Source organism: Schistocerca cancellata, chromosome 4, assembly GCF_023864275.1.
Source record: "Schistocerca cancellata isolate TAMUIC-IGC-003103 chromosome 4, iqSchCanc2.1, whole genome shotgun sequence".
In the NCBI taxonomy this organism is placed as follows: domain Eukaryota; kingdom Metazoa; phylum Arthropoda; class Insecta; order Orthoptera; family Acrididae; genus Schistocerca; species Schistocerca cancellata.
In genome coordinates, this window is record NC_064629.1 from 639,593,415 (window position 1) to 639,737,593 (window position 144,179).

The following is a 144,179-nucleotide window of genomic DNA, read 5'->3' on the forward strand; positions in this document are numbered from 1 at the left end:
GTACTTTAGTGCAATAAATTTCATTGCAACTGCAGGTAAATAAGTTTGGGTAAAACTTCTTGCAGGTAAGACTGGCGCACTGAACTGCTGCAGAAACAAAGCGATGTATAGATGTCAGATGATAATCTTGTGTTTGTTCCTTCATACCATTTCATCATCAAAATGAAAGTCGTAACACACTCAGGAAATGAGCACAGGAGAGCAGATGTAGGAATCAAGTGTCACTGCACTCGGTGAGGTTGTAATGGAGTTGGTTTGCAGTAGGATGAAACCCAGTGCTGGTCCATGGGCCTACTGTTCTCAAAAAGTACGTTGCGGCTGCTGAGCTTAACTCTCAATCTGAAGAACAGAAAGTGTCACATGCCTTCACATCATGAGACAGTGTGAGAAGGTACAAATGTAACCCAGGACATTAGTGCAAAATGTGATCACGAACTTTACGCCATCACCTCTCATCCCTTTGTCACCCAAATACTGGCATTGAAAATTTTCCACCACCAGGATGACTTGCATCCAAGTTGAGAGCCACCACACAGAACTTTGTTAGCAACCTTGGTTATGGAGATGGGGCCATCTCACCACAATCGTAGAAATTTCAAAGCAATAGGCCTACTGCTGTGTTAACATTGCCAAGTTCTGTAAACATTCTCCTGTTTGTTTTTACCCCAAATGTCATATAAGAGCGGGATCCAACACACTCTCTACATCATTTGTCCACTAAATTCAAATGGTCGGTGGAGGAAAGATGTTTGTTTATGTTCATCCATAAATAAACATTTATTTGCACTCAATGTCATCAAGATTAAAGCTGATAACTGAAGATCTAGCTGAAGCCTCTTCAGGCTTCTTATACTTAAATGCCAATACATATATTCCCTAACGGTATTTGTGGATAACGGAAACTTTAGGATGAACTCGGCAATTCACAACCACAGTACTACAGGTAGAAATAATTTACTTCTCCTGGTTTAAAAGGGAGTTTTATATTCTGGTGCAAAAGATTGTAACAGGTGGACTGTAGAAAAGAAACTAAACATTCCCACCCATCCATATAAACGGCAAGTTGACATATCCTGAGCATGTGAATTTGTTGAAAACAAGTGACCAGTCAGTGTGTAAAAAAAGAGTCGAGCTAAGACACTAAAAGTAAGTTGTCAGTCAGTGTGTGAAAATAATCAAGCTGTATACGGAAAAAAAAGAGGAAGTATCCAGTCTATGTGTGAAAGCAAACAAGCTACTGCATGTTTGTTTTGCTTCAAAATTGCTAAATATGTATGGGAATTGGACATACATCCTAATCTCCTTCTCCCCTATGTCTCTGTTTCCTCCTGTCCCTCTGACGCCTACCATCTCCTTCCCCCTCTCTCTGTCCATCTCCTCCTCTGCCCTCTCTATATCCATTTCCTCCCTCCCTGCCAATGGCCATCTCTTCTCTCCCCCTTCTCTCTCTGAGCTTGAGCCTTGCTTGTTATTACAATTTTAGTTTCCATAGTAGTATTCTAATCATAAACCATAAATACAATGTTCCTGTTTCCTGTGAAAACAGACTGCAAGGAATAAAACAAAACAGTATAGTTTTGTGTTTACAGTTTGCATTTAAAATATATATAATGAGGTAGAACATATATGGAAGAAATAATTTGTCTAGCAGTTTTAGTGCCCAGCTATCATAATTGAAACTGATTGTGAGAAAGAAAACAAAACTATACATTTTCACAGCAGAGCATGGCAAACATTTTCTTTGGCACAGTCAGTTTTAACAGAAAATTGGTAGTTGGTCTTTAAAAGAATATATGGCCTGTGTCTCTCTGAATGTTTATTAGGGTATCGTGTAAAAATTTGAAATAAATTGGTCAAGACCTTTTTGAGATTTCTGCTAACAGTGTTTCCCATTACCACATACAATTAAAAAAATGTAGCCTATATCCATCTAAGCATTTATTAGGGTATTGTGCAAACATTTCAAGTAAATCAGTCAAGTACATTTCCAGATTTGTCTTTTTACAGTAATACAGATTAATGAACACTGGGCAAGCGAATATCAATTGCAGTTATAATTATGTACAACCAGTGTTTGACTTAATAATAGTTTACTGTAGATGAATACAAAACTGTGAAAGAGGGGGGGGGGTGCTCAATGTATGTTAGTAGTGACATAGACTTGCATTGCAGTGCCCTTGCTGTGAATGATTACTGTACAGAAAATTTACTGGAAACAGTGGTGTTGTTCTGTCACTGTAAAATCTTACAATTGTACGTGTATAACTGCACAACAGATAGTGATATTGGTATATCTGTGCAGGTTTTACAGAAACTAATTGTACACTTTGAGAAATGGCCTAAACATACGATTTTAATTTTTGGTGGCTTGAGTACTGATACAAGACTAAGGACACATACAAATTAACCTACTCAGTATGCTATGATCACATGACCTGTTCTGTATTAACGATCACTTAACAAGACAAACTGCTTGCCTTGACAATGTAATTACTAATGTTGATACAAATCAGTTATCAACTAGGGTTGTTCAATACACATTATATCAGTGCATAAAGGTGTTCAGTTAAATTAAATACTAAAAAGTCTATATCTAATTCCAGTGAAATTAAGTCCAGAACCTGGCTAAAGACAACAAACTGGAATGGCATTCTGCTTGAAAGCAGGCCTACTCACATTGAAAATGCATTTACATTAACTGTCAGTGCACTGTCAGATACATTTAAAACTAATTGCCCTAAAGTAGTGAGAAAAAATAAGGGAACTGACAGGATATATGGTCTCACATCTGTGCATTACTGGTTCACACACTATCTACAAAAGCTATTAACTCTGTTAATAATTTCCTATGACAAATCAAGGGATAGTGGAGCAGAAAGAGCAAGCCACATATAGTTAAAGTATGAATAACACTGCTGCAGCTGAACACAATCGTAAATATGACAACATCCATGACTCAAAACATGAAAACTCTTTTCCTACAAAATATTGAAGATTTAGTTCCTGGCACTAAAAGATAAGAGGTAAAAGTAACCAATAATAAAAGTGCAATAGCAAAACTAAGTTACTCAAAATCAGAAGACATTTATGGATTCTATTTTCGAGAGAAAAAATCTGAGGATGTAATAGCACATCCATTAAATTCTCTTATAAACTGGATGTTTGTTAGTGGTTGTTTCCCTATATCTTTAAAAATAACAGTCATTATTTATCTGCTAAAAAATTTATCGTGTTTTGTTCTAATACTTACTGCCCAACCTGTGTTGCACCCATCCTTTTTTCCTTACTGCATGACTGTGTGTAAGCGTACTAATTACCAGATTTGCAGAAAACTATGACTTTTTAACCTTGTGTGTGTGAAACGTAGTAATAAGGTGAAATTTGATGTCAAGTTATGTTTGTGGTCCCAAAAATGGATCTATTGCAAATGTTTAAATACCTTAGAAGAGAGAAACATAATCCGTGACTGTGGAAATGTGCACTGCAATTTTCATGATATTCTATGTTTGCAACAGGAATACCGAGAGGAAAGTGTGACTGCCTTATTAAAATATGGTATATCAGTTAAGCTGTATATAGAGAAGTCTGATAAAGTAACAGAAGACTATTCAAAGTGTCGTGAAATTGTCATAACCAAACAAAATGATAACTTCATTAGGCCCAAAAAGTTCCATCGTGCTAATCGTAATGATAACAACACTAGTCTGCCAATAGCAAATAATTTTGCACATTTAACGTGTTATGAATCAAAATATGTGAAAATAGCCATATCTACTAAGTACTCTCGCCATACTTGCACTGTACATGCTTGAGCTCTGTCCTGCAAAATGATGGTCAGGTCCTGCAGAAAGTGTCATTACTTCTGTCTGTAAGCTGGTCAAAGGTTGTGTTCCGAAAACGAACAGCACAGAGACAGAAGTGATGACACTTTATGCAGGACCTGACCATCATTTTGCAGGACAATGCTCAAGCACGTACAGTGCAAGCTGTTACTGATTTCTTTGACTGATGGGGCTGCTAAGTGCTATACCACCTACTGCACTCCCCTGAGTTAAGCCCTCATAAGTTCAACTCAATTTCTAAACTGAAAACACTTCACAGCATTTGCTGCAGAACTGCTGCAAATTCGTTGGGCAATAGACCGTGCCGCTCGAATGGTCAACACAACTGGCACTGCTAAGAGTATCCTACAACTTCCACATCATTGGCAATTGGTTATGCACAATGCGGGTGACGACTTTGAAGGTCAGTAAAACTTTGAGACACGTATCTATTTTGTACGAGCTGTAAATAAATAGTAGCCAGCATTAAAGTTCCAACCCTTGTATGTAGTTCTATAATGGAAAACGTTATAAGCCCATTCAACAATCTCTGGTGGCTTCTGATGTTTACCTGCTTAAGAGCTCTCGAAATTCCTAAATATATTTAAAACAGTTACTGTACAGGACAAGATACCGAGCAAAAAGCTGGGCAGTTCTAGGTGAGCTGGTGCATTACCAAACTCTTCCCTCTTGGGACTGAACTGTATCTCCCTGTTGACATTGCTGGACAGAGATCGTAATGTAGACACAATTGCCACATATGAAGACACATACTGGATGTGGTCACAGGAAACACAAGAGAAAAGCTGGAGGCAAAAACAACAAATGTTGTTTTGCTGATTAATGCAGATTCTTAGGTATTCTTGTGGATAATGAACTGAAATGGAAAAAACATATTAATAATGTTTGTAAGAAACTGAGCTCTGTCATATTCTTAATGATGCAGCTATCACAGTATTCAGACAAGAACCTTCTGTGTACAGTGTATCATGGACTTTTCGAACCATATTTACAGTATGGAGTGACTGTGGGGGGAAACTCAAACAAACAAGAGACAAAACGAGTGTTCACATTACAAAAAAAAAAAAAGCAATTAGGACCATTTTAAGAAGAAAGACCTCTGAAACGTGCAGAAACGCTAGTGTACACACCCACAATACAAGAAGGAAGAATGAAGTACGGAACATTCCCCCCCGACTGGCAATGCTAGAAAAAGTACCCCAGTACTCTGGTATCAGACTACTAAGAAGTCTGCCCAAAAACCTGCAAGATAGTGTACTTCATAAAGACTTTCTAAAGAAACTTAAAGACTATCTCATTGAAAAAGAGTTTTACAGTGTTGCAGAATACTTATGCCATTAAATTTGTATATATTGTTACTCATTATCAGTGATGTAAAAATGTAAGCTAAAGGTGTAGAAAAATAAGTGATAAAGAATGTTAATACTTTGACATGTCCTATATTACACGTACATTTACTGTACACAATTTAATCTTACAAGATCAAATAAAATTCAATTCAATTCAATTCAACAGAAGCTGTGCACAATATAACCTACTTACTACTGCTGGAAAGCTAGTCCCAAACAATAAATCCTACCACTAAAGTAGGAGGAATTTCAATTTGCTGGTGCCATGTGTGTTAATATTTTGGTCTATACTTAAACAAGAAAATTATTTTTATTATTCAAGTAAAGTAACTAAGAAAGCTCGCAAAACTGTGTATGAGGTAGCTCAGACTGAAATTGACATGAACTATCAATTCCAGTGAAAAGATTATATAGTAGCGCCATTGCTGTATTTGCAGCAAACATGCGGGCCAAACAGTTGCACAGTGATCATGCAAAAGGACACCTTGGACATATGCAGTGAGATGTGCTTCTAAAACTAACTGTAGCATTGGAACTACATCAGCAAATGCATTATTAGTAACTTATTGTTGTTTTCTTTATATGATAACTTTAGACAACAGAAATATACTACATTACTGGAACATCAAATATGCGGAAATTGAAGAGGTGGCATTTCACATGGGCATCGTACTTTAATTCTATCAAATTCCACAAAAATAATGCATCATACAGATGATAAAACAAAAAAGAAAAGCAAGTTATGAACCACAAAGTATGTGCCAAGACTGTAGTTTTTCTGAGGCCATCGTAAAACCAGAGGATATGTGACATAATCTGTTCAAGTTCATAGATGATGAAAGCTTGTACAAGGTGATTAGAAACAGTCTGAAAAGCTTGTAATGGTGTTTTAGTGCAGGTTGTGCTGAGCAATGATTGTTAAGAAAAAAATTCAATATGTTGTGCCACTTCAAAGTTAAATAGCACTGAGGTTAGCCAATCAAGGCATCATGCGTGAAAATTCAAGCAGTCCACCAGTTACAATTAGTGTCAGTTGTTCCCAGAGTGCAGCTGATAGCGAATGTGACTGCTCAGCCTTTGGTTTGAGTTCAATCCTTACTACCATCCCATTTCCAATTTTTGTAAAGCTCTCTAGTTTGGTTTGGGGAAACCAAATGAAGAACATATTTTGTGACACCATTTCTGGTGGGCCACTTGAATTTGCACATGCAACAGCCTGATTGGCTAACTTCAATACTAATTAACTCGGAAACAGTGCAACACACTGAATTTTTTCCTTAATAATTATTTCTCAGCACAACCTATCCTGGGACACCCTGCAAGCTTTTCAGACTGTTTCTGACCATCCTCTGTATATTATATTTGAACATGTTTTTGTATTTTTAGAAATGTATTTACATTTTTATACTTTTATATTATGCTGAAAAAATTAGAAAATTTGTCAATGTAATATGGCAACTGTTATACAGAGTGATTATAATTAAAGTTCCAAGTACAAAAAGTTGTAAAAAAAATGGACCAGTGCTTGGAAAGACGTCAAATTTGAACGGAATATTATTAAAGAAAGATGAAATGTTATGGAAAAAAAAAATCTGAACGAAAATTTTACCACTATGTGTCACAGTAAGCAGCAGAATATGCAAAATAAAAGATGGGAGGTATACAGCTGTTCCCCAGTTCGTATCTGAGATGCTCTGCATGACTCTCAATGCAGGATCGTTTGCTGCTGGTAAAGCTCTTTTGTGACTGACCATACACCAGTAGTTGTGCAGAAACTTCAGGCACTCAAGGGTATGAAAAAAAGGTGCAGGTCCAATGTCTGCCAAGGGTGTGGAGAATATGATTGCCAAATTCATAAAGATAGGGCCGCTTGAACTGCAGTTTGCAACAGGGAGGAAAACAATTGATCCAACATCAGTAGAAGGTGTGGCCACAACATTGCAGGAGGGGTCGAGCAGTGGTGTGAAAATATGCAGTGCACAGGAAATTGCCCAAACTCTGGACATGCCTTTGAGCATGGTGCATGAAATTCTTCGATACTTACTGCATTGCTATACAAAATTACTCATGTTCAGGAGTTGCTTCATACTGACCTGGCAGTAAGACAAATGTTTGTTCTAGAATTTCTTACTTGCATGGAAGTGGACAATGAATGACTATGGAACATTCTGTGGACAGATGAAGCCCATTTCCGCTTCTAAGGACGTGTCAGTACACAGAACTGCAGAATATGGTCAGTGGAAAATCTGCTCCCACATCAGCTGGCATCTCTTTATTCTGCAAAGTGAACAGTATGGCGCAGGTTGACAGCATTGTTTACATAGGACTGTATTTTTCTGAGGAGATGGGTTGTGGAGGTCCTGTTACCTGTACCATCACTGGCAAATTTCATTATGTCTCTATGTTTGTCATCAAATATGTGAAGTCCAGGATTCCTACTCAGTTCACTAGAAAAACAATTCAAACAAATCATATTAATGAGTTTTATTACAAAAAATTAAAAGACAATACTTAAATCTGACAATTACACAGATGTGTCACAAGCAAAGAGTGACATACAAAATAAGCAATTTCTTCAGTATAACAGTTCCCATGTCTGTGTTACATAGAGTGTACAGGCAAGGTAATGAGCACTGACGCTTCTATCCAGCTGCTGGTCACGAAGTGGCTATTCAACTGGAGCATCACCAGTCAGTCACGGCACTTATGTCCTCTCCACATAGGGGCTGCTGTTGTCGTGTAGTCATCCTGGAGAGGGGTCAGTCAGCGTGCGACTGGCTGACGTCTTCTCACAGCCACCTCTTTTCTATCATTCCCAACTAGCATGCTGGTGCTTGACTTTATGCCGTTACATTGCTCCCCGCCAAGGTGATGGACTATCATTGTATATGGAGCACGAAAACAGTGGGGGAGGCAGCAGGGTGGACACACTAATGGACTGGAAGCTGTGGCTGCAGGGGACGTGATACTTCCAGTCATACCCCACTATCTGGCCTGTGCACTGGTGGAAATGTCCCTCGGAAGACATCCAGAAGGGTACGTGTCCACCTCCTGAGGCCCATACCACAATGTAGAAGGCATTTGTGGGTCCAGCTCCATTGGTAGGACGAGATCAGGCAGAGGAGGCAAAGGCTCCATCTGGATGGGGTTGTCCTGTGGTGTTGTGATGACACCCTCTGGCAGCTGCTGTGGCCACACTGTCCTCGGGATCTGTGAATCTGGGGGAAGAGATACAGAAGGATAACCATGCACATGGCAGTGGTGAATTTTATTGTGATGTCAGCGCTGCAATCCGTCTGGGCCTGAAATGAGATACATGCATAGGCCAATTTGACAAAGGATCTCGCCTTGCACCCACCATCTGCTGCCGCTAAAAACCCCGTAAAACACAAAATCATGCAGTTCAAAGCGATACTTCCAGCCTTCTTTTGATTCTGATAAAATGTTCCGCTTCACAGTTCGACTGTGGATGGAACGGTGCACTAGTTAGGTGCTGTATGCCATTGTGTTCACAGAATGATTCAAATTCATTTGATGTGAACTGAGAACCATTGTCCAACACTATGAGTTTAGGCACATCTTCAAAGGAAATAATTGAGGACAACACCTGATAAGTGCTATGTGACGTTGTTGAGTTCACTAGCACAGCAAAAGGAAACTTGCTATAAAAGTCTACCACAATCAACCAACGAGTGTTCCAAAAAGATCCCGCAAAGTCTATGTGCACACATTGCCATCATGATTGTGACTTAGGCCAAGCAGAAAACATTTGTGGCTGAGCAAACTGATTTTCCACACATGCATGGCTCTGTGACATAATCTGTTCTATTTGGGTGTCCATACCCAGCCAAGTGCAGTGTCGACATGCTAACTGTTTCATACAAACAATCCCCCAGTGTCCTTGGTGAAGTAACTGCAATACTTCTTTTTGCAAAGCTTTGGGGATCAGCACATGTGACTGTCCACTGTCATTTTGAACAAGAATCACTCCTTTCTGTATAGCGAGGCTATGCTGACATGCAAAGTATCAGCGCGCTACTGCAATGAGTGGGGCCAAGATGTGCGAATATATTTTAGCAAAATGTTCAAATCTGAATGAGCTTCCATGGCCTGAGGAATTTTCCTATCATTCAGAGGAAAGGACTGAAGCAATTCAGAATTGTGAGCATTGATGTGACAACAAGATGCAGCAGAAGCATCAAAGTCTGTATCAGGGTCAATCGTAAGACGTGAAAGTGCATTTGCATTACCATGTCGAGCTGTTGGACGATACACTCTCTCATATTGTTATTGAGACAACAACAAAGGCCATCTTTACAATTTTTGGACAGTTTGTACAGGAACCAGCTTCATCGGATAAAACAAGGACTGCAGTGGCTTGTGATCCATTTACTAAGTAGAATTTTCTGCCATACAAATAGTGGTGGAATTTGGTGACACCATACACAATAGCCAATCTTTCTCTATTTGTGAATAGTTACACTGAGATCTGGACAGCACTTTTGATGCAAAAGCAATAGGCCTGTCTTTATCACCAAATCTGTGCAAAAGCACTGCACCATTTCCATAAGAGGAAGCGTCAACTTGCAACACAACTGGTAGGTCAAGATAAAAGTGTACCAAGCAGTGATCACTGAGAAATACATATTTATATTTTTTAAAAGTTTCTTGGCGCTCATCTATCCAAACAAAGGGGATGTTCTTGCGATGAAATTGATGCAATGGAGCTGTGATTTGTGTAGCATTTGATATGAACTGAACATAATAGTTCATTTTCCCTAAGACTGACTGCAATTCTGTGACATTGTGAGGAACTGGCAGGTCCTGTATGGCTAACAAATGTGACTAAAGAGGATGTACACCTTGACTGTTTATGACATGACCAAGATACTGCAACTCAGATTTAAAACTGTCACACTTGTCCAGTGTACACTCTAGTCCTGCATCAGATAACACACGAAACAAACTACACAAATTTTCAGTGTGTTCTTCAGGTGTATGACCTGCTACAACAGTATCATCCAAATAGTTTGAACAGATTGATACTTGAGCAGTCAGCTGTTCGAAATACTGTTGGAAAATGGTGGGTGCAGAAGCACTGCCAAAAGGCAAATGCAAATATTTAAACAAGCCCACATGAATGTTCACGACACACGTTTTGAGATGCTTCGTCTAGTAGTATTTGAAGATAGGCATCGCGCAAATCCATTTTTGAAAAGTAATGACCAGTGCCTAATCCATTCATGAGATCCTCTGGGGTGGCAATGGATAATCATCAATCACAGTTTGTAGGATTACTGTAGACTTAAAGTCAACACAGAGGCGAATGCGAGCTGAAGGTTTGGGGAGCAAAACCAGTGGACTTGCCCATTGACTAGCTTGTATGGGCGTAATAGCTCCACTATCTTGCAATTCTTTAAGTTCAGTGGACACTTTGTCCCATAATGCAATGGGAACAGTTCTGCCCAGCAAAATTTTGGCTGAGCATTGTCTTTCATAGTAATATGTGCAATAAAATAACAAAATTGTTAGCCTTGAATAAAGCTTCAGAAAAAGTTCAGGGAATTTTTTCAGCAAGCTACCTACACTGTCTTTGGCACTGAATGCAGTCATTGACAACAGTGTTTCCTGAATGTTAACACCAAAAAAAATAAAATAAATCAAGGCCAAATATGTTCTCACAATCGCATGATTGTAGCACATGAAAGTCATAGTTCGTGTACACAAGTGATACATGGCAGGCAAAGTACATTTTCTGAGAACAGGGATGTCTTGTCTATTATAAGCTGTGAGTGTGTGCTACTTCTAGAAAGGTGAGGGGAGCCTAACAGTTCATATGTGTCACGATTCAGCAATGTAACAGAGGCACTCATGTCCAACTGAAATTTCACATGCTTCCCACTTATATGCAATTGAACAAAAGGTTTGTTGGACTGGCATAGCACTGAAGAAAGTGTTTGCTTGCTAGTTTTGCTAATGACTGCAGCAGGCTTTGAATACACTGCATTGATTACGTGAGTGGGCAGAATTCTTTTGTTTGTTCCGTTGCAAACATACGGATTGCACGTGACCTTTCTCGCTCCAAGTGCAACACTATGCTTGTCTGGTGGGCAGTCTTGGCATTTGTGCCACGAATAGCACCGAAGGTATGACTTAATTCTATTTGCCAGGTTGGTTGGTTAGTTTAAAAGAGAGGGGAAGGACGAAACTGCTAGGTCATTGATCCCTTGTTCCAAATAAAACAATGCCACAAGAATGAGAATAAAACAAGTGAGACTGACAACACAAAACGGAGAGAAAGGAAAAACCACAAGGATGAACAAAGGGCGACAAACACTTAAATGGACAAAAGGGGACAAGAAAACCACAGAAACACAATAAATAGGTAGAAGATACTAAAACGACAAAGCAGATTACGAGATGCCAGCCACTCTGCAGCACATTAAAACCTCCACCCTAAGAGCACTAGGGTGGAGGACACAGAGGGACAAAGGACATGCGCTAAAACTTAGATCAAATGATAAAACCCACCCTCAGATATAAAACATATAATTAAATCACCCGATAAGGCGTTGTCAGATACAATAAGTGGCAACAAGTCCAGTAACCGAAGATTTCGTCACAGGGCAGTCAAAGTGGAACAGTGCACCAGAATATGGGCCACTGTCAACCGGGTGCCACACTGACACTGAGGCAGGTCTTCACAGTGCAGGAGGTAGTTGTGCCCAAGCATGGCCCATGTGGAGCCAGCATAGAACCACACAGTCCCTGTGAGAGGCCCGCATGGAGGACTGCCACACATTCGTAGTCTCCTTAATGACACACAGTTTGATGTGGTTACTAAGACTATGCCATTCCGTCTCCCAAAGCCGGAAAACCTGGTGGCACAAAAACAAACGCAGGTCAGTAATTGGAATGCTAATCTCCATAAGTGGTTTCCGTGTAGCCTGTTTGGCCAGCCTGTCAGCAAGTTCATTGCCTGCGTTTCCGACATGTCCTGGGGTCCACACAAACACCACTGAATGACCGGACTGTTCCAGGGCATAGATGGACTCCTGCATGGTTGCTGCCAAAAGATGATGAGGTTAGCACTGGTCGATAGCTTGTAGGCTGCTCAAGGGGTCAGTACACAGAAGAAATGACTCCCCAGGGCCTGAACAGATGTGCTCAGGAGCACGAGATATAGCCATTAGCTCTGTAGTGAAAACACTGCAGCCATTGGGCAAGGAATGCTGTTGAATATATCCTCCATCAACATATGCAAAGCCGACGTGACCATCAGCCATCAAGCCATCGGTGTAAACCCCTTCGTGGCCTCGGTACATGTCAAGAATCGAGAGGAAGTGACAGCGGAGATCTGCGGGGTGAACTGAGTCCTATGGGCCATGCGAAAGGTCCAGGCAAAGCTGCGGCCTGGGTGTAAACCGTGGAGATGTATGTGAATGGACCTTGGGTATAGGTGGTAAAGGCAAGGACTCCAGTTCAGACAGAAGGGATTGGACGCGAACTGCAATTGTAAGCCCTGACCTGGGCTGCCGATGCGGGAGATGAACCGCCATTTGTGGGAAAAGGAGATGGTAATTTGGTTGAGCAGGAGAACTACAAACATGTGCAACGTAACTGGCGAGCAGTTGCGCATGCCTGACCTGCAATAGAGGGACACCAGCCTCTGCCAGGACACTGGTCACCAGACTCGTCCTAAAAGCTCCCACCACTAGTCGAACCCCACAGTGGTGCACTGGCTCGAGTATACGCAATGCTGAGGGCGCCGCCAAACCATAAACCAGACTCCCATAGTCAAGGCAGAATTGAACAAGGGCTCTCAGAGCTGCAGCAGCATACAGTGATCTGCACCCCAGTTGGTGTTCCTCAGGCAGCGGAGGTGCTGCCAGCACTTCCGCTTAAGCTGGCGAAGGAGAGGAATCCAAGTTAATTAGGCGTTGAAAACCAGTCCTAAAAATTGATATGTCTCCACTACAGTGAGGGAATCATCAGTAAGGTAGAGCTCTGGTTCCGGATGAAAGGTACAACGCCGACAGAAGTGCATAAAACATGACTTTGTGGCTGAAAACTGGAAGCCATGGGCTAGAGTCCATGACTGTGCCTTGTAGATGTGTCCCTGTAGGCGCCTCTCAGCAACACCAGTACCGGATGGAGCAGTACGAAATGCAGAAGTCCTCTGCATACAGAGATGGTGAGCCGGACGGCGCTACAGATGCTGCTAGACTGTTAATGGCCACTAAAAATAGAGATATACTCAATACAGAGACCTGCAGGACCCCATTCTCCAGGATATGGGGGGAACTATGGGAGGCGCCAACTTGGACATGGAAAGTACGAAGTGACAGGAAATTCTGGATAAAAAATGGAAGCGGGCACCGGAGACACCACTCGCATAATGTGGCAAGGATATGATGTCGCCAGGTGGTGTCATACGCTTTTCATACATCAAAAAAGACGGTAACAAGGTACTGGCGTCTGGGGAAGGCTGTTCAGATGGCAAACTCGAGGGACACAAGATTATCAGTGGTAGAGCGACCCAGGCGGAAACAGCCCTGGCACGAAGCCAGTAGGCCACGTGACTCCAGGACCCAAACCAACCATCGACACACCATACATTCCAACAGCTTACAAAGAACATTCGTGAGGCTGATGAGCTGATATCAGTCCAAATCAAGCAGGTTTTGGCCAGGTTTGGGGACTGGTATGATGGTGCTCTCCCGTCAGTGCAATGGAAAGATGCCATCGCACCAGATCCAGTTGAAGATCACAAGATGTCGCTTGTAGTCAGATGAGAGATGTTTAATCATCTGACTGTGGATCTGATCTGCCCCAGGAACTGCGTCGGGGGAATGTGCAAGGGCACTGAGGAGCTCCTACTCTGTAAATGGGGCGTTATTGGGTTCACTGTGGCGTGTAGTGAACAAGAGAACATTCCCTTCCATCCGTAATTTGAGAGTGCAAAAGGCTGGGGAGGGGGGAGGGGGAGGGTGTAATTCTCCAACGCAGAGGCACGAGCACAGCGCTCAGCAAAGTGCTCAGCAATCGCGTTTGTGTTGGTAGATAACACACCATTTATGTTGACACCGGGAACACCTGTTTGGGTCTGGTACCCAAAAACTCGTTTGATCTTTTCCCAGACTTGGGAAGGTGACACTCTTGTCTCCGTCTTTTGATAAGCTGGCAAATGTGGGAACGAAGCCGTTTAAAGTCTATGATGTGCTCCAGGGAATGGTGTCGCTTATGCCTCTGTAGAGCTCGCTGACGCTCTTTAATTGCCTCAGCGACTTCCGGTGACCACCAATGGACTGTCTTTCGCCGGGGGCACCCTGAAGAATGAGGGATCACGTTTTCCGCCGCAGAAATGATCATTGTAGTTACCTGCTCAACCACCGCATTGATGTTACCATGTGGGGGAGATTCAGCGGTGACAGCACAGGTGAAAGCATCCCAGTCTGCCTTGTTTAAAGGCCATCTGTGCAGGCATCTGTGGGCCTGACGCTGGAGCAGTGACAGGAAGATGGGGAAGTGGTCACTACAACACAGCTCGTCATGTGCTCTCCAGTGGGTAGATGGGAGAAGGCCAGGACTGCAAACCAAGAGATCAATGGCCGAATATGTGCCATGTGCCACACTGAAATGTGTGGGGGCACCTGTATTTAAAAGGCAGAGGTCGAGTTGTGACAGTAAATTTTCGACATCTCTGCCTCGACCAGCAAGCACGGTGCCACCCCACAAGGGGTTATGAGTGTTAAAATCCCCCAAAAGTAGGAAAGGCTTAGGGACTTGATGAATCAGTGCAGCCAATGCATTCAGAGGTACTGCACCATGTGGAGGAAGATATACGTCTCAGACAGTCGTTTCCTGCGTCATCCTTATCCTGACAGCCACAGCTTCAGGAGGGATTTGAAGTGGCACAGGTTCACTGCATACTGAGTTCAGGACATAGACACAAACTCCACCTGACACTCTGTTATAGTCGCTATGGCTCTTGTAATGCTGGGGACCAGATTTCCTGGGGGGCATTGCAGAAAGCAGATGTAAAGCTTAAGAGTTGCTGTAGCTCAGCCAGGTGGTGGAAGAAACCGCCGCAATTCCAATGAAAGATGATGTTATAGTGAGGCTGAGAAGGCATGGAGAGCGCAAGGAGGCAGGTTATGTCTCAGGGTCACCTACTGCCACCAATTGTGTATTTGTAGCCATTGCGATGGTGGATGAGGCGTCATTGAGATCCAGGTCCACAGGGGATGCCAAGATCTCCACTGCATCCTCAGATGCAGAATTGGTAGGGAGTGGTGGTGCTGGGGCCACCAGAGAGTCCTGTTTCTTAGCAAACTTCTTCTTAGTTTGCTTGCTGTCTCGCTTCCCTTTAGGAGTTTGCTGGAAAGCTGTCCCCAAAGCAGCTTCAGGCACGGAGGAAGACCATGAAGCTCTTCATTCAGCAGCTTTTGGCTCCTTGAGCCACTGGCGAGTGTCCGTCGTGGCATTATTGGAGACCTTGGGAGAGAGGGCCCCAAGGGACCCCTTCTGCACAACACAAGAGGAGCCGAAGGAGGCTGTCGCTTCTCTGGCAGGGGGGAGGAGACCGATGTCCCCTTCATTCAGGGGGGCCTTGATCCCGAAGTAGGTGCTTTGGGAGCAATGGAGGAATATTTGCCTCCTACCACAAAGGGGGCAGATGTATTCTGGTGGCTTAGAGGGCCCACTGTTCGTGGCACAGAGTGAGGAACCACTGGCACTTGGGATAGCAATGGTGATGTAGCTGCAGCATATGTTGACATCAGCTGAATGGGGTGTAATCTTTCAAATTTACGTTTAGCCTCCGTGTAAGTCAACCGGTCCAGGGTCTTGTACTCCATAATTTTCCAGACCTTTTGGAGTACTGGTCAGTCTGGCGAGCAGGGAGAGTGGTGCTCTCCACAGTTGATGAAAGTGGGAGGAGGCGCACATGGAGTACGTGGGTGCAGTGGACATCCGCAGTCTCGACATGTGGCACTGGAAGTGCAGCGGGAAGACATGTGCCTGAACGTCCAGCACTTAAAGCACTGCACAGGGGGAGGGGCGTATGGCTTAACATCACAGCAGTAAACCATCAACTTGACCTTTTCAGGCAATGAATCACCTTCAAAGGCCAAGATGAAGGCACCGGTAGCAACCCTGTTGTCTTTGGGTCCCCTGTAAATGTGCCAGGTGAAATGAACACCCCACCACTCTAAATTGACGTGGACTCATCGTCAGACTGCAAGAAGAGATCGCAATGGAAAATGATCCCGTGGACCATGTTGAGGCTTTTATGGGAAGTGACGGAAACAGGAATATCACCCAGCATGTCACAGGCGAGTAATACTCAGGATTGGGGTGGGGATGCTGTCTGAATCACAACTGCACTGTTTTGAACCTTGGACAGTGCTATCACTTCTCAAAACTTATCCTCAAGGTGTTCAATAAAAAATTGAGGCTTCATAGGTAGAAAGGAGCCCCCACCAGTTCTGCTCCAGACTAAAAACCGAGGCGAATGTGGCTCTGTCCGTTCTGTAGCCCTACGTTCTTCCCATGATATAGTGAGGGAGGGAAACAGTTTAGGGTCATACCTGTTGGCATTGTATTCGATCCTGCCCTTCTCAGAGACTGCTGGCACCATACTGTCACCAGCAAGAAATGACTTAGTCCACTTCACTGGGGGTCATCCACCCTGATGCCACCCACTCCGATCAGGGGTTCTCCCCACAGGCACCACCCAGTCACAGCAAAGGCTAACTGGCATGATGGCCATTGCCGGAAGTCCTGATGCCCCAGGAAGGCAGGCATCTACTCCTCAGCATACATAGGGAGTTTACAGCTCAGGCATCAGCAGTGTGATCCCTCTGTTGTCAGAAGGCTACCACCAAATGGGTAAATGACAGCCCCACCACAATGGACTGGCTACCATGCTGGATATTGGGTGCAGAGAAATCCAATATTGTTACAGGGTGAAAGAGGACAGGAGACAATGGAAGAAGATGACATACTCCGGAATGTGTCCTCACCCAAATAGTTGAATCGCTGGTGGAGATGCAAAGCCATGACAAGAGATTCAGGAGATCGAATCTAAGGGCACTATGGATAACTCATGCACCACGTAAGGCATCATTCCCCATATGGCCTGCACTTCTGTAGAATTTTGAAAGTGGCAGGTCAAACTATAGAAAGGGACCTCAACTCATAGGGCCGAAAAGTGAGAGACTCCTTTTAGTCACTTCTTACGACAGGCAGGAATACCTCGGGCCTATTCTAACCCCCAGACCCACAGGGGATCTATTGGCCCGTTTAGAGAGCTGTTCACATGGCATGGTGCACATGAACTGTTTCTGCCTAAAGAGCCAGTCACGAGCAAGGGACGACTCAACCTGGCTGCTCAAATTTATCGGCGAACATGGTACCTGAATCATACTCATTTTGTATTTGCATGTGTTGAAATGATGGATATGACTGTTTCAAAATCTGTTCTCTAAGTCTGACATCAGTTACATTGTACACGATCGCATCCAATAACATAACATCAGAATATAAAGCACCACAAGCACATTTGAATTTGCATTTCTTCGTCATACCCATCAAATCTGTTACACACTGACGATAAGTTTTTTCTGACCTTTTCTTGCAATGAAAGAATGGTACCTAGCAGCCACTACATTCACTTGTTGGTCATAATAGTTAGAGAATCTACAACTTGATCATAGGAAAGTTTACTCAGAGTGACATTAGGGAACATTTTCTGAATGAGGCAAAAAACTGCGCTTCCTACTGTTGGTAAAAAGTAATGTAGTTTCACAGTAACTGGTACTTTCGTCTCTGTGGCAATTTCAAAGCCACTGTAAATGCTCAATGCCTTATTGACACTTACCCTATGCCTCGCCCTTAAGTATTGTTCACTAAACTTGCTGGAGGCCAGTATTTTTCTAAACTTGACCTGTCAGAAGCTTGTAATCAATTTCCTCTCGACGCTGCTTCCCGGCTGTTTCTGGTCCTTAACACGCCTTTCGGCCTCTATCAATACCAACAATTGCCATTCGGGGTTGCCAGCGCCCCTGCTTTCTTTCAGTGATTCTTGGAACAATTATTGCTCACTGTCCCTGGGTGTATAAATTACCTGGACGACATTGTTGTCACTGGCTCCACCACTGACGAACATCTTCAAAATCTCCGCACACTTTTTCATGTCTTACAGACAGCCAGTCTTAAGTGTAATCTTCAGAAATCAAAATTTTTTCAGGCATCTATCTCGTACTTGGGGTTTCAACTCTCTCGGGATGGTATTCGTCCGCTTCAGCAAACTGTCGCTGCGATCAATGCCCTTCCTCGCCCTACATCTGTTAAGGAACTGCAGACCTTCTTGGGGAAAATAGCATACTATCACAGGTTTTTACCGTCTGCTGCTTCGGTGGCTCAGCCGTTGCATTGCCCGTTGCATAAAAACGTGCCTTTTCACTGGTCCTCGTCATGCGATGCGGCTTTCCAGAAACTGAAGACTATGCTGAAACAGGCCTCGTGCCTGGCTACTTATCGACCTGGCCAACATCTTGTTCTTGCCACGGACGCCTCTCAATACGGGGTTGGTGCAGTCCCTGCGCACTGTTTTTCTGACGGTTCTGAACAACCCATTGCTTATGCCTCCGAAATGCTCACGGATGCCCAACAAAAGTATTCTCAAATTGAAAAAGAAGCTTTGGCCATTATTTATGCTCTTCATAAGTTTGGTGTTTTTCTCTATGGATCCAAATTTCATCTTGTTACGGATCACAAACCACTTGTTTCCTTGTTTCATCCATCAACGTCACTTCCCGACAAGGCTGCACACCGCCTCCAGCGTTAGGCTCTTTACTTGTCTCGTTTTAATTATGAGATTCATTTCCGGTCGACGGCTCAACATGCGAATGCTGATGCACTGTCTCGCCTTCCCATGGGTCCTGATCTGGCATTCGATAGGGACGAACTTTTGTGTTTCCACCTGGATGTTGCCAAGCAGCGGGTTGTAGACGGATTCCCCATCACTGGGGACCGGCTGGCGGCTGCTACGGGTTCTGACCTTACCCTCTCCCAGTTTTTACGCTGCATTCAGAAGGGTTGGCCAGATCGTCCATCCACTAAGACTTCTAATCTTGCGGAACTACTACACTTTGCTTTACCGCCTCACGGCTAGGGATGGTGTTATCCTCCTTTCCACCAAAAATGCTTCTCCGTGTGTTGTGGTACCTGCATCTTTGTGTGCTTCGGACTTGCGCCTCCTTAACAAAGGGCACTGGGGTGTTTCCAGAATGAGATTTTCACTCTGCAGTGGAGTGTGCGCTGATATGAAACTTCCTGGCAGATTAAAACTGTGTGCCCGACCGAGACTCGAACTCGGGACCTTTGCCTTTCGCGGGCAAGTGCTCTACCATCTGAGCTACCGAAGCACAACTCACGTACTGGCAGAAGTAAAGCTGTGAGTACCGGACGTGAGTCGTGCTTCGGTAGCTCAGATGGTAGAGCACTTGCCCGCGAAAGGCAAAGGTCCCGAGTTCGAGTCTCGGTCGGGCACACAGTTTTAATCTGCCAGGAAGTTTCATATCAGTGCACACTCCGCTGCAGAGTGTAAATCTCATTCTGGAAACATCCCCCAGGCTGCGGCTAAGCCATGTCTCCGCAATATCCTTTCTTTCAGGAGTGCTAGTTCTGCAAGGTTCGCAGGAGAGCTTCTGTAAAGTTTGGAAGGTAGGAGACGAGGTACTGGCAGAAGTAAAGCTGTGAGTACCGGACGTGAGTCATGCTTCGGTAGCTCAGATGGTAGAGCACTTGCCCGCGAAAGGCAAAGGTCCCGAGTTCGAGTCTCGGTCGGGCACACAGTTTTAATCTGCCAGGAAGTTTCACTGGAGTGTCTCTTGTACAAAATTTCTGGCACACCGTCATGTGTACTGGCCCAGCATCGACTCTGCAATTGGACACATGGTCGCTGCCTGCAGCCCTTGTGCATCACAGGCCGCCACCCCAAAGTCATCTTTGTCACCGTGGCCTTCGCCTGAGAAGCCCTGGAAGGGTATTCATGCTGACTTCGCGGGACCTTTTTTTTTAGGTACGCCTACTCTTAACTTTCCTTTCATTGTCCGTTGCACGTCGCCTACCACCGCAGCAACCACCAATGCCCTAGCTCGCATTTTCTCTTTGGAAAGCAATTTGCCTCTTCCGATTTTTCAGATTGTTGAGCCCGTCATGGCGTCATGCATGTCACGGCCCCTCCATTCCATCCACAGTCAAACAGTGAGGCTGAACGACTGTTCGCACATTTAAGACTCAGATGAGGAAACTCCTGACTTCTTCTGCTGCTGATGATGCCCTTCTCCAATTTCTGGCTTCTTACCGTTTCACCCCCATGGGCGACCACAGCCCGACAGCCCTGCACGCTACATCCTCTGCGGCCTTCCACCTCACGTCCGCGGGTGCCTTTGCTTGACCGGTTCACCGCCGGCTACCTTGTATGGGTACGGGGATATGGCAAATGGCCGCATCTTACGACACCATGGCAGACGCCTGTATGAAATCCAGACGGACACGGGTGTTGCAGTGCATCATTCGGACCAGCTTCAGCCTCGTGTGCCGACAACGCCTGTTCCTGAAGCCACTACACCACCTTTGGCTCTACCTGAAACTCGGGATCCTGGAATCTCTCATTGCTCACAACGCAGTCCTCTCACCATCATATCGGTGCCAGCACATCTGTCGGAGCAACGCTACTCGCCTCCTTCTTCTACAGACGCGGACACATCACCCATGTCTCCTGTTATAACAACCGGACTTGCCGCAATTGGCAGATTGGTGCACGGGGCCCCAGCAGATTCGACCCCCACGTCTCCTGTCATCTCGACCCGTTATCATCGGGGACACTTCCGTCCATACGGGAAGCCTCCTCCTCAAGAATTTACGGCCGGTCAAACAACACCTATGTACGTTAGCAATCTACAGGCCACCTCCATCAAGACCTGTGCAAAAACTTCAAAGGGGGGAAAAGTGTTGTGACTCGCCGATCTTTCAAAGTGCCACCGCACAGTTACGCGCGTCCTCTACACACGGTGCTGTCTGCTAGCCATGCAGCAGCAGCGTCACCTAAGCGTCCAGCCAGCCAGCGGCCGCTAGACTCGGACTCAGTTTATGATTTGACTGTTAAAGTGACACACGTCTTACTCTGTTTACTTGATCTGTGACTTTCATGTATTGCATCGTCCTTGAAATATATTTGTTCAACTTGAAGTTATAACACGACCCCTCACATGGTTCCATTGCTAGCAGTTATCTTTGCAGACATGTACAGCTGTGCCTGTTGTATTGAAAGAAGTGATTATTGACATAGATCAGCATATGAATCCTCTTCTGCTAATCACTCCTTATTCACAGTGTCTTCATCTAAACTTGTGTCATGTACATAATCATCATCTTCGTCAGTGAAGTCAATTTCCAATTCAACTTCATAATATTCTTTGTTTTCCACTTACTGTGTCTAATGTTTGCTGTAATCTGTCATTCTAACCACATATGTGTAATGCAAACATGGAATATTTCTTTAGTATGATTGACTGCTTTAATACTACCTATGTATATATTGTTTACTGACACACTCTATACCCTCATGAGTTTGTCACAGTTGGATCAATGAAGTAAGTAAGAAATAAATAAATAAGAGATGTAACACTTTTTCATCAGAAAGTCTACGCTGATGACACATGTTCGAAAATGTGCTTTGTGGACAAAAAAGATATAAACTATGGTTGACTGGAATTTCCATGTGCCAAATTGCAACAATGAGAAGCAAATGCACTGCATGACTGCTGACTGTTGCCACTCCATTGTTGGATGATCTACATACATTAAAAAAGGAAATTACAGTGGGTTCGAATTGACCCCTTCCGCCATTCTAGGTATATTGAATGAAATGTTGAAAAAAATATAAATATTCTGCAAATCCTAATACATGACTGCAAAGAGGAGGAAAAAATTAGGAAAATTCATTTGATTTCATTAATGAAGTAAATAAATCAGATATGACAATGAAGGAAAAAATATGACAGATGTCTTTTGACCACTTCCACTGTTTTACTGTCAAATGTCACACTTGAGCAGTGATACACATTGCACAGTACAGTTGGTTTAATGTGGAACTCACACCATAGCTATCATATTGCAATTCTTCAGTAATTTGTAGCTGAATCCATTTACGTTATGACATTTTCAGCACCATCTAGTGGGAAAATTTTCATAAATTTTTATTGTTTCCATAACATTTCTGTAATAACTTCCAGTTGAACAAATATATTTCAAGGAAGACGCAATACATGAAAGTCACAGATCAAGTAAACAGATTAAGACGTGTGTACACTTTAACAGTCAAATCATAACTGAGTCCAAATCTAGCAGTCGCTGGCTGGCTGGCCGCTTAGGTGGCACTGCTGCTGCATGGCTGGCAGACAGCGCCGCATGTAGAGGACGCGCGTAACTGCGCGGCGGCACTTTGAAAGATGCAACAGGCAATGCAACGGCTGAGCCACCGAAGCAGCAGACGGTAAAAACCTGTGATAGTATGCTATTTTCCCCAAGAAGGCCTGCAGTTCCTTAACAGATGTAGGGCGAGGAAGGGCATTGATCGCAGTGACAGTTTGCTGAAGCGGACGAATACCATCCCGAGAGAGTTGAAACCCCAAGTACGTGATAGATGCCTGAAAAAATTTTGATTTCTGAAGATTACACTTAAGACCAGCTGTCTGTAAGACATGAAAAAGTGTGCGGAGATTTTGAAGATGTTCGTCAGTGGTGGAGCCAGTGACAACAATGTCGTCCTGAAAGAAAGCAGGGGCGCTGGCAACCCCGAATGGCAATCGTTGGTATTGATAGAGGCCGAAAAGCGTGTTAAGGACCAGAAACTGCTGGGAAGCAGTGTCGAGAGGAAGTTGATGATAAGCTTCTGACAGGTCAAGTTTAGAAAAATACTGGCCTCCAGCAAGTTTAGTGAACAATTCTTCAGGTCGAGGCTTAGGGTAAGTGTCGATAAGGCACTGAGCATTTACAGTGGCTTTGAAATCGCCACAGAGACGAATATCACCATTTGGCTTAGCAACGAAAACGACAGGAGAGGACCACTCACTGGAAGTGACAGGAAGCAAGACCCCTGAAGCAGTGAGACAATCCAGCTCCCGTTTGACCTGATCACGAAGGGCCACAGGAATGGGCCAAGCCCGAAAAAACTTAGGCCGAGCAGTGGGTTTGAGCGTGATATGAGCTTCAAAGTCGTTTGCATGGCCTAACCCAGGACAAAAAAGGGACGAAAATGTTATCAACAAGGAATCCAATCGAGCATAAGGAATAGCATCAGAGACGATATTGACAGTCATCTATGGAGAACCCAAAAACGCGAAAGGCATCGAAACCAAAAAGATTCTCCGCGTTACTATGGTCGACCACAAATATGGGAACAGTGCGAACGACAGATTTGTAAGATACCTCAGCATCAAATTGTCCCAAGAGAGAAATCTTCTGTTTATTGTAAGTCCGTAATTGCCTAGTGACAGGTGACAGGATTGGAGAACCCAAATGAAGATACGTCTGAGAATTGATGATAGTGGCAGCAGAACCAGTATCCACCTGCATGCGAACATCTTGACCAAGTATTTGGACAGTGAGGAATAACTTCCCTGAAAGGGAACAAGTACAATTGGCAGACAACACAGAATCAGAATCAGTGTCATGTTCATGAACATCATATATGCGGTCGAATTTGCAAACGGATGACACATGACCCTCTTTTTTGCATTTGTGACACACGGCCCAAAGTTGTGGACAATCTTCTCGTGAATGTTTCGTAAAACACCACGGACATGAAGGAAGTTGCCGTGGGTTTTGCTGCAGTTTCTTAGAGGTTTGTTTACGGTTAGTCCGAGGCTGCGCTTGGGAGCGTACTGCGGCCACGTCAGCCGGCGGGGACACGTCACGCGCTTCATCAACAGTGCACAGAGGTTGTGTTCCCCCGACGTCACCCCATGCCTCTATTTGCGCTCCAGCAATGCGAGGAATTTCAAAAGACTGAGCGATGGATAGGACTTCATCTAGAGTCGGATTTGCCAACTGAAGGCATGTTGCCAAACTTCTTTGTCGGGCGCCGATCGGATAATAGCATTCTGTACCATGGAATCGGCGTAGGACTCTTTGTGAACGTCAGTAACAAATTGACACTTTCTACTGAGGCCGTGAAGTGCAACAACCCAAGCGTGATAGGATTGATTTGGTTGTTTTTGACAACGATAAAAGGCAACACGAGAGGCTACCACATGCGTATGCTTTTGAAAATAGGCGGACAGAAATGAGCACATTTCAGCAAAGGACAAAGACGCAGGATCTTTCAAAGGAGCCGATTGCGACAACAACCGATACATTTGAGGTGAAATCCATTAAAGGAACAGAGACTTACAAGTTTGTTCGTCCGCGACATGAAATGCCCAGAAGTGCTGTCAAAGACGTTTTTCGTAATCAGACCAGTCCGCTGCCGTCTCGTCGTAAGGAGGAAAAGTAGGTAGAGACAACGGCGAGAGACGCCCCGCATTTGATGCTGCGACGAAATCACGAATCGCATTTGTGAGAAGCGTTTGCTGTTCTATGAAACCTTGCAATAGTTGCTCTAAAGTAGCCATGTAAACATGTGGGTCAACGATGGAAAAGAAAAATCACTACCTCATCGCCAATTGTAATAACTTCAAGTTGAACAAATATATTTCAAGGAAGACACAATACATGAAAGTCACAGATCAAGTAAACAGAGTAAGACGTGTGTACACTTTAACAGTCAAATCATAACTGAGTCCAAATCTAGCGGTCGCTGGCTGACTGGCCTCTTAGGTGGCGCTGCTGCTGCATGGCTGGCAGACAGCACCGCATGTAGAGGACGTGCGTATCTGTGCGGCAGCACTTTGAAAGATCAGCGAGTCACAACAATTTCCCATTTCTTTGATAATATTCCATTCAAATTTGACATCGTTCTGAGTAGCTATTCTTTTTTTATGGCATTTTGAACCTGGAACTTTAATTATAATCACCCTGTCGTATGAAAATAAACATGTCTGATATGACCTGCTGATGACAAAAAGGGAAGAAGACATATACTTTCATAGGGCCAATCCACAGAACAACTTGTAGGAAACTACAGTGAGCATACTGTTACCTTCTCATAAGCATATATAATGAGTTAAATTGTTTGCAAATCTGTGATGAGGAGAACAAGTAAGACATGATGTTCATTACTTTATTAATAAAGGTATTACCTAACCAGGTAGCTGAGCACATTAAAGCAGCCCTTCTGGGATGTGAGGTGGTGAGCTTGATCCAGATTTAATCTGACTTGTGGATTAATGATGAGGGCTGCTGAGTTGGCCAGACAGGATGTGGTTTTTAGACTGTTTCCCACATCCAACGAGGTAAATGCTGGTCTGGTATGCACATTCTGCCTCAGCTACATGCTATGCAAACTTTTAGCAAACATTCTTACACTTGAACGTAAATCTAGATGCAGGTGATAGGTGGGGTACACCAATTCTATCTTGGTGGTGGTGGTGGTGGGGGGGGGGGGGGTATTTGGAAGGGCATCTGGCCAACACTTACCACTAACATTGCTCAAACACTTATAAATACTGACCCTGTAGAAGAAATGGGAAAAGGGAAAAGAAGAAGAACAAGAAAAGTAAAGCTATTAACCCTTTAACAGCTCTCTTGTAAGTAAGTTAATCCTTTTTGTAGATGGTGTAAACACTCTCCACAGGGGTGTTGCAATACATCTCTTTGAGACAAATGCAAGGAGATTTTACCTGCATTTGTATCCTCGCTCCTTCCATATGGATCTCGATCCTGTTCATGTTCAACAGTAACACTCTCTCTTGTAAGTAAGTTAATCCTTTTTGTGGATGGTGTAAACACTCTCCACAGGAGTGTTGCAATACATCTCTTTGAGACAAATGCAAGGAGATTTTACCTGCATTTGTATCCTCGCTCCTTCCATATGGATCTCGACTCGATCCTGTTCATGTTCAATGGTAACACTGGAACAATCTTATTAATGTAGTATAGGTATCATTCTCCCCTTTACTTTGTGCTTAGGAACCTGTTGCAGTTGGGGGAGGAATTTGCAGAACTTTAAGAGATTTCTGGGAAACCTCTAAAGCCATTCAACTTGTATTTATTGAACTGTCTTCAGCATATGGTAAAACCTCAATTCTGCAATTGGACAATTTATGCCCTGGTCTCTTTGAAGTACCTTTCTACAATTTTAAGCTCTTTCATAGTTGACTGTTTATTTCTAGATGGGAACACACTGTTTTATATCATTCATGTGATAGTGGAGGAATTTGCACAGTTTTACTTTGCTCAACATTTTATTGGAGAAGATAGAGTTCTTTCAATGGATACATTTTTTGTTAGTACATGTACATATTTTACTACTCAATCCAGAATACTCTGTATTGCTGAATTCAATGTGGAAGAGTGTACCTTATAATTCCTTTTCATGTGCACTTTATATTTGATGGGTAAGTTTTACCTCTTTTATCTTCTGCCTTACAATATAAAACAACTATCCAATTAAAACCACTATCTCTACTTTACACTGTTAATTACTTGGACAGTTAAAACAAGTAAGCTACGTTCTCTTCTATATTTATGTAGGAATATACTATATTTACTTGACGCTGCATGTCAAGACAATATGGTCACTCAGCTGGAACAGTTTGTTGTAATATAAGCACAGAAGAAACAGACACAAACAGATGACACACAAAATTAATATGAAGGGAAAAAGTGCAAGTACTAAAATTGGTTGCTTACAGGCAGAATAGAGTAAAATGCAAAAGAATGAATGGGAGATCGAAATAGTAGTAATTGTTCCCTGTCACTCAAGGAGAAGGAAGGCTAATGCAAAACAAGGAGATGATATAAATAAGAAAAAAGAAACGAAGATTAGGTTTTAACATCCCATTGATGACCATAAAGAAGGATAATGTCTGGGGAAGAAACAGAAAGTATGAAGACAAAAATATAAGAAAGAATTCTGTAAAAATTCAGATGGCAGTAAACACATCAACAAAGAGTCTAAAACACAGTATGCATCTGCAAAACATTTTAAAAATGTAGGAAACCTCAAGTACGCAGCTGGGATGTTCAACAGAAAGTAAGCAATTCAGTAGACATGAGAGGAGGTCTGAAGGAAGAAGCGCAGATGGAAATACGGAAGTGTTCGATCCCGCCCGTCTGCTTTGACCCATGACGTCACAAATATGGTGGAAATGACCATAAACCACGATTCCAATATGGCGCATATAAAGTCGTTACGTACACATTATGAGGATGAAAATACATTGAAAAACAAACGTACACACGTTCCACAAAAAGTCTGACACTAACGGGACAGGCGAGGGAAATAGGGGGTTTTTGGGTGGGGACAAACTACATATAAACAAATTTAGACACCCACCCCCATACAAAACCACGCAAAACAAGGAAAAAAACCGAAATCACAAAAATCCCCAAATACCACTAAACACAATATCATCTGGAATCGGACACTTCCCTTGACCTATATATCTCAACAGCAGCTCCCGATCCCATAAATTAGGACCTAACACTTCCCTTGACCTATCTAGCTCAAAAACATCTCCCGATACCAAAACCAACATTCCCAGCCACACATTGGGATCGAACACTTCCCTTGCCCTGTTATCCTTACAACATCTCCACATACAGCCGTCCCTGGTCCGAGACGCCGGAACTTTAAGTAAGCCTCATTTCTTCACAGCATACTGAACCTTCACGACTTCATCCAAAAATCCGAATAGTTGAAGAAATTTTATTAGAGACAACGCACTGTCCCCCATCATAGCTGACAACCAAAATCTGCTGACCCTGTCAGTCATATCCATACCATGTTTATAAACAAAAGTGAAATTTTATAAAGTTTATTTATTTGTGCAGTCAGACCACATTGGACTACTGCAGCATTGGAAGACCTAGTGACAGGAACAACCAAATGAAAAAACAATTGATTCAGTTGGTTACTGGAAAACAGTCATCTAATTTGGTTGTAGTTTCACGTGTCAGCAGAATTATTCATTCATTATTTTGAGCAAAACTACTCTATGTGAGCAAACAAATGAAAACAATTTAATCAGTCAGTTGTAGCTTTACGAATTGATTGGACTAAACATTCAGTCTTTTGAGTGAAACCAGTATGTGGGAGCAACCAAATGAAAACCGCCAATGCAGACCAGCACATCGTCGCTAGGCAATGAAAACCTCGTAACTCCATCTGACAATGAAATCCATGTAACTGCATTACCAAATGTAGAAAATTATGCCACATAGGCTGTTGAAACCTTCCATCTTCGAGTTGAACGGTGTTGCCATCTAGCAGCAATAATGAAAACCTCACATCTCCAGCGATATGTAGTTTGTGCTGTAAACCTCGCATCTCCGATAATCGCCATTGTTAGTGTGCAGGGCGAACACATACTCCGAGATTTAAACGTTTTTTGACGTGATAGTAACTTTTTTGACTGACAGACCCAACACTGGTTTATTGCTACAGGTACGTGTTAGTATTTCTAGGTATTTATGTATTGTATTTTAATATACAGAATTAATAATGACCTCGTTAAATACAATGTTGACTTACGAGTTTTCCATTGCGCGTAAAGCAGACTGCGCTCGGTACATAGGAGGTTCTAATTTTAGAACTGAACAGAATCCTATACATTCTACAGTAACTACTTTGTTTTCAGCTATGGGTAAAAAGAGTAAATTCACTCTTCACCTTGTGAAACAAGCCAACAACGGATCATATCGTATAAAATCACCAGAAGAAGATTCTAGTCAGGTTGTTCCTCCTTGTCCTGCACCAAAAGAAAGGGTAGACCTACAAAATGAAGGTAAACCGTAGTTTATATTGTTGTAACTGGAAGTAAGATCCTTGTTTGGAAGTTGAGCTGATTAAATTATTTAAATGTTATTGATGACGTTATGGTTTACACTACAGATAGTGTGGAAAAAGAAGCCTATACAGAGGCGAATTCCACTTCTGAGTTTGAAAGTCTTTTCGAACACAGCAGCGAGGATGATATCTCCAGTGGCAGTACTGATGCGTACGATCCAGATAAAAACAAAAATGACCATAGCAGTAACAATAGCAAGGAAGACGATGATGACGAAGTTGATGTGGGAGTGAAGGGTACTAAGCAGCGCCGTAAAAGGAAAAGCAATCAATCACTTCAAAGTTTGCAGAAAGAAAAACGTATGAGGGGACAGGATTATTTAGGAATGCAAAAAGATGAGTTTGGCAAAAAGAGACCAACAACGAGCAGGAACAGGAGGGAAATAAAACCACGATGTACTTGTAAACATTCTTCCTTAAATTGGAACAGGAATTGCAAGGATATTACAGAAGAGCAGAGACAGCGAATATTTAATCATTTCTGGCAGGATATGTCTTGGGGTGAAAGAAAAATTTTTGTTAGAAGCCATGTCTACTACGTTCCAGTTAAAAGACGCAGAAATAATTCAGAACCTAATAAATCTCACCGTTCTAACACACTATATTACAATTTTGTAGTAGAAGGACAGAGAAAAACTGTCTACAAGACTATGTTTCTGAATACTTTGTGCTTAGGCGAATGGAGTGTCAGAACATGGGCATCTAGCGCATCAGGAAGAACGCTTGCAGAAGGGCCTCAAATGCAGGAGAGACCAACGAAAGTTTCAGGTGGACGACAATCAGCACCAGATTTTTTTGCAGAGTTGCCGAAACTGGAATCGCATTACTGCCGTCGTTCTTCCACAAAACTCTACTTGGAACCTAACTGGCAGAGTAAATCAGAACTACATAGGGAATATACACAATTTTGCAAGAAAAGAGGACAAATCCCAGCTGCTTACAAACAGTTCTGCTAGGTATTCGATGAAAATAATCTTGACTTATTTTCACCTAAAAAGGACCAGTGCGATCTTTGTTGTTGTTACCAGACAGGCAATCTCTCAGACAATGAATACTCTTTGCATATGGCCCGAAAAACTGAGGCAAGGGAAGCGAAAAATAGTGATAAATTAGGATCAGCTAGAGTGTTTACAATGGACCTGCAAGCACTTCTCCTTTCTCTCAGACTAAAAGCATATGCACTGTACTATAAAATCAAACTGAAGGTCTACAACTTTACCATCTATGATTTAAAAAGTAACGATGGTTATTGTTACCTTTGGCACGAGAGTGAAGGTGGACTAACAGCTTCGGAATTTGCCAGTATACTCGTGCATTTTATAGAAACGTACGTCCAAAATGATTCAGAAGCTATTTTCTATAGCGACGGATGCACGTACCAGCATCGAAACTCAGTCATGAGTAATGCACTGGCTTATCTCGCCAATCAGAAAGGCATTACAATAGTGCAAAGATTTCTGGAGAAAGGTCACACTCAAATGGAGTGTGATTCAATGCACTCCACCATAGAAAGGAAGTTAAAAAACAGACACATTTATACTCCTGCTGGCTATGTAGAAGTTTGTGCTACCGCAAGACAAATTTCTAGACCTTATGTTGTCAATTATTTGGACCACACGTTTTTCAAGTCCTATGATAAACTCTCGTTGTATTCATCTATTCGGCCAGGATCCAAAACTGGGGATCCAACAGTGACTGATATCCGGTGTCTCAAGTATGATCCCTCCGGAAAAATGGAATATAAATTGAAATTCAGCGATACGAGGGAACCACTTCCAAGAAGGATGTCAAACATACCCAGCTCACTTACAGTGCACCCACTCTACAGTTCACCACTAAAGATCAGCGCAGAAAAGTTTATGCATTTGCAACAACTAAAGCTGGTCCTTCCTAAGGATGTGCATTCATTTTATGACACACTGCCTCACATTTGTAATGAGAGAACAAGTCCGTGCATAAAAAAATGCAGCCGAAATTAAACTTGTTTACAGCCACCTATGACTGTCAGTGTAGCAGCAATAGTAACAATAATAAATGTTAATAAACTGCACAAATGTTTACAGTAAGAAAAGGTTAATTAAAGCTAATAACATTGTTTCTATGTTTTTTAAACACTGCAATTTATTAACATCCAGATTCCAATATTTTGATCAAAGTGAAATTATTCATTTCACTTTATATCTGTAACAATGTATCGTTACAGACGTTTCATAATACACTAATAATGTAAAATTTAAGTAAGTTTTTTTAAAGCAAATTCGTTTCAATTCTTAACCGTGCACTCGTTACATGCCTCTTATCTCCATCACTACCAAAAAATAACTGTGAAAACCTCGTAACTCCAAAACCCAGCAGACAATTTGAAGTGCATAATAAAGTCTTATGTACCAATGACTGGATCCATATGGTGTAGCAGAAACCACTACATTTAACTAATCAGGTCCTCATGTGATTTCTATAATTAGTTTTTTGTTTCTCCTGTAAAATTTGACCAATTTGAGTTATGAGGTTTTCATTGCCTAGCGACGATATTCAGTTCTGAGCAGACACATTCAATCAATTTGCCATTGTTAAAGCATTATTGTTGTGTTGTACCCTGATGGAGGTTGCAACATACATACATGAATCCCTCAGTTAGATAGCAAGTGGTGTGGGATTTTTCAGATCCACCAATGCTTTGGCACACTAGAGGCTTCATGCAAAGGAATAAGTTGACAACAGGGTTCAGGGTTTAGCTGAGGTTTATCAGGTCTCTATGGTTGGGGACAGCATACAAACTCGGGTATAAGGCTAGGGAGGTACAAATGAAGAAATGAGCTTCTGGTTTGGTACCTTGGTCTGATTTTATTGCTTCTTCCTGAGCTTACGTGAACATGTTGAAGAGCACAGTCACTGGGTCACAATTTTAATGAGTGTAGAACATAGATGAGGCTTACTAGACACTCAAATTACTAGAACAAATAGCCTGCCTGCCCTATCACTTAGACTAGAATCATGAAAGGGGGCCAGTTTCTTATTGCTCAAATTGAACCCTCAGGTCCTGTGTACATCACACTGTAAATGACAATAGTCATAGCTATAAGTAAGCCATGATAGACGAACTACCCACAGGTATGTACAGGCAAGAATGCAAGTCCTTCTTAGGGGACAAGCTTAATTGAATACGCGTATTTCACTTGCATAATTCTCTGCCGTCAGTAGATGGTCACCCAAGGCTCATCTGCTGTCAGGAACTCTTGAACTCTGTCCTGCTCGTCAACTGGTGGCATCTTTATACTGTGTTGTGATTGTTTGCTTATAGATGGTACGTGATCATGTCACATTTTTACCCACAATTTGCAACCAGCCAGCTTGAAATTATTGGTTTCTTAATGCTCATCACCTCATACTGATATCGCTAAAGTTTCAAGCACTGTACATCCCTGCCTAGGTTTCCAGACTGTAATTGTTAAAATTGTTACCAAAATGACTTTTTTGCTGGCAATCCTTTCATGATTTAGTCATTACTCATTTCTTAATGCTTGTGACCTCACATTTGTCTGGTGAAAGCATTAAGCCCGGTACATCTCCATCTAGGTTTCCAGGCTTTCCTTGTTAAAATTCTTACCCAGACGACTTATTATATTTTTGTTGATCACCCCTCTATGAGTCGGTTATTACAGTTCTCTCTCTCTCTCTCTCTCTCTCTCTCTCTCTCTCTCTCTCTCTCTCTCTCTCTCACACACACACACACACACACACACACACACACACACACACACACACACACACACACACACAGGATTTAACTTTTACAAGCTTTCGGGGCCAGTGGCTCCATTTTCTGGCAGAAGAGTTGAAGAGGAAGGAAGAGGTAGGAGACGAGGTACTGGCAGAAGTAAAGCTGTGAGTATCGGGCATGAGTCGTGCTTCGGTAGCTCAGTTGGTAGAGCACCTGCCCGCGAAAGGCAAAGGTCCCGAGTTCGAGTCTCGGTCGGTCACACAGTTTTAATCTGCCAGGAAGTTTCAGGAAGGAAGAGGGGTGAAGGAAAAGGACTGCAGAGATTTAGGGAAACGGGTATAGTTCAGAAAAGTCACCCAGAACCTCGGGTCAGGGTAGACTTACAGGACGTGATGAGAAGGAAAGACTGATTGTTGGGGACTGTAACGGGCGAGATTTGAAAATCTGGGAGCTTAAAGATGGAAGACAGGGTAATACACAAGACAGAGGTTACTACTAAAACATCATGCACGCCTTAACAAGAGTGAAAAGCTAAGGGCATAGTACGTAACAGAGGTGGCAGGCACGACAGCAAAAAATAAACAAGCCACAAAATGGTAGATGTAGAAAACTAAAATGGAGTGAAGAAATGACAAGTTACAGGAAAGAAATGCTGAGATGGAAGGAATTAATGTAAATTAAGGCCAGGTGGGTTGTGAGAACCAAGGACATGTACTGCTAGTTCCCACCTGTGGAGTTCTGAGAAACTGGTACCTGTGTGGTACAACAGGCGCAGAGATCACGACTGTCATGTTGTACAGCACACACTGCAACAGGATATTGTTTGTTGCCTGTATACACCCTCTGCCTGTGTCTATTCATCCTGACTGATAACTGGGTAGTAGTCATGCCACTGTATAAGGCTGAAGAGTGTTTAAACAACATCTGGTATATGACGTGTTGTTTCACAGGTGGCTCGCCCTGTGATGGTATATTTTTGCCAGTTACATGGTGGGAATAGGTGGTGGTAGGAGGGTGCATAGGGCAAATCCTGCAGCGGGGACAGTCACAGGAGTAGGAGCCATAGGGTAGGGAGATGGGTGCAGAAGGAGCATAGGGTCTGACAAGGATATTGCGGAGACTGGGTGACGAAAAGCTATTCTAGGTGTGGGTGGCAAATTTTCACACAGAATGGATCACACTTCAGTCTATGATTTTAGGAAGTCATGGCCTTGGCGAAGAAGCTGATTGATACATTCAAGACCAGGATAATACTGGGTGACAAGTGGAGTGTTCCAAAGAGTGACGTACAGTATTTGCATGATTCATATTATGAAACTATATTAACTAAAAAAATTGAAAGAAAATTAATTAATGATGACACATTTTTCTTGCTAAGAAAATACTTCCAATATGTGACAGTATATGGTTTAAAAGCAAGTGAGTAAATCATTAAACAATTAAAAAAATGTATCTTATATGCTTTGTCCTCATGTCGCCTCAGCATTACCAAAATGGAATTATTGGTGGTGGGTGTAAACCAACAGGAAAAGGAGAAGAGCTTCAATAAATTTAAACAGAAAGGGTCGACAGAAGCGTCCGATCCCACGCGTCGGCTTTGACCCGTGACGTAAGGGTGTTGTCATGTGGGACGTCATGACGGCACGGAGTTTGGTTTGAGTGTGGCGGTCTCCAGTTCTGTTTTATCTTATTTTATTTACTTTTCTGATCTGTTCGTTCTATCTCGTGAGGATTTTTTTTTTAAAGACAAAAAATACTAATCAGCTACTGAAGCATCTTTATCTTCTATGGAAGATGGGGTTACGACCCCTGGGGAGGTGGGTGGGTATTCATGCATTGCTGTCTTCACTTACACGTTGTAGCTACGCAAGGCGTCTAAATTTGTTTATATTTAGTTTGCCCCCCCCCCCCCCCCAAACACACCCCATTTCCCGCGCTTGTCCCGTTAGTGTCATTAGGCTTCTTGTGGAAAGTGTGTGTGTTTGTTTTTGTTTCCGCCATATTTGTGACGTCATGGGTCAAAGCAGACGGGCGGGATCGGTCGCTTCCGTATTTCCAACAGAAAAGTAATTGTTAATTTATTTAAACATAGATTTATAATGTAGTAATGTAGTACCAATTACTCTTTTAAAAAGTCCCAACTGATTGAAAGTAGAATGAAAAAGTCATATCCATCTTTGGTTTGCAGCTCCTTGTATTGGCCGTGTTTGCAGTTAACATTTTTGGGATTTGAAGTCCGCCTGTTACGCAAAACACCGTTTTTCTCAGTACCCAAACATGTTTCGGCACCACTGTGCCATCATCTGTGGGTTTTCGTTTTTATTTATTCTGCAATGTGAACATTTTTGTTACATGATTATAAAATTAAGTGCATTTTTAGTTCAAACAACAGATCGTTTCTTTTTGTAAATACCTTTACATTTGGTGAGCATGAATTTACTGGACCACTCTTGTGTTAATTATTACAGGTAGCTTGTCATCTGCAACCAAACGATGTTGATGAGAAAGTTTTTGCTGAGAGTAACCTATATTCTAGAGTGTAATTTAGTCTTTCGCGCCTATTTTCGTATTTACTTACGTTTTCGTGTGACGAGCACTTCCATTCTCCGCATCATGCTGAGATGTTGCGATGCATACGTAACAGTAGCAAGTATTTTCCACAAATTACGTAGTAAAACGCTTTTCACTACACCAGAACACAGTATTATTGTGGTTTGCTGTGTGTCCCAGCCCAGTCAGTGTTCATTTGTTTACCAGAGAGTTCGGCGCCAAATTCAAATTTTATTTGCGTTTCTTAGCTGTGCTTGTTGTCTTTTATATGGTATTCGTGCGCGCGCGCGGGTGTGTGTGTGTGTGTGTGTGTGTGTGTGTGTGTGTGTTTTTTTTTTTTTTCTTTTTCTTTATATGGAAGTTTTCCTCAATGGTCAGTTTGCTGTATAGGCTGTGGCTGGGTTTTAGTATTCTAAGTCTGTTTCTATTGTGGTTGGGTGGTGGTTGTTGGCTATAAGGTGGTCAGCAAATGTGCTATTGGAGCTGTTGCTTTTTAAAGCTCTGAGATGTTCTGAATATCTTGTTTTGAAGTTTCTGCATGCTTGTCCTATGTATACTGACTGGCAAGTGTTGCATGTGAGTTCATATATTCATGACCTGTTAAATTTATCTATGGGTGTTTCTTGTGTTCTGATCTTTTTCTGTCTTGTGTTCTCCATCCTGTATCCTATTTGGAGTCCCTGTTTCTTTAATATGTTGCCTATTCTGTGAACAATCTTGTTATTGTAGGTCAGTATGTGCCATTTTGTTTTGTGTGTGTGTTGTTGCTCTTTTTGTGGCTTGTGTGTGGTCATTGTTTGTGTTTTGTGTTGTTCTGTGCTGGGTAAGGATTTGTGTGTGTGTGTTGGGTTCATTTTTGTACTGTTTGCATATTTTTGGTTTAACTTGCCTACCATATGGGTAGTGTAATCATTTTCTACTGCTATTTGTTTTTTTGTGTTTAGTTCTTGTGTTCATGCAGGCGATGAACCATCTCTGTTTCTTCTTCTCTTCCTAGCAAATCTATTCATCAAGAATCAGCAACATTAATGGCCATGGGTCCCTTTGAAGTAAAATATTCCGGAGGTAAACTAGGTTCCCATTCGGATCTCCTGGCGGAACCTACTTCGAAGAGATTCAGGGCCGAAAGGAACTTTCAGGTTGGGAACATGGAACTTTAAAAGTTTGAACAGGCCAGGAAGATTCCAGACATTATTATACGAATTAGATAGATACGATGTAGACATTACAGCTATTCAAGAAACTCGGTGGCAGGGGGAGGGTAGCATAAAGAGGGGTAACTATACATTTTTCTATGGAGGTGCGGAAGCTCACAGTTTCGGAACAGGTTTCGCAATACAGGGAAAAGTGCTTCACGCAATCAGAGATATAAGGTTCATTAGTGACCGACTATCAGTATAGTGTTGTCCGGCAGGTGGAATAGACTAGTAGTAATTAATGTACACGCACCAACAGAGGACACTGAAGAGGTTGTTAAAGACAGCTTTTATGAAGAACTAGATCAACTGTGGGATGAGTTCTTCTCGTATGGTACAAAATTAATCATAGGTGATTTTAATGCGAAGATAGGGAAGGAGGAAGCATTCTGGTCTACAATTGGGAAAGAAAGTTTGCATAACATTTCGAATGATAATGGCACAAGGGTGGTTAATTTTGCTGTTTCAAAATACATGATTGTTGAGAGCACATATTTCAAAAGGAAGGACATTCATAAAGCAACTTGGGTCTCTCCTGATGGACACACCCGAAACCAAATTCATCATGTTCTTGTAGATCGGAGATGGCACACTAGTATAAAAAATGTTAGGACTTTCAGGGGAGCAGACTGCGATTCTGATCATTTTCTTGTAGTTGCCAAAGTTCACCAACGGCTATCTACAGCAACATCAAGGCATCACAATGCAGAACTTGTTAGGTTCGACACTGACAAGCTAAATGATGAAAACTTTAGAAGAAGGTACATGATAGAAATTACAAATAGGTTTGATGCTCTCAGGACACACGAAGATCAAGACGAGGATGTAAATAAACAGTGGATCACTGTGAGGAATAATATCAAAGAGGCAGCGAAGGTCACAATAGGTACAATTAAGAAGAACAGGAGGAAACCGTGGTTTGATGAGGAATGCAAGAAATTAGTAGAGGAAAGGAGAAAAGCGCCATTAGATTGGGATAGAATGGGAGACAGAAAACGAGAGTTCTTGAACTTGGAGATGGGAAGTTGGTCGTAGGCTACGGGCAAAGAAGAGGGATTATTTGAACAATCAAGTTACAAAAATGGAAACAAACAGTAAAACAAAAAACATTAGGGAACTTGACCTGGACATAAATGGGTATAGGAAGGGCTTCAAGGCTAGGACAAATGCACTTCGATGGGATGCTGGGGGAATACTGACAGACCCCATTGCTATATTAAGTAAATGGAGGGCGTATTTTGAGCATCTATTAAATGTACACCAGGAAGCAGGAAATGAGCAGGCATACGAAATACATACAGCAGAACCCCAGATACCTGAGCCAATGTTAAAGGAAGTAAGAGATGCAATTAATAAATTGAAAAACCATAAAGCACCAGGATCAGATTGCATAACTGCAGAATTAGTTAAAAATGGGGGACAGAAATTGGTGGAAGTAGTTCACAAAGTGATAACTAAAGTATGGAACTCAGAGATGATACCTGAAGAGTGGCAGGAGTTGATTCTGATCCCAATTTTTAAGAAAGGTGACAAAATGGATTGTAGTAATTATATAGGGATATCGCTATTACCAGTATGTTCCAAAATTTTCTCGAATATTCTGCTAAGCAGCCTTACACCATATGCCAGGGGCGGGCAAACGTTGCACGCGGCTCATGAGCGCACAGCGCTGCACGTGTGCTGCTCGCGTGCAGGCGTCGACCGGGGCTGTGGCGACAGCCGGCAGTGTAGTGCCAGGCTAAGCTGCGGACATTGATGCGAAGCGAGCACTATGTAGTGAAAGTTGTATTTCAAGAAACAGAGAAGTGGAGATTTGCTATCTTTTAAAAATTAATGGGAGAATCATTTTTTCTTTGTGCAAAAACGTGAAAATACAAAATGTTTAATATGTGGCAGTATTCTCGCTGGTCAACGGAAGTTTAGTATTGAAGGCCATTATAATAAATTTCACAAGGACGAGTACAATTTATTGTCGGATTCTGAGTGGATGGGGAATTGACTGAGCTTAAGAAGAGCGATCTGATGATACCAGATGAATCTGTCGTAGTTGGCCGGCCGGAGTGGCCGAGCGGTTCTAGGCACTACAGTCTGGAACCGCGCGACTGCTATGGTCGCAGGTTCGAATCCTGCCTCAGGCGTGGATGTGTGTGATGTCCTTAGGTTAGTTAGGTTTAAGTAGTTCTAAGTTCTAGGGGACTGATGACCACAGCAGTTAAGTCCCATAGTGCTCAGAGCCATTTGAATTTGTCGTAGTTGCTGTTGTCACGAGAGATCTGCGACTTTCTCTCGTCATGTCTCTCATCTAACTGATTTAACATTTTATGGAGCACTGTTTTCAAGTTTTCAGGACGACAACAATAATAGCCCAGAGGTACGTGCAAGTTATAAGACTGCGCTTAATATAGCGAGAGCTGGAAAACCATTTGCTGAATTAATAAGTCTCGGTTAAGGGCAAACATCAGTGATGAAAATTTATGTAACTGTTTGTGTTTGTCTGTATGTAGAAATTTTGTTCCAGATATTAAACGTATTGTAAACTCCACCTGTGATAATTAAATAAAACGTATCGTAGGTAATAGGTACTCTTTCAAACCATGATTTCTTTCAAGCACTCCTACTAACCTTATTCATTCACTCAATAAAGCAAGCTAGGAAACAAAACGCATTACAGAGGAAGGAGCGGACAGAAGGTATGGTGGGGATGGGAGATAAGCGGGTGGCCAGCTTGCCCGTGTGCACGCGGAACACCTGTTAACTGCACGCGTGCAAGTGCACCGCACATGTGCAGGATTCCTGCCCGCCACTGCCATATGCAGATGAAATTGTGGGGGATTACCAAGCCGGCTTTCGGAGGAACAGATCAACTATAGACCAAATACTCACCCTGCGTCAAATTTTGGAAAAGAAATGGGAATACAATAAACCAGTTCATAATCTTTTAATAGATTTTACAAAAGCATATGATTCAGTATTGCAGTCAAAATTGTACCAAATCATTTTGGAACTTGGAATACCAAAGAAGTATGTTAGACTTATAGAAGCGAGCTTGAAAAACACAAAAGGTAGAGTACGTGTGGGGAAATTGGAGTCAGAAGAATTTGTAATAAAGAATGGACTTAAGCAGGGAGATGCCCTGTCTCCGCTACTTTTTAATTTAGTCCTAGAATATATTGTACGAATGGCAGCAGATAATTCAGAGGGTGTGGAGTTAAATGGAAATATTAAGATATTAGGGTATGCAGATGATCTTAACATCATTAGCGATAGGAAAGAATCTGTAACAGCAAATGCGAATGCGTTAAACAAAGCTAGTGAAGATTTAGGTCTAAGGATAAGTAAAGACGAAACTAAATACCTGGTTACTACTAGAATGCCAACAGCAGTAGATCAGGAAATGTTAAGAGTTGGAGACATGCAGTTTGAAAAAGTGAACACATTTAAATATCTAGGCGTGGACATTACTTCGAGAAATGAGATTGAATCCGAACTGAAGAAGAGATAACGGGCGGGAAATGCGTGCTACTTCTTACTGAATAGATTACTTTCATCACGGATATTGTCTAGGAATTTAAAGATTAGAATATACAAAACTATTATTCTACCAGTTATGCTGTATGGGTGTGAGACTTGGTCTCTCACTGTGCAAAATGAAAAGCCGTTTCGAGTATTTGAAAACAAAATTTTGAGGAAAATTTTTGGAGCAAAAAGGGATGACATTAGCAGAGAGTGGCGAAAGCTGCATAACGAAGAGGTTCACGAACTCTATTCAAGCCCTGATATAATCAGTATTATTAAATCACGTAGGCTGCGATGGGCGGGTCACGTAGCTCGAATGGATGAGGGCAGGGCAGCGCAGCGCGCAGAGTACTGGTAGGGCAGCTAGAAGGAAAACGTCCTGTGGGGAGACCGAGGCGTAGATGGGAGGACAATGTGAAGGCTGATTTGAGGAGCCTAGGTATTGAAGGTGAATGGAAGGAAATAGCCCAAGACAGGGACAGATGGCGAAAATACGTTGCTGCGGTAATGGACTCTCGAGTCCGGTATGACCAGTGAGTAAGTAAGTAAGTTCTTGTGTGTAGTTCTGTTTGTTCATGGGTGTTCTGTTTAATCTGTGGAGCATGAATCTGAAGTTTGCATGCTTATGTGTCAATGGGTGGTTGTGAATGGTGGTGCTTGTGGTTGTCGGTTTCCTGAATATTGTGAAGTTGTGTGTGTTGTTTGTTTTTTGTATGGTGAGATCTAGAAAGTGTAGTGTGTTGTTACTTTCTGTTTCTAATGTGAAGTTAAAAAGTCATATTTAAGTAAATACACATACTTTTGAAAATACTTCATTTTTAGAAATATACTTTTTATTCACCTCTCTACAAAATAAAATATGTTATCTGTCTCTAAAAAAAAAGTTGGCAACATGTCATGGTTCATGTATAACTGAAAAACTGTGTAATGATATCACTTAAACTTGAAGACTGAGTGAAAATATTCATACAACTAATGTAGCTGTCAAGAGAGTTGTGTCAGTTGGCTGTCTGACACTAAGTGAAACCACTCAAACCCAGAAAGAGAGTGAAAACATTCATACAGCTTACATGGTCGCAGAGGTTAGTTTCATTTGGTTGTTTGATTTGACTGAAAAAACTGACTGAATGGGGAAAAAAACATTTGGCCAAACAGTTGCTAAAAACAGTCTGTTGCCCCATCACTAGGTGGACCACTACTCAGTGAGCAAACCAAATAGATAGGCAAACATTGATTTCCTAGGAGCATAATATTATCTGTGTTTGTTTTGTTTTGTTAGGTATTTTACACCAAGGACCATGAAGATCTACAAGGGACACCTAGAGCATCTGTGCTTGATTATTTACTCAGAACTGCACAGCCTCATTGAACCCATGTCACCATCAGCAACGACAGCTGTGACATTGGCCATCTGTCTTCTTAATGACATTAGCAACTGGGCACATATAAGGGCATTTTTCTTTAGATGTGAGCTGGCATCAGAGTTTATTTTCATGCTATTTCTTAAAATATGTCCTGATTATTATATATGAGGTCAAAAGCAGAAAAAATAATATATTTGTGCTGTAAAAGTAAAAAAAATCCAGGTTTATATTATTTATACCATCAGATATAAATAACCATGTGATTCTAATCTGATCATATAAAATGTGCTTATTTGCTTCCAATTTTCCCTTTTTGTACGTTTTCAATAACTGCTATTGCTTCTTGTGTTTTGGTAGATGATAAATAACAAAATGAAAGAATTGACTGAGACTTAAGGTTATATGCTTGATGTTCTCTATTTAACCGTAGTATTTAGTTAATGCAACTCCTTGATCATCGTGTTGTTTTAAACTATTGTTAATTACATTGCAATTGTGATCAAATTGTTCCAGTTATATCAGTGACATCAAAGTAATCATACACTACGTTGCTGCAGTTCACAGAGCACAATCTGGTGTAGACACATTTACATAAACTGCTGGTATATCTGAGACTGAGAATTATATTGGGGCACACAGTCAAATGAATGTTAAGCCTGATAGTAAAAGACAGAAGGTTTCATTTGGATGCTAATTTAAATGTGCCTTTAAATTGGCATCTCACAGTATTGAGACATGTACAGCAATTTCTGAGTGATCGACAGAAAATTCAACAAGTTACACCAGGATGTGTGAAGAGTAGAGGTCACAAGAAAGATTCACTTGAATGATCAAAAATGATGTATAACAATTGAAAGTTACTACAAAGGCTGAAAAATTTAAATCCTGATAGCCACTGTGTTACATACGCATTTTAAATACCATTTGAAGGCTATTGAAATGTTTATTAACACACTGCAAAATGATCATGCTACAACAAGTGAAAAATCTGGATTTAATACTGAAATGGGAAATCATATATTTCTTTGATAAAAATCCATCTCTTCATTGACAGTCTCATGAACAGACACAAAATCTGCCCACTGAGCTCTGCTTGGGACCTATTACTGGCTATAAAATGTTGCAAGTGCCTCTGACAGAGGCACATCCACATGTCATGCAAGGAGGAGCCCAACTGACCACAGTGGGACTCAAGAATAATCCCTCCCTTCCCCACCCCTCAATTCAATCATAGCCATCCTGTGGCCTTGGGAGGGACAGATTGTCCCCTGGCAATTTCAATATAAAGACAACCCTGACACTTGTACAAATGGAATTACAGAACTTTAGAGACTTTACTGGTCTCATACAGATACGATTTCATGTGTACAGACTGAACCGGTGAGTGAAAATTTGTATCAAGGCTGGGAATCGAACATGGGCCCCTGTGTACTAGGCAGGTCACTAAGCCACCTTGGCACAGCACTTCCCCCAACTGCAAAGATTACCCTGGCATGCCTCCCTCCTCAATCCAGATTCTCAGTTCTGCTCCAGTATACTTTAAATTCCCCATTACACATGAACAGAATTGCCGAGGCTCTCCATGTTCTGGAGGTGCTATTCCAGAACATGGAGAGCCTCAGCAATACTGTTCGTCGTGCAGTTGGGTGAACTGCTGTGCCAAAGTGGCTTAGTACTTGCCTATTAAGCAAGAGACCCGGGTTTGATTCCTGGTCTTGGTGTATAAGAAAGAAACATTCCACATGGGAAAAATATATTAAAAACAGAGATTCCATGACTTACCAAACGGGAAAGCGCTGGTAGATAGGCACAATAAAAAACACACAAACACACACACAAAATTTCGAGCTTTCGCAACCCCCGGTTGCTTCGTCAGGAAAGAGGGAAGGAGAGGGAAAGATGAAAGGATGTGGGTTTTCCTTTCATCTTTCCCTCTCCTTCCCTCTTTCCTGACGAAGCAACCGGGGGTTGCGAAAGCTCGAAGTGCTGGCATGTCGATAGACACACACACAAACATACACACAAAATTCTAGCTTTCACAACCAACGGTTGCCTCGTCAGGAAAGAGAGAAGGAGAGGGAAAGACGAAAGGATTTGGGTTTTAAGGGAGAGGGTAAGGAGTCATTCCAATCCCGGGAGCGGAAAGACTTACCTTAGGGGGGGAAAAAAGGACGGGTATACACTCGCACACACACACACACACATATCCATCCACACATATACAGACACAAGCAGACACATGTGTGGATGGATATGTGTGTGTGTGTGTGCGTGAGTGTATACCCGTCCTTTTTTCCCCCTAAGGTAAGTCTTTCCGCTCCCGGGATTGGAATGACACCTTACCCTCTCCCTTAAAACCCAAATCCTTTCGTCTTTCTCTCTTTCCTGACGAGGCAACCGTTGGTTGCGAAAGCTAGAATTTTGTGGGTATGTTTAAGTGTGTGTCTATCGACGTGACAGCGCTTTCGTTTGGTAAGTCACATCTTTGTTTTTAGATATATTTTTTCCCACGTGGAATGTTTCCTTCTAATATATATATATATATATATATATATATATATATATATATATATATATATATATATATATATTTATTTAAAAGGAAGATGATGGGCTTACCAAACAAAAGCGCTGGCAGGTCGATAGACACACAAACAAACACAAACATACACACAAAAATCTAGCTTTCGCAACCAACGGTTGCCTCGTCAGGAAAGAGGGAAGGAGAAGGGAAGACAAAAGGATATGGGTTTTAAGGGAGAGGGTAAGGAGTCATTCCAATCCCGGGAGCGGAAAGACTTACCTTAGGGGGAAAAAAGGACAGGTATACACTCGCACACACAAACATATCCATCCGCATATACACAGACACAAGCAGACATTTTCCACGTTATATTTTTTCCACGTGGAATGTTTCCCTCTATTATATTCATATATATATATATATATATATATATATATATATAATTTCAGTGATATGATATCACCAAGCTGGAAATCCAATAGCTTTAAACTGGTATCAAAGAATATTGTGATTGTTTACGAGTTTGATTACGTTTTGGTAGTATGGGGAGATTTCAACTTGTTAGCTACTGACCAACAGTCACCTAGCTCAAGTTTCAGAGCCAAGGATTCATGTGAGATTGTTCCAAATATCATTTCTGAAAATTCCTTTGAGCAGACTAGAGAATTGACTCATGAAGCGCACACACCTCAAATCTCCTGGTAACTAAACACACTAATAAAAAGGAATCTGCTCATAATTTTTTTCCTTCTTCTTCTTTCTTCAAGTGTCAGGTATTTGTTACATCCTCTTGTTCAGTGCCTTCTTCATCTGTGGTTAGTTTTATTTGAACTCTCCACCTATTTCTTGGTCTAACTATTGATATTTTCCCTGTTGGGCAATAATTTACTATGATTTTACACATTCTGTTTTCATTCATTCTTGAGACATGTTTCTTCCACTTTTTATACTCTGACTTGTTTATATAAATTCTTGTCCAACTGTTGTATTCCTTACCATATCAGACACACTATAGCCAGCTGCCCTACTTAAGCCTCATTACTGCAGTTTGTATCCTTTGTTCATTTCCAGCTGTTATTGCCCATGTCTGATTGCCATTAAGCAGGTGTGGGCAAATAGTGACCCACAGGCCGCCCACTAATAGTTTTTTTTTTTGCCCACCAAGACAGTCAGAATTTTTATGTAACAATTTATACCATGTTTGAAGTGCAAATTTAACTAATGCATGTAATCATTTTAAAAGGTGCAGTCTTCTGCTTACCTCTGTTCATACAAAGTGGCCCCTGAGCCAAAACTATTGCACACCTCTGCCATAAAGTACAGATGATATTGCCATGAATTCATAGAACTTTATTAGAGATTCTTTCCTCTCCTTTTTGTTCAGTAATCTGCATATGTTCCCAATAATATAACTGTGAAGGAGATGGTATTTCCTAAGTAGCTGAATTCCTTCCTCTGCTGGTCATTTACTACAATTTTTCTTGGGACCAGGTATCAGCAATCAGAAGCTATGACTTTTGGTATTTGGGGAGAGATTGTTGAGTTATAGCTCTTGTCAATTATATTTAATTAAAAAATCACTTTTTGAATTTGCTTATCAACATGGAGTGTTGTCACTAAATAATCAGGTGTTACAACTTGTTCCTTTAAGTTTCCATTTACTTCACTCTCTTTCTAAAGCTTCTTACAGTAATCTAACAATTGTAATTTACTTATCATTTTGATGTCCATATTTTGTATCCTAATGTAAGTGCTTCATTATTTTACAGGCAAAAGCTGTTACAGCATCTACTACACACGTTAGAAGGAACAGAAATCAGATTGTAAATTTAAATGTGCCTATACTGAGCATAATTGTGAGGGATGGGAAAGACCTGCCATTTGTCAGTAGCTCATTGAAAAAGCAAAGAGTTGTTACAGGTTTAAATTAAATCAAAGCCTCATTGACAAAAAATCAGAACAAATCCAAAATAAGTTTAATAGAAGAAATGTGAGAAGCAGTCAATGAATTTGAAAGTAAAACCCTAGGATGTACTGATCCACTAAAAGGATCAAACTCATTTATAGCCACTCAGTGACCATCATGCCACTGAACTGCAAGACGACCAAGAGAAGACATAAATAGTGAATCCAAAACTTTTTTGTTGTGAAAGATCATAATACAACCCTTCTATTACTCATACCGTAGATACCAAAATGACACATATCAAGAAGTGATTTTGTATTAGAAAATTGCTCAAGTGGGCCTGATGAGATACCTGTATGATTACGTGAAGGAACTTGTTCCTCTTCTAGCAGGAATTTATTTAAGGTTGCTGGAAAAAGTTGCAGATCATTCCAATCTCCAAGAAAGATAATTAGACAGTTGTCTATAGTAATAGATGTATTTCACTAGCATTTATCTGTAATACAATCATAAAATGTATTATACTCCTGCATTATCACATCTTCGGAGACCCAAATCCACCCAGTAAAAAAAACCAAATGGATTCCTCCAATAGAGATATTGAGAAATGCAGCTCACTTTGTACATGAGATCTGGATGACAGTAGATAATGGCACCCAGGTTGATGCTATGTACCTCAACTTTAGGAAGGCCTGCCCTGAACTCAACATCTCTCTCTTAATGGGGTGAAATTATCAGGCACCGACGTTGAAATGACAGATATTGAGATAAGTGATTGTGGATCAGAAAATCAACTTAAACCACTCAACAGAGGAAAGACAATGGGACCTGATGGGACACGTGTTTTTGGGGCCACTATAGTTCATGACATATATAAGCATTTGGTGGAAGTTCTGTGAGGCTGTTTGCACATGATGGTGATTTATACAAGAAAGTTGCTATGTCAGAGAACTGTAGAAAAATGTAGGAAAAGCTGCTGAAGATCAATGCTCATCGCACAGACCGGTAGTCAACCTTCAACACATGTTGAGTGTAATGTAGCACACACAAACAGGTGGAAAGACCCATTACTGTTTGATTGCAAGACTTGTGAGGCATAAATGGAAACAGAAACAGTTGTAAAATACCTAGGAGTAAGCATTCAAAATGTTCTGTATTGAACCCAAAACCTAGTTGTAGGAAAGGTAGATGCCATGAAAGGTGCAGTTTATGAAACCCTTGTTTGATTGATTCTTGAGTACTGCTTATCTGCCTACACCCCTTCAATGAGAGATTTAATAGCTGAGAGAGAGAGTGCAAAGCATAGCACCACATTTAGTTATGTGGTTTGATTTTTAAGCTCATCAGTTTCCAATGGCACGCACTATTAGAGAGGAACTATGCATCACAGAGATGTTTCCACAAAAATTCTGAGCAGATACATTCTGAAAAGGGACTGACAACATATTACTTCCACGTACATACATTTCACAAAATGATCATGACAACAAAAAAATAAAAGAAGTCTGAACACATACAGAGGCCTAGTGGCAGTCATTCTTACAATACAGTATTTTTCCTATTTGTGAAAACTGTCAATGTTCATTGTCCAGAACTGTTGGAATTCAAGGGATGAGAAAATCACTACATTATATTATCAAATTGTAGGAATAATAACTCTATAAATGATTAAATTTAAAATGAAAAGTTTTTATGATAAAAATTCATGGTCCCTCTTTGTCTGAAGTTCCGTTGAGTCTTTGAGGGTTGGAGGAGACAAGGGTGTTACAAAAATTATGGTATCACCCACCTAAAGCTCTTGAACATGACTAGAATATGGATTATGAAGGTTCATGTACACTCCTGTTTCAATTTCTAGTTACCATCACACACCATACAGTGGTTTACAGGTTATAGAATTAGATATACAGTAATAATCAAATTTAGATTTTGGTGTCAGCTAGCTAAAATTGCAACTGTGGACCACCCTTCTCCCTGCTCAAATTTCTCTCATTACTTCCAATACTGGAGTGAGAAAATTCCTTAAGTACTACATATGAGTTGCATCAAAGCAACATAAAAATGAAGAAATTAGTAATAGGGAGCAATACCTTTCAAATCATGCCTTACTTGACTGAGATAACTAGGGGCTGCATTGTAATACATGATACTGCGGTCACCTGATTGCCCATACTGTGAAAGCAATTGGTATCTCAGAGGTAACAGCAAAAATGTGGGTGTGAAGATGTTGAGAGGAGGGCGAAGAAGGTGATTGTACTTTGTAAAGTGCATGGAGGCCAAAAACAACAACTAGGGACTTACATTGAGACAGTTTAGATGCCTGTGTCAAGAATACACGCACAAATGTAGATCAAAGCCATATCTGCCAGTGAGTGTGATTACTGTTTGCCAGTGGCAATATGCTGTCAGCTCGTATAACCATAAATGTGCACAAAATTGAGACACTATGTCATCACTGAAATGTGGCCATAGCATTCTGTCCCCAGTTCCTCTCAGCTAGTAAGTACCTGTGGGACTTTTTATGGCCTAAAGACAAAGATTTTTTCTTTGGACAAGGATGGAAGATTTTCTTCACAGAGATAACACTCACTGTTGTCCAAATTGCATTGTCGCCCAAGGAATGATAAGTTTGGTTGTTTGGGAGTGGGTGATTGCATCTGAGGTGAGAGAACTGGATTACTTCATCCACAATGGACTCCAAAGAATACATTCAGATACCAACTGCTCAAAATATTTAGCCATCATATGAGATGCCTAACCAATCACTTTGTGCACGACAGCAACATGCATAGTCTAGAAAACAATTAGGCTGAATAGGTCCTTAGATGCATTAGCATTTGAAACTGGCTGTAAAGTCTCCAGAGGTAAATCCATTCAAGCATGTATGGGCAGTGATGGTTCAAGACTAAGTATTGAAACAGGGTTGTACTTCAACCTTCACAATCTTATTTCAGCCATGTAGGAGAGCATTAGGTGATTTTTGTAACTCCCTTGTCTCTTCCATCCCTTGAAAACATTGGACAATGAATTCTATACTAAAAGCCTTATTTCATTTTAATCACATACACAATTACTTCTTAGCTTTTGATAAAATAATGTAATTATTTCCACACTCTTCCAACTACAACAGTTCTGGACAGTAAGGGTTCATTGTTTTCTCTCAGACTACAAAAAAGATGTAACTTTTAGTTTCTCATAACTTATTTTTGTTATTGTTATAGTTCCATAATGATGTCTCATTAAATCTCAGACAAAAAGGTTATTTTACTCTTTGATTTTATGACTATTTTGACATATCTTTCAAGAATGAAGAAAACGTTACTCAATGGAGCCCATTTTTACTTTATGATTACATATTTCAGATCAGTATAACTGAGCTCAAAATTCAAAAGCTCACTGATTCAACCCACATACAGCAAATTTATAAAATATATAAAACAGGCGTTCTAGAGTAGAACTTTGCAACCAGTTGCTGTTGATAATTATTTATGTGAAACCATTATCAGCTTTAATGACATAAGTATAAAGTCCTTCCATGTACAGAAGGCATTAAAAATTAATTTAAAAAAAGTTGCTCACATAAGAAAAATATGAGTCTTCTGCATATTTCAATCTTGACATGTCATTTTTTGACTAGTATCTATAAATGTAAAACAATACTGTATTAAATTCTGTGTGTGTCATTTTCTACGTATTATATGAAATTAAAATTTGGAACATTAGAAATTCTGATTGTTAATTATTGGTATGACTCTTCCATGTAAAAATCAGCTTAGTGTTTATTATTGATGTGTGTGTATAGGTTAGGTATTTTATTAACGAGCTACCACACAAAGTGGTACAGTGGTTAAGATACAGGATTTGTATTCAGGGTGGCAGTAACTGAAATTTCTGTTTAGTTATTCAAGTTTCCATATTTTTTGTGGTTTTCCTTAAGATGATTTAGGCAGTGCAGGGAAGGTTCACCTGAAAGGGGGGAGGGGGGGAGAGAGAGAGAGAGAGAGAGAGAGAGAGAGAGAGAGAGAGAGAGAGAGAGAGAGAGAGAGAGAGAAAAAAAACAAACCCACCAATTAATTCCCCAATCCTAGTTTGCACTCCATCTTTAACCTCTAACCACTTTGTTTGTGATGGAATGTTAAATGCTAAACTTGCTTTTATTCTTCCTTATTCATAACCTCTTTCTGATAGATGCAATTGGAAATTCTGTCACTAAGTGTCAGATCTAGGGGTTCACTAGAGTAAAAATAAACAGAAAAAAATCATTGATGTAATTTAATATTATGATGTGACCACTTTGAACAAAGATTTTCTTTTTGTTTTGAAAATTCAGTTCAGTAAACTTATGTTGTCACCATAATGTTTTCGATGAAAGAGTATCCCAATATCAACAATGGTGAGTTCAAAGGCTTCTAGAAAATTTCACAAGATTTATGAGACTTTTTAGTAAATAATATGGCAATAGCAGATCTCTCTCTTGTATTTGCCATATAAAAAAATGCCTGGTGGCAATGCAGGAAGCAGACACTCATGAAGCTTGTGCTGTGACAATGCCATCAAGTCCTAGGGGGTTTTAAACTGCTACATAAAGTGCGTCATATATTCTTTTGAACACGAGTGAAGAAATTAAACTGGAGTCGAAGAAGTGGGCAGATTCACACAAAAACAATGTGGAATTAAATTCAACAGCTGGAAAAGTTGTCATCAGCTACCTTTTCAAATGATACAACCATGACTGGTGAATATTACACCAATATGCCTGCCCAACTGGATGAAATAAAATAAACTTTTACCATCTTTCATTAGCACAATTCTTCAGCTCAAAAGTGCAGTGGTAGTAGGAAAACTGAGGAACAAAATTTTAGTGTATCCACCATATTATTTAGATTTTGGCACACACAGTTCTACATATCCCACCATTATAGAAAGTTGTACCTGGAAACCTGGAAAATATTTTCAGTGAAATGAAGTAGTTGCGATGACGATGAATGAGTATTTTCAGACAACCTCCGAATTTGTACGTCAGGGACAGGACATACATGAACACGTGTGCCCCAGCTGTGCCACTCATCCTCCCTATCCCAAGTGCATGGCACACATCCACAGTGGTTTTCTAGATGTAACCTCAATTTAAACCAATTGTCTCTCTACAGCTGCACTGAAGGAAATTGGCATGGCTGAGACCCAATGCACTTGAGCAGGTTCTAACAGGAAAACCATTGACACAAATTGCTTTACATGCACTCAAAATGTTGGGTGTTATTTTACTTTGTGATACAATTATTTCCCTTCAATTTACAATTTTCAGTATATTACAATTAATTTAGTCGTCAACAGCCTCCTTGGCACTTTTAAAAATGTAATTCTGTGTAATTCTAATTACTTTTTTTATAAGAAAACTTTAATTTTTAGCTTCTCACTTCATAATTGTGATAAAATATTCTCAGATTGAAAATTAGATTTGTCGACGAATCTTGAGAAAGAAGAAAATAAAGGCTACATTAAAAATACAAACAGATCTATTTAACTTCCAAATAGATTCCCACTCAGATACATGTGGTGTACCTTGGTATGACTATAACAGCATTTCATTTTACCACACACACACACACACACACACACACACACACACACACACACACACACACACACACACACACACACACACACACACTTCTCTGAATACAAGAAAGATATTAATCACAATGCAATATAACATTGAAATTACTTAGTCTGCTATGAAAATTGCTTTAATAAGCAACATATATTACTGTACAGCTTAGTTACTTCCTCAATATATATGTTACATATCATTTCTCAAACATGCACATTCACAGTTAACGAGACAGTGGAAACTGAAAATATAACTCTGAGGCTCTCTCTGAGTAACTCTCTACATAGTTTAACATTCTGCAACATGTTAAAATATTGTTGCTTTCACCACTTACATCTTGAAGTTCTAACATTCTCCGCAAATCAACAGACACAATATAATTATTCTTGACTCTTCCACGAGTATTAACTGCAATGATGACAAGCTAAAACATTATTTACTTTACAATTTCATCTTATTTATGTTCTCAACCAATTACAGGGCATAAATAACATATTTAGAATGAAAGAGAGAGAAAGCATAAAGTACAGACAAAGTAACAAAATATTGAAAACAATACATTTTCAATAAAACATACAGAACTCTTTCAAATAAAACAGAGAAAAACTACCAAAATACATAAACACACATAAAGGACATCATCATCACATCAACAACACTGCAAAAAGAAAGTAGTGCCAGACACTGGTATAAAATAACACTTCAAAAAAACTACTTTCATAAAAGGCTCAATTTTTCCTTTTTGAATCATGATGTCATTCAATACGTATATATTGAATCATAATGTTATCCAGAATGTATAAATCCCACTTTGAGTTATAACATTTCAACAGCAGCACTGATTTGATTGCTGTCTTTTCACATAACAAAATATTTATAGAACAACATTCTTTTACTAAAAGCTGCTTTGTAAAAGACTATACAGACAGATTTCACATCTCCTGAAGATAATGGCACATATATGCAATACATCATACAAGAGAAACAGTATTTGTAGGACAAAATTGATACATACTGCACACTGAATATAGTTACAACAAATGTGTGCTATGTACAGAGTCACTGAGTAATGAGAACAGCACTCCCAGTAGTAAATACTCGAAGTTCTTAAGCACAATTACATATTTCACATGACCATGTGCATCAGGAATGGGAGCATGTGAACATATCTGCATAGTACTTTACACAATCTGGCTTTTGTGCAGTCAGTCATCAGCCTTGTCACCATCAACAGCCGCTTTCCTTCTCAAATCATTCTCAGCACCTGACACTGTACCCTTGTCTTCGTCTTCTCGTTTCATATCTTCAATTGGTTGGTTGGAGGTGTGTTCCTGAGTTCCTGGAATTGCATGAGGCAGTTGGGGTGATGTCCTTGAGGATGTTTGAAGATTTTTTCGAGTTTTTTCACCCTTTCGCCATAACGTTATTTCCTGTAAAATGGAGAAAACTAGTTTTTAACTTTGATGCCAATATTTATCTGGGTAATGCACTATACCATTATTTACTGATGCATAGTATGAAGCATTCTAAAACACAAATATTTAAACCAGTTTTTACACACCTCTTGTGAGAACACAAAATTAAGATCACTGCTGAATTCAAATACAGTTACTTCCATTGAAGTATCAAATCATTGGGCAGGTCTTACGTGGTCCTCATATTGGAAGTTCCTGTTATTGAACTGCACTTCATGTCTATGATAGGGATTCATGTGAAGGACATGGGTAATGTCTTTGCACCTTTGTCTCCTTGATGTAGGATCATCACCCGTGACTTTGGACATTACGGAGGATTCATTAAAGACTAAAGTAGCATTTTAATAATTTTTCTATTAGATTGACCTCCAGCACAGGTGTAACAATCCAAATTAATGTGCTTGGTTTATAACTTATAGGTCAGTGTTTGGAGTTTTAACATTCACAGTCCTTACAGTCCTTAGTTTGGGCAGCCAAGTTCCATATGTATACCAGCTATCTTGCTTCATCAATTGTGGTGATGAACTGTTAGATGTAATCCTCCTGAGCACCATAAGGTTGAAACGGAAACTAAGTATCCATTGCTATTTCAGCCTCAAGACCATGGATCAGGAAAAATGGCATGAAACCTGTGGTGTCCTATGATTTGCTGTGTAGTTTGTGAAAATCACAAGCATCATCATACCTGAACATCTATCTTCAATGTCAACATACATAACGAGAGTATCTGCCAACGGCTTGAAATACTTTTCCACAAACATCAATCATTACACATGGTGCTCTATGCTTCAAAATTAGCCCTTCTACAAGGATTCTGGCAATTTCTGGAGCTTTGGCACTCTTGATGACAGTAGTGGTTGATGTAGTCAGCGCACACTATTATCCATTTATACCCATTTGTCAACTTTGAAAACCACTCCAAGAATTCAGTTTCATTCCAGTGAAAAGGAACAACTACAAGAGGATTTGGTATCAGATGTCCTGGAGGCAACTGAGGCAGATGCTTCCACTGTTGACAATAAAGTGGCTTACTTAATGTCAGACAGATTGGTGGAGACCTGGTCAATGATGCCTACTTCTGATTCTGTCAAGGATATTTGCAAATCTGAGATGACATGATGGAGTATCGACAAAAATACTTCACTATGGTGGGCCACAAAGGAGTTCTGATGACAAGCAAACATTTCCATCCCAATGGACCCTAATTCCATTTATACCACGTTCCATCTAAGAATCTGAATTCTCCTGTGACAGTTTCTTCCTTCATTAAGGCATCTGTGGACTTCAGGAATGCTGCATATTCATTTTGTTTGGCTGCAATGTTTGTCAGTGCAATAATGAGTGGGTTATCATCAGCACCAGGAGATACTGTGAAGGGCAGTTGATATCCATGTGTTTATGCCCATTTCTGTATACAACTGTGATTACATATTCCTGAAGCTTTAGTGCACATCTTGCCAATTGTCCTGTGGATCCTTCATCCTTGTCAGCCACCATAAAGAAGGGTGCTCAGTCAGAACACTGAATGGTCTACCATATAAATAGGGGCAGAACTTACTGATTGCCCAAACAACAGAAAGACACTATTTCTCAGTCAAAGTAATTCTTCTTGGAACTGGAGAGTACTCTTTCAGCACTGCATTAGAATTGTACCTTGCCCATGATCACTTAAATCATTGTGTAGTTCCATCTCTGTATTCACATAAAAAGGGACAGGACTTGGGAAGATTTCAGCATCTCCTCGACCATAAAGAAAATCTTTCTTGCTCCTTGCTTCAAGAATATTTGCCATCTCTCTGTAGCAGTTCTTGTAGTGGCTATGCCATACAACTGAAATCATTTGTGAAGCAACAGTAGTAGCACATTGGAAGAAAGCCTCCAACATCACTAATATTCTGAGGAGTTCGAAAATCTGTACCGCTCTTACTTTTTTCGATAAAGAGGAATTTCAATTTTATTAACTAGGTACACAAAGATTTTTATTTCTTGGGTGACAAAGAGGCACATTCTCAGATTCATATGAAGCAGTTCCATTTACACATTTCAGCACAGTTGTCAAGAGGCTTAGATACTCTTGAAATATTTCGGAAAGCAACATCTTCATCCTGGTAACAATGACATAATACATTTAGACACCAGAATGGGTTGTCCATCATGCTCTCAAAGATGGCTTGGGTGTTGCACAGACCAAATGGCCCATCTGTGAACTCAGAGTCAGTCAGGTACTATGAAACCAGTCACTTCTTGGTCAGTCTCATCAACCTCAATTTGCCAGTAGCTAATCTCCATATCTATAGTGAAGAAATACACACATAAAAAGAAAGTTTTGCATCAGCCCGGTTCCCAGAACTCCTGAAGACAGACATTGACTGTGGATATTGTATCAAAGACGCAGTCCCTTTGACTGTTCAAAGATGTCACTAAACCCGCCCAAAGATGTAAACAATCATGCGTGAGCAGCGCCTATTAGACAAAGGAGGTCCGAAAGCCGATCACTTCTAGTCATTCCAGCAGGAAGGAGGTACACAGCTCGTGTTGTCTGTAGCTCATCCATGCCTAGCCAGTCAATACCGCGGTTTGATCGCATCCACATTGTTACTTTGTGCCACAAAGGGCTCTCACCAAGGTAAGTGTCCACGTGTCTGAGTGAACTAAAGCGATGTTGTTCAAATATGGAGGAGGTACAGGGAGATAGGAACTGTCAATGACATGCCTCGCTCAGACCGCCCAAGGGCTACTACTGCAGTGGATGACCGCTACCTATGGATCATGGCTCGAAGGAACCCTGACAGCAATACCACCATGTTGAATAATGCTTTTAGTGCAGCCACAGGAAGTCGTGTTATGACTCAAACTGTGCGCAATAGGCTGCATGATGCACAACTTGACTCCCCATGTCCCCGGCGAGGTCCATCTTTGCAATCATGACACCATGCAGTCACGCAGCGTGGTACAGATGGACCCAACAACATCCCGAATGGACCGCTCAGGATTGGCATCACATTCTTCTCACCGATGAGTGTCGCATTTGCCTTCAGACAGACAATCATTTTGGAGACAGGCAACCCGGTCAGGCTGAATGCCTTATACACACTGTGCAGCAAGTGCAGCAAGGTGAAAGTTCCATGCTGTTTTGGTGTGGCATTATGTGGGGCCCAGGTATGCCGCTGGTGGCCATGGAAGTCGCCGTAATGGCTGTATGATATGTGAATGCCATCTTCCAACCGATAGGGCAACCATATTGGCAGCATATTGGTGAGGCATTCATCTTTATTAACGACAATTTGCGCCCCCATTTTGCTCGTCTTGTGAATGACTTCCTTCAGGATAATGACATTGCTCGACTAGAGTAGCCGTGTGTACAGCAATCTGGACCACCAACTCTGAAGGACTCACTGTATGGTGGTACAACATGCAATGTGTGGTTTTCATGAGGAATAAGAAGGGCAGAAATGATGTGGTATGTTGACCTCTATTCCAATTTTCTTTACAGGTTCCGGAACTCTCGGAATCGATGTGATACAAAACATTCTGATGTGTGTACTTTGCAACCTTCAGTGCAGTGCAGCCGTCAGTGCAGTGCAGCCATCAGTGCAGTGCAGCCGTCAGTGCAGTGCAGCCGTCAGTGCAGTGCAGCCGTCAGTGCAGTGCAGCCGTCAGTGCAGTGCTACCCAGCAGCCATAGGGAGGCTGTTACACACACCTCCAAGGCGATCTGTTTCACAGCGAGAGCTTTAATGATTGAAGCAGAAGCTTCTCTTAAGTTGTGTGCTGTATATTGAACTGCAAATTCGCCGTGCTTGTTGCTTTTAGGAGAAAACTGCTGTGTTTTTGCTGTTCTGACAACACCATAAATTGTCAGTGTTACATTAGTATGCAGCATGGGAGGTACCAACCGCAAAAAACCGAAGAACACTATAATATGGCCGGAGATGTCCACCACTCAAAAACCAGAGGAGGCAGGGTGAGAGAAGACAACAGTGAGGAGGAGGAGGAGGAGGAGGAGGAGGAGGACAGGTAATATCTGCTGGGGTATTTGGTGTTCATCTGTTATACTGGAAACAACTGAATAAAGACCTACCATGAACTGACTGATTAACTTCAATAATGTCCCAAGGTCACACCGATAGTTAATGATACTAGAGACCTGGACATTCACTTTGAATGACCAGGATACAGTGAGGAAGATTATGATGGACTACCATATTGAAGAACCAATTAGAACAGCACTTCAGAAGAAAACACCACCATTTATGGATCTGCTACGTGATCTACCATAGACGTTCGATGTAGAATCAAGTGTGTCGCGCACTGCTGAACTGCAGATTTGCTGCCATGGTGAAACTACACAACTGAACATACAAGAACAGACCACCATCATTTGTTCTTGCTGTAGATCCATCACAAGAAGCGAGTTTCAAGAAGGCTAAAGAAATCTTCAAGGTGAAGAACCTCGTGGGATTTGACACCAAGATCGAGCCTCTCCCAGCAGGATTTGACAATTGTGTCTAATGTTGTAAGTGTCAAAAGTAAGGACATGTGGCAAAATATTGTTACAATTAAGCAAAATGCATTAGGTGTGCTGGCAGTCATGACAGTTGTAACTGTACACAGAGAGAAGAAAAGCCAACATGTGTTCACTGTGGGGGGTCACACATTGTGAGCTGATGTGGCTGCAAAGCCTTCAAAGCCCACAATAATGCTGGTGAAAAGAAACAAACAAATTCAGAAGAAATTGCTAAGAAGAAGAGGCAGTGAAGAAGGCATAGGAAACGCACAACATTAACTCCAGAGAAGACAGTGCACTGGAAGCAGCCCATAAACCCTGTAGCCAGCTGGCACCCCCCCCCCCCCCCTTTCTCCACTAGTGACAGTGGAAGGGGAGGCCAGCCCCCAGTGTGGAGTCAGCGCAGACAGCACTGAGACACGAAGGAGATAAAGCTGCTGCAGTGACAGCAGGTAGCCCAACCTGGAGTGGAGCTACTGGTTAGGATCGAAGCACTTGCCAATGCAGAAATGACGAGACTCTACAGCTAGCTTGAGAAGAAATTTTTGAACAGGACTGAAGTGGCAATTCATGCCACAGTGAAGGCTTTAACACAGCGCAGAAGTGCACGACCAGTCCGAGCCTAGGTTTTAGCGGAGGTTTTCCTTTGGCTGTGAGGCAAATGCCGAGACTTCCATTTCTTCCTCCAGCCAACAAAGGGTGTCCTCACAAAAGATAAAATGAATTGTGTCCCCCACAGATGTACCAAATATTCTCTGGCCCAAACTACATTATTTTGAAAACAGGCCCAACATCCCTATCAGCAATGGAATGAAGATGATAAAAAAAAAGACAGTCCAAAGTGTCAAATTCCTGACAATAGGTATATATTTTTGGTAATCAATACATAAATGCCACATGCCATCTTTCTTCTTCACGAACCTTCTGACAGCCAAATAATGTCTTGCAGAATTTTCTCCACTTCCATCTGATTTATTCATCATTCAACTGGAGCCACCATACCGAAGTACTGACTTAAAAGGGGTATGATACCCAGTGTTGCAAATTGTGTTTCACATTAGATTGTTTCTTTGGTATTGCCTGTATTCCAGACCTGAATTGGTGCAGAATGGTCGATGTTGTTTCTTAGTCATTCTGGGACCTATTGGCAGCTCATAGTAGAAAATACCTAGGGGTAGTCAGTAGTTGTATGATTCTCCATGAACGACACTGAGTAGACCTACCTGGACTGGTTTGTCTATTGCTACACACATACCCTTCACGGCAGTTGCTGCTGTCCATGGCAACTGGTGACCCAAAGCTCTCGTGGGCGAAGATTATGACTGTCACTGACATATAGATTTCTTTTATGAGTCTGAATACCTTTCTGCACTTGACTAGAGCTTCACAGTTTAACTGTGGATCCAGGTTGTCAAGTAGAACTCTTTTCATTGATGATGGCATAAGTATGCTTTTAAAACGCAGACAACTGGCCAGAACAATCATCATTACACGAACATTTTCTAGCAGCTTTCACAATCTGGAGCCGCAGTCTTCTACAGTCCATACCATTTATGATCCCTGCAAGAAGTTCCATCATCAAAGGATAACACTACAGCTACGCATTCTGGAAGAACAGCAAATATCTCAAATATCTTAAAGGTTGTGCCCCATCACAGATAGTTATTCCGGCAAAATAAGTTACTGTTGGTTGGTTGATTGATTGATCAGCGGAAAGGGGGTGGGGGGGGGGGGGGAGTGCAGCCAAGTCATCGGTCTCATGATATAAGGTGGCAGAAACCAAGGGAGGAACAACACAAATGGCATAGTCCTGTCAAGGGGAAGGGAAAAGGGGCAAACAAAGAGTGGCAGAGGGTACTTTGAGTACCTCTATCGGTTCTCCCTTCTATTCCAGTCTCGTACTGTACATGGAAAGAAAGATTGTCAGTATGCCTCTGTGTGGGCTCTAATCTCTCTTATTTTATCCTCATGGACTCTTCGCGAGATATACGTAGGAGGGAGCAATACACTGCTTGACTCCTCAGTGAAGGTATGTTTTCGAAACTTCTACAAAATCCCATACCGAGCTAATGAGCATCTCTCTTACAGAGTCTTCCACTAGAGTTTATCTATCATCTCCCTAACGCTTTCGCGATTACTAAATGATCCTGTAACGAAGCGCGCTGCTCTCCGTTGGATCTTCTCTATCTCTTCTATCAACCTTATCTGGTAGGGATCCCACACCGGTGAGCAGTATTCAAGCAGTGGGCAAACAAGTGTATTGTAACCTACTTCCTTTGTTTTCGGACTGCATTTCCTTAGGGCTCTTCCAATGAATCTCAGTCTGGCATCTGCTTTACCGACGATTAATTTTATATGGTAATTCCATTTTAAATCACTCCTAATGCCTACTCCCAGATAATTTATGGAATTAACTGCTTCCAGATGCTGACCTGCTATATTGTAGCTAAATGATAAAGGATCTTTCTTTCTATGTATTCGCAGCACATTAGAATGAGATTCAATTGCCATTCCCTGCACCATGTGTCAATTCGTTGCAGATCCTCCTGCATTTCAGTACAATTTTCCATTGTCACAACCTCGTGATATACTACAGGATCATCCGCAAAAAGCCTCACTGAACTTCTGATGTTATCGACAAGGTCATTTATGTATATTGTGAATAGCAATGGTCCTACGACACTCCCCTGCGGCACACCTGAAACACTCTTACTTCGGAAGGCTTCTCTCCATTGAGAATGACATGCTGTGTTCTGTTATCTAGGAACTCTTCAATCCAATCACGCAATTGGTCCGATAATCCATGTGCGCTTACTTTGTTCATTAAATGACTGTGGGGAACTGCACCCAACGCTTTGCGGAAGTTAAGAAACACGGCATCTACCTGGGAACCTGTGCTTATGGCCCTCCGAGTCTCGTGGATGAATAGTGCGAGCTGGGTTTCACACAATCGTCTTTTTCGAAACCCATGCTGATTCCTACAGAGTAGATTTCTAGTCTCCAGAAAAGTCATTATACCATAACATAATACGTGTTCCAAAATTGTACAACTGATCGACATTAGAGATATAGGTCTATAGTTCTGCACATCTGTTCGACGTCCCCTCTTGAAAACGGGGATGACCTGTGCCCTTTTCCAATTCTTTGGAACGCTACGCTCTTCTAGAGACCTACGGTACACCGCTGCAAGAAGAGGGGCAAGTTCCTTCGCGTACTCTGTGTAAAATCGAACTGGTATCCCATCAGGTCCAGCGGCCTTTCCTCTTTTGAGCGATTTTAATTTTTTTTCTATCCCCCTGTCATCTATTTCGATATCTACCATTTTGTCATCTGTGCGACAATCTAGAGAAGGAACTACAGGGCAGTCTTCCTCTGTGAAACAGCTTTGGAAAAAGACATTTAGTATTTCGGCCTTTAGTCTGTCATCCTCTGTTTCAGTACCATTTTGGTCACAGAGTGTCTGGACATTTTGTTTTGATCCACCTACTGCTTTGACATAAGACCAAACTTTCTTAGGATTTTCTGCCAAGTCAGTACATAGAACTTTACTTTCGAATTCATTGAACGCCTCTCGCATAGCCCTCCTCACACCACATTTCACTTCGTGTAATTTTTGTTTGTCAATAAGGCTTTGGCTATGTTTATGTTTGCTGTGTAGTTCCCTTTGCTTCTGTAGCAGTTTTCTAACTGGTTGTTGTACAACGGTGGCTCTTTTCCACCTCTTACGATCTTGCTTGGCACATACTCATCTAATGCATATTGTACGATGTTTTTGAACTTTGTCCACTGATCCTCAACACTATCTGTACTTGAGACTAAACTTTTCTGATGAGCCGTCAGGTACTCTGAAATCTGCTTTTTCTCACTTTTGCTAAACAGAAAAATCTTCCTACCTTTTTTAATATTTCTATTTATGGCTGAAATCACTGATGCAGTAACCACTTTATGATCACCGATTCCCTGTTCTGCGTTAACTGTTTCAAATAGTTCTGGTCTGTTTGTCACCAGAAGGTCTAATATGTTATCGCCATGAGTTGGTTCTCTGTTTAACTGCTCAGATAATGCACTTAAAAAAATTTCACTGGATTCTTTGTTCCTGCCATCCGTTATAAACGTTTCAGTCTCCCAGTCTATATCTGGTAAATTAAAATCTCCACCCATAACTATAACATGGTCGGGAAATCTACTCAAAATATTTTCCAAATTATCCTTCAGGTGCTCTGCCACAACAGCTGCTGAGCCAGGGGACCTACAGAGACATCCTATTACCATGTTTGAGCCTGCATTAATCATGACCTTCCCCCAAATTATTTCACATTTCGGATCTCCATCAATTTCCTTCGATACTATCGCACTTTCTATCGCTATAAACATGCCTCCCCCTTCACTGTCCAGCCTGTCTCTGCGGTATACATTCCAATCTGAGTTTTAGAATTTCATTACTGTTTGATCTGGTTTCAGCCAACTTTCTGTCCCTAGTACTATGTGGGTATTGTGACCCTTTATTAATGAGAGCAGTTCTGGGACCTTTCTATAGATGCTCCTGCAGTTTACTATTACCACATTAATATTGTTATTCCCTGTTGCGTTTTGCCTACAACAACCTTGTCACATCTCGGGAGGCATCTTGTCAGGCCTAGGGAGGGAATTCTCTAACCTAAAAAGTCACATGTGCACTCCAAACGTACTATGCTACCCTTGTAGCCGCTTCCTGCGTGTAGTGCATGCCAGACCTATTCAGGGGGATCCTACACTTCTCCACCCGATAGCGGAGGTCGAGAAATTTGCACCCCAAATCTCCGCAGAATCATCTGAGCCTCTAGTTTAAGCCTTCCACTCGGCTCCAAACCAGAGGACCGCAATCGGTTCTGGAAATGATACTACAAATAGTTAGTTCAGATTCCACCCCGCAAGCGAGGCTTTCCGCCTTCACCAACTCCGCCAACCGCCTGTATGAAGTGAGGATGACCTCTGAACCCAGACGGCAGGAGTCATTGGTGCCGACATGAGTAACAATTTGCAGTCGAGTGCACCCAGTGCTCTCTATCGCCGCCGGCAGGGCCTCCTCCACATCTCTGATAAGACCTCCCGGCAAGCAGACAGAATGAACACTGGCCTTCTTCCCCAAACTTTCAGCTATTTCTCTAAGGGGTTCCAACACCCGCCTACCACTGGAGCTCCCAATCACTAATAAACCCCCCCCCCCTCCCCCCATGACAACCTCACCTAGACAGATAGCTGACACAGCTTTCCCAATTTTGGCAGCTGGGAACAGCTGGAACCTCATTATGATGGCCCAACTACTTCACGCAGAATCCAGAATCTATACTCGGTTCATCATAAGAATAAACCTGATGTAAACAAACACAAATGCGATGATTGGTCAAAATCTGTAGCCTACCTACATTGGTGGTGCTATGCTCTTGAAAGGAGGTTACACTTTCATATTAAATATATTACTACTAAGCTGCATTAAATGAAACTTTAAGATATTCAAATGTATTAACAGCCATCAATGTTTTTCTTAATCATGCTTTAGCTATGTAGTTTTTATTTCAAAAATCCTGTACAGTCACAGCCTCTGCATTGTTGTGCTCTGATTGTTGCACTGTTAATATAGCAGAATGAAAATGGTTGAGGCTGCTCCCTGTTCCGTAGTGAAACCCGCATGTGGAACACGGTTAAAAAGTACCAAGAAATAGGTTATTCTTAATGTTCATCATAATTTCACAGAGATAAACAACTTTGAAGTTTTCTGAGGGACTGTATTAGACACAACTGAGACAAGCGCATATTCACTATAAATCAGAATTGGTAGCATGGTGACTTGACAACTGATTGCAATTTATGGTTTGGTGGTTGAAGCCTCGCCTGTGTCAATTTTTTTTTCTTGTTCAATTTCAAATACCTACATATCGTAACTGTAAAATTCATCATGTTTTATGCCACACATGTACATATGTGTTATAGAAACATGATAAACAATCATCTTCACATCATCGAGCACTCCATACCAATGTTGTATTTTTACATTTGCCACTGTACCATTACAATGTGAACCTAACAGAACTGATCTGGAGCCTAGTTAAAGGATTTGGCAAGAGAAATAACATGACCATTAAGCTGCCAGACATACTGGAACTAACGCACACAGCTTTTTCACACGTTGCTGTCAAACGCTAGAGGGCTATAGAAAGGCACGTCACAAAAGAGGAGGAGAAAATGTGGTGCATGGGTGGCTTCATGGATTATGTTGCTGATCGACTCATTATCACTGGAGCAGATGTCAGTTCCAAAACTGAAATGCATTTCTCAGATTCGGATAAGGAAAGAGCTAAGAGATTACCAGATGACTGACTGTATTCAGTATTCAACAGCACACTGAAATCCCTGCAGTATGCTTTTGCATTACACATAGCTCATTCAGAAAAATTACCCTGTGCTTAAGTTAGGAATTTTCATCACTCTTGTTTGTAATCAGTCAGGGGACAACGAGAGCATTTTATGCTTTCCGTCTGATCATTTAACAAGCACGCGGTAGTGCTAGAGTTTTGCCGAATACTATTTCTTTAAAAGTTAAATAACATTTGAAGCTATACTGTTTCTTTGTCTGTCTCTTTTTACGTCTGAACTGCAACTGCTCACATCATTGCAGGTTGGGTGGACTACTGGTTGGCCATGGCTGTCCAAGTTTAATGCACCAGTAAAGCTGTTGTCCCACACATTACGCTCAGTCTGTGTGTGTGACAAGGCATAAAATGTATCCTTATGATTGTACTTGACTGTATTGGTCACAGCTTGGCTTCTACTCCACATGAAATCCAACGAGATTCAAGCAAATGCAGAAGAATACATGGCTTCATGTTTACATTAGGTTTATTCTTATGGTGAACAGAGTATAGTACCAGTTATGAGAGTGAGGTCACATACAAACTAACACTTCAGACTGAAAACATGGTTATTGAGTGCACATGATGATGATGGAATTGTTTGGATATACAAAACTGAGATCTTTAGTGCCCATAGCACAATCAGACAAAACAGCTGCCATTACAATGGCTAAACAGATTAAAATAACTCTTAACATTTTCCTTAAAGTTCAAAATGTTTCTTATGTACACTCCTGGAAATTGAAATAAGAACACCGTGAATTCATTGTCCCAGGAAGGGGAAACTTTATTGACACATTCCTGGGGTCAGATACATCACATGATCACACTGACAGAACCTCAGGCACATAGACACAGGCAACAGAGCATGCACAATGTCGGCACTAGTACAGTGTATATCCACCTTTCGCAGCAATGCAGGCTGCTATTCTCCCATGGAGACGATCGTAGAGATGCTGGATGTAGTTCTGTGGAACGGCTTGCCATGCCATTTCCACCTGGCGCCTCAGTTGGACCAGCGTTCGTGCTGGACGTGCAGACCGCGTGAGACGACGCTTCATCCAGTCTCAAACATGCTCAATGTGGGACAGATCCGGAGATCTTGCTGGCCAGGGTAGTTGACTTACACCTTCTAGAGCACGTTGGGTGGCACGGGATACATGCGGACGTGCATTGTCCTGTTGGAACAGCAAGTTCCCTTGCCGGTCTAGGAATGGTAGAACGATGGGTTCGATGATGGTTTGGATGTACCGTGCACTATTCAGTGTCCCCTCGACGATCACCAGTGGTTTACGGCCAGTGTAGGAGATCGCTCCCCACACCATGATGCCGGGTGTTGGCCCTGTGTGCCTCGGTCGTATGCAGTCCTGATTGTGGCGCTCACCTGCACGGCGCCAAACACGCATACGACCATCATTGGCACCAAGGCAGAAGCGACTCATCGCTGAAGACGACACGTCTCCATTCGTCCCTCCATTCACGCCTGTCGCGACACCACTGGAGGCGGGCTGCACGATGTTGGGGCGTGAGCGGAAGACGGCCTAACGGTGTGCGGGACCGTAGCCCAGCTTCATGGAGACGGTTGTGAATGGTCCTCGCCGATACCCCAGGAGCAACAGTGTCCCTAATTTGCTGGGAAGTGGCGGTACGGTCCCCTACGGCACTGCGTAGGATCCTACGGTCTTGGCGTGCATCTGTGCGTCGCTGCGGTCCGGTCCCAGGTCGACGGGCACGTGCACCTTCCGCCGACCACTGGCGACAACATCGATGTACTGTGGAGACCTCACGCCCCACGTGTTGAGCAATTCGGCGGTACGTCCACCCGGCCTCCCGCATGCCCACTATACGCCCTCGCTCAAAGTCCGTCAACTGCACATACGGTTCACGTCCACGCTGTCGCGGCATGCTACCAGTGTTAAAGACTGCGATGGAGCTCCGTATGCCACGGCAAACTGGCTGACACTGACGGCGGCGGTGCACAAATGCTGCGCAGCTAGCGCCATTCGACGGCCAACACCGCGGTTCCTGGTGTGTCCGCTGTGCCGTGCGTGTGATCATTGCTTGTACAGCCCTCTCGCAGTGTCCGGAGCAAGTATGGTGGGTCTGACACACCGGCGTCAATGTGTTCTTTTTTCCATTTCCAGGAGTGTATATTATTCTCCCACAGCTGAACGGCATTCTGACTCAACAGCAAGACAGCCCTCAGGGGAATGGCACATTGTATCACACTATGTTTCCTACAGGCCTAATTGGTCTGCTTGTTCACAGATTTCTACATGACCTGGTATCCAGCACAACAATCTCTGCTTCCCCTGCTGTTGAAGTAGAGCAGTTTCCCCTGTATTGATGAGATTATTTCCTCGGTTGGGTAAATTTGTTGCAATGCTTGTAGAGCTCTATGGCACTTAGAGCAGATGATTTATTCTGTTTAGTTATTTCTTTATATATCTGCTTAAACAGCTCACTCTAATGCCTCCAGGAGTACATACAGTTCAACACTAATAACTAAACTGGTTGGGAAGTAGAAACCCAAAGACACGGTCATAGAAGACTGTCTTTCGAAGGATATCCCTTGTTTCATGTCATCTGTATATGCTATTGTAAAATTGCAGTGCTTATATAAAATATTGTAAAAACAGACATAAAAAATTATATTTTGAGTGCATTCTTTCTTGAACAGTAATTCTAAAACATTTCTGGGCCTATTAAGAAGACTGGTTTTTTACTCCAACCTTGGCATAATATATAAATATCTAACACTCCAGTTTCCAAAAGGTAAGCCTTTGCAGTAGCCAAAAGGGCCTAATTACTCTCTCAATGGTGTTAACGTGTATATGTTAAGACTGGCAAGCAATGGAGCAACATGCAGATGACAGGAAATAGAAAATACTTTGCATGCTTGTCACACGACAAGCCTGCTGCTTCCTCCTCAGAAGGCAGCTGCATAGGAGGCTGATGCCATCACAAAATAGGTCACAAGGTGTTCTGCAAGAACTTATGGATCTGTACAAACGCTAAGAGAAAGGGCAAGGCCCTGAATGAAATATTCCATAGACAACCATGGAGGGTGCAGAGCATAGACCACATCCGTGGCAAAGGGACACAAGAACCTAGAGAGGAGACAAAGTGTTCCCAACACACCTGGTTCCTCTACATGATTACGTAATAGGCTTTGGCAGGAAGATATTTAAAGGTAATAAGACTAATAGAGGATGGGTGCCACTTACGATGTTGCAAGGCACGACGATGATCAAAGATAGCCACGGCAATTGCTGTGCCCCACCATGGAATTTACCAACTGTGAATGGGGCCTGTCAAGTGAGAAGCGGCAATGCCAGCACCACTGGTTATCTTATCAGATACGTTGCGGACCACTTCATGAACACAAACTGACAAAGGAGGAGGAAACATGACCTGAGAGGTATATAAAGAGGCCAATCAGCACAATGGAAAGCCCAGCAGGTAACCAGGCCATTGGGAGGTGGGAAGGGAAAGAGAGAATGAACGGGAAGTGGTCACTATCACAGACTTCATTCTGTGGTGACCAGTGTAAAGAAGGAAGAAGGGGAGGGGAAGACAGCGAAAGATCAATGGCACAGAAAGTGCCATATGCGGCACTAAGATGAGTAGGGGAACCATCATTAAGAAGGCACAGGTTGTGCGCTACAAAAAATTGGAAAATTAGAAGCCACTGTGTAAATGAAAAAGCATGGTCCCACAAAGGGTTGTGAGCATTAAAATCCCTGAGGAGGAGGAAGTTGCTGAAGGAGAGCAGTTAGGGCAGCAGGCTTTTGCCAGATCTGGAACTGAAACAGTCAGTGAGCTTGGGGTGCACAGCCTCTTTGTGCCACGGTTGAGTTGTGGTAGCAGGCCTCCGGCCTGAGAGACGCCAGGAGCAGGGGCCCCGGAGGGAGCCCAATCACCGGTAGTTGCCGGAAGAAGGGGGGCACCCCAGGCATGGGAACTGCAGGGGAGGGGGAGAGGAGAGAGAGATGGGACCGGTGTAAGGAAGAGGGAGGAGCGGCAAAGAAAGTAACAGGGGGAAAGTAGAAGTCATCGACACAGGATGAAGTCTGTCAAATTTCTGATGAGCCTCAGTTCTCCAGGGACTCATACTCTTATCTTCTTTTCTTTCTTGTAAACCAAACAATCTGGTGAGGGTGGAGAGTGACAGTCATGACAATTAACACATATGCATGGTGGATCACAGGGGCTCCCCTCAGAGTGGGTGTACATTCACCGCATAGAGGGTTCGTCATACACATCAGGAAGACATGTACCCGAAACTCAATCACTGAAAGCAGTTCACGGCTGGCGAGACGTATCAATTCATGTCAAACTGTTAACACATAACCTCGACCATCTGTGGAAGGGTATCTTCCTCAAAAGACAGAATAAAGGTACCGGTATTGGTGTGATTGTGCTTACAACCTTTCTGAACATGCCAAACAAAATAAACTCCCCATCATTGCAGATTGACCACGAGTTCCTCATAAATTTGAAGGATGAAGTTCCTATGAAAAATGACTCACTGGGTCACATTCGAAGACTGGTAATGTGTAATGGACACCGGGATGTTGCCATGGTGATCACATGCAACAACACTCGCACACTGGGTGGCATAAGAAGTTTATTGCACAGGGAACTCAACTGCATCTTACTGAGAGACTCCAATTCATCAATCTTGTCTTCGTTATTTTTCACAAACAATAATGGCTTGGTGGCAGTGAACAATTCCTTGTCAGTGCTAGTGCAGACTATGTAGCAGGTAAACTATTTCACTCCAAAAGCCAGTAAGCCTGGCCCTGCTCCCAGGGTGTAGCCAGGGAGGTAAGGCTGCTTAGTCAGAAGAAACAGCATTAAATGATCCATTACCAATCTAAGAGCCGGCTGTAGAACAGCACCAAATGTTTTGAAGCTTACTACATTTCACATGCAAAGCATCTGCCCTGATAACACCCACTCTGATTAGGGGCTCTTCCCATGGGCGCCACCCAGCCACAGCAAGTGCCGCTTTGCACAGCAGGCGGCCATTGCTGGGAGTTACGGTGCTCCAGAATGACAAGCAACCACCCCTACACAAACATGGTGAAGTAACAGCTCAGTACCAGAAGTGCAGTCCCCGTGTTGTCAGGGGGCTCAGCCAGATTGGGACATAACAGCCCCACCACAGGGACTGGCTACATGTGCTGGTGACCTGGCAGTGGGGGAGGGGGCCTACAGCCTACAGCGAAGAAGGAAGATGGGAAGGGGGGGAGGGAATGCATGTTGTAGATGCCAGGGAGTTCTCCCCCAAATGGCTCACATTATGGAGAGAAAATTTAGAAGTGGAGGTCAAACCCCAAAGATGGACCAAAAATGCCAAAATGGAGGGATGAAAGAGTAAAGACAAGTGGAACAATGCAAGGAAAACAGAAAACCAGGTGAATATCCACGTTAACATCAGTAGGAACACTGAGAGAGGTGAAGGAGGGATAAGCAGGGAAGGAGCGAGGATTGGGGAGGGAGGGGCACGGGGAAAGAAATGCAGCCCGGGAACGAAGAATGGGTTGCAATAGCTCTGGGCCCTGTGGGCACAATGCACGAACTCAGGAAAGAACCGTCAGCCCCCAGAAGGGGGTCAATCCAAACAAATTAAAAACAGTGTGTGAATGGTTAAAAATGACACCTACAAATTTTTCAGTCAATAAAACCTGGTGCTACTTTCCTCAGAATCTGGTGGGTTACGTCAATATTGCAGCTACACATTACATTCCACAGACACAGGGAAAATGCTTGCTGAAGTATGCTGTCACTTTACAGTTATAAGTGACTGGCAGTAATGACCAGCCAGACCCTAATTCAGGGTCTCAAGGATTGCTATTTCTGGCCCAGTTTCTTGGGGACAACCTCCTGAATTTGGTAACAAAGTATGAATTAGCAATGTAACAAATTGTCCCCATTTTTTCTGTGAAGTAGACACCTATCTTCCTAAAATATGTGTGAAATAAAATATAAATATCATGCAAGCAAACAAACCAAGTGTGTCACTGCTGTTTATTACAGATTTCTCATAAGTTGGAAGATTTCTGACTGGCGCTATAGCTTTAGAAACAAAATACAACAAAAGGACAGTATTCCAATTGTAGTAATTCAGATAATACACAGAACAAATTCACCTGGAATTTTAACAATAGTGTGTTTACATTTCTCAATCTATGTCTAAATGTTAAAGAAATGGTATAAGTTATCAAATTAATTCAAGATCACCACACCTGTTGCTTGAAATAACGGCGATCTTCTTCATCCATAAGCACGAGATTCAAATAATACCGCACTGAAAATTTTTTGTTAATATCTCTCATTGTAGGAGTAAGATCATAGCCGGCAAGAAATACTCTTATTGGAATGCTCTCTCCTCTGACTGGAGCTCCATCCATTATTTCATATTTTGCTATAGTTTCATTTTCTGTGAATGTGTTTGGTCCTACAACAATAATAAGAAAAGGACATAATAACTGATTAACACTTTTTATAACAACAATTTACTAACTCTAATTCACTTATTCCTGCACAGAATGAAAGCAAATATTCAAATATTCCTTCAATTATGTGCATATGCAAGTACATGTCATTCCTAAATTTAAAAAAAATAAAGATAATTAAAAATGTTGCTGCTCTACATTCAGTAATGTTAACCACTCAGACTGGAAAACAAAACTTTCAGTTTGTGTGCATACAGGTTTCGGGATCACATTGTTGATGCAGAGCACGCATCAACCTACCTCTGAATGGGCATGTCTCATGAATACCGCATATATTTCATATTTAGGTTTTATGTCACTAGTCCTCAAACTGTGCTGTCTTCAAAATTGTTGTTTCTACTGAAATCATTTATATAATACTTCTACTGACACTTCAAGAATATTTAACTGAATCCACTGAATGTCAATATCACTATATTACACACAGATTGCAGATTATGGCACTTCTGGTACTTGTGATCAGATTTTTATTTTGCAGGCTTTTTCCTGACAGTCTCACGATAACAGAAAATTCTGCTTAATATCAATATATATTACATTGACAGATCTGAGACAAGGGCCAAGAGTGGATATTTATGACAATGTTTACTTACCAGATCCTGTGGTTTCCCTTTTGATTATTGCAATTTCCATGTGTTTGATTTTTATGCGCACAAGCAAAAAGTATATCTTTCCAACTATAACGTCTTTTAAATGATACCTGTAAAAAAATTACAAAATAACCATTACCAACTGTAAAATCATTTATTTATAGTTCAGTAACACAGACAGTGTCAAAAACCAACATTGACAAATTTAGGTTCATTATGACTTAATACTCTTGTAAAAACAATGACATTTAGTTGCCTTTCAAACACTGAGATCTTCGTCAATTTAGACTTTAAATTTGATTATAGAGAAATGTTTAGTGAATTATTCTCGAAACAACTGTTGCATTTGTTGCGAATCGCCACTGCTTCTGATGTTGTAGGTGACAAATATTACATTAACAAATGTGATACATCATTTACAAAATACGAGCTTCCTTGAAGATATAAGCAGTAAACAGTGGTCTGATTTAGATGTTGGCTTGTCCTATAAATGTACTTCAAATGCATATGGCATCAGCATGAGAATCATTGAACAGATTGCCCATGGAGGTAGTTTACATGTCTAGAATTGTGAACATACATTTTTTTTAATCTCTAGGTGAAGGTCATAGTTGTGAGAAGTCCCCAAAAATAGTCAGAAACCTCAAGAAGGAAACTGAGCTACTTCTCTTTTTTTTAAATTTAAGTACACATATTCACACAGCATTCCAAATTCACTCAGTCACTAAGCACTGTGGATGTGTGGAAGAGTATGTACAAATTAGCAAGAATTTAATAACATTCTTTAATTTAAGGGGACATTGTATGTCCTATGCTGCCAATGTTAAATTACTGAAACAAATACATTTTTAGGCACATAGCACCACACAACATTATTAAAGGACTCATTCACATTCTGGGTCTTTCCATGTTAACACTTCTTTAGTAGCTCAGGATTTGCCAAATCTCTGTAAATAGGATTGATTGCCTCCATTACTGCCAAAGGAAAAGAATGTTTGTGTGTAAATTCATGCAGGGTGCCAGAAAATTCAGCTTGCCTATATTTTCACCAAGCGTTTGGTGGAGGTGGACACAAAGCATGACATGGCTTTTCATCAGTTGATATTCGTATTTTCAAGCACTTCAGAAGAAAATGCAGGTCTCACATATCTGTTACCTGCACATTTGCATTTCTTGAAGTTACTTTTACGCTTAGTCATTTTATTTATGTATAAAAAGCAATAGAAGCTAACTTACTACAAAAATAGCAGATATTCACACTACTTTCAATGAAAACTAGTATCAGAAACAAAGGACTGATTTGTTTATTCATAATGCCAACTTTTAAGATGTAGCGGTAGGCATAAAACAAAGCAATTCACAGCCTTCTAGACTGTGTAGTTCCTAAGATATGACTGCTCAACTGTGACAGTATATGCGTAGCCACGAAATTTGACAGTCTCACGTCAACATTAATAATATTATTTGAAGGTCTCACAATTGTCCAATTTTAATGTATTATATACCAAAATGCTCAGAAAAGTCAAAGTACATTATGGAATAGAAAACAGAAAATGTCAAATTTCAATGAATTTCACAGATGTCCCATAATACATACAACAAAAATGAATTTCCAACTACTGAAAAATTATGCTGTAAATATAAAAAACCTATTAACTTCAAATGCAGTATTGCCGCACTGTAATGAATATTATGTGTTTATGATTCAAATACCTAAATACAAACAAAGGAAGTAAAATTTTAATGGAGCATAATGACATTGTTGTTAAATGGATACAGGGATACTGACAAAGATAATCCAGGAATATGATGTCTCATCTGCTGTGTAAAACCTGGCTAAACCAGAATATGAGGAAAAAGTTAGGCAAAGAGCAATGGTTTGGGCCATTTTAAAGTATACCAGACTGGGCTGGAAAAATTGTCGTATTAGCTGGTTGTACTTTGGGATATGTTATGAAAATCAGTATTCCAGGTCAAAAAGAGCTATTCAGACAATTACAATTAATCTTGAGCCATCAAAAATATGGTTGATGAAACTGTGTATTTCATATCGCCTCAAATGAAGTTGTCATGGAAAACGAGCATTATCCTTCAGGAGTAGTTGGTGATGAGACACCCGACAATGAATGCAAAGAGAGCCAATATCATGCTGTGGATCCTCTGACTCTCACAGAAATTCTCAAGTTAAACATAAAATGTTATGAAATCAACTGTATTGCAAATGTACAAGTACACACAGTTCTGCAACTACTACATTTTCAACACAACAAAACTTCTATGGGCACAAATCACAGGGTATGTTGCACAATGAGACATGTTTTAAAACTACCGACATACTAATATTTGCATTAACCAATTGACGACATGTTCTTCAGAATAGGCTGAATGCGTTCAGCATGGCGAATGGCTACAAGCAGAGGACATGGAGGAGAAAATTTTAATCTATTCTCTGCTAGATCTGATTATCACCACGAAGATCAGATAAAATCAATGACAGCAGAATAAAGATTATAAGATGAACAACATAAAAGTAAAACAAGGGTAACTGAATGCAATTGAATGAAATCAGGTGATGCTGAGGGAATTAGATTAGGAAGTGAAACAGTAAAAGAAGTGGAAGAGTTTTACTATACAGGTAACAAAATAAAAAGTTTATGGCCAAAGGAGAGGGAATATAGAATTAAAACGTAGACTCACAATAGCAAGAAAAACCATTTCTGAAAACAAAGTGTGTGTTAACAAAGAATATAGATTTGGAGATTAGATGCCTTTTAGGAAGGCATTTGTCTCGAGTGTGCCTTTGTATGAAAGTGAAATGTGGATGATAAGCAATTCACACAAGATTAAATAAAGGCTTTTGAAATGTGGTGCCACAGAAGAGTGCTGAAAAAATACGAGTAGATAGAATATCTAATGAGGTGGGGTACAGAACCAAACTGGGAAAAAAATAAATTTACGACATAACTTAACTAAAGGAAGGGATCGGATGATAGGACACATTCTGTGACATCAAGGAATAGTCAATGAGGTAGTAGAGGAGAGTGTGAGGGGTAAAAATTGTAGAGGGAGGAGACCTAGGCATGAATACAATCAACAGGTTCAAACGGACATAGGTGCAGTAGGTATTCAGAGATGGAGAGACTAGCATAGGACAGACTTGTGTTGCAATCTGAAACAAATCACTCTTTGGACTGAAGACGATGACATTATTTACATTACTTATGATACTTAAACTGCTGTGTCAGACGTTTATTTAACATGTGTGTCCAAATTGGCAGTAATTACTTGCCCACCTCACTGTACACAGGCAGAGCAAATCAAACCAGTATTTATGACTTATAAGCATATGAGACACTGCCTAAGTATGAACCTAATACTATATGGCAGTTGAGTGTAGGCAGCTTTGTGTAGCGTAGCCTTTCTGTTTCAGTTCAAAGGTCTTCAGAAATTTCATGAAAATTGTTTCAGTTCACATGTCTTCAGAAATTTTACAAAAGTTATGACATCTGTAGGTCCACAAGCATTAACCTGTCATCAGGAATAGGTAACACCTCAATTACTGCCACTACCCCTCTCAGTATGGCCCATTTTTGTTCATAACTCACTGTGCTACAGTAGAAAAGGTAGTTTGTCACAATTATTAGTGCTCTTAAACAGGGTATTGGGTCACTGTCTGGCAGTCATAATGCTTTGCTGTTTTCTTGGTCTCCCAATCCATGGGCAAAGTAGTGAAAGTAACTCTTATTCTGAATATTGCCAGTGATTGTACAATAGAAAAAAATGGTTGTAAATTCTGTTATGGATACATGTAATATAATACGTAAATCCGAAAACATGGATTATGTCACCCCACAACTGCTGCAGGTGTAGCAGCAGCAGCAGCAGCAGCAGCAGCAGCAGACACTTCAGGAAATGGCAGAACAGCAAAAGCAGCAATAATGATATTTCAGTCACTAGTGCTCCACTAGCAGAAATACTGCCACTGCTATCATAGTGGAACATCAACGGACCAACCATATCACCAGGGCCACATGCATTTTCAAAGAAAGAAAGAATGAATGAATAAATAAATAAAAGGAAGACTACAGTGTAGTGTGCTGTTGACGATAATGTCATTAGAAATGGAGCACAAGCTTAGATGACAAACAGATCAGGAAAGAAACAGTGTGTCCTTTTCAAAGAAGCCAACCTGGCATTCAGCTCTATGAACACGGACAAAGAGGGTAACTGTACGCTGCTGCTCCTGAATCTCATTCCAGGACAACCACCATGCCTTTTCACTAAATGCCTTCCTTTTCAGAATTCTGCCCAGCAAGGGATGATAGGCCAAAACATTAAATGACTGTCCTAACATTTTCTAGTTCACAACAAAACTTTTATTATGCATTCTTTCTACCACAGGCAGAATTGAAAGTATTTACATTATTGCATCAGAAGCAGAATAACTATTTTTGCCAGAATAATGCAATGTCAGTGAATTAATTTTTCTTTTGAGCCAATAAATGTCCTTATGAGTCAATAAACTGCCGGTCACAGAAACTCATGTCCTTGCCAAGCAGTGTTACTTCAACTGTGCAAAGCTGTGCTAAACTGGTACGTACTAAGTTCTGCAGCTTGAAGGGGTGTTTATTAAGTTTATAGGCAGAAAAGATAAGTCACCAGATGAGTATCTGGAGCTGCCAGTAAATGATGCCAAACAATAAGTAGTTGTCAATACAATTCTTGGCATATACCAATATCTGCAGCTTCCACAAGAATTCATGTGCCTGAACAATTTTTCATTGTTTCTTACAACAGATTACTCATCATATGTTCAGTTGTGCATTACAGGGGGCGCAAGCAAAGACCAAATGGAACATTTTCAACCTCTTTTTTCACATCTAGCAAGAAGCCATGCTTTAGTGCAGCCTCTTGAAATCACTTTTTTTCCAACTCCAAGTCAAATACTTGGACATATCCTAGACAACATTGATATATGGCCAAAAACGACGCATCTCCCAATTATAAACAAAATGCCACATCATACATCTAAAGGAGCTACACCCATTTATGGGAGAGGTATTTAGGTTTCAATGAGCCGGATTGCACTGCTGCTGGCACTGCTTTGATGTTGTCAGAAAATGCTGTTCTGTATTCGAAATCCTTAGAACTTGATGGCATAATACCGACTCAAAGCCCAATTCCAGAATACCAATCTCACGAGGAGGCTTACTGGTAGCCAATTTGGCCAGCTTGTCAGTGAGTTCATGCCTCAGGATCTCTACATGAGCCGAGGTCCAGACAAAGACTACCAAGGTCCACATTGTTTGAGGGCAAAAAGGGAATCTTGGATAGCCAGGAACAAGGCATGGGGAGGGCAACACAGGTCAAGAGCTTGAAAACTACTCAAAGAGTTGCTACAGGTGAGGGAGGGCTAACCAGTGCAGGAAAGGTTATGCTCAAGAGTATGAAAGATGGCTACTAACTCCGCAGTGAAAACACTGCAGCCAACCAGCAAGGAGCAGAGTTCATTACAGCCTGCATGAATGCAAGCAAAGTCAGCACGACTGGCACCATTGAGCCATCAGTATAGAATACTTCTGGATCCTGAAACATGCCAAGAACAGAGAAGAACTGGCTGCAGAGGGCTTCAGGATGAGCCGAGTCTTTTAGACTTTGTGATAGGTCAAGGCAGAGCTGTGGATAGGGGATGCACCACAGAGGTGTATGTGAGCTAGCCCTGAGAAGTGTTAGTAGAGGGGAAAGCTGGAGTTCAGAAAAAAGGGACCATGTGTGGACAGCAATAGTAACTCAAGACCTGGGCTGCCTTTGTAGGAGGTGGATCTCCATATCTAGAAAGCAGAGACAGTAATTTGGGTGCTCTGGAGAGCAGCGAATGCACAATGCATAAGTGATCAACTATTGTTGAAACAGAATCTGAAAGGGTGGAACCCCTGCCTTCACTAGGAAGCTGAACACGGGGCTAGTCCAAAAGGTGCCGGTTGTACCCCACAATGCTATATCAGGTCCACCATCTGTAATGTCAAAGGTGATAGTGAACCACATGTAAGACACCCACAATCTAGATGGGACTGGACTGTAGAGCTGTATCAGAGTAGTCATTCGTGCCCCAGTTGGTGTCGCTGAGGCATCGAAGAGCACAGAGGTGCGACCAACATTTCCACTTCAACTGACGCAAGATGGGAAAACCATGTCAACCGGGCATGGGAATGGACTGTATGGCAATGACAGAAATGCATTATGCAGGTCTTCACAGCCAAAAAATTGAAACCATGAGTGAGAGCCCAAGGTTGCACTCTATGTATTGCTCCCTGCAGTCTGCATTCAGCAACTCCTATTGTGGTCAAACAAAAATAAATGCAAAAATGATCAGCATACAAAGAGGAGGGGGGAGGGGGGACAAAGGACTCTCAACTACCACCAGACTATTGATAGCCACTAAAAAGATAGGGACCGTCAAAACAGAATCCTGCAGGACCCCATTCTTCTGTAGATGGGAGGTGCTCTGGGGGCACCAATCTATAACTGAGAAGTGTGATATGAAAGAAAGTTCCAGATAAAAATTGGGACTGTACCAAAGATGTCCCACTCACGTAAGGTGGCTACAATGTGATGGTGCCATGTAGTACTGTAAGCTTTATGCAGATCGAAAAAGACTGCAACAAGGTGTTGATGCCAGGCAAAATCCGTTCAAAGAGCAGACTCCAAATGGACTAAATTACACGCAGTCAAGCGGCTTTGGAAAAAATCACCCTGGGCTGCATTCCTAGGATTCTAGGATAGAATACAGCCTTTGACTCACTATACATTCAAGTAATTTGCACAGGATATTGGTTAAACTAATCGGATGATAGCTTTCCATCTGAAGAGGTGATTTAAACAATTTCAGAACTGGAACAATGACACTTTCTCATAACCGGGAAGGGAATTCGACCTTGCTCCAGAGACAGTTAAAAAGGACAAGTATATGACGATGGCTAGCCACCAATAAATTCTGAAGCATTTGATTGCGTACCTGGTCTGGTCCAGGAGTCATGTTGCAGCAGAGAGCAAGGACACTGGCATATTTCCACTCGCTAAATGGGGCATTATAAGGCTCCAGGCAGCGGGGAACGAAAGATAGAAGGAGTCATTTTAGATGGTGCTTGAGAAGATGGAATGTGGGTGAATAGTGGGCTTATGCTGAGGCCTGGGCTGGTGAGGATAATCTCATTCAGGGAAATTCCTGGGATACCTGTAGGACAGCAGCCAGAAATGCACATGATCTTTAACCACACCTGCGAAGAGGGAGTATGTGTCCCTGTGGCAAGCGCCATATTGTTCCCAAAAAATCCATTTCTGGTATTTAAGAAAAAAAGATAACAGGCCCGGGCACAAACCTGTTTGAAGGCCATGAGATGGTCAAGAGATGGATGCTGTTTATAATGTTGGATGGCACGAGGGTAGTCTTTACTAGGCACAGCAATTTTAGGCGTCCACCAAGGGACAGTCTTCCATCAGGTTGAACCTGGGGAAGACAGACTCACCAAAGCAGATGCTGAAAGGATAGCATCGGTCAAAGTCTCTTCAGACTCATCAATGCTGCCATGTCGTGGAGTGGTTGGGATGGCAGCCAAGGAAAAGCAATCCCAACTCATATTAAAAAAGGCCAACTGGGAGGGCATCCAGGTGAGCATTGCTGAAGAAAAGATAATTGGAAAATGTCACACAAATTGTCATGAACTCCCTTATGAACTGCAGGGAGGAATCCAGGGCTACAGATGGAAAGATCAATGACTGAGATAGTATTGTGCACCACACTAAATTGTGTCATGGCTCCAGTGTTGAGGAGGCAGAGATCAAGCCCTGCCAGCAGGTCTTAAAAAATTTTTCACTGGTCAGTGGCCGCAGTCCCATCCAGCGGAGTGTTATGGGCATTAAAATCCCACGGTGAAGGAAAGGGAGGGAGGGAGGGAGGGAGGGAGGGAGGGAGGGAGGGAGGGAGGGAGGGGGGGGGGGCAGGAGCTGCCTACAGAGGGCAAGAATAGCAGGAAGCATAGGAGGCTTTTGTGGGGGAAGATAAGGATTACGTATTGTTACCACAAAGTGATCCAAACGGCCACCACTTCCAGTGCAATATAAAGAGGAACTGACAGTTTCTGTGTGGACCACGGTACAGACGCCACTGGAGGCTCGCAAAGGGCTGATTTGGTTCCAACAGTAGGCTTGGAAACCACGAAGAGTCGGTGAATGAGTACCCACAAAACAATATTCCTGCAATACAACACAAGCTACAGAGTGTAGAGAAAGAAGGGACCACAATTCTGGATTGTGACAATTGTTAACATTACAGTTCCACTGGGAGTGAGTAGTAGAAGATACCAGATGGACACTGAATGGGCCAGAATTGGTCACTGTGCCAATTCCATGTCCGTCATTGTTAAGGATGGAGTGACATTCATGACTTTGGGAGGGGGGGGGGGGGGGGGGGGGGACCTCATCCCAAGACTTATGGTTATGCATCTCCTCCTCCTCCTCAGGACGAGAGGAGGTGTAGTCGGGAAGAGAGCAAGTCACAGTAATATCAGGACCCAAAAGAGAATGAGCAGCATTGAGCCTCACAGAGCATGTGTCCCGTGTCAGACTCAAAGTAACAGGCTTCTTGTTCTGGAGACACCGGGGAGGAGTAATCCTATAGGGAAGGGAGTCACATTCCCGGCAGGTGTCAGAGGAGAAGGTTTCTTCTCCAGATGTGAAGAAGGAGTGGTTCCGTGAGGAGAGGGAATAGCCAGCACCAGGGAGGAGGAAAGGGAAGGAGTACAGGACAGAGGTAACAAGGAAGTGGGAAAGAGACGACAGAAGCAGAGGTAACCGTTAAAGTTACAGGGTGGAGATGGTTGAGTTTCTGTCAGCCTCAGAGCAGGATAGATAGTTGAGAATATTGAATTCCTGAATCTTCCTTTCCTTTATATAGATTGGGCAGTCCAGCAAGTGAGGAGAATGTGGGCCTGAGCAGTTCACGTACTTGGGCGATGGGGTGCAATGACTCCCCACGTGATGAGAGTGGCCACAGTCCTCACAAATAGGATTTGCCTCACATCACGAAGATGTGATCGAAGAGACACTGGAAACAGTGCACGGGATGTGGGATATAGGGGCTTCACATCACTACGGTAAAAAATAATTTTGACTCCCCCCCCCCCCCCCCCCCCCCCCACAAAAGCCAGGATGAAAGCACCAGTATCAACATCATTGTCCTTAGGACCTCTCTGGACTCACTGGACAAACCAAGCACCACACTGTTTCAGGCTAGTCCCGAGTTCCCCGTCACTGAAGGAGGTAGTCCCTGTGGAAAACAATGGCCAGGGTCATATTTAAGCTGTGGTGAAGAGTAATGCTCACTGGGATGTCTCCTAAGCACTTGCAAACACAAAGGGAAGCCAAATGACCAGCAGAAGAGGTTTTAATCAGTAGGGAACCAGATCGCATCTTACTAAGTGAGCCCACTTCACCAAATTTATCTTTGATATGTTCAAGAAAAGAGTGGTTTGGTAGTGGCAAAAGTCTCCACGTCTGTCCTGGCACAAACCATGTTAACGGGGAAAGGGTTTTACTCCAAGCTGGCAGGCCTGGGCCTCCTCCCAGGGAGTGGGCACAGAGGTGAAGGCCATGAAAGCAAAAGTAGGAGCAGAGAGAGAACCATTCCTGTCTGAAGACACGGCCATGGAAGAGCACCCACAAGTATGGAGCTTAGCACACTTCACAGACTGAGCGTTCACCCTGGTACTGGTAACACCCACTCCAATCAGGGGCTCACCCGGTGGGTGCCACCCAGCTGCGGCAAAGGCTGCCTGGCATGGCAGTAGTTGGCAGGAGTTCTGATGCCCCAAAAAGATGAGCAATCACACCTAGGCAAACATGAGGTGGTGGCAGCTCTGGTACCAGAAGTGTGATCCCTGTGTTGTCAGGCATCTCAACCAGATGGGTACACAACAGGAAAGGGGTGGGGGGGGGGGGGGCGGAGCAGGAGGAGTGGGGAGGAGAGCTAGGATGGGAAGGGGTGGATATTGGGAAGGGTATGCAGCCCAAGAGAGAAGAAAGGCTGCAATAGCTTTGGGCCCTATGTGCACCACACTCATACCTGTGGGACCCCTGGCAGGTACATTATACACCATTCGTTTAACAAACATTGTCAATTCAGCAATAAGGTGCAGAGAAGCATCAAAAACTCAGTAGATAGTGCAAAATGTGAGAGATTAATTTCCATTCAACAGTTGCCACCCCACCCTATGTTTCTCAACAGCCCTTGATCTAAATTTTGTCATAATGGTGTGGGTGAAGTTTTACATTTATAAACACCATGTGTGTGAGCCAAATGTATAAATCTCTTCAGCATTTCCATGTTTTGCTTAAGTAACAACACCTTTCCTGTAACTCAGGTGTTTTGTGTAGTTCTGCAATTATCAAAATTATCCCAAATTTTTAGCTCACTCAACACTAGTGAATGATTTTGGAACTTTTCAGTGAACTTTGTCACCAAATACCTTCTCAGTGTTTCAAAAATCCCATCAAGCCTCTTGAGACCCTTTCACACAGAATGGAGAAACATCTGAAAATGTCTTCACCTACATTTTGGCTCAACAAACTGGTTCTGTGATACCATACATGCCCTCTACTACCAATGGATTTATTACAGAGTAAGGTGGTACAAATGAAGAAGAGTTAGACTGCTATTCTGGAAAAGAAAGGTACAAATCTTGAACAATCAATTATTTTTTGTGTGGTTTCCTGAATACCATTCAAGTGACCACAGGATGTTCCTTCAATATGGGCACAACTGACACTGCCTCTTCATTCTCCTCGAAACACTTGTCCAGCAGAGCACCTGCATAGTCTCTAATGAATTCAATCAATGTTGTTGACAGTTAAAACTCTTATTTAAAAACAGTATCTTATCAATTAGGTTATTATTTTATGGCGTCTGACCTCACCAGCTGTCTTATTTGTTTGAATAGTAAATCATTTATAATCAGCCTGTGCCATTGGCAAGTAATATCCGCAAAACAGCTCCATTTTTGTCTCAGGGGCCAAAATGAAATGCACTGTGAGTAATTATAGGCCAACTGTTGTAATACTGGTTAGATTGTGCATCAGTGAATATTTCATCTACACAGCTAGTCATCACTTCAGCAAGTTGCTTTACATTAAGCCTGAAAGGCAATTCTGAAAGAATGGATGCATTAACAAAACTCCTAAAATGGCGGTAGGAGCGAGCAGATTGTTTTGGTATACAATAAATTTCTATCTAGTTGAAATATAATGCCATATGTATCACTACTGTTTCTGACTGAGATGGTCTTATTCTATTTAAATTTCCCATCTGCCTTTTTTTTTATTCAAAATATCCCATCTCACTTGTTTGTCATTCTTCTAAGTTCTATACTTCTCATCTTTATGTTTCTTATACACTGTTCTATGTTCCAAAGCACAATTCTATGCCATGGGTTCTTATATTTGATGCTTTAAGTTGATCAGCACTCCTTCCATGTCATTTTTAACCTTCACAGTCCACTGTCTCATTCACTTTGCTTTCTCTCTCCTTTGTTGCTGTCCAACTAACTTATCTACCTGGAAATAAACGATGACCCTACATGGTAAAACATACTATTGTAATAAGGGTGACAAATACAGAGACTTCGTTGACATAATGTGAAGTTATCGTAATTTGTCACACAGGCTTATTAAACGAGCCACAAAACGTTATTTGAACCTTTGTAAATTATGCTGTTTTAATTAGGTAAAAAACAGGCAAAATGTTAGTTGTTCTTTCCAGAAGCATTATTTTACCCTAAGACGTCACATTATTTTAGCTGTCTCTCAACTCAAGTTTTATATACATGAGCAATGCGAGGATACAAGGTTCTCAAATACACCTTCATACATAACTTACTTTGATTTATTGTACTCAAATTCTATATGTAAGCAGTCTTCTATGCCAACTTCCATTTTTATGCTGTTGTTCATTTCTGGGTAGCAAGATAAGGTGTGAACAACAATATCCATTTCCTTAATTATGTCTGAAAGCCTTCTCACAATAGTAACTCTCAAAAAATACCTGTAACAGAAGTGATATTATCATTATGTCAGTGAACTATAGGAAAAAAATCTGAATTTAGCCCCATGACATCAAAAAACTAAAGTACAAACAAATAAAAAATTGATATTATTAGCTTGTATAGAAGGTATTCATGATTCTGTCCACTTAGTAGAAAATCTTATTACTTTATGATCGTATTACATCACGAAATTTTGAGACATTTCATGAACTCTTTTGAAAATAAATACAAGCAATAACTTAAAATCATCTTACCGAAGTCGTACATTTGAACCAGTGTATGACTCAAAAGGCTTTTCAACGTTAAGGAACTCAAAAGCATAGGACATATTTTGCATAAGTTCACCAGGACGAGCTAGTTCTTTGACTAGAGATGTGAATTCATGATGATTGCCTCTGTCATAATAGAGTTCAATCTGACCAATGAATTCTATTTTTATTCCTTGGTGTTCCAGCTTTGAGCCATACTTTTTCAGGGTTACATTCACCTAAAAACAACAAAAGAATCTTGTGAGAATGTGTTAAATATACTGGGACATTTATACTCACTATTCACGACCTACAAATAAACAATAACTTATGCAAAATTTTATCTTCATATTGATGTAACTTCAATCTGTCTTCTTTCTTTGTTTCCTATTTTTACAGTGCTCCAGCTTCTCCCACATTGTCTTTTCCTTTCTTCTGTCTATTTTGTGCCCGATTTCTTATACATGATATATAAATTGGTATTCCCCTTTTTTTTTTTTAAGGTAACAACAACCATTCTCTATGTTTGTGTTACGTTTTCTACTTTTAATTCTTGTTATCTTTTTTACTGTGGAATACAACAGTTCACAAGTCATTCACAGTTTCAAATAAAACTGGAATAGTGTTCCAGAAACAAAAATACACAACAGATTTTACAGCTGCTACCTGCTGATGGTTACATACTCCATATTCAACAACACAAAGATTTAACTTCTGCTACTGATTATTTTGACGACAAAATATCCAACTTAATACCTTTCAAATAGCTCCAACATTATTGTGGTCTTTACACATGTGTTATTGTAGTTCCAAACTCCCTAAATAGTCAAAGATCCTACATTTATGTAAACAGAATTTCTCACATCAAACACAAAGCTGAAGAAGTTTTCTGTCATTCTGCCTGTCATGTAATGACACCAGCAGCAATATGCAGGACCTACTGCCACCTTAAAAAAATATGTGGTGACAAAGGGCAATTTGTGGGCAAGGCACTGAGGAAGAAGAGGAAGTTAGTATAATGTTGCAATGACGTCAAGGTCATTAAAAGCAGCTCTGGGTCTTTCAGAAGTGATACTATACAAAAGAAAACCCTCAGTAGGACCTTAACAATTTTAGTGGTGATTTGTCTGGACCCTGAAACTACCTTTGTTTTAGTTGCATAATGGAAAGAGCATAAGTAACAAAACACAATGTGCCAATGTGAGACTGGGCAGTCAACAGGTACACACAAAAAAAAAAAGACTGAAACCTACCTATGCTTTCAGTGCTGCCCTCCACAGGTATCAAGCACAAAAAAATACTACATTGTATATGCACACCAACTTGAGTGGGGTCAAGAAGTTGTTCCGATGAAGTGGAAGAGGGATCAAAAGAGCCAGGCAGAGGGAAGGAGCATAAGACAGTAGGGTAGCTGGAAGCTGGCAGAAGTTTGTGTGTGGCCCACAATGACACACAGCAGTGGATTGGAAGGTTGAGCAAGTGTAGTAACCCACCAGTTACTACACCTACAGCCCACAGTGGTCTTAAGTCAGGGTACTATAGCAAGCACAGTGTGTGCTAATATTCAAATGATGTTCCCACAACTACCTGAGGCCGCCACCAGGGGCAGCATGGTCACCGACTGTCATCACCAGATTTGCTGCGTGCAAGCAGCACTACACCAGTGATATCTGATGAGGACAGCATCTTTATATGGGCTTGCAAGGGCCTCCGGACCCTCAGTTGTTAAATGTTTTCCAGACATGTAAACTACTTTAATTGTATTCTTGTTGATGTCACTCCATGACCCAACAAATCTTATCTTTTTTACAGCCATGTGTTTCCTTGAGTTCCTAGTTAGAACACAAGTAGAAACATCAAGGGTCAAATTTTCATGTGTTATGGGTTTGGTGGTTTTGCCGATGTTCGGCTCTTCCATGGAGATTCTACTCCAGTCACTTGTGCAACACCAGCAGGAACACATGGCTATGTTGTAATGGTTGTTGACTATGTTGATCCAGGCTCAGCTGCTGGATTTTTCACATTCTCAGGTGAATGAAGAAGTGCTTGATATTGTCAATGCCTTAAAAAAATTCATTTAATCACCGACCATAAATACTTGGTTCACCTGTTTAGTCTGACAGCATCCTTACTGGACAAAGCCACTTATTGTTTTCCACATTGGGCTCTGTTCTTGTACCAATACAATTATGAGATCCATTTTCATCCTACACTGCAATATGCGAACACTGGTGCTCTGTCCCAGCTCTCCATGGGCCAAACCCCTCATTCGACCAGGAGGAACTGCTTTGTTTCCAACTGGAGACGGAGGTGAGGCATTAGGTGGATGGCTTCCCAATCACCAGTTCCTGTATTGTCTCTGCTGTGGTGACAGATCAGTGTTCCGACAGTCATACCTATGATACAACATGGGTGGCCTAACCATCCACCAGGCTGGGCATCTGAACCGCTTCAAAATTTGTGTGTGTTGTGCCATCACCTCTGCCTCTTGGATGGTGTTATTCTCCTGTTAATGGAAGGGTTTACTCCCCACATCGTGGTTCCAGTGGCTCTGTGGTGGGAGGTTCTACACTTCTTACACCAGCATCACTGGGGACTCTCTCTCTCTCTCTCTCTCTCTCTCTCTCTCTCTCTCTCTCTCTCTCACACACACACACACACACACACACACACACACACACACACACACACACACACACACACACACACACAGCAATAGACACTCCACTACATGTTTTGGCCAGGCATTGATCGGAAGGTGGAATACCTCATCCAGCCCATCGCTAGTGTATGAGTCAGCAGGTGGCACCATGCACTGTTTATCCACCATGACTGGCCCCAATGCAGGAAAGGGTGCGCACCGATTTCACTGGGCACTTTTTAATCACTTCCTGGTTATTGGTAAGGGATGCTTTTTCTCATTTTTTTTTTTTTAAGATGACAATCACAAACGCAGCTGTTAAGGTCGTGTTGAAGATATTGTCCACAAAAAGCTTGCCTTCAGACAATGATCCTCTGTTCATGGCACAGTCTTTCAAGGACTTTTGTACACAAAATGGCATTTGCCACGTCACAGTACCTCCCTTCTATCTTCAATCAAATGGCACGGCAGAACACCTTGCCTGAATGCTTAAGACGCACATACGCAAGTATGTAGATTTCCTAGCTGAAGAGGCGCTCTCACTTTTTTTAAGCTCTCAGCATGACGTCAACTGGGACCAGGAGCCCAGTGAGCTCCTGCATGGCTGTCAGTTGCAGACACTGCTCAACCTCTTGCTGCCGGGCAGGCATCCTCAGAGGCACCTATTTTGTCGACATTTGTGCCCACAATAGGCCGGTCCAGGCCAGGGCATTTGGATATCAACAGTGGATTCCAGCCATTATCTACAGCCAGGGCAGTGGCCAAATCTTCATGGTTCACGCCTATTATTGCCTTGTGGCACATCACTGGGATCAGTTGCATCCCAGGCAGAGCACAGGGCCCCGTCCTTGGGTTGTTGGCCTGATGCCTTGTTCTCTGTCAACTCCGGTTATGCCTGCCTGCCCTGGCAGTTTGATCTTTGTAAACAATGATGGCAGGTTTACTATCTGTGGCTGGTGCTGGCGCATCTCACTACACTGAGCAGACACCACCATCAGTAGGGACAGAAGCTGGGTCTCTGTCACCAGAGTCTCTCCTCTCCAGTCTGCTGTAACTGCCGACATCCCTCACTGTGGACTGAAAATGAGAAAGCTCTGTCACTGGGAACGTCCACCCGTTGTCCCAGGGTTCATGGGCAGTGGGGGTGCCCTCATCCCATATTTGACTGTACATGCCAGTTCAGGCTGATTGGAAACGTCTCGAGCATTTAGCTGCTGTCCCTGTCATCACCACGGATGGCATGGATGTGTCTTCATTCACAGTATTGTGACTAGGAACACCTGGTCTTTCCGACCATCAGGAAGGAGGAGTGTCATAACAAGCTGGTTACTACACCTACTGCCCACAGTGGACATAAGTCTGGCCATTATGGCAAGCTTAGCGTGTGCCGACATTCAAACGGCATATACAGAGCTACCCGAGGCAGCTGCTAGGGGCAGCCCAACCACCGATCGCCATCACCAGATCTGCCATGCATGCATAGCACTACACCAGTGACACTCAACATGGACAGCATATTTATATGGGCATGCATGGGCATCTGGACCCTCAGATGTTAGATATGTTCAAGACGTGTAATCTACTTTCACTGTATTCTTGTTGGTGTTACTCTGTGACCTAATAAATTTTATCTCTTAAATGACAGTGTGTTTCCTTGTCTTCCTAGATAGAACATAAGAGAAGGGAGACCGGAGAGGAGAGCTTGAGTGTAGAATGTGTGAAGTGCGGGACATACAGACAAAGGTGGAGGTGGGGATGGTGGGACAGGAGTCACTGGCGAGAGAGACCAGGGCAACTGTGGGATTGAAGGATGTGTGATAAGCACAATTCCCATCTATGTAATTCAAGGACACTGGTATTGAGCAGGGGATCCAGACAGCACGAATTGTGAACTAGCCACATCGAGCTCAGCAGCATGTTCAGCCACAGTGTGGTCAATTTTGCTCTCAGTCGTAGTTTAGTGGCAGCCATTCATTTGGGTGGACAGCTTCGTGGTGGTCTAATCCACATAAAAGTGTGTGGTTACGTGATGTCACCCTGGGGTGATGCTGGGTAATGATGGAGATGCTCCTCTGCATCCAGTTTACAGGGATGATCATAGGATTAGGGGCACACATGTACAGCGACACACACTTTATTGGAGCTTCGACTACCTTCGTGCCAAGAAATGGGCAACTTCCTATCCAAAATCCTTCCCACCTCTCACAAAATGGTATTACATCACTTACCCAATCTCACTCCTGTGGACACACTCCTGTGGAAAACTCAGGTGCAAGACCTGGCCTATGTACCGACACAGTCTCATGTAGGCACACTACCAAATAGCAGTTCATCCAAATGAATGGCCACTGCCAACTGTGGCAAATAGCAAAATTGACCATCTAGCTGGGGAACACACTGCTGAGTTAACCACGATTTCAGTGGTGGCTTCACAACCTCCGTCACTTGGATACCACCTCCTCCTCCTCCTCCTCCTCCTCCTCCTCCTCCTCCTCCTCAATCCCTCTAATATCAGTTTCTCCACACCGCGAAGATGGAATTTGTCCTCATAACACATTCTTCAATTCCACAATCCTCCTGGCTTTAATTTCAGCTAGTCCTTGTCCCACACCCACTTCCATCCCCTGCGCTACACTCCCCACTTCACTTGTTCTACACACACACACACACACACACACACACACACACACACACCTACCTCCGAAGTCTCCTTCTTCCTCTGTTCTATCTACCCCTTCCAAACCATTCCTCTACATAATTATCATCCATACATGGCTCCCCCACTGGCACCAGGACGAGCTCATCTTTGCCACATTTCTATACTATCCACTCGCTGCCTCCTCTTCCCAGCTAACAGCTACCCTTCCCAGCCAGCAGCTAACATACCGTCTGACTCTCCCAGCCGTCAGCCACGTTTGTCTCCCACACTATGTCCTCCACTTCACCTCACCTCACCTCACCTTTCTCCTTGGCTCTTACCACTTGACAACACCTTACCCACTCAAGCTGCACTGCCAATATGATGTGGTTGGCCAGAACAGTGTAGCCATGATAGTTTTTGTGTATTCTATTAGCTCTGAAGGACAAAGTCCAAAACCTTAGCTACATTTTCCATCTCATTAATGTGCAAATCAGCCACATGGTATCTCATATGTTGTTGCTTTTACTACTTCCATTACTTACATTCTGACCAGGACTTCCAATTATCATACTTGGTTTAGATACGTTCATTCAAAACTTTCTATTTCTTCATTCAGAATATCCTAGATCTGATACCACTTAATAGTTTAGATGAGTTATGAAAGAAGTGCACATCACTTCTCTATCCCATTTAGTTAGGTTGTACAAGGAACTATCTGGTGCACCTAACATTAAAGCAGACAGTAGTATCTCAGTTATGTCATGCTAGGCCAGTACCATTTCTTCTCAATAACGATAATTTGCACTAGACAACTTATGAGGATTAAAATGGTCAGACAGGGAATTGAAAAACCCCTCCTGTATGCAAATCGAATGTATCACTTAATTTCATCCTGTTAGGTTGGTTAGCTGATTTGAGGGATGGGACCAAACAGCGAGGTCACCAGTCCCATCGGATTAGGGAAGGATGGAGAAGGAAGTTGGCAGTGCCTTTTCAAAGGAACCATCCTGGCATTTGCCTGAAGCAATTTAGGGAAATCAAGGAAAACCTTAATCAGGATGGCCAGATGCGGATTTGAACCATCATCCTCCCAAATGAGAGTCCAGTGTGTTAATCATTGCACTACCTTGCTCAGTTTTCATCATGTTATTTGAAATATTATTCCAAAGGTGAGAACACTCTATAGCAACTGAAGAGATAGTCACAGTATTTAGTAGAGCATCTCAATACACAGATTTAATAATTGATATTGTTAACTTCTAAAGTATGGGAGCAAGTCTGTACATACTGTCTGAAGGGCATCACGTTTCGATTATGGTGTATTCATTTGTTGAATCAAATCACAATTTCAACATTTCTGTCATTCTTCAGCTCAATCAATTTGTGCCATTGCACAGACTAAATTTGTGTTAAAAATTATGTGAACTTCGACATACCACATCCCACTTTGCACATCCAAAGGAAGCGACAACTGAATCTTCCAACACAATGAACATAATGGGTCTCATGAGCATTTGTATATCAATCCACAAGTGAGCCACCACAACTGATCTAATGATGTCTGTTATATTGATATTTTTTAAGTTTACACTTTCTTCGGATTTGCAAAGTGGGACATGAGTATGCCACAGTTCCAGTCATTTATTAAATAAATTTATACAATGACGAATGTTGAAATTCGAACATCACTTAATAACAAAGGAAAGTCATAAGAGAAACAGCAAGTGTTTAAAACATAACAAAGACAGACAGAAACCATCACACAAAAAAGCTTTGAATCTACTTACTTTTTCTACGAGTTTAATATGCTATATCTACATATACATCTGTATTTAAAAATGGAAAATGTCAAGATCTGTGCTCGCTGTGCATAGATGCAGAGAGAACTGATCACAATCAACAAATGTAAAAGGAATCGGACAAATTTCTACATACTGGAGGCCTTGTGGTCAATATGTTTGTGTCACAAAAGATGAGGGATGAGAAGAACCCACCACAGTTCGATAACAATATTAGAAAGTTACTACAAAAGTAAAGAAAGCTGAATGGCACAATCAAACGAAATCTCTGCTGCTAAAGAACAGCTGAACTACATTGAAAAGTGCGTAAGACAGCTACGTATGAAGCGTTCAATGAATTCAAAAGCAGCACGATCATAGTTTCTACACATCAATTGCTGAAACGAAGTCATCTGTCTAAATGGCCACTGACCCTGACACCATCCAAATGGAAGATGATAAAATGAAGCCTGAAATACTAAATTCTGTCTTCTGAAATTGCCTCACAAAAGATGACAATGCATTTCTTACTTTTTCCATCACACAGATGAAAAAGTGACCAATATAGAAATAACTGAACTGATAGGGCAAAATTTTATATCAAATATGCAGAAGAACCAATTCCTCTTCTAGGAACATCTCACCATAGATCATCAATCACTAGAACAAAGTATGCCATGTGACTCGAAAAAGGTGTATGTCTTTCTTATGTACAAGAAGGTTATATGTCATTTTTATGTACAAGAAGGTTAGAAGGCAACATGTATCAAAATATAGACTTATCTCGTCAATGTCAACAAGTTACAGTTATTCTTTATCATTTCCAGGATGGAAATTTTGTAATTTTGTATTGAAGCCGAACCAATTTTTAGAAACTTCTTCACATAGCATACACCAAAATTGGACTATTCAAGTTATGGATCATCCACTAAAGAGGACACTGTGACTTACAGGTATAATTTTTCATAGTTTTCGGAATTCTTTTTTTTGTGTACTTTTAATCTCTGAAATTATTGTGACATCTGTTTTTAATGGACTGAAACATTTAAATAATATGCTTGCAAAATGGTTACGAAAATTTATTAGAAAAAGCTTTACAAAAGTAAAACTATGCTGGTGACAGTGTATTTCACGCAAAATTTATTTTGTCCAGAATTGCAGTAAGCTATTGTGTCCTCTTGCTATTCAAAGTTGAACCTTGAATTTGGTGTTTTAGCTTAGCACCCAGGGTTTTTGCTTCTAGATGCCAATCACTGCTGATCAAAACATGGTAAATAGTCCACAGAATATTATCTGGTATGCTCTACTGGTTTCAGTTCATTTCTATGCTTTGCACGTACATACAGATGGGTATGCTTCATTTGAAGATTTGCCTCTGTTCTTTATAGTCTGTATTCATGTCATAATCCACAATACTGCAATATACTTGTTCAACAGAGGCATTCGCTCCAAGACTTCAGAAAGAAATATGTTCTCCCAAAATGTTATTGCTAGTAAGTATTTCAAAATCAGGCTCATCAACATGATTATTTCATCTAAATCTTCCTCCTTGAGATAACCAACTGTCTGGAGGAGTTCATCATTGCTGTCAGCCACTGAAGGAAAACTGATGTGATTTTCAAGTTCTTCAATATCAGATATCACCATTTTACAGAATTTCTAAATTCTCTTCCACAGAGAGTAATCACTAATAACACACTATTGTAAAAATGAGAGTAATGCTTAGAACCAGCACACAAGCAAAACATGGATTGTCATAGAAAACCAAAGACGAGGCTGGCTATAGACACAATATGTCCATTGTCGTTAATGAATTTTTGAAACTTTGCCGTGGCAACTATAATTATGCTAACTTAAAATAGTAACTAGTTCTGAAATTATGGAAACCTCTTTCAACAGGAAAAAATATCAAAACTACATTGAACATTTAGAAGGAAAAAATGTATACAGTTCTAAAGGCTAAGTAGTTACATTCAGCCACAATCTTTGCACGACTGATACTTTGTGCATGTCTTGGAAATTCAAACATTGGTCATTATATGGCAGCGAGATTGGGTAGTTGGTTTAAAAGAGGGCAGAAGGGACCAAATTACAAGGTCATCAGTCCCTTGTTCCTAATAAAACAATGCCACAAGTGTGAGTATAAAACAGACAAGACATATAACACAAAACGGAAAGAAAGGAAAAAATCATAAGAACGAAGGAAAGGCAACGAACACTAAAAGGAACCAGAGAGGAAAAGAAAACAACAGAGAGACGCTAGAAACAGATGAGAGTAAAACAAGAAAGCAGATTACAGTGGCTGGCCATGAGAATAAAAAGGAGAAAAGCCAGCCACTCTGCAACACATAAAACCTACACCCTAAAAGCACTAGGGTGGAAGACACAGAGGGACAAAGATCAAATGATAAAATCCACTCTCACGAATAAAATGTAAAACTAAATCAGTCAATGAGGCATTGTCAGATAAAATGAGCAGCAACGAGTCCGCTAACCCAAGATTTCGTCGCTGGGCAGTCAAAGTGGGACAATGCACCAGAATATGGGCCACTGTCGACCGGGCGCTGCATCGACACTGAGGTGGGTCTTCACAGCACAAGAGGTAACCGTGGGTCACCCAAGCGTGGCCAATGCGGAGCCAGCAGAGGACAATTGATTCCCTGTGCGCGGCTCACATGGAAGACTTACACACATTCGTAGTCTCCTTAATGATACACAGTTTGTTGTGCGTACTGTTATGCCAGTCTGCCTACCAAAGCTGAAAAACGGAGCGGCGTAAGTCAGAACGCAGGTCAGGTTCAGAGATGCCCATCCCCAGAAGCGGTTTCCGTGTAGCCTGTTTGGCCAGCCTGTCGGCTTGTAGGCTGCTCAAGGCGTCAGTACACAGAAGAAACGATTCCTCAGGGCATTAACAGATATACTGAAGTGAGATATGGCCACCAGCTCTGCAGTGAATACACTGCAGCCATCGGGCAAGAAATGCTGTTCAATATGGCCTCTGTGGAAAAGGCGAAGCCAACATTATCATCAATCATCAAGCCGTCCGTGTAAGCCACTTCAGAGCTCCAGAACACTTCAAGAATTGAGAGGAGGTGACAGCGGAGAGCCACAGGGTTAACGGAGTACTTAGGACCACGCGAAGGGTCCAGGCGAAGCTTTAGCCTACAGCTACACCACGGAGGTGTACGTGAATGGAACTCTAGGCTAGGTGGTGAAGGGAAGGACTCTAGTTCAGACAGAAGCAATCGCACGCGAACTGTAATCGTTAGCCGTGAATTGGGCCACCTATGTGGGAGGTGAACTGCCATGGTTGGTAATTACAATGTTCAGGAGAGCTATGAATGTGTGCAACGTAACTGGTGAGCAGTTGTGCTTCTCTGATCTTCAATGGAGGGACTCAGGCCTCCAGCAGTACGTTTGTCACTGGACTCGTCCTAAAAGCTCCTGTCGCTAGTCGAACTCCGCAATGGTGCAATGGGTCGAGCAAATGCAATGCTGAGGGTGCTGCAGAACCATAAATCACTCTCCCATAGTCAAGGCTGGATTGAACAAGGGCTCTGTAGAGCTGCAGCAGCTTGGAGCAATGTGCACCCCAGTAGGTGTTGCTCAGGCAGCGGAGGACATTGAGGTGCTTCCAACACATCCATTTAAGCTGACGTAGAAGAGGAAGCCAAGTCAAATGAGCATCAAAATCCAGACCTAAGAATCGATGTGTCTCCACTACAGTGAGTGGATCGTCATTAATGTAAAGTGCTGGTTCTAGATGAATGTTATGACGCTGACAGAAATGCATGACACACGTCTTAATGGCGAAAAACTGGAAGCCATGGGCTAGAGCCCATGACTGTGCCTTGTGGATGGCTTCCTGCAGGCGACACTCAGCAACTCCAGTACTGGAGCAGCAGTACGAAATGCAGAAGTCTTCTGCATACAGAGAAGGTGAGACAGAGGGGCCTGACAGCTGCTGCTAGACTTAATGGCCACTAAAAATAGAGAGTCACTCAATACAGAGCCCTGCAAGACTCCATTCTCCTGGATATGGATGGAACTAGAATAGGCACCAACTTGGACATGGAAAGTATGGAGCGAAGGGAAGTTTTGGATAAAAATCGGGAGGGGCCCCGGAGACCCCACTCATACAATGTGGCAAGGATATGATTTTGGCAGGTCTGGTTGTATGCTTTACGTAAATCAAAAAAGATGGCAACCACGCGTTGGCATCTGGAAAAGGCTATGAGGATGGCAGACTTGAGACACAAGATTACCAGTGGTAGAGTGACCCTGGCGGAAGCTGCCCAGACATGGAGCTAGTAGGCCATGTGACTCTAGGACCCAACCCTACCGTCGACACACCATACAATTCAGCAGCTAACAAAGAACATTGGTGAGGCTGCTGGGCTGATAGTTATCGACATAAAGCGGGTTTTTACTGGGTTTGAGCACCGGAATGATGGTGCTCTCCTGCCACTGCGATGGAAAGACACCATCGCACCAGATCCGGTTGAAGATGACGAGGATATTTCGCTTGTAGTCAGATGAGAGATTTTTAATCATCTGGCTGTGGATCCGATCAGGCACAGGAGCTGTGTCCAGGCAACGTGCAAGGGCACAGAGGAACTCCAACTCTGTAAATGGGGTGTTATAGGATTCACTGTGGCATGTAGTGAATGAGGACTTTCCCTACCAGCCGCCATTTGAGAGTGTGAAAGGCTGTAGGGTAATTCTCCGACATAGAGGCTCAAGCAAAGTGCTCGGCAATCGCATTAGCATCAGTAGATAACACGCCATTTGTGTTGACATCGGGAACACCTGTTTGAGTGTGGTACCTGAAAAGATGTTTGATCGTTGCCCAGACTTTGGAAGATGACATATGGCATGCAATGGTCGAGACATATCTATCCCAACAATCCTGCTTCCGTTGTTTGATAAGTTGGCGAACGCGGACATGGAGCTGTTTAATGGCTACGAGGTGCTCCACGGCAGGATGCCGCTTATGCCACTGTAGAGCTTGCCGATGCTCCTTAATTGCTTCAGCGACTTCCGGTGACCACCAACTGACTGCCTTACGCCAGGGGCACCCTAAAGAGCGAGGGATCACGTTTCATGCCACAGAAATAATTGTTGTAGTCACCTGCTCAACCATCACATCAATGTTACCGTGTGGGGGAGATTCAATGGTGACAACAGAGGTGAAAGTTTCCCAATCCGCCTTGTTTAAAGCCCATCTGGGCAGGCGACCATGGGCCTGATGCCGGAGCAGTGACAGGAAGATGAGGAACTGGTCACTACTACACAGGTTGTCACATGCTCTTCATTGGATAGATGAGAGAAGTCCTGGGCTGCAAATTGATATATCAATGGCCGAGTAACTATCATGAGCCACACTGATTTGTGTGTTGGCCCCAGTATTTAAGAAACAGAGGTCAAACTCAGACAGAAAAATTTCGACGTCTCTGCCTTGGCCAGTAAGCACGGTGCCGCTCCACAAGGGGTTATGGGCATTAAAATCTCCCAAAAGTAGGAAAGGTTTAGGGAGTTTACCAATCAGTGCAGCTAATACATTCAGGGGTACTGCACCATCTGGAAGAAGATATACATTGCAGACAGTTATTTCCTGTGTCGTCCTTATTCTCACAGCCACAGCTTCAAGGGAGGTTTGAAGGGGCACAGTGTCACTACAGACTGAGTTTAGGACATATACGCAAACTCCACCTGACACTAGACAATAGTCACTACGGTTCCTGTAATATCCCTTATAACTGCGGAAGGAAGGGGTCTGCATTGCCAGGAACCAGGTTTCCTGGGGACAATGCAGATAACAGGTGTAAAGCTTAACAGGTGCCGTATCTCAGCCAGGCAGTGGAAAAAACTGCCGCAGTTCCACTGGCGGATGACGTCATCGTGGGACTGGGAAGGCATGGAACATTCAATGAGGCAGTTTACGCTTCGGAGTCACCTGCTGCCACCAACTTATTGCCTGAGCAGTCTATATCCATTGTGTCTGAGGATCTGACAAGTTCTAAGTCCTCAGCGGACGCCAGAATCTCCACCCCATCCTCAGATGAAGAGCTTGCAGGTAGCAATAGTGTGGGTGCCACCGCAATTTCCTTGGTCTTAGGGGACTGCTTTTTGGGTTTCTCTCGCTGCTCCTTGGGTTTCTGCAGCTGGGAGGACTTCACTGATTCAGTCTTCGGGACTGAGGATGAGCATGAAGCCCTAGGACCAGCTGCTTTTGGACTCTTCAGCCACTGGCGGGTGTCGTCTTTCCCACTAGCAGAAACATGGGAAAGGAGTGACCGAAGGGACCCCTTCCTAGCGAGAGGAGCCGAAAAAGACTTATGCTTCTCCAGTGCAGAAGTGTGGACTGATATCCCCGATGGTTGTGGGGGGAGGGAGCTGTTGCTCCCAAAGTAGGTGCTTTAAGTGCTGGAAGTTCGGCCATATGTCTTCTCACTGTACTTCCAGCATCACATGTCGAGATTGCGGACGCCCATCACTTCCCAATACTCCATGTGCCCTGCTTCCCATCTGTGTCAACTACGGACAGCACAATCTGCTTTGCTCGTCTGACAGCAGGATTCTCCAGAAAGAAGCAGGAGCAACAGGAAGGAAAATGCCTCCCCCCACCATCAAGGGGGCAGGTGTAGTCTCCCGGCTCTGAGAGGTGACTGGGGTTGGCGGAGTTGATGGTGCCAGAACTGTTGTAGCGGCGGCGTAAGAGGATTTCATACGTACAGGATGCTGGTGTTCAAATTCTCTCTTAGCCTCAGTGTAGGTCAGTTGGTCCAGGGTCTTGTACTCCATGATTTTCCCTTCTTTCTGGAGAATCCTGGAGTCAGGCGAGCAAAGCAAGTGGTGCTCTCCGTAGTTGACACAGATGGGAAGCAGGGCACATGGAGTATTGGGAAGTGATGGGTGTCCGCAATCTCGACATGTGATGCTGGAAGTACAGCGAGAAGACATATGGCCGAACTTCCAGCACTTAAAGCACAATATTGGGGGAGGGATAGGGCTTTACATCACACCGGTAGACGATCACCTTGACCTCCTCGGGCAATGCGTCACCCTCGAAGGCCAAGATGAAGGCACCGGTGGCAACCTGATTATCCCTCAGACCCCAGTGGACATGCCAGATGAAATGTACACCTCGCCAATCTACATTGGCGCGCAGCTCCTCATCAGACTGCAAAAAAAGGTCCCTCTGAAATATGATATTCTGGACCATATTTATTTAAGCTCTTAATGGGTGTGATGGTTACAGAAACATCCCCCACCTTGTCACAAGTTAGTAACGTCCATGAGTGGGCAGAGGATGGTGTTTTGATCAAGATTGATCCAGATCTCATTTTGGACAATACCTCCACCTCCTCAAACTTGTCCTCTAAATGCTCAACAAAAAACTGAGGCTTCATTGTCATGAAAGATTCCCCATCAGCTCTCGTACATACAAGGTACCGGGGCGAATAAGGTATGCTGCCATCCTTAGCCTGACGTTCCTCCCATGGTGTGGCCAGGGAGGGGAATGATTTGGGGTCGTAATTCTGTGCGTTGAATTGAGCTTGTGAATGCTTAGAGACTGCTTCATCGCGTGTCTTCTGCCCTGATGCCACCCAGCCGCAGCAAAGGCCACCTGCTGGCAATTCTCCAAACTATACCCATGAAAACTGTGAAGTGATGCTGTGTTTCTATGCAACGTTTTGTTCATGGATGATGCATCATTCACCAATGTTGCACAACTTGTTCTTCATAATAAAGCCCTACTGGTCACTTCCATATATACTTTGGCTGAAAGGACTTGATAAACAACAGCCTCAGTCTGTCAACGCGTGGTGTGGGCTTTCCAAGAATCCCTTCAATGATCCTTGTTTTGTTGGCGGAACTCTTAACAGCCGCAAATAGCTACAGTTCCAAACAGATATGTTGCCTTGACACACACAAGACAATCCATGTGGTACCAACCTGACAGGCATCCCACCCATTCCATGCAAATATTTACTGATTTTTCTATGAAAACATTTGTAGATTGTTGGATTTGTTGTTCAGGATACAAAAAATCATCTACTTTTCACACTTCTGGACCTGCATGTGCGGAAAATTTATACCCATGTTCTATAAGACCACACCGACGATGCTTCAACATATGAAATGCTGTACAACTTTATGAGCTGCAATAAGCCCAGATAAGATTCAGCAATCAGCATCGTCTGCTTGGAATCACTTTATGATGTATATCAACACTCAAGGTCAATATTTTAAGCATTTGATATGACAGTCACAATAACAAACATACAAACTGTACTTCAGTTAACTTTTTGCTTCCATTTGGTACAACAGAGCAGATATTTGTGGGTCCTCTTCTCCTGGTGGCAGGATGGTAGCATTCCGCACTTATCCTGATATTATTTTATAAAGTTCCACACAAGTTAAGTCGTTGAAGACCTCGTTGGAAGGCTCTTTCCAATGCCAAAGGAAAAATTATACAGTTTATAAAAAGAGGTCAGTATCATAATTTGGCAACTACTAATGTAAAAAATTACTTGTGAATGTCACGAAATTAGGCACACTGTCCACGACGACTAAACAAAAACTGAACCTTGACATTTGCTCCTTCAGAATATATTTTGGGTAGTCTGTCTTAGAAGCCTCAACCTGTGCAAATGACCTGTCAGATAATGCCTGTTGCTCTACAACTGTTCAGAGATAACATAGATGTGTACACTATAAGGAAACATTACTGATGATCCATGTGTGATGCAGCTGATCCTATACATAATGAAATGTAATGTAATTTGTATAAATATACTGGAATACCAAATATTACTAGACTTTGTGATCAGTAATCAGTCACTGTCATCTGTCAAAACCAGCATATATTCCACAGTAGCCACCTGGGATGATTTAAGGTAAAAGATCCACATCTACATAGATACTCCTCAAGACACCATTCAGTACAGGGTATAATTGTCATTCTGTTTCATGTTCCACTTGAAAAGGAGCAAGGCAAAAAAAGTAAGAGCCTTGATTTCTCTTACCTTTTCTTCGCGTTCCTTCTCGAGATGTTTGTTAATGGCAGTAGGATTCTTCTGCAGTCAGTGACAAATGCTGTTTCTCTAAACTTTCAACAGCATTTCAGACACACACACACACACACACACACACACACACACACGTTCCTCCCTGTACGAATTCCCATTTCAGTTCAAGAGCATTTCCATAATATTTGCACATTAATCAAACCTATGTACCTATCCACAACAAATCTAGCAGCACACCTCTGAACTGCTTTGATGTCTTTCTTTAATCTCACTTGGTGCAAATCCCCAACATCCAAGAATGGGTCACCCCAACATGTTCTATATACAATGTCCCCCCAACATGTTCTATATACAATGTCCTTTACAGATCAGCTCCACTTTCCTAGAATTCTCCCAATATAATGAAGTCTAGCATTTTCTTACAACTGACACGTGCTCATTTCATTTCATGTAACTTTGTAATGTTACATCTAAATATTTAATCAATGTAACTGTCTGAAGCAACACACCACTAAAACTATTCAAACATTACAGGATAGTTTTTCCTAGTCATGTGCATCAGCTTACATTTTCCTACATTTAGAGCAATAATTACACTGAAGATAAACTCTGGCCAAGTCATCCCGAATTCTCCTACAGTCACTCAATGACGACATTTCCCACATACTACAGCGTCATCAGCAAACAGTTGCAGACTGCTGCTCACCCTATCCATCAGACCATTTATGTATATAGAGAACAAGAGTGATACTATTACACTGCTCTGAACACTCAAGAAAATACCTTTGTCTCTGATGAACATTCACCATCCAGACATACTGTGGTCTATTAACTGAAAAATCTTCGGGCCATTCACATATCTCAGAACATAGTCCCTATGCTGGGACCTTCATTAACAGTCTGCAATGAGACACTGTGTCAAATGCTTTCCAGAAACCTAAGAAAATGGAACCTGCCTGGGACCCTTCCTCCACGGTTGGTGTTCAACGAATTCTTCTTGGGCGGATTTCAATATCTTCCTATGATTCTGCTTCACCTTCATTTTTTGATATCCAATGTCTTTTTCCCAATCGGCCAAGTCATCCGGAACATCAGACAAAACGTACGCGCATTCGTCATAAACAGTCCTATTGTCTCTTTCATCCGCCATGATGAAAGGGCACAAGTACTTATAATAACAAAAAACTTGTTGACGTGTGTAACTTATTGTTACCTAAACAAAACACCAACAGAATGCAAAAGATACTAAAGTGCAGTCGCCAGCCACTGGGCGATACTATGCTCATGACACCACTGTGGTGTCGCCAGCCACTGAGCGCTACTATGCAGATGACACCACTGTAGTGTCGCCGGCCGTTGACCACTTTTTTGCGCACGACATCACTGTGGTTTCGCCGGACGACATAGTGTTAACTTGCAAACTGCTAAGGTATCATTTGTTGGAAACTTTAGCAGCTCTCAAAGTACTTTTTCTTTTGCTTTTTGTCGCAGATTTCACTTGGAATGCATCAGAATGGTAACAGATCAGAAGAAGATACAATTTGTCACCTCACAGAATCCATATCTGTGACAATGGTACTGTAGAATTATTGATATCAGTATGGGAGCGCGCCATTGGCAAAAACAAGCTTAATGAGCTGGTTCCAAATTTTTGAAGTGACAGGCAATGTCCGACTTTCATCAATGTGACATCCCTGTGTCTCATGCATGTGGTAACAAAAAGCAAGCTGAATTTCAAGATAGCCTCCAGAAGTCAATTTGCCATGCACCATGCAAATTGTAGGAAGCAAGATCAATTGTCCATAAAATGGAAACTGTAGTGTAACATTAGCATTACTAAGTGCAAATAGTACAAGCATTATAGCTGAACGATTGGCCTCTGTGATATGCACTTGTGTGTCATATGCTGGCCTCCGTAGATGATGACAATGTCTACTTGAAAAAGTACCCTTTTCAAATGAAGCAGTGTTCCAATTTCTGGACATATGACTCATCATAACATTATGATTTTGAGCTCTGAAAACACATGAGCACACCCATGATAGCCCAGAACTGGCCCTCTTCTCTTTGTAGAGCAAATTGTAATGGGAAATGTTTAGCTGGAAATACTCTAACAGTTCCTGCAACCACAACTGAAGAGCTGCAGCCATCCCTAATCAAACATGATGGCACCCCAATGTCAGAGTTCGAATGTATTGGATGTGCCGAATGACAGATTTCCTGACAGGCAGATGGGTCATGATGGTCTCAGAAGATGGCCATGTCTCTAATAGTTTTCAAGTTACGATTTTTTTTTTTTAACAATAGAGGGCTTTATGGATACGCTGCAGTTTTTTCAGCCACTCAGGACTTTGCACTGGGTGAGACATTTGCGATACATCCAAGCTAAGTAAGGTGCCAATGGCGAAGAATATTCTTTGCAAAACCGAACTGGTATTCCATCGGAACTGGTGATTTATTTGTTTTCAACTTTTCCAGTTGCTTCTCAATGCCAGGGATGAATATTTCTATGTCCTCCACGTGAAACTGTCAAACGGTGGTATATCTGTATGATACTACTGTGCGAATGATTTTTTTAACATGAGCAGGCGCGGCTCGTGGTTTCTATACTGGGGAAGGCTGCGGCATTTATCAATCGGAGCCAATATAGACCAGTTATGTTACAGATTAGTCTGACAAACAACTAAGAATTCAGGGGGAGGGGGATGGGCAGATCACTCTCTACCCATAATTTTACGTACTGTGTCTTCTATAATCAGGTATTTATTAAATATCCTTAGAAGCTAACTTCGAGTTAAAATCTTTGGTTAGTGTTTTTATAAGTCATCATTACATTTTCTGACACTTTGCAGCAAATCATATAAAAAGACGCGTTTTGGAGAGATCTTTAATGCGATGAATGTTAACTTTGCAGCTGCTTAATATTTTTGGTGTTTTCAGTTCTAAATTTAAGGCGTTTATTGTAGTTTACCTCCAAAGCCCGAAGTTAAATGTTTTTCGCTGGAATTATGTTTTTTCACCTTTGCGTGAAAATTCTTTAAGTCAGTGATACCAGTTTCAGTCCAGGCACTATCAGTACTATTTGTACGAAGACAGGTGAAACAGAAAAATGCATTTTTCACTTCACAACTACACAACCACTAAGCTGCATCGTACATTGCTCTATTAAAACTGCGTTTGTATCCTTGCCTAGATTTGCACTGTTTCTGTTCTTGATTGATCGTTAGATCGGGTCTGGGTGCACCAAGTTCTTTCACTTGCATCCTATGGCCATGTTCCAAGTTTTTACCTATTAAATTGCACACTGAATTCATATTGTGCTGGTTTCACACTCGCGGTATGTCGCAGATATTCACAAGCAAGCAAAACTCACCAAAATCTTGCAAAATACACTCCGAAAAAGAAACTTGCTAATATCACACGATATCAACAAAAGCAGTCAGCATCAGCAAGCAAGGAAAGTAAAGTGTAAAGTCACGGGACAAATTTCGCACGCTTTGTCCTCTAATCACTTATGAAACTCTCTCTAGATGGCAGTACTGTTGTTACGGTTAGAGAGCCTGTAGTTACGGTAGTCTAGTGCACTCTGGCGGGATATTTGCAAACTTATTCTAAATGTGGGTAAAATAGCCAATGGTAGAAACAAAACAACTATGTAAAACATTATCAAAACAATAATACTAAACGTCGATAAATGACGCATCGAAGCGTAGTAGAGATGTGCAGAGACAGAGATTGGATAGCGAAGTTTCGGCCACTCTGTATTCCTTCATTACATAGACAGTGGAACGTGAAAAACGTGTGGTGGTTGGTATGACACCCTTAGGCTGCAAGCTCTGAGCCTTCGGGTCGCCCATAAAGAGCGGTACTATGTAGAAGCCACGCCCCCAAACCGCTACTACATGCAGCTTATGGACGTTCCAAGGCGCAGCCTAAACACTACTAACCGTTCGGAAAACATCTATCGATACAAACAGTTCCAAAAACGTTGACCGTCGTTATTTTAATCAGAATGGGAAATGTGCGAAATTTGTCCTGATAATTTAAATTTTGTAATATGTTCTTGCGAAATTTACTTTAATATATATTTTGGGGTGGCTTCGCCTCAGAGCCTTTAATTACGAGCCGCGCCTGAACATGAGATTTAAAATTTCAGCTTCCCTTTTACTGTCTTCTGTTGTACACCAAACTGATCTACAAGTGGCTGAATTCTGTGGAGAATGCAAAACCCAGAGTTAGATTTACTGGAAGAATGCTAAGTGAAGTAAAACCTGCACATGTAAGAGGTCAATTGCAGAGGATTTGTTTGGCCAGTTCTTGAATACTGTTCAACAGTCTGAACTTTGCCAACTTTGTCTTATGGTTGGTTGTAGAGTAATGATGAAGTTATATGCATTAATAATAATAAATTAACACTAAATTTATGATAAATGGAAACACTGTTGACAAAATTACATTTAAACCATTTTAAGGATGATTGGGTTTAAGATCTTTTACACAATGGGACATTAAGAGATGGAGCAAAATTAGCAACGATATTGATCATTTCTAAGCAGAAATTTATCCTGGCAGTGGGAACAAACTAGAGCACCTCTAATACAAATGTCTTTACTGAAGAAACATGGGTAGCATAACTAGTGTGTGTTTATATACACTCCTGGAAATGGAAAAAAGAACACATTGACACCGGTGTGTCAGACCCACCATACTTGCTCCGGACACTGCGAGAGGGCTGTACAAGCAATGATCACACGCACGGCACAGCGGACACACCAGGAACTGCGGTGTTGGCCGTCGAATGGCGCTAGCTGCGCAGCATTTGTGCACCGCCGCTGTCAGTGTCAGCCAGTTTGCCGTGGCATACGGAGCTCCAGTCTTTAACACTGGTAGCATGCCGCGACAGCGTGGACGTGAACCGTATGTGCAGTTGACGGACTTTGAGCGAGGGCGTATAGTGGGCATGCGGTAGGCCGGGTGGACGTACCGCCGAATTGCTCAACACGTGGGGCGTGAGGTCTCCACAGTACATCGATGTTGTCGCCAGTGGTCGGCGGAAGGTGCACGTGCCCGTCGACCTGGGACCGGACCGCAGCGACGCACGGATGCACGCCAAGACCGTAGGATCCTACGCAGTGCCGTAGGGGACCGCACCGCCACTTCCCAGCAAATTAGGGACACTGTTTCTCCTGGGGTATCGGCGAGGACCATTCGCAACCGTCTCCATGAAGCTGGGCTACGGTCCCGCACACAGTTAGGCCGTCTTCCGCTCACACCCCAACATCGTGCAGCCCGCCTCCAGTGGGGTCGCGACAGGCGTGAATGGAGGGACGAATGGAGACGTGTCGTCGTCAGTGATGAGAGTCGCTTCTGCCTTGGTGCCAATGATGGTCGTATGCGTGTTTGGCGCCGTGCAGGTGAGCGCCACAATCAGGACTGCATACGACCGAGGCACACAGGGCCAACACCCGGCATCATGGTGTGGGGAGCGATCTCCTACACTGGCCGTACACCACTGGTGATCGTCGAGGGGACACTGAATAGTGCACGGTACATCCAAACCGTCATCGAACCCATCGTTCTACCATTCCTAGACCGGCAAGGGAACTTGCTGTTCCAACAGGACAATGCACATCCGCATGTATCCCGTGCCACCCAACGTGCTCTAGAAGGTGTAAGTCAACTACCCTGGCCAGCAAGATCTCCGGATCTGTCCCCCATTGAGCATGTTTGGGACTGGATGAAGCGTCGTCTCACGCGGTCTGCACGTCCAGCACGAACGCTGGTCCAACTGAGGCGCCAGGTGGAAATGGCATGGCAATCCGTTCCACAGGACTACATCCAGCGTCTCCATGGGAGAATAGCAGCCTGCATTGCTGCGAAAGGTGGATATACACTGTACTAGTGCCGACATTGTGCATGCTCTGTTGCCTGTGTCTATGTGCCTGTGGTTCTGTCAGTGTGATCATGTGATGTATCTGACCCCAGGAATGTGTCAATAAAGTTTCCCCTTCCTGGGACAATGAATTCACGGTGTTCGTATTTCAATTTCCAGGAGTGTATATTATAAGAGGCAAGCTTTTGGAGCCAGTGGCTTTTTCTTTAGGCAGAAGGGGAAGGAAGAGGGGTGAAGGTAAATAACTGGAGAGGTCTAGGAAAATAGGTAGATTTCGGGAAAGTCACCTAGAGTCATGGGTCAGGGGAGACTTACCGTACGGGATGAGAAGGAAAGTTGGGGACTGCATCTGATGAGATTTAAAAACCTGAGAGCTTGAAGGTTGACGAGAGGGTAATATTCAAGGCAGAGATTGCTGCTAAAACATAATGCATGAGTTAATAAGAGTGAAAAGCTAAGCGCATTGTATGTAACAGAGGTGGGAGGGAGCCGATGAAAAATAGATGCGTAAGAAAATTAAAAAAAAAATGGAGTGAAGAAAGGAGTAGTTACTGTTAAGAAATGCTGAGACGAAAGGAATTAACATAAATTAAGGCCAGGTGGGTGGCGAGAGCCAAGGACACGTTGCAGTGCTAGTTCCCATCTGTGGAGTTCTGAGAAACTGGTGGCTGGAGGAAAAATCCATATAGTATGTGGGGTGAAACAGGGACAGAGGTCACAATTGTCATGTTGTAGAGCTTGCTCTGCAACACGATATTGCGTGTTTCCAGTATACACCCTATGCCTATGCCCATTCATCCTAATTGATAATTTGGTGGTAGTCATCCCAGTGTAGAAGGCCGAACAGTGTTTAAATAACACCTGGTATATGATGTGTCGTTTTACAGGTGACTCTCCCTTTGATAGTGTATGTTTTTTCCAGCTGGTATAGGTAGTGATAGTAGGGTGCATAGGGCAAAGGCAACTCTTGCAGCGGGGACGGTCACAGGAGTAGGAGCCATTGGGTAGGGAGATGGGTGCAGAAGCAACATACGGTCTGACAAGGATATTACGAAGATTGGGAGGGTGACAAAAAGCTGTTCTGGGTGTGGCACGCAAAATCCCACACAGAATGGATCACACCTCAGGCCATGATTTTAGGAAGTCATGGCCCTGTCGAAGTAGCCGATTGATACATTCCAGACCAGGATAACACTGAAACACCTTCAGTGCACACCACTGGTCACCCACCTCTTATTAACTCATGCACAATGTTTAATCTGTAATCTCTGTTATGCATATTACTCTGTCTTCCACCTTTAAGCTCTCAGGTTTTCAAATCTCGTCCGATGCACTCCCCGACAATCAGTCTTTCCTTCTCATCCTGCCCAGTAAGTCTCCCCTGGCCCATGGTTCTGGGTGACTTTCCTAAAATATATTCCTTTTCCTTCACCCCTCTTCCTTCCTCTTCAACCCTTCTGCCTCAATAAGGCATCACTGGCTTTAAAAGTTTGTCGTATGATAACCTTTATTAATTTAAGTATCAAGTGTAATTGCACATGCTATCCAATCCAAATTTAGTTTCTAATTAAATTTGGCTGATATCTCGTGTAACTCACCTTCCCAGATACAGTCTCTCCATCGTAAAAAAGATAATGTCTCTCTTTTTTCCCATCCTCCGACTTGATGTCTGCCATTTTACGGTTCTCTGTGCCATCTAAAACAATGTCAATCTCAGCACTCTGCCCAAATCCAAAGAAGCTCTGAAATCAGTAATAAATCCACTATTAAAGAAAACAATAATAAACTGTAATAGACCATGAAAACACTACAGGTTGAATTAAAGCTCAAAACAATAAATTTCAATGCACTGTACAATATTGAGGCAGGAGTCATTAGCAACTTCATGAGGGGAGGGGAGTCTTGGAGGGTCTTTTTAGGTAGTGGTGAGGGCAGCGAAACTCTTTTCTCTATGAATCAACTAGAAGAAATTTTTGAAGAAGTTCCACGTAAAGAACAGGTACAAAAAAATCATGTGGCAATTTCAAGCATATGGTTACACTGTTTGCGATTTGCGGAAATCAGCAGTGAAGGAATACAGCCCACCTCTCCCCTCTTCCCCATCATTTGACAAAAAGTGCTTAATTTTTGGTCTTCATTATTGGTCAATCTGTAGCACACATCCACAGGTTGCACCAAGAACTTACCGACAGCATCTATTATAAATACTTGTCCACATGCAAATTTTTACAGTTTCTTTTACTGTAAAGTACCAGTAAGACAAAACATGGCCAAAGACCTTCATATGTTCAAAGCTGATCTTACACCCTCTCACAAAGCTATGCTCTGCTATGGCTGACTTTACAACCTTTCTTAACACACTGTGGCACTTGTGTTATGTAATTTGACAGCACATGCATTGTTTTACTTTTATTACTTTCAGTGCATTCATAAGTCGCATTGCACATGCATGCCACACACTCTTAAACCAAGGTTGTTTTTCACTGAATGCAACATTTCTTTAATTTTCGATGCTTGCTACAAAAGTTTTGCACTGTGTGATCAAAAGTATCCGGTACCTGGCTGAAAATGACTTACAAATTTGTGGTGCCCTCCATCGGTAATGTTGGAATTCAATATGGTGTTGGCCCATCCTTAGCCTTGAAGACAGCTTCCACTCTCGCAGGCACACGTTCAATCAGGTGCTGGAAGGTTCGTTGGGGAATGGCAGCCCATTCTTCATGGAGTGCTGCACCGAGGGAGAGGAATCGATGTTGATCAGTGAGGCCTGGCATGAAGTCAATGTTCCAAAACATCCCAAAGGTGTTCCATAGGATTCAGGTCAGGACTCTGTGCAGGCCAGTCCATTACACGGACGTTATTGTTGTGTAACCACTCTGCCACAGGCCGTGCATTATGAACAGGAGTTCGATTATGTCTGATGATACAATCGCCAACCCCAAATTGCTCTTCAACAATGGGAAGGAAGAAGGTGCTTAAAACATCAATGTAGGCCTGTGCTGTGATAGTGCCATGCCATGCTAAACAACATGAAAAACAGGACCATGCCATAACACCACTGCCTCCGAATTTCACTGTTGGCACCACACACACTGGCAGATTACGTTCACCGGACATTTGCCGTACTCACTCCGTGCCATCAGATTGCCACATTGTGTACCGTGATTTGTTACTCCACACAACATTTTCCCACTGTTCAGTTGTCCAATGTTTATATGATGGGTGGCTTATGAGCAGACGCTCGACTATGAAATCCAAGTTTTCTCACCTCCCACCTAATAACTGTGGGAGTACTTGCAGTGGATCCTGATGCAGTTTCGAATTCCTGTGTGATGGTCTGGACTGATGTCTGCCTATTACACATTACAACCCTCTTCAACTGTCGGCAGTCTCTGTCAATCAACAGACGAGATCGCCTGTACGTTTTTGTGCTGTACGTGACCCTTCAAGTTTCCACGTCACTATCACATCAGAAACAGTGGACCTACAGATGTTTAAGAGTGCGAAAATCTCGCATACAGACGTGTGACAAGTGACATTCAACACCTGACCACATTTGTAGTCTGTGAGTTCCGTGGAGTGGCCCATTCTGCTCTCTCATGATATCTAATGACTACTGAGGTTGCTGATATGGAGTACCTAGCAGTAGGTGGCAGCACTTTGCACCTAATATGAAAAACGTGTGGTTTTTGGGGTGTCTGGATAATTTTGATCACATAGTGTATAATGTCATTTTTGCTAAGCAAACATTCTACCTTATTTGGAGTTGCTCAGTAAAATGGAAGGAGTGCTGTGGGCCTATTTTTCTATGGAATGAATGGGTTCACACATTCTTTTCTTTGCTAATGGACATAATTTGGTACTGCTTGTATACGTTCTTTTAAACACAGCCTTCAAATATTTTAAACCAGATTTCAGGTTCATGTGATAGAAAACTGTCTGAACTCTAAATACGAAATGATCAGGTCAAAATTATTCTTTGCAAATATTGGGAACAGCATTTATTTAGATAAATAAGCTATATGTTGGCTTTCTGTACACACAGTAGTCCAGTGATCATTTGACTCCCATTCAACCAACATGTCCAAGATCAGCAACTCCTTTTTCTGTTTAACCTGCTGTTTGGATGAATGGAATTAATGTGGAACAAGAACTGGTGTAACGTATCCACAAACTAATAGGAACAGGTTAGATGGGTGAAACTAAATTTAAAGTCCATCCTTCACAATCTTTAATGTAGAAGTTGTCAATTGCTGGTGATTCGAGTCTATGAGTGCGATATCAATCGTTTGGGTAATGTTTCACACTGTAAAGAGAATAAATCGGCATCAAAATGTGTCAGGAAAGTTTGGCAATGGCAAATGTGAAGTGGTCTGCCAAGAGAGACAATGCGTCGATATAAAAGGTATCGCATTCATGATCACTACAGTCTCATTTAGAAATAGCTGCACGCTTTTGAATTAATGGTATGATGGTTACAGAGGGCGACCACAGGCACCAGTACCTCAGTAACATATTTTGCCAACCCTTAAGTAGAAGGTGAAATAACACCGACGACTGAAGTGGGTGGTACGCCACCATTGCATAATTTTGGGAAACAGTACACACTTGGTATAAGGCCTTTAACTACATTGTCAGCGAGGCAGGTATTCTTCAAAAGCAGCTCCATCTTTCTGATGATTGGAGATGTTAACTGCCTTTTGAGTTACTGATACGTACTGTCAGACAGTAAAATCGACATTTATTTAGGCCTACAGCAATCTGCAGCATCCAGGACCACAATGTCATTACCTTACACTCCAACAATACAACTAATTCATTATTACTATGTACAAAATGGAGCTTTGCCTCTCCAGCTAATCATAGGAATACCATACTATTAGACTATTAGTTCTATAGTTACTCGGGAGTAGCTTCACTGAGATATACTCCAAACTGCCCTATCACTACGATTAAAGTGAGAAATGACCCATAGACAAAAACACACTCTAGTTCCCATCACCCCAGTAAAACATGAAGAAAATTGTCCATCAGACAGTTCCTGAGAAATATATACGTTAATGGCACCACAGAGTAAACGGACTGGGAAACTGATGTTACAATCAACGATCGAGAGTGATGGACCAGAGTGGAGCAAACCACTGAACAATTCAATGCCATGAAGTATGGAATTAGTGTCTCAGTCACTTGCAGAACTAAATTCTTATTGTAAAGTGTTACAGGAAAAAAGCACAGGGGAGCTATAGTTGCTACAAAAAAAGAAGCACAATGATTCACATATCAGAAAGAGGGACAACAAAATGAAATCAATGTGGAAAGTTACTAATAATTATAGACGCAAGCAAGAAAATGCAAGTAATAAAATCACCATAAAACACAGAAAGGAAATTGCTGATGATCCACTTCTAACACCTAATATATTTAATGATCACTGTATTAATGTAGCACAAAACCTTATCACAAGTAAATATAATCCAAAGACAAAGGAAATAACTCCAATAAATGAAAGGACAATGTACCTATATCCTGTGAGACCCGTGTGGACTTGATGATACCCTTGACAAAATTATTAAATATAGTACCGATAATGTTCTCTCTCAACTTGCGGACATAACCAATGACTCGTTTGAAAATGGTGTGTTTCCAAGCAAACTTAAGAAGTCAACAGTAATACCAGTTTATAAAAGTGGTGACAAGTTTTTACATTAAAAAGTTCAGACCACCATCACTACTATCTCCATTTTCAAAAATAAGTGAAAGAATGATGTATAGCAGATTGCTCGATTTCCTAAACAAAAATAAAATTCTTGTAAATGCACCGAATGGTTTCAGAAAAGGCAAATCTATGCAAATGGTTCTCTTCAATTTCCTAAAACTCTTTTATGAAGCTACTGAGGACAAGGAACTGACCTGTGGGTAGTTTTCGGACCATTCCAAAGAGTTTGATCCTATAAATCATAATCTACTACTGTCAGAACTACATAATTATAGTGTCCATGGTGTTTCTTACGAGTGGTTCAAGTCTTATGTAACTGATATGAAACAGACAGCAAATTTCTCAGGATGGTAATGTGTGTCATTCTAATTATTAAAAAGAATAAAAAAAATTAATTATGGTGTGCCCAGGGCTCAGTACTGGGACCATCGTTATTCTTGGTTTTATTAATGAACTGCCACAACAATTTTCAACCGCCAATACTGTACAATTTACTGATGATACCAGCTGCTTTATAAAAGGTAATAATGATTTTGAGATGCAGCAAAAAATTGACAAAACAGCAGAACTGGCTGGAAATTGTTTAACGATAACTGTCTAGATGTCAATGACAAGAAAACTGCATGAACAAACTTCAACCATATAAGGAACATAAACAGCACCACTGTGAAATTCATGTTATCAAACAGCCAAATTCAGCAAAAGAATCACATAAAACTTTTTTGATTATGGGTGGATGAGCATCTAAGGTGGGAAAAACACGCAGAAACGCTTAACAAAAAACGAAGCAAGTACTGTCAGATATTAAGAATGCTTAAAGATTGCTGCAATATCAAAACAGTATTAAGTGATTATTAGGCATCCATGCATAGTATGCTGAGGTATAGTATAGTATTCTGGGGAAATACCTCTTTTGCAAAGCAGTCTTTTAAATGTCAAAAGAAAGTTGTAAGATTAATAAGTGATGTTGCTTACAGAGAAGCATGTATAGGTATCTTTCAGGAATTAAAAAATCATGATCTTACCATCAATATTTAGATCTGAAAGTATCTGTTCCATTAAAAAACCACCAAGTTTCAGCTTTGAGTAGTGAGATCCACATTTATCAAACAACGAACAGGGATGATTATCATAGGGATGTGCACAAAAAATCAATATATCAGGACAGTGTTGTTTATAGTGCAGTGCCGTATAACATAAAAAAATACCAAATATTAAAATATTTAAAAAAGAACTAAAAAATCTACTAATTAACAACAGCTTCTACAGCATCAACTAATATCTGGAATTTTGCTCAAATCTGTAGGTCTGCCTCATAACCTCTCTAAACAATAATTCATTATTATCAAAGTATTCCTACATAAAACTAAACTACTGTCATCAATGTACATATATATAATTATGCACCCAACCTTCGTACCGTATGTTCCTATGCCTGTTTAACTACAGTACTGGTGTTTAAAAATTTTAGTAAAATCAACCAAGGCATTATTTTATCTGTTAGTACGTATATAATTTTATAATCTAATTAAGTAGAATAAGGTTTTTGTTATAAAATGTGTAGGTAAGAATGATAAAATTTTGTATATGGTGTAAAAATATAATATTTGATGCTGTTTTGTACTTTAACATGTCCAGTATTGTGAATGTGATAATATGGACACTAAATAAATAAGTCCTGGGGGAAATAGCTAAAATCCACTTGCCTCAGACCCCGGTTTAGCATTTCTACTCTAAAGTTCTGTCTATTTAAAAATTCACCCAGATGCAAATTATTTTAAGGGATTCGGTTTCAGATGACAACTGGAATGTTATAATCACATTCAAGTGGAGAATTTAAATACTTTTTTCCCCTACAGTTTCATCAATTTTATAACAAAAACCAGTCAGTATACATATCTATAGTGGCTCAGATTTCAAACAAGGACTGGTTCTTCTCACACTGGTCCCCAGTTATATTTCCTACTAACAGAAATATTCACAGCACATTTTAGTTATTTCAAACAACAGCTCTCTGGATACCAAATGAGAGGCTGCATTGGTATTCCAAGATGTGCGACAACCATAATCTTCCCATAAGATAAACACAATATTCAATAAAATGTCATGATCTGACACAGCTGTTACTCTCCAGGAACACAATGAACTATGCACCAGTCTCATAGTTAGTTTCATATCCCATGAAACATTTGCATGATTAATCTTAATCTAAATATTTTACATATTATCACAACAATGTGACTTGCATCGGAACTACCACAATTATGCTCTAGCTGACTGAAACAAAAACAAATCTCAAAGTACAAGTTTACTCAAGAAATAAATTAGGTGTACCAATTAATATATCCAATAGACCAACAGTTTAGAAAGTCAATCTTTTCAACTTATGTATGATCACAAATTACATTATTACTATCATCATCTACAGTTGACATGAATGGTGGTCAATTTTTTTCTCTGCTGAATACTTTACTCTTTCTGGGTGACAACAACATTCAGTTTAATACTGAAAGACTTCTTTTATTACTAAAATTACCTGTACGTTAATGCTACTATTTACAAACTGAAAGCAGTCATTAACAACAAGCTTCACAAGTCAATAGTTTTCTGTGTCCACTTTGGTGAATACAACATTAGGTTATTATTATTATCATCATCTAAAAATAGAGCAAAAATTTTGAACTAAAAATTACACATTTCTTAGTGAGATGATCTGCAAAATTATCAGGAACCAATATTCACAATCAGCGATATTAAATTTTCAGTTGGTTCAATTGTCAGAAGCTCCATGGAATTTTATTGTTTGTGGTGATTCCAGATGTAACAGGAATTAATGTCCAGTTAACAATTTTAAGCTCATTTCATTAAAATACGTATCTGCTGCTACCCCAATGTGCTCTCAGATGTGCCCAATATTTATTCTCACTAACTGAGAAAAAGCACACAAGGGGCGACAGCTCTGAAGCAGCAAATAATGGAAATCAACCTCTTTATCCAACATATTTGGACCACTTATCAGTGAATTTTGTCAGTGAAGCAGTTTCAAAATTATGGTTACATCTTATTTATTTTTAGAAACAACTCAACAAGTTCTGTTTACTATCTTGAATGGAAAAGAAATTATATCGTAGCAAGAACACACCTATTTGGGCACTGATGTTTTATTTCTTAATGCGTTTACAACTGATAAATTTGAATTTTTTTGGTTCCGGTGAACATAAGCTTACATGACACTATTCATCTTGTGCATGTCTGTACTGTTACTGGGCTGTACCCATTTGCACATGACCAACCAAAATCTCATCACGGTCAATGTTTAGCCCATTGCAAATTGACAAACTCTCAGCACTTTATATTCAATTAAAAACTTAAGAAGACAGGTGTCACTCAAACATAAAATTGAAATAACTTAGTGCAAGTTACTAAAGATAATGCATTATGTAAAAAAATGTAAATACCACCTATAATAACTGTGGTACCTCATGTCAATATTGCATCTAAAATATTAATGGACCACAATCAGTTTCCACACAAAAATTTTACTACACCATTTATACTGTTATGCACCACATTACTTTTGTAGTAAAATTTTGATAAGAAATTTTAACTCATCCCACAGCTACATTAACAATACTTACTGCTCCATAAAATTGTATGCAGTCATACATAGTTTTATTGCTCAATACAGAAAGAAAGTACTATTTTATCCCCTACAATTAAGTGTGAATATATTTATGACATAATTTTTGAAACAGTTTTAATATATAATTTTTAACTGAAATTATATTAGTCATTTTAATTGAAAATTACATTCCACAAAGCAAAATAATGACAGCTTGCAACATGTTTTGTGTTGCATCTTCAGACAACAATGACAAGACAAGTTGTGTACACCATTAACAATCTACGTTTGTTCTGAAGATCTGTTGACACCACAGTGCAACAGCATAACAATACATATCTTCTGGTGCTGCCAACAACTCATCTTTATAGTTGCCCATTAATGTATTGAGAATTCTGATTATAACCAAATCATCTTGCATGTTAATCCAAAATTTGTCACATAACTTTATATTTTAGTCCAACTCTTATTTTCCAAAAAAGGTGTGTATGAAAACTATAGATTTTTCATATTAAATACTTTAATATTTTGGTGAAAAATAAATCACTAGCAGAGCTGTAACAGATATATCACGTATTATATTTCAAATATATATACAGGACATAAATTTTTAATTACTGATAATTCACAGCCAATAATTTCCCCCTAAAAAAATTATCTTGTACTGAGGAAAAAAAGTATGTATACTAAATGAAATTGACATACACAACATTTTTTTAATCTTCTGTGTAATGTACGTGAGTAGTCGTAAATGACAAATATCTTAAGAACGCAACTATATCTGTGTCATCCATCAACTTAACACCAGCACACATGATAGTTGCACATCTGTGTTCGAGCTAAATCAAAACACTTGAGAAGTCAGCCAGTCTCTCTCTCTCGCTCTCTCTCTCTCTCTCTCTCTCTCTGTGGATGCTTGGGAAAATTATTTATATGCTTCTGTTGCATTAGGGCAAACACATCGACTTTCTTTTCCCCTAGAGGTTAACTGTAATTCAAAATAGCAAAGGAATTTAATGACATTCCAGTAATAGCTTATAGACACATACAGTTCAAAATGTTCAATATGTGAAGTAAAATTTCATATTGCTGAAAGTGTTTAAGAAACTGTAATATGAAGAGGAATCGCTCACAGCTGATTTTGAATAGCTGTCATCACATTGTTGCCATGCACCAATAGAAAAGTTGTCAAGCCACAACTCAATATCACGATGTAATAAATGTTCTAGAACATATAAATAAACAAAATGCGATCAACATTGCACATACCAACACAAATCGAAAATTAAATCGACCTGGCAAATCTTAATTGTGTTTGTATCAAGTATGTGAAAGCAATGTACGCAAATGCAATGGCATCAGGTAAATATTGCGCGCAAACAATTTCATTACTTTTGGCAAAACACATATCACTTACTTTGGTCTCAAGACTTCAAAACTTGGAGTATCGTTAGACCGCAAAAAATACTGCTCAATCGCACCTAATTCTCAAGTGTTGGGGTGTATACATGGTCACAAAACTAACAGCAACGGATGACCGAGAACTTAACGCAAATGAAATCACCAAACAGCAGGAAATAATTCAAATACTGCTATAATTGCGTCCTGTTGCCATAGTGAGGCACATAGAAGGCAGGCACGAGACTTATACTATTACATAAATATGGTAAAAACACTATTAACAATCTGATGTGCAGTTTGTGCCCGTTTAAAAGACTGTCGCTTCACTATTTTTCCCAGGAGATATTCGACATAATGTAGATATGATTTTTGCCTGTGACACAATCAAAACAATTTAGTAATAACCTCTTCCAAACAGTTGTTTACTTCCAGGGATTACAACAAGAGCGAAAAGGTTATAAACGAAAAAAATACGTGTACGGTATATCGAAGACACTGGCAACACACATTTACCATTGTGCTTCCTGCGTTGAATTCTGTGAGCAGGAAATGAAAAGCTTGGGAATCGAGACAACTACCGCTTCGTAAAACTTTGCAAGTACATAACTACTTCAGCCTGCAGCCACAACACCCTCCACAAATGTCACTGTGGTGCAAAGTTCTTATACACGTTGATTCCAGAGTGTTTCACATTCGAAGATCTATTTAACAAACTTTCACAAAAATAAGCATCACTCTTACGTGATGTAATTCCGTGCCACTTACTAAAGTAACATTGAAACTTATTATCTAGAATCTTTGAATTAAATCAATCATCACTTAAGTCGATAAATACTTAGGTTTCTTGATCCAGAAGTGACGGAGTCTATGCAAAAAAGTGAAAGCTTTAAGGAATATAGGTTTAGGACAACAGTCAAACATTAATTCTCTTTCCACTGATCTGACAAACACAGTTTTTATCAAGGTGATGAAAACTTCAAGCGAAACTTCTTTCAACTAGGGGACTTCAGTTACTTTCCCATGTCATTCGTAAATCTTCTACAGTTGTAATAATATATTATTTACGTTTTGGCACAATAAACTTAGAGAATCCCACTTAATTCTTCTGTTTTTCTTTCCGACAAATTCATCTGATCGCGAATCCCACTTAATTCTTCTGTTTTTCTTTCCGACAAATTCACCTGATCGCATTCATTCACTGTTAAGTTCTTAATTTGGAAAGTCATGTAAATCTTAATTAGTTTGATTTCGAATCTTTCGCACCAGTCTCTTGTTTACGTACAGTTTGCATACAATAAAGTTACATTCTGTTGTGATCAACATAATTCAAGGGATACTGCGGTTGAGTGAGTGCTAAGTTCTTGTTGTAAGCGGAAATAAATAACTTTTTACGTTATATCATAGAACTGAAGCGCTAACCCGTAGGCCTAATTTTTGCTGCTCATAAGTAACGAAAATTCCTATAGCGTAAAGTACGTTAAGTGATTTAATTCTATTTGTAAACGTGTAATCTGTGTTGCAATGCGTGAAAAGTCTGGATTTTGCAGTAGGATTGTTTCAGAGGGAGAGGCATGTGTATAATGTGGGTACCGGTAGGAATTTCACAAGGGTGATTGTAGTGGGGGACCAAATGGGAATCTCAACGAGGCCTTCCCATGGAACTGTAGGCTCTGCAAAGAAGATTAGGGAATCATTGAGGAGGAGGCAAATATTTCTGCCCCTCAGGCTCATACGAATTTTGAACAAGATAGGCTGAAGGGGTTAAAATATCTGGGGAAATTCTGTTGAAACCCTAATTAGTCACTTAAAGAATAACCCTATGCCGGCCCCTCTTTCGAGCAACTCTACTACTTCACTGTTCTCATCACCAACCTCAGAAGCAGAAATCGAAAATACAGTCGGCCAAAAAATAAAAATGGTTCCTTCTGCTGGACAAGGTGAAAACTCTTGTTTCCTTGTTGACAGATGTTCAAGTATAATAAGTAAGTCTCTCTCACATATCATCAATTTTTCATTTCTGGAAGGTGTATTCCCTAAACAAGATCCCAATAATTGTCAGCCAATAACAGTCCTCTCTGTGTTCAGTAAAATATTTGAATATGTAGCAGCTCACAGACTAAAATCATTTCTGAATAAATATAGTATCTTTCTCCAGCTCAATATGGGTTCCAGGAGTGGAAAACAAAAGTAGATGCTGTTTATAAATTTCTAGATACAACTCTAACTCTCATAGATAAGAAACAGCCAGCTGTGGCGTTGTTCTTTGATCTTTCAAAGGCCTTAGACACTGTAAATCACAGTATACTATTACCATAACTATATAACTGTAGTATATGGGGCACTGCCTACGATTGGTTTGCAAGCTAACTACTAAACAGAGGCCAGTATTTGCAGTTATGTGAGGTCACCCCTTCAGGAATATCCATTCTCATGCTCTGATATGCAAACCATAAAACATGATGTCCCTCAAGGATCAATTTTAGGCCTGACCCTATTTCTCCTGTTCATTAATGAACTTCCTCTTCACCTACTGACTTGTAATACCTTCCTTTTTTATGACGACACCAACATTCAGATATCTGACTCAGATGATCACATTGCAGCTGCAGTCAACCAGTGTGCAGCTCTACTGCAGTCATGGCTTACAGCTAGTAGGCTACTTCTTAATGCAAAAAAAGACTGTAGGCCTAACATTTCATACAGTCCAAAATAGAAATCTGACCCTCCCAACTATACAAATATGTGGAAATAGTATTGAACTGAAAAATGTAACTAAATTCCTTGGAATATCTATCTCTGACACTCTAAGCTGGAAAAGGCACACTGACAGCTTAGCTACAAAGCTATGTAAAGTATGTTTTATGCTTCAGACAGTCATGGATGTGACGAGTATAAAAATCCTAACAACAGTGTGCCATGCTCTTTTGCACTCAAACCTAACATATGGCCTCATATTCTGGGGCCACAGATCTGAGTCCAATAAAATATTTAAACTACACAAGAAAGCTGTTAGGATACTGTTATTTAAAAAGCAGAGAGACTCATGTAAACAACTATTCTGAAAACTAGGTATTCTTTCACTTCCATGCCAGTACATATTGGAGATACCAAGTTATACCAAGCTTAATTTTTGGCATCCTGAAGCAGAATCTGGGCTATCATCAGCACAACACTAGAGGGAAATACTTGCTGACACAGTTTCCCCATTCCACCAAATTATATGCTGATAGTGTAAAATCCATGGGGATTAAACTTTATAATCATCTACTGCCAAACATACAAAAAACATCAAAAACCTAGCACATTTTAAAATAAGGCTTAAATTGACATTATTAAAATACTATTTTTGTAACTTACATGAATATTTTGAATGTGATTTTTCTATGTAATATATTTGCACACTTATCCTTCTGTACCATAATTTATCTTCAAAATGTAAATTTTAATAAGGCCTAACACACTGTTAAAATTGATCTACTTGTATGTACTCATTATATTTATCTAGTAAATCTTAACTGTTGTATAAATTATGTAATGCTTATCTGTACTTGATTTGATTTTAAATATATCTTCAAATTTTAATTTTAATTAGGCTTAGCTGACCTTAATTTTGAACTACTTGTGAGTATACTAATATTATATCTTGCGGTCTATAACTATCATACAATTATGTAAGTCTAGGTGTATTTAATTTGGCGTTATGTATTTTTAAATGATTAACAACTATAATGACTAGTCTCATGTCATGTACTACTCACTGTACACAAAATGATTCAGTGGATAAGTAAAGAATGAATGAATGAACTCCGTAAAGGTAACAAGCTGTGGGTGAAAGGAGAACAGCTCTTCAGCTTCATCTACATTTGAATAAATTTGACTTGGTACCTGAAGTAGGAGAGGAAGAGCCTCATTCGGCTGTAGCTTACAGTAGGATGCAGCGGACTTCTAGCATAGAAACTGAATGCAGGTCAGTACCAAAAGAGACTAGTTAGAGTCCTGTTGTTATTTAGTAATAATGGGAGAAGTGTAGGTCAGATGGTACAGGGCAAATTAGAGACAGGGTGCCAGGTCACAAGTATTGCGAAGCCAAGTGTTGCCTTAGCCAGGTGACAGAGGACATAGGGAATTTGTGCAAAGGTTTTGGCAAAGAGGATCAGGTTATTATAGTTGGTGGAGTAGGGAACAGCGTGGCTAAGAACACTAATTACAGCATTAAGTGTGACCTGGATGAAATGTGAGCAGAAACTACACACAGAAGTATGAGTTTTGTGGAGGTCCTGCAGCGCCATGACCAACCCTAGGTAAATGCAGCTGTGAGCCATGTGAACACTGAGTTGAGCAGGCTGCTGCTGACGGAACCGAAATCTCATGTGGGTGTAGTGTCAGTTGTTGCAACCAGAAAATGGGAGTATGCTTGACATGGCCTAAACTGGAATAGAAGAAGAAAAGACAGGTAGACTGAGCTTCTTACAGATAACATATGGGGGACACCATCACACATAGCAAGGTCCCAGTGGTTACTGGTGTCAGAGGGGCATCTTTTTTAGGTTAGACTCAGGATTCAAGTACCTTGTTTTGAAGGAAATGAAAATAAGAGAAGAGTCCCATAAAATGCTTAATAATGCACAGAAAAGTAAGGATAACTTATTTAAAACTGCCTATTGGCTTCTGTCTCAGGTTCTTCGGCCGACGTTCATCTAATGATTTTTCTGACGTTTCGCCAGCACGAGTGGCTGGCATTGTCAAAGCTTCACCCTCCATTACCGGTGGTGAACTGGAGTCGAGCTCGCGGCCGCAGACTATATGCACCTGGCGCGCCAACGTCCGAGGGCTTCTCCGCGGTCATTTCCGGTGCGGTTCTCCTCTTGCTACCTGCGACGGTCGTTCGCTGCAGTACGGGAAGCCAGGATCCGTTTACCTTATGGCTTTCCTCTTTCTTGTTGAAACTGTTCGCGTGTTTTTGTATTTCTACAGCTTATCTGAACAAGCGCGTGTGATAGTGCTTCTCTACAGCCAGAACTCCCGTGTCGGCGAATTTTATTACGTGGTCGGTCTCATTCAGGAACACATCGGTTCCATGTTCCCGCAAGACATCAAAAAGCTCTTCCATGCATGTCTCACCACGAGCTATTTCACGTGGAATGGCGATTTCTACGAACAGCTGGAAGGTGTCGCCATGGGTAGTCCTCTCAGTCCAGTGGTGGCCAACTTCTTCATGGAACAATTCGAAGCACCGGCACTGGACTCGGCGACTTGCAAACCTAAGGTGTGGTACAGGTACGTCGATGATACTTACGTGGTGTGGAGCCATGGTGAAGAACAGCTCGGTGACTTCCTAAGACACTTGAACAGCCTCCATGCCAACATAACATTTACCATGGAAGTAGAAAAGGACAAGAAACTGCCATTTCTAGATGTGCTGGTCACAAGGGAAGGCGAAAACCTGGGACACAGCGTGTATCGAAAACCGCCACACACGGACCGATACCTGCACAAACTGTCAAACCACCACCCGAGCCAGAAAAGAAGCATGATTAGTACGCTCGTAACGAGAGCAGGACGAATATGTGAGCCGCAACACCTCAAACGAGAAATGCAACACCTGGAAACTGTTCTGAGGAGCAATGGGTACTCCACAAATTACATTAGAAGTGTAACAGAGCCAAACACTCGGCGAAGTAAGGAACCAGAAAAAGAAATGTCGGGTAGGCCTTTCTGCCATACATTCCCAGAGTGACGGACAGAATCGGCCGTATATTGCGCAAACATGGCGTAAAGACGATTTTCAAACCGACAAGGAAGATCAAAGAGTGTCTTAGATCGGCGAAGGAGAAAAGAGACCCACTTGCAATGTCGGGAATATACCATATACCATGCACATGCGGAAAAGTTTATGTCGGAATGACTGGACGATCAATTAACACCAGGATCAAAGAGCATAAGCGACATTGCAGGTTGGAGCAGGTGGAGAAATCGGCCGTGGCAGAGCACGCACTGAATGAGACCGACCACGTAATAAAATTCGCCGACACGGAAGTTCTGGCTGTAGAGAAGCACTATCACACGCGCTTGTTCAGATAAGCTGTAGAAATACAAAAACACGCGAACAGTTTCAACAAGAAAGAGGAAAGCCATAAGGTAAACGGATCCTGGCTTCCCGTACTGCAGCGAACGACCGTCGCAGGTAGCAAGAGGAGAACCGCACCGGAAATGACCGCGGAGAAGCCCTCGGACGTTGGCGCGCCAGGTGCATATAGTCTGCGGCCGCGAGCTCGACTCCAGTTCACCACCGGCAATGGTGGGTGAAGCTTTGACAATGCCAGCCACTCGTGCTGGCGAAACGTCAGAAAAATCATTAGATGAACGTCGGCCGAAGAACCCGAGACAGAAGCCAATAGGCAGTTTGTCAACGAGTGGCCACGAAAGCCTTAACAGTTTTGTATAACTTATTTCATCAAAATATTACAAGATTGAGTAGTACAGTGGAAGAGCTTCGTGATTGTTTGGAAAGTTCAGAGAGCTCTGAAACGATAGACATTCTGTGCCTGTCTGATCACCACATAACCACAGGGTTAGGTAAGTTACATATAAAAGATTACACTATCGCAGCTTAATCATGCAGGAATAACATAGTAAAAGGAGGAGTTGTTACTTACATTAAGACAGAACACAAGTTCAATAACACTGAGACAAGTAGCTTACCCTGCGATTAGAACAGAGAAGTTTGTGCTTGTGAATTAATGCCGAAAAATAGTTCATTTTTAATTGTAACAGTACATAGATCCCCACTGGGAAATTGTAAACTATTTATAAGGAAACTGGATTCCTTACTGTGCTATCTGTCACACAGCAGCAAGCAGTTAATAGTCTGTAACTTCAAAGTAATTTCTCTAAAGGATTGTGATAGGAAAAATGATCTGGAAACCTTATTTGGATCCTACAATTTGGTTTCAGTAGTTAACTTTGCAACACAGGTGGATAAAGGCAATAGGACCCTAACTAATAATGTTTTCTTTAATGAAGCTCAAAGCAAGAAAATGACAGTTTACCCAGTAACAAATGCTCTTGCTTATCACGGTGCACAGTTAGTTAGGATAAAACGTTGGGAATCATCTCAGAATTCATCAACCGACCACGGCATAAAAGCCCGGATGAATATAATGGACATGATATTTCCGGCCGTGAAAGTCTACATTTTAGTATCAGACGCCTCTACGGGGAGGAGATGTCAAGAGAAGTGCGACGCCTGGAAGGACTCCAGAAGAAGAAAGTGCAGCTTTTGTGTTCCCTCACATTCCTGTCTCGTTGCAGAGCCGTTGGCGTTATACCGAAGTTTCTGAAGATAAAGCGACTGTGCTATTCGGGAAAGGCACAACGCATTTTCAAACGGACTGAGGACGCCTTACTACGAGAGCGCATTCAGCAGACCCGACGGGACTTGGCAAGCACAAACTGTAAGTTAATGTCTCTCCATATTACGATCAGTAATAAACTGTGCAGCGGTGACTGGGATAAAATTGATAGACTACTGCATGATACCATGGGGAAGCGTATGTTGACAACGTCTAGTAGACAGAAGAAGAAGTTTGATAATTTGCTACCTAATCAGTCTGTTCGGCATTTAGACGTTTCCCGAACCGTTATCAACTTGTCCAAACGTTCGTTATCTGACGATGGGACATCTGTGCTTGCCAAGGGAGGAAATTTTGCTGTTAGTCCGCGTTTTGTGCCCACGGAAGAAATTATAGCCAGTGTAGAAGCAGGAATTCGCAGTGTGGATTCTGTAACAGCTGAAGAAATCCGTATAGAAACAGTGAGAATATTAGCCAATGCAAAACCGCCGAAAAGTAATATAACTGTGGGTGAGAGAAGAGCTTTAAAACTCCTGAATGACGACGATAGTATTTTGGTTCTCCCAGCTGACAAAGGAAGCGCAACGGTGGTTATGGATGTGGCCGACTATCAGAGTAAAATTACTGATCTACTGGATCCGCAAGCATATAGGAAGCTGAATAAGGACCCCACTAACAACGTTCTCAGAACTTTGTCGGTCCGCCGCTCGTGGTCTCGCGGTAGCGTTCTCGCTTCCCGAGCACGGGGTCCAGGGTTCGATTCCCGGCGGGGTCAGGGATTTTCACCTGCCTCGAGATGACTGGGTGTTTGTGTTGTCCTCATCATTTCATCATCATCCAGGAAAGTGGCGAAATTGGACTGAGCAAAGGTTGGGAAATTGTACGGGCGCTGATAACCACGCAGTTGAGCGCCCCACAAACCAAATATCATCATCATCAGAACTGTGTCGCGCTTAATAAAAAGTCCTCCATTGAAGAGAGTGTACAGAAAGGTCTCTGCAGTTCGGTTGCGCTACCACCGAGGCTTTATGGATTGGCCCAAAATTCATAAAGAAAATGTGCCGTTAAGACCGATACTAAGTGCCATTGGTTCGCCCACCTACTCGTTAGCCAAGTTTTTGACTACGCTGTTAAAACCACATGTGGGCCGTTCGGACTCTTATATAAAGAATTCGACACATTTCATCAACAGATTGAATGGCATAGTGGTCCAGCCGGAGGACATATTGGTCAGCTTCGATGTGGTATCGCTGTTTACCATGGTTCCACTTAATGATGTATTGGAACAGATGGATCGAATTTTCCTGCCGATATTTTAGAACTGTTTAAGTGTTGTTTGACGACCACATACTTCAAGTGGAATGAACAGTTTTATGAACAAACGGATGGCGTGGCTATGGGAAGCCCCCTAAGTCCCGTAATTGCAAACTTCTTTGTGGAGAAATTCGAAGAACAGGCCTTAGGCACTGCCAGCAAAAAACCAAATGTATGGTTCCGATACGTGGATGACACGTTTGTGCTGTGGAAACATGGTAGGGAGGAACTAAGCCGGTTCCACGAACGTCTGAACAGTGTAAACTCGAGAATTCAGTTTACAATGGAGGAGGAGCTAGACGGCAAATTACATTTCCTCGATGTGCTTGTTTTTAGAAACGAAAATGCTAGTTTGGGCCACTCAGTGTACCGCAAACCCACGCACACGGACCGTTATTTGCACCGGGATTGGAACCACCACCCACAACAGAAGCGGACAGAGGTAGAAATATTTGTGAACCTGAGTTGCTCGACGCTGAGATGGAACATCTCCACAATGCACTAATGAAGAACGGATATTCGTCCGCCGAAATAAAACGTGCGTTGAGGCAGCCACGCAGAAATCATACTGACGTACAGGCTACTGCAAAATCTAAGGTTTTCCTGCCGTTTGTTAAAAATGTAACGGAAAGAATAGGGAGGATCTTGACGAAGCGGAATATTACCGTAATTTACATGCCCACCAGGAAGATACAGGAATACCTTAAGCCTGCCGAGGACGCTCGCAAACCATTGGAAAAAGCTGGAGGGTATAGGATCCCATGCAGCTGTGGTGATGTTTATGTAGGTACCACCAAAAGAACTGTTTCTAAACGTTTGGAAGAGCACAAGGGAAATTGTAGAAGAGGAGAAACGGAACGATCAGCTGTTGCGGAGCATGCTTTCCAGTCAGGGAACCACAATATTCGTTTCGAGGAGACGCAAGCACTAGCGGCCACAAGCGGATATTACGAAAGGCTCTACAGGGAGGCAATCGAAATCGCTAAACACCCAAATAATTTCAACCGAAAGGAGGAGGGCGTGAAATTAAACGGTATATGGATGTCGGTGTTAAAGAAGATGTGTACCACCTGTCCACTACTGGGTGATGGCAACGGCGATCGACTGCGACGGACAGCGGCCAATTGCACTGACGTTTTCAAAACACGTGACGTCACGCCGCGGCGCGGGAGCGCGCAGACACGGAATTTAGCGGTAGTCAGTAGCGAGCCAGTGGGTGTGTTGGACCTTCCATCGAGCTACGGACCCCCTTGAAGATGTCTCCCGCAGTCGGAGACGAAACGTTGGGAATCATCACAGAATTCATCAACCGACCACGGCATAACAGCCCGGATAATTATAATGGACATAAATACCATAACACCTTATGGTATGGATACTCCTCAGAGGAAATCAGTTAGAATAATTAACGACTCGAGGACAAATGGTTTTAAGAATAGTTTACTGGAAATGACATGGGATGTGATTTATAATGAACCAAATGCTAACATACAATTTATTCTATTCCACGATAAATTCCTATCATTATCTGAAAATAGCTTTCCACATAAGCTAATCATAAAGAATACTAAACAGGCAGGTAAAAAACCATGGATTACTAGACCAGTTAAAATATCTTGTGAAAGGAAAAGGGAAATGCATCTTTGGGCAAGAACAAGTAGGGATCCTACAGTAGTTGCACACAACAACTCAAAAATATTAAGAAAGGTTATTAAAAAATCAAAGAACATGCATATAACGTCAGAAACCCATAATTAAGGCTATATGGAATGTAGTAAAACAAGAGACGGGACAACCAGCCGCAGAACAAAACAACATTACTATTGAACTGAATGGAAGGGCTGTAAGTGATGAATAACAGGTAGCTAATGTATTTAATAATCATTTCCTAAATATACACTGACGCGCCAAAGAAACTGATATAGGCATGCATATTCAAATACAGAGATATGTAAACAGGCAGAATATGGCACTGCAGTCGGCAATGCCTATATAAGACAACAAGTGTCTGTCACACTTGTTAGATCGGTTACTACTGCTACAATGGCAGGTTTTCAACAGTTAAGTGAGTTTGAAAGTGGTATTATAGTCAGCGCATGAGTGATGGAGCACAGCATCTCCAAGGTAGCGATTAAGTGCGGATTTTACCGTACGACCATTTCACAAGTGTACTGCAAATATCAGAAAGCTGATAAACCATCAAATCTCCGACATTGCAGAGGCTGGAAAAAGATCCTGAAAGAACGGGACCAATGATGACTGAAGAGAATTGTTGAACATGACAGAAGTGCAACTCTTCCACAAATTACTGCAGATTTTAATTCTGGACAATCAAAAAGTGTCAGCATGCAAACTATTCAATGAAACATCATCAATATGGGCTTTCAGAGCCGAAGGTCCACTCGTGTATCCTCAATGACTGGCGACACAAAGCTTTATACCTCGCCTGGGCCCGTCAACACTGATATTGGACTGTTGATGACTGGAAACATGTTGCCTGGTTGGACAAGTCTCGTTTCAAATTGTATCAAGCAGATGGATATGTACAGGTATGGAGACAACCTCATAAATACATGGACCCTGCACATCAGCAGGGAACTGTTCAAGCTGGTGGAGGCATGTGAGGCGTGTGCGGTTGGAGTGATATGGGACTCGTGATATGTCTAGATACTACACTGACAGGTGACACATTTGTAAGCATCCTGTCTGATCACTTGCATCCATTCATGTCCATTGTGCATCCCGACAGACTTGGGAAATTCCAGAAGAACAATGCGACACCCCACATCTCCAGAATTGCTACAGAGTGGCTCCAGGAACACTTTTCTGAGTTTAAACACTTCTGCTGGGCACCAAACTCTCAAGACATGAACATTATTGCGCATATCTGGGATGCCTTGCAAGGTGCTGTTCAAAAGAGATGTCTATCCCCTCGTACCCTTATGGATTTATGGACAGCCCTGCAGAGTTCATGGTGTCAGTTTCCTCCAGCACCACTAGAGACATTAGTCTAGTCCATGCCATGTCGTGTTGCAGCACTTGTGTGTCCCTGCGGGGGCCATACACTATATTAAGCAGGAGTACCAGTTCCTTTGGCTCTCCAGTATAATAGAAAGCTTAGAGACGAACAGTTCAAGAGCAAAATATCAGCAGTATATTGAAAATGTAGCTTTCATAAAATTCAATATTATTATGTATCACCCGCTTCTTCATCTGAAATTAAGAAGATTATACATTCTCTCAAAAATAAAAGCTCATCTGATTTTGATGGTGTTTACAAAAGAGTAATAAAAATTTGTTCCCAAATAATAATGCCAGTCTTATCTGAAATAGGTAATGCATCACTGACTCACAACACTTTTCCAGAGAGACTAAAATATGCCACTGTTAAACCCCTCTTTAAGAAAGATAATAAGAGAGGTGTCAATAACTACTGAGTTGTTCCACTGCTGATATCATTCTACAAAATGTTTGAGTAGATGATGTATTCTGGAACAGTCTCTAACCTTAGCAACGTTAGTATCCTTAGAAAATCACAGTTTGGGTTCATAAAGGGCTGCTCTACTGAGAATGCCATTTACACTTTTACTCACCAGATTTTACAAACATTAAATAACAAAATAGTGCCAGTTGGAATTTTCTCTGACCTATCATCGGCATTTGACTGTGTGAATATAGTATTCTCTTAGATAAATTGACGTTTTATTAGATTGGTTGTGTAGCTATCCAACGGATAATGTCATATCTAACGAAATCTATGAAGAAAGTTGTACTCAGTAATTTAAGCAATATAGTCCAGGGATATAATGTGATTTTGGATAAATCACATATGGGGCTCCCCAAGGTTCAATCTTAGGTCCACTACTATTCCTTATATATTTGTAAACGATCCTCCATCTAGTATACAACAAACAGAATTAGTTCCTTTGCAGATGACTCTAGTATTGTAATCAATGAAAGCATACATACAGAAACAGAAGAAATGATAAACAAAGTTCTTAAAAGTGTCATTGACTGGTTTTCTGTGAATGGTCACACGTGCAATTTAAAAAAGACACAAGATACTCAGTTTTGCACACCTAGAGCTACTACACCAACGATAAGTGTAACACATAGTAAAGAAATAATAAATAGGGTGGAAACTTCAAAATTCTTAGGGATCAATATTGATGAGAATTCAAATTGAAAAAAAAACTGATTCTGGAACTTTTAAAACAACTTACTTCAGCTACATTTGCGCTTAGCATCATTGCAAATCTTGGGGTGAGACAAGTCAGTAAGTTGACATGTTTCAAATATTTTCATTCAATAATGTCATATGGAATAATGTTCTGGGGTAAGCCATCTTTGAGAAAGAAAGTCTTTATTGTACAAAAACATGCTGTAAGAATAATATATGGTGCTCACCCTCAAACATCTTATAGACATCTGTTTAAGGAGTTGGGAATTCTGACTACTTCTTTGCAGTATGTTTATTCCCTCGTGATGTAATTCAAAAGGAACAATGAGGAGATCTCTGCCGAAAGCTTGTGGGGAGTAAACACTTTGACGCGGCTTTAAACCCGAGAACGTTTTATTAATGAGGTACACAATTACAATACCAGAAGGAAAAATGATATGCATTACTCCACATTAAGGCTATCTTTAATATGAAAGGGGTGCACAAAGCTGCAAAAAAATTTTTTTATCACTTACCGAGAGATATAAAATGTCTCACAGACAGCACAGTAAAACTTGATAACAGACTGAGAAAGTTTCTTCTTGATAACTCCTTCTGTTCTGTAGAAGAATTTCTCTTATTGTAATGTGTAAAAGGTGCTGTGTTCAAATTACCAACTTACATCTGTATATCTTTTTTTCTTTTTGTAAAAGAATGTAACTGTATCTACAAATTAATTTGCAATGTGAATGTAAAATGAAAATGATCAGTGGCACATGTAACTAATTAACTAATTAGTAGATACAAAAGAAAATAAATACTTTATTGTGCCACAATAAAAAGTATTTTCTGTGTACAAACTACTTTCTCTGATATCTATATAAAAATTGGACTCCTTTTAAAGCAGTTAGAACATAAGTGGACTATTGAAAGACTCTTTTTTTTTGCTATAAGATCTTCAAGAAACACCAAATTAAATATGTTAAGACATATTCAGCGAAAGTCGTTTTCAGCATGAGGATTCCAGCGGTCTACAAGATTTCTTGTCAATGTGGCATATTATACACCTAGAGCCGACTTGCACTTTTAAAAGTAGATGCAATGGATACTGACTGCACAAAAGGCTAGGTCAAGCACAAAAATGTCCTGTTAATGAAGAAACTTATTTTTTAAAGCATACAAATGTGAGTTAGAAATTCCTATTTACCACTTTTTACATGTTACAATACTATGAATTTTTCTACACAAGAGAAGAAGTTTCCAAAGAGAAACTTTTTCAGTTTATTTTCAAATTTTACTTTGCTGTCAGTCAGACATTTTATATCAGTGCCTGCTTAAGTCATCAAAAATTTTGGTTGTAGCGTTCTGCATCCCTTCTTGTGCTAAAGACAACCTTAATGTGGAGTAATATATGTCATTTTTTCTTCTGGTATTGTAATTATATACATCACTGTTCCTTTTGAACTTCATGAGAGAATAAATATACTGTGAAGCAATAGTGAAAATACCTGACTCCTTTAGCAGATGTGTACAAGATTATCATGGGTGAGCATCACATAGAGCGTGTTCTTGAGCAATGAGCACGGCGTGTTCTTGAGCAATGAGCTCTCTACTTATTAAAGGTGAGTTATCCTAGAATATTGTTCCATGTGACTTTGTTGAATGAAAATATGCAAAATATATCAGCTTACTGACTTCTCTCTCTCAAAGATTTGTAGTAATTATAAGTGGAAATGTGACAATAGCCCACTGCAGACTGTTAATATATGGAATAGGCTCTCAGATATGTGACTGTATGTTGTCCTCGACAGAGAGCGTTCATTGGAGACGGGTGAGATCAGGTGTGGCCTAGTGAAATGTGATAAGACTGTTGCTATTTTCTGTGTACATAAATGATCTGGCAAATGGAGTGGGCAGCAATTTGCGGTTGTTCATTGATGAAGCTGTGGTGTACAGGAAGGTGTCAAAGATTAGTGACTATAAGTTTATAAAAGATGACCTAGACAAAATTTGTAGTTGGTGTGATGAATGGCAGCTGGCTCTTAATGCAGAAAAATGTTTAAGTTAATGTGGATGAGTGGGAAAAGCAATCTCATAATGTTTGAATACAGTACTAGTAGTGTCCTGTGTGACACAGTCAAGTCATTTAAATATCTGGGTGTAATATTGTGAAATGACATGAAATGGAATGAGCGCGTGAAGTTTGTGGTAGGGAAGGTGAATGGTCGACTTGGGAGTACTAGGAGAATTTTAGCAAAGTGTTGTTCATCTGCAAAGGAGACTGCATATAGGACGCTAATGCGACCTATTCTTGAGTACTGCTCAAGTGTTTGTGATCCACACCAGATCAGATTGAAAGAAGACATCAAAGCAATTCAGAGGTGAGCTGCTAGATTTGTTACTGGTAGGTTCGTTCAACATGCAAGTGTTATGGTTATACTCTGGGAGCTCACGTGGAAACTCCTAAGGGGAAGAAGACATTCATTTCGAAGAACACAACTGAGAAAGATTACAGTATCGGCATTTAAAGCTGACAGCAGAAAGATCCTACTGCCTCCAACATACATTTCCCACAGGGATAATGAAGGTAAGATACGAGAAATTAGGGCTCATACGGACACAAATAGACAGTCCTTTTCCCCTCACTGTATCAGTGAGTGGAATAGGACAGGAAATGACTAGTTGTGGTAAATGGTACCCTGTGCCACGCACCATACGGTGGCTTTCAGAGTATGTTTGTAGAAATAGATGGTACTAAGTTATTTTGAAGGTCCCAAAATGTGCTTTCTCCAGGTTAACATCTCATCACTGTGGACATCTAAGAATTTTGAACTTTTTATTATTTCCTCACCATGTGTTTCACTTATTTATTATTAGTCTAGTATCTATGGTTGTGCAGAACTGAACATGTCGCATCTTTTTAAAATCGAGAGTGCGACCATTTGCAGGAAACCGGTCGATAATACTTTTAAGAACTTTGTTTACCATTTCAGCTGGCCTGTGTGGCCGAGCGATTCTAGGCAGTTCAGTCTGGAACCGCGCGACCGCTACGGTCGCAGGTTCGAATCCTGCCTCGGGCATGGATGTGTGTGATGTCCTTAGGTTAGTTAGATTTAAAGTAGTTCTAAGTTCTAGAGGACTGATGACCTCAAATGTTAAGTCCCATAGTGCTCAGAGCCATTTGAACCATTTGAACTACTGCCATCTGCAAAAAGAACTAATTCTAATTGGTGTATATTAAACAGATCATATATATATATATATATATATATATATATATATATATATATATATATATATATATATAAGTGGAACTATTGTTAAGATTGAGCATTGGGGAACCCAATATGGGATTCCTCCCCAGTCAGAATAATTTATCTTGATTGCATTGGTTGAATTACTAAGTACAACATACTGCATACATTTGGTTAGATATGACATTATCTACTGGTTAGGTGTACCATCAATCCCATACTACCTAATTTTACCTAAGATAATACTGTGATCGACACAGTCAAATGTCTTAGATAGGTCGCAAAAAATACCGATAGACGCTGTTTTGTTATTTAATGCCTGTAAAATTTAATGAGCGAAAATGTAAACGACATTCTCAGTAGAGCAACTCTACTGAAACTCAAACTGCGATTTACTGTAGATATTATTGTTGATCAGCTAAAATACTATTCTAGAATATAGCACCTAAAAAATTTTGGAAAACTATATCAGTGGTGAATCATGTCGGTAGTTATTGGTATCTCTCCTAACACTTTTCTAGTTGAATGGTTTAACAACTGCATATTTCAATCTCTCTGGAAAAACGCCTTAGTTAGTGCTGTGTTATATATTTCAAATAAAACAGGGCTTATTTTATGGGAACAGATCTTCAGCACTCTATTGGAAACACCTTCAAATCCAGATGAGCTTTTATTGTTGATGGAATGTATAATTCTCTTAATTTCAGATGGAGAAGTTGGTGATACTATCATGCGTTTGAATTTTATGAAAGTTGCTTTCTCAACATATTGCTGTGATTTTGCTCTTGAACTGTTTGTCCCTATGCTTTCTACTATGTTTAAGAAATGATTATTAAATGCATTCGTTACCAGTGACTTATCATTTATAGCCCTTCCATTCATTTCAGTAGTGATGTCTTGTTCTGTGGCTGGTTATCGTGTCTCTCATTTCGCTACATTCTATGTAGTACTAAGTCTGTTCTCAGAATTACTGATTTCTGACAGTATGAGGATGTTCCTTGATTTTTAATAAGTTTTTTTTAGCAATTCTGAGTAGTTTTTGTAGTGTGCAACTACTGATATCTAATTTTTCTTGCCAACAGACACATTTCTATTTTCCTTTCACAAAGTAGTTTAATCCTTGTAGTAATCAGTTGCTTTTTACATGGCTGTTTAATGTCTTTTCTGATTAGTTTATGCAGAAAGCTGTTTTCAGATGATAATATGAATTTATCAGGGAACATATTAAATCTTATGGCAGAATTTGGTTCACTATCAATTTCGTGCCAAGTTGTATCTTCTAAACTATTCTTCAAAATGCTTGTTGTGGAGGCATTAAATATTTTAACTGATTTCGATTGAGGAGTATCAAAACAGTAGGGCACTACATTATTTATCCTAACTAACTCTGCATCATGATCAGAGAGAGCATTTCTTACTAGGTATACTGTTATTTTCTTGTTTTAGCTGTGTCAAAGGAAACATTAAGAATTAGATTGCAATAGCTTTTGTCTACCTGCACTGGGAAGTTAATTACTGAGATCAAGTTGTAGAATCCAAACAAGGTTTCCAGATCAGTCCTCCTGTCTGATTCTTTTGGAACAGGGGTGGCCAAGGTTTTGGGTAACTGGTAAGTCTCGGTCTGGGTGCCAAAGCACTCAGCCTTGTTTCACATTCCCCACCACCACCACGCCATGCTACCTGAGGACGAGGAGAGGGCAGAGGGGAAAACTGCGAACGTGTTGCATCTAAATGTCAATGCAGTCGCCCTACATACTACTTGGTTTTACATTTCTCGTTTCTCAACAACATAGATCACAAGCAAAACACATTTTCAGTATCATTTAATTATTTTTGGTGCACTGAAGAATAATATAAATTTTATCTGGTACAAACTGTCAGAATACGGAGAGACGCAGACAATTTCACAGTCATTCATACTGAAGTTGTCATGTAATTGTGACTTATTTAGTTTTATAATCGAAAAAAGATCTTTCACACAAATTCGTCGATCGAAATATTGTGGCACTTTTGAAATCTTATTATCGAGACTTGGAAACTCTACCTGAGGAGACATCCCAGACAATTTTAACATAAAAAGACCTGTCACTAAAACTGGAATTTCCTTGCAGGTCAATGGTACATTTGCACATGCACAGGGGCAGTTTCAACTGAAACAGCAAATGATCTCAAAAACAGCCCAGAAACAGATGTACGGATGTAAGATTGACAGTGTCCTCAAAATCTTTATAAAACCATCCTTGTAATTCTTTCAAGCCCACGATCAAATCTTCAAACCCTGTGGTTTCTTTAATGTCAGTGAGCTCAGGGAACTCTATTGTCTTCGTCAGGATGTGTCTCTCCGACAACGCAATTTTTTTAAACTGCATTCACATAAAATCATAAATAACTTACCTTGCAATGTCTTACCACAGTGTAACTTAACAGTCATGACACTCCATCTGGTTGTTGATATCCACAGCAACAGCAGCGCACCAAGCAGTCAGCAAGTGACTCTTCTGAATATCAGATGAGTGCGAATACTAACATTTAAGGACAATTCACACTGGTCATGATGCACCATCATGTCACGGCACAATCTCGTCAAGATGTATTCACACTGTCCGTCACGTCACAACACTTCAGGTCAGTTCAAGTCACTTGATCTCAACTTGCATGGTGGTCCTCAACTGTTTTTTCGCAGGAATTACAATCTTTGCTGGATGATTTTCAATTGCTTCTGCACGTGGAGTGCACATACACAATGCAGTAGTTTGTATACGTGGATGCTGGAATGTACATTTGTACGAAAATGACATTTACTGGACTCAAACGGTTTGCAGCTTGCTGGGTTAGCTTGTATATTAGAGAAGGGAGGCTGAAGTGCAAAAAACACAAAAAAGAGTTGGGTCTGAAAAATGTCATTATGTGGTGCAGAAGAGGAATTTCACACACTATACAAGGAGCTCATGGAATAAGAATCTACATTGTGTATTTAAGGAAAGCGTGTCTGAAGAATAGAAATTTGTTAACATTGAGTATAGATTTAAGTGACAGGAAGTATTCTCTGAAAGTATTTGTATGGAGTGTAGCCACGTATAGAAGTGAAACATGATCGATAAATAGTTTAGACAAGAAGTGAATACAGGCTTTCAAAATGTGGTGCTACAGAAGAATGCTGAAGATTAGATGGGTAGATCACATAACTAACGAAGAGGTACTGAACAGAATTGGGGAGAAGAGGAATTTGTGACACAACTTCACAAGAAGAAGAGATCGGTTGGTAGGACATGTTATGAGGCATCAAGGGATAACCAATTTAGTGTTAGAGGGCAGTGTGGAGGGTAAAAATCGCAGAGGGAGACCAAGAGATGAATACACTAAGCCGATCAATAAGGATGTAGGTTGCATTAAGTACTTCGAGATGAAGAAGCTTGCACAGGATAGGGTAGCATGGAGAGCTGCATCAGACCAGCCGCTGGACTGAAGGCCACAACAACAACAGGTAGTCAAAGCATCAGTTTTCTCATTTGTTATATCAAATTGCACACAGAATTACTAAAAGAAACATAGTGTTACGAACTACCTACACATCCCATTAAAAACTGGATTGTTTAATGTTAAGTTTAGTTGCTAGTCCAGTGTAAATCTTTGCATGATAGTCACATCTCCCTGAATACGTTTCCCTTCAAGACTTACACGTTTTCGTTACATCTTGCATTTGTGTTCTAATAATTCAAGTGCCTTATTTGTACTGGGGTAAGCTAGCGAAACCACATAAACATTGACCACTGATGCATGCAAAACTGTTTCACACACAATCGAGAGAGCTACTTAACAATAAATAAGTCTGACTACTAACAAATATTTAAACAAATAACTTTTAGTATCTGAAGGTTCCAGTCCATTTCTTTATGAAACACTACTAATGCCTGACAACATTAAAAACAAATTCTATCTACTAATCAATCTGATTCTGTTGAATCCTGCCTAGTTGTCAAAGATGGTGTGTCTAGGTATTGTATTTTTATTGATCCAGGCAATCATAGTATTGTACAGTTGTACATATGATATTGGATAGGTCAAGAGAGCTATTTACAAGTAATTTTTCCAAATTGATTTTTACATTATTTTGTAGCAAGGAAATTATCTATCTTAAACAAAACAGTTAATACAAATCATAGAATTGTAAGGTTGTACATACGATATTGGACAGGTCAAGGGAACATATTTCCAAGTTATATATAATAAATTGATTTTACATTATTTTGCAATGAGGAAGTTAGCTATCTTTAACAAAACAGTAAATACAAATGTTGTATGGTAAAATACAAACAGCCAATACAAATGTAATAGTAAAGTAGTCCAGTGTATTTCATAGACATGCACAGTATATAATAATCCAGTATATTTCATAGACATGCACAGTATATAATTTTCAGACCTAATTGAACATTTATCATATTGTTTACATTTTTAACCCCTTTTAAAAAAATGATCAACTGCTCCTTCTCGGATCATTAGACAACAATTCAAGCAAATCGTATTAATGAGGTTTATTATGAAAAGTACATGACAATATTTAACTTTGAGAAATGCAAATGTGTCCCAAGCAAAGGGCGACATGCAAAATAAACAATGTTCTTCAGTATATAAAATTCCTAAGTTGCTGGTCTTTAGGTACCTAAGCTTGATGCTGGTGTAGCCGTGGGCCATGAGCAGTTGGTGCTGAGCTTATGTCCTCTTTGCATAGAGGCCACTGGAGAGGGGACGGTGTGTGTGCAGTTGGCTGATGTCTTCTTCATAGCCCTCTCTACTCTCTCATTTCCAACTCGTGTGCTGGTGTTTGATTTTATGCCATAACAGATTCTACCTACAGTACTTTTTTTCACTTCAAGTTGCAGCCATACTAAAATTCACTCCACTGTAAAATATTAAATATGCTACTGGTATGTATAAAAGTCCACTTGATTTATTTATTTGCATTTTTTGCATGCAAGACATCAAGCTGACGACTTTTGCAAATGTCATACATGCGCTGAATAGAATAATGTTGATAATACTTACATACAGTAGTGGTACTCATCTTAATATTCTAATTATATTATGTGCTACAACAGAGGGCAAGAAGGTTAGATTTCACTAACAAGGGAACCTCCCCATCGCACCCCCCTCAGATTCAGTTATAAGTTGGCACAGTGGATAGGCCTTGAATAACTGAACACAGATCAATCGAGAAAACAGGAAGAAGTTGTGTGGAACTATGAGAAAAATAAGCAAAATATACAAACTGAGTAGTCCATACCAAGATAGGCAACCTCAAGCATAATCTGAGCTCAGGAGCGCCGTGGTCCCGTGGTTAGCGTGAGCAGCTGCAGAGCAAGAGGTCCTTAGTTCAATTCTTCCTTCGAGCGTAAAATTTTATTTTTTATTTTCAGACAATTATCAAAGTTCAGGCACTCACACATAATCAACTTCGCTCTTCAAAATTCCAGGACATGTTCAGATTTGCTTGGACATATGCAGGATTTGACGGTCTACACATGGAAAAATTTGAAAACGTCAGAAACATATGTTTTGACAGAGCACAGGGAAAAGTGTGCAACTGTGAAACTGTTGCATTCATTTGTTGCAGTTTATGTGACAAGCTCTTATGTTTTCATCACAATTTTGGGAGTAATTCTCACATCCACAAGAAAACCTAAATCGGGCAATGTAGAAGAATCTTTTTACCCATTCGCCAAGTGTACAAGTTAGGTGGGTCGACAACATATTCCTGTCATGTGACATTCCTGTCACATTCCCTCACCAGTGTCGTATAGAATATATCAGACGTGTTTTCCTGTGGAGGAATCGGTTGACCTATGACCTTGCGATCAAATGTTTTCGGTTCCCATTGGAGAGGCACGTCCTTTCGTCTACTAATCGCACGGTTTTGCGGTGCGGTCGCAAAACACAGACACTAAACTTATTACAGTGAACAGAGACGTCAATGAACGAATGGACAGATCATAACTTTGTGAAAATAAAGAAAAACTTTTCACTTGAGGGGAGACTTGAACCAAGGACCTCTCGTTCCGCAGCTGCTCACGCTAACCACGGGTCCACGGCGCTCCTAAGTTCACATTATCCTTGATGTTGCCTATCTTGCACATGGACTACTCAGTTTGTATATTTTGCTTATTTTTCATAGTTACACACAACTTCTTCCTGTTTTCTCGATTGATCTGTGTTCAGTTTTTCAAGGCCTATCCAATGTGCCAACTTATAACTAAATCTGAGGGGGGTGCGATGGGGAGGTTCCCTTGTAAGAAGGCTTTTAACTCCCTGAGGAAAAGCGTTGGTTCACAAGTTTTCAAAGCATGTGGCAACTTGTTGAACCATATCTGCCCATTAATATAAAGAGTATTGTCACTCATTTTAAATTTTGTCCTCTGCCTGCACTTATTGACTTTGTTTTCACTATTCAGAAAAAATATAATAATTTTATACAAATACAGGACTCTCTGGACCTCAGTCCGTGCATTGACCTAATGGCTTTTTTCTCTAATACTGATATTTTATTTAGGTGTAGGTCTGCTGCACAACCCCATAGTTTAATACCACACTTAAGAAATGGATAAACTGTTGGTTGGGAAACAATTTTTAGTATTTGACTTGGGACTATTTTTGTCAGCGTAGGCATCAGAGACAAGCTACTGCTCACTTTCTCACATACAGAGGTAATGTGGCTTACCCAAAGGAGATTTTTATCCAGATGGAACCAAGAAATTTAATGTTATCTGTTTCTGCTGTTGTAATACACCACAAATACTGTTTATATTATGTCTCATGAGAACCAGTTGTTTTACATGTTAGTATTTGGGATTTACTGATGATGGTGTTTAAACGCTGGTGTAGAAAATATCTGGTTACTTCTGTCACGCCCTTAATTAGAAGTGAGTGTAATATCTCAAAGTCTTTTTCATAAAATAAGAGGGTGCAGTCATCAGCATAGGTTACAAGATGTGAGTTGAAGGGTGGTGTCATGTGATTGAGATAAACCAAGAAGAGAATGGGACCGAGAATCGATCCCTATGGTACCCCTTGACTAGAAAGTCTCTAGAAGACTAGAAATCTATTACTTTTTTTGTGTATTTTACTTGGAAGTTTAGTACACTGTTTGCAGTTTGCCAGATAATTGGTGAGTATTGCATAGATGAGTCCTTGATGTTGCAAACTTTCAGTTTCTTAATGATCAACCAATGGCTGACTGAGTCAAAGGCTTTGGAAAGATCTAAGAATATGTCTGCTGTCTTCATACCTTCGTCTATGAGGATGTACACTTTATGGAGAAATTCAGCACCTGCAGTAGTTGTGCACCGGTCTTTCATAAAGCCATACTCTGTTTCTGTTAACAATATGTTTTTTGTAATATAGGCACAGAGCTGAGGAAGGATAACCGTTTCAAAAACCTTACTAAACGTTGGGATCAATGATATTGAGCTGTAGTCCGAAACCTCTTTTGTATTCCCTTCTTATGCACTGATTTAACAATGCTTGTTCTTGGACTACTAGGATAAGTGATTTCCCTAACACTACAGCTTATGAAGTACATTAGCGGTCTGGCTATTTCTTTTATGCATTTTAACTACTAGACTTGGCATACCATCCCATCCAGCTGACTGTTTGTTCCTTAATGTGGGGATTATCTTGCTTATATCATTTTCTTTAAGCTCATCAAATTCAAAGCTCACAGCTGGAGGGGTGTGATTTGGTATCTCTCAGTACATTTCTAAAGTTGTTGGATTTCCTGTTGGTGATATGAAATGTTTATTAAAAAGGTTACATAATGGTTTCGGTTATTTTGTAATATTACCGTCCTGTATAATGCATAATGGTTTGCTGATCCTAGTTGTGGAGGTTTTTTGAGACTTATTAATCAATTTCCAGAATATCTTGCTTACTTTTGTAGACTGTAAGATTTCATTACTGTGGACTTGTTTTCTGAGGTTTGAAAGTTTTGCTTTAAAGGTATTCTTAGCTGTGTTATATTTTTGTTTGAGAATATGCAGTATTTTTGAATTGTACAGGACATCTAGGTCATGAATATTTTGTCTGAGTTTAACAAGGCTGGCTGGAAGTCTGGGTTTGTTATTTCTTTCAGTCTTATTGTGCATTGGCCCTGTCTGCACTCAGATAATGTGACAACAAGAATCAAAGTGTTTCATTAGGAACATAAAACTCATCCCATTTGTTATCTGATCCTTCCACTTCTCCTCAGCTAGTTTAATTTGCAGAGAGTTGATGTTACCACTACTCATAACTTGTTTCTTTTCAAAAGTTTTTGGTATTATTTTAGGAGCTCTTTTCCTATATTCCTATTCCATTTGTTGTGCAATGTGCTCCAAGTAGTTAAAGACTATGTTACTATACTTAACAGTGTCTTCAGCAGTTTTATTACCTATTGTATAATCTGCCCTGGTAAAACTAGAATATGAGGCCCTGGCATCCATGGTAACTATATTTCTAAGATTATATAAAGTTAATACATCTACAAGTCTTATGTTACCTATGTTGTTAGATTTTGTATCAATGTTAAGGTCTCCAAGTATAGTAAGGTCATTGGGACCAGTTTGCCTAATTATGGTATTGAAGCTATTGTGAAAATGGATTACATTTACATAAGGTGGTTTGTATATCCCTACTACTTTTTGTTTTACTACGTTGACTCCATGCTCTTTTAGTTGAATTGCAGATACCACTTACTTCTTAATATCTCTTCTTCACTATATTTTTTAATAAATTTAAGTTTCTTACAATAAATATATTCTCTCACAAAGATTGCCACGCCTCCAACCTTATGCTGTTTCCTACAATAACTGTTTCCCAGTAGAAAACCATCTACTTTATAATAGTCAATCCCATTACATTTTAGACTATGTTGAATTAATACTAACACTTGTGGTGACTGCTCATGTACAAATAACTGTAGTATACTAAGTTTCTTTGTAAGGTGCTGCACATTCAGATGTATCCTGTTAAGTGGTCCCTGTGTTTTGTTCACTGTTTATACATCTGTGGCTGTCCACCTGCTTAGCTGGACGGTAACGCGCTCGCCTCCCATGCAATTGGGCCCGGGTTCAATTCCTCGCCAGGTTGGAGATTTTCTCTGCTTGGGGATAGGGTGTTGTGTTGTCCTCATCATCATTTCATCCTCCTCACCGGCGCACAAGCTGCCCAGTGTGGTATTGACTGAAATAAGACTTGCACTTGGCTGCTGAACTTCCTCAGATAGGGGCCTCCTGGTCAAAGATGCAGTATGGTAATTTCATTTTTTACATCTGTGGAAGTTGTAGTGTACTGTGAGAGGGAAACCAAGTTTATCTTCGCTGTTGTACTTATCTTCTACATGTGTGATTACACTGAGTGCACAGGGTTCACATACACCTAGTTTGCCTGGTTGATCCCGGCTGTAATGGTTATTTTCTCTAAAAATGCTTCATGATTATAACATGGTGAAAATGGTTCCTTCTTGTTGGTGAATGGGGCCCAGAAAACTTTTATTTCATTCACTAACCTTAATTTTCGATTCCTGTTCATGTGTAATCCTTCCTGCCTGAGTTCATCTCGGTTTATTTTGCTAACATCTATTAATTTCACATAGACGAATTTTTGACGTAGTTTTTGTAGCACAGAACTATGAGTTTCTATTTTCCTATTGACACAAGACACTCGTATCCTACTGCCACATTTATTACTATAACAGTGGTGTTGTCTAATTGTGGCAATAACTATCTGGAACTTCTCAGTGCTGACTTGCTTTCATTTATGTCGTCACTTCTCATTGAAGGGTCGATCTTTCCGTACCGAAAATAAAATTTTTGATTATACTTGCCGCAAACTAAGACACTTTTAACAGTTATCGCGCACTTACACATTATTTCGTTATTACCCTAAACTGTACTTAATTATGTACAAACAACAAACTTCCACAAAAGCGATTCTTTCTTTGGACAGATGAGTTATGCAGATTATTATTATTATAACTGCTGTTATTATTATTATTGGCAGTGGCTACAGCTGCATAAACTTGTTGATAAGTATAACTATTATACAGCAGATGCCAGTAGTGCTAGTGTTTGTTTTCAATACAGTCCAGAGACAGGTAGTGCTATTTTCATTGTTTTCTACAAGAAGTGCCTAGTAACCACAGTTTAGTCAACTATCAGCCGCCTTTAGTGAATCAGCAGTCTAGTTAAAAGTTGATTAATTCTCTACAGTAAATTGATTTCTTAGGATGGATAGGAGGTGTGACTGCTGTGTACGGACGCAGGAGGAGCTGGTCACTGTTCGCGAACAGCTGAACGTGTTGATGGCCGCGGTCAGCCGTCTTCAGGCTGCTGCCTCGGAGTGTAGCGGCAGTGGGGAGTCTGGTGCGTCGCATGGTACACCCCAGGTGTTACATGCTTCACCCAGTGTCCCTGCTGTCGAGACATCTTCGCGGGTAACGGGCGCGGTTGGGCCACCCTCTCCGCAAGGGGAGTGGCGGGTTCAGCGGCGTTCGCGGCGCACGAGGCGGAGGGTCAATGTGGAGGCTGGCCGTGTGGCATCGCCCCATCTGCCTGTGAGTGGACATGCAGCCGCTCCTTCACCAAGGTCCGAGCAGGCACACGGGGGGAGGGGTTTATTAGTGCTTGGGAGCTCTAACGTTAGGCGGGTGATGGAGCCCCTTAGGGAAATAGCGGAAAGGTCTGGGAAGAAGGCCGGTGTTCACTCTGTCTGCTTGCTGGGGGGTCTCATCCGAGATGTGGAGGAGGCCCTGCCGGCGGCGATAGAGAGCACTGGGTGCACCCGACTGCAAATTGTTGCTCACTTCGGCACCAATGACTCCTGCCGTCTGGGTTCAGAGGTCATCCTCAGTTCGTACAGGTGGTTGGCGGAGTTGGTGAAGGCGGAAAGCCACGCTCGTGGGATGGAATCTGAGCTAACTATTTGTAGTATCGTTCCCAGAACCGATCGCGGTCCTCTGGTTTGGAGCCGAGTAGAAGACTTAAACCAGAGGCTCAGACGATTCTGCAGAGATCTGGGATGCAAATTTCTCGACCTCCGCTATCGGGTGGAGAAATGTAGGGTCCCCCTGAATAGGTCAGGCGTGCACTACACGCAGGAAGCAGCTACAAGGGTAGCGGAGTACGTGTGGAGTGCACATGTGGGTTTTTTAGGTTAGAGAATTCCCTTCGTAGGCGCGACAAGACGCTTCCTGAGACGCGGCAAGGTAGGAATAGGCAAAATGCAACAGGGAATGACAATATTAATATGCTAATAGTAAATTGCAGGAGCGTCTATGGAAAGGTCCCAGAACTGCTCTCATTAATAAACGGTCACAATGCCCACATAGTACTAGGGACAGAAAGTTGGCTGAAACCAGATGTAAACAGTAATGAAATTCTAAACTCAGATTGGAATGTATACCGCAGAGACAGGCTGGACAGTGAAGGGGGAGGCGTAGTTGTAGCGATAAGAAGTGCAATAGTATCGAAGGAAATTGACGGAGATTCGAAATGTGAAATAATTTGGGTGAAGGTCACGGTTAAAGCAGGCTCAGACATGGTAATTGGATGTCTCTATAGGCCCCCTGGCTCAGCAGCTGTTGTGGCAGAGAACCTGAAGGATAATTTGGAAAATATTTCGAGTAGATTTCCCCACCATGATATAATTCTGGGTGGAGATTTTAATTTGCCGGATATAGACTGGGAGACTCAAACGTTCATAACGGGTGGTAGGGACAAAGAATCCAGTGAAATTTTTTTAAAGTGCTTTATCTGAAAAATACGTTGAGCAGTTAAACAGAGAACTGACTCGTGCCGATAACATATTAAACCTTCTGGTGACAAACAGACCAGAACTATTTGAAATAGTTAACGCAGATCAGGGAATCAGGGATCATAAAGCGGTTACTGCATCGATGATTTCAGCCGTAAATA

General features: G+C 41.3%; 1 protein-coding gene and 1 long non-coding RNA gene across 3 annotated transcripts; both read right to left on the bottom strand.

The window, feature by feature from the left end:
• Positions 1–7,348: 7,348 nt before the first annotated feature.
• Positions 7,349–35,660, bottom strand: LOC126183237 (uncharacterized). Of its 2 annotated transcripts, none has more exons than XR_007536710.1 (4): positions 35,513–35,660; positions 35,348–35,414; positions 7,559–8,409; positions 7,349–7,468 (listed from the first exon to the last, which is right to left on the bottom strand). It is a non-coding gene; the product is annotated as an uncharacterized LOC126183237 (long non-coding RNA). The 2 variants fall into 2 exon arrangements; XR_007536709.1 differs by lacking the exon at positions 7,349–7,468 and adding an exon at positions 35,051–35,262 and having other exon boundaries at positions 7,661–8,409.
• Positions 35,661–51,488: 15,828 nt separating this feature from the next.
• On the bottom strand, positions 51,489–116,939 carry LOC126183571 (vacuolar protein sorting-associated protein 26B-like). The gene is made up of 7 exons (XM_049925662.1): positions 116,669–116,939; positions 107,015–107,158; positions 83,435–83,667; positions 83,015–83,179; positions 71,089–71,195; positions 70,226–70,437; positions 51,489–53,031 (listed from the first exon to the last, which is right to left on the bottom strand). Exons 1-7 carry the CDS (start codon positions 116,669–116,671, stop codon positions 52,807–52,809), a joined length of 1,089 nt encoding a protein of 362 aa, XP_049781619.1. The 5' UTR covers positions 116,672–116,939; the 3' UTR covers positions 51,489–52,806.
• Positions 116,940–144,179: the final 27,240 nt, after the last annotated feature.

Excerpts from the sequence above, each read along its gene's own strand:
- LOC126183571 (XM_049925662.1), bottom strand. Across the intron at positions 83,668-107,014 it reads GAGAGACTGTATCTGGGAAG|GTGAATGTAACCCTGAAAAA; the intron begins GTGAGTTACACG and ends TGTTGTTTTTAG. Across the intron at positions 71,196-83,014 it reads TTTGAGTACAATAAATCAAA|GTATCATTTAAAAGACGTTA; the intron begins GTAAGTTATGTA and ends ATTTTTTTACAG.